This window comes from Rhipicephalus sanguineus, chromosome 3, assembly GCF_013339695.2.
Source record: "Rhipicephalus sanguineus isolate Rsan-2018 chromosome 3, BIME_Rsan_1.4, whole genome shotgun sequence".
NCBI lineage: Eukaryota > Metazoa > Arthropoda > Arachnida > Ixodida > Ixodidae > Rhipicephalus > Rhipicephalus sanguineus.
The window spans coordinates 61434016-61578194 of NC_051178.1; positions in this window are offsets into that span (position 1 = coordinate 61434016).

Genomic DNA, 144179 nt, shown 5'->3' on the forward strand with positions numbered 1-144179 from the left:
GAAACAATGGGCCTATTTTGATGTAACTGTTTCTTCGTACGCTTTCACTCATACACCCGGCACCACAGTTGTCTTGAACTTTTTTCCTCCCTAACAGCTCTACCCTAAAGGGGTTTACTGAACAGAGCCTTATCAGTAAATGGGGCGGGTATATAGCCCTTAACGTTATGAAAAAGATTCACCTTATGCTACTGCCAACGGAATACATGACGTCATGTTCACCAACGAGAGTTAGCAGCTACTAACGAAACTTGCGAACATTTCCTTTCTTCAATACACCTGGCACGCACAATGTGTCTGTGCCACAGTGTTCCTTTGCAAGATGTGCCTGAAGTACATTTCATTCTCACGCTTTCCTAGATCCTAACCCAAGGGATGGTATTATATACTACACAGACTATGAAGACTGTGTTGTGGCGGACTTGCAGCTCCAGGGAGAAGGACATCGTAAGAACCTTTTGTCTCACAGAATTCAGTGCTCACGGAAGTACTACAGGCATAAACAAAGCAATCATTGCAACTGATTTAATTACTGAGGGTGCATTCTTTAACAATAAGCAGTGAAAAAAGCTTACACAATTGTGCACCCATACGCGCCCTCACACCAATTTAGCGTATGTGGAAACGGGTTAAATAATATAGGCTTCAAATATTTCTTCGTTTTAAGTATTATCCGTTACGCATCAACATTACCAGAGGACACGAAAATCCCCGGCCTGGAAGCACGTACCACCTGGCAACGTCAGAGTTATCTTTGAAAGTGTTTTTTCTGTCTTAGAAGGGAGCTGGCTGCTTCAATATTAAAACCTAGTGGCTAATTGTGTGGCTAAATATTTCCGAATAAAAACTATGCAACACTTCGTTGCCCAAGTACAGAAGGAGTCAGCAATATGAATTGACGAGTAATATTTTAAATGTCCCTGCATTTATCTATCCAGAGCTCTCCCTTTTCAGTCTTCATCAGAATAAAAAAGAGTTCTCGTTTACTGTGGCTTTCAAATTTTAGTGTGCATTTTAAGAGCTTTATTCAGGTGGTCTGCAGTGTACTTTAAAAGAAAAGCATCTTCGCTCAGAAAAACGAAGCATAAAGGTTGCTGAGGGTTTTCCTCTGCAATATTTCTCTGCAATTAAATCAAAAAGATTGTTTTACAGACCGCGCTACTTAACCACAATCAGTCTGTCTCTGTGGGTCCTGTAATTTGTTGATATGTCCGGCCTAGTTTTATAGCCAAATAATCTCAGCTCAAGAACACCCGTGCCCGCATAACTTTTTTATAATATTGTTTGTTTCAGAGTGCACCTTGTGGGTCCGAGCCCAAGTCAGGAACAACATACCACAACACTGTATAGACCACTTTGTGGATATCTGTGGGGTCGTTGTTCCCGAGAACAGCCGAGACATGTGCGATGATGACGATGACGTCATTTAGCACCTGGGGTATATTTGCATGCGTCTACAGGACACCATGAATTCATCATAGGGCATACTACTGTCTGTTCGTAAAATGTTTATTTCTAGCACACGTATTTTTCTAGACTTTCGTGTATCATTCAGAAGATTATTGCAGCCTGTAGATCTAAGGAACTGGCAGTAAACGTGAGATATTGCACTGAATAAAAAGAAAACTGGCTAGTTATGCTTGTTTCTGTAGACCACAACACAGCGAATTCCATGCGCATCGCCATATTTGCATCGCGCGTCGCGCCATCTATCGCACACGCGACGAAACAACATGCCCGGGCTGCCACACCAGCAGACGCTACACAGAGTAAACGTGAAACTCCCGAAACTCAGCCCGTCGGAGAGCGTGTTTCGCGTCTTTTCTAGCCTGGACATTTTCGCTGATTTTATTGGAACATCAAGAACAACTTGCTCATGCAAGTCCACAATGTGCACAGTACGTGCTGAGTGGGCTGCGGAAGCAACCTCGTCAGATATGTACGCTGTTACATTTGTACAAAAAAAACGTTCTCGCTGTAGTACGCGTGAATCGTAATTGCAGTGCAGCTCGAGAAAGAGTGAAACGATGTTTTGTTGCCGCATATTACAAGTTGTGAACAAATTTTTGTGAAAGCTGATCATTTCAGCATGCATCGCGTAATAACTAGAGTACGCTTGACGGGTAGTTTCGCGGAACGTAATTTTTATTTCACGAGCGCTCTCACAATAATGCGTCTTGCACACAAAAGCGGGCTAACAAGGAGTATAACCTGCAGTGTCGTTCAGCGATCCCTTTTGGAAGCTATCTGGTGCTTTACAAGCGAAACTGTGCTACTTTATTTAAGCCGGTTAGCTACGCCTGCGACGTAAAGGACACTGGCGCGAGTAGTGTTTACTTACGTGCCAGTATATGTATTATGTGCAGCTGGACGCCTCGTGTCCAAATAAATTTGGGGACATCAAACACTGAAATGAAAGCACGAAATTCTTGCCAGCTGTTGAGGAGCACCATGTCATTTATTACATTTTGAAGACGAAATCTCGAAGGCATGGATGCCATCAAAAGCACTAAAGTTGAATACTACGATGAAAGTGGCAAAGCATGCTGATTGCTTTTGCAGGAAAGCGCTACCTTGCACTAGATTTTCGTCAAAGGAAACGCTCAAAGGTATGAAGTGCACCCCCACACAAAGCTCGCGGCTGCCTTCAACCAGAGTCATTCAATTCTCTTTAAGAGAATTGAATGACTCTGCTTCAACCCAGCTGGGTGTCACGCAAATTAGGTTCGGAAAATGAAATAGGTGGGAATGACACTGCAGAATACACGCAGTTAGTGTACTTACTCGCGCATTTTCACTCGGCTCCTAGTTTTTTTGCTTGAATCACAGTTATCCACTCGTGGAGAAGCTGAAAACACCGCAAAAGCATTATTTCCGTGGCGCGTCGTAATAGTCGCAGACAACGCTAATATCCTCTTGTTGCGCTGCTTGTTTTGGCATCCAAAGACGACGCAGTAGTGCCCAGACGAGCTCTTATACGCCGAAGCGCCGTGAAGGGGTACTTTTTCGCACTTTAACGCTTCAGAACTGCAGCTGGCCCTGTTTACTTGGTGCAGCCCGCGCGCGCCTTGGCAGCCCCGTCCGTCCGGCGTCTGGGTGCGAGAGTATCCGCTCGGCTCGCCAGCAGCCTCGGTGCGAGACAGGCGTGCTCTGGTGTATAACTGGAGGTGTATTGACGTTGTTGGGAACCGCAGGGTCGTGCGCAGTTGAGATTACAGGTCGTCGTATCCCATCGCTGCCACCACTATTGGGAATGGGGTTGTGTGGCCGGTGGGAACACGAGTGGGTATGGTGCCCGCAGCCGTCATCAGGACATGGTAAAGGAAGAAAATACTTCATATACAGTATTTACACGGTTTCGATCTCAGTGAACAGGCGCCGGCGCTCTTTAGTGCGCCGGATTAAATAACATGGCTGGGTTTCACCCTTTCGATCTCCTCCCACGCGGTGACCTGGATTCCACCAATCCTGCAGCACTGGCAGGAGTATAATGAAGAGCACGCCTGTGCCTCCCAAGGTCAATGACCAGTTGACTATGGTTGATGGGCACCTGTGATGAGGCCCTTTCTCGGGAAATGACCTGCTGGTTGCAGACGCAGCCTGTCTGCTGCTGGACAGAAAAGGGCCAGACAGGTGACACCTGCCCGGACTCGGAGAACTGACACCGCAGGTGCGCGGAGCGCCATTGTTTCTCCCCTCCATCCCGTTCCGGAATGTTGCTCATGAATGTCTTAGTCACTGAAAAGCGCGAGAGAACGACGACTGGCGTCAGCTGATGGGTTTGGCATGGCGAGGACTCCACGATTCCCAGTATCCTTCACTGTTCGAAGGCCGGTAACATCATGGCATTTGTGCTGAGGCGCCACAACGTGCTGGAAGGTGCACGAAAATTGAAATTCACGAAAACGGGAGAAGCAGCAAGAGACCTGCACCTTGAGCGTCACCTCGAGTCGCGCATCATAGGTTGCGCTGTATCTTTGGGAAGCGTACTTTATTTGTGATTGACGCTTGCAACTATTACGTCACACTTTCATGCACAAATATCATTACAAACGTGGTCAGTACATGGGAATGTGGAAGGTGCGGGCACATATCTTGCCAACTCTTGGATATTATTCTGTGCGCACCTCTGCAGCGGGTCATTATACTTATGGATAAGATGAGTCAAAGACCTATTTTGCAGAACTGCTTGATTTGATGACTTAGCGAATTGTAGAAAACCTGCGCGGTTTAGGACAAAGTTATGTTTCTTTCTAGCCAATGCTCATAGTCATATTATTTTATTTCTTATCGTAAGAAAAGCTGTGTTCTTCTGGTTTGAACTGGCCATTTCACGGCGTACTTATTTCAACAGTTTACATACATATATATCAATGCACTTTTTAACAATTCAGCCACATTGGTTCAACCAAATATTCCGAAACTTGGTACATTATTTCTCTAGCCGTCTGAAAGGACAAAGTACTGCATTTTTTTTTCAATTGAGAACATTGCGTGCCCTATAGCATGGCGTAAGACTATATAGGGTCACAGTGAGTTGGTGCATGACCTTCGATGTAGCGTCAAAACCTGTATTTTATTTTTGCGTCTTTTCTCGCTTACCAGGCGTCTTCCCGTGCCAGGATTTGTGCTTTTGGCATAGTGAAAACGTAACATCAAACGCGTGAAAAATAGTTTTGCTCTTTATTGTCCCTTTAATGCATTGTCACTCGCATTATGGGACGAGCAACTGATCATAAAATCCATGTGCCCAAGAAGTATTTGAATTACTATTTGAACTATTTGAATTTGACGACATGCCACTGAAACCAAGGGGCTTGGTCTTATTGGTCTCATTTATGTTTTTAAGCCCTCTTAGGACGCACTTTATCGCGACTGATTATATTTATTTATTCATTTACAATACTTCAGCCTGATAAAAACAAACAGAAGCTGGTTGTGAAACAGGAATTTCTGCGAATTCCGCTCCACAAAATGAAGAACACAACAATGAAATTTCGCTATGAGTACAAAACCTGTTTATTCCATTTGTGCCTACAGGAATCTCCTTGGGTAGGAAACGAAACTCTGCTGCAGAACATAAAAGCAAGCGGTAACACAGCAGAGGGCAGAAGTGCCAAGTAACACAACAACCGAGAAGCCGAGATCACTTATGCTGACTCTCGATAGTATCGAATACTTTAACCTGAGTATTCCTAGCATCAAGCAACTCTAACCACCGCAGGAAGGCCGGGCAGCTGCTTCGGTGTATGGTGTATGGGAGGGTACAGCAGACGCCCGATGCCCTATGGTCCACACGTCGTCCTTCGTCGTAGCCCGCCTACTTCCGTCGATGACTCCGTCCTCATTATACTTGCCACTCGTCTGCTCTATTTTCTTCTCCTACTCTTCGTCGTCATTCTAGTAAGGTTCACCGTCGATTAAGACGTTCTTCCTCGGGGTCATTCTCTTCCTCGTCGTAGTCCTCTCCGGTGGAAACATAATCATCGTCACCTGCAACCTCGCCGTACCCACCGGCGCCCTCCTCGTGCTTGCCATCGGGTTCTCCGTTTTGCTTCTTTTTGTGGTGCCGCTTTTGGACCTCTTTCACGTCATTGTCTTCGGACACATCGGCCGAAGTCCGCTTCTGCGGAGTCTTCTTGGCCGAGATGACTTCATCGGCCGGCTGCGTCACGACCGCTTGCTTGTGGGCGGAACTCGTGGATATTATGTACGAAATGCGGAAAAGCCGACCACACCACTCGCCTATTTTCGCGTGGCCTCTGGCAGCGCTCACCAGCTCACATGGCTGCCGAACACCACACAGTCCTGGTGGCGGTCATTCACAAGCAGCGGAATAGCCTTCTCAACGCGACCTCTCCTGGGCGCGTGGTCTTACGTGCAACGCAGCCGGGCCTCCACATTGGGCGCCACTTTGGTCGTCTCAGTTCCGGCGCACAGTCGACGGCCAGCAACGAACGGCCAGCCTCGTGTCGAGCCCAACCCCCCAGCACGTAGCAAGCACCAGGCGCGCACCTCGTCGTCCCTTTCTTCTCTCCATGGCGGCGTCCCTCTTGTGGCCGTCCCCATTGTGTATACGTTCAAACACTGAATACTACCCAATTTATTTAGGTGCTAGGACTGAGTATTGATATTCGGCGGTACTAGAACAGTTGGCCCTAAAACGTCACTAATAAGTAGTTACCGAAATTTTATATATGTGGACTAGATTCTTTCAATGTTTCCGCAGGCGTGCTTTTCCACTTCTCTAGAGAATCTGCCTACAAGCTACGTTCATTAAAATGAATGGCGCGCGTAAAGCAATATGTCGACCCCGTTTCCATAATCGTAGCTTCTTTTTTTGCACTATTTAATTGTTGCACACTCACAAGAACTGCTGAATTTATATTTCTTCAAGTTTCAAGAGACTAAGAATTTTATTAAACATATTAACTGAAGTGCAATAAGAAAGACACCAGCCACGGTAGTCTAGTGGTTATGGTGCTCGACTGCTCACCCGGAGGTCGCGGGATCGAATCCCGGCTGCAGGATTTTGCGCCTGCATTGAAAATGCAGGCGAACATGCTTGAGGCCCCTGTACTTAGATTTAGGGGCACGTTAAATAATTCCAGGTGATCGAAACTACCGAAGTCCTCCACTACGGCATCTCTCATAATAATACCATGGTTTTGGGACGTTAAACCCCAGATATTATTATCATTGTAAAAAAGGCAAAGGGGGCATCAGAAGAGAAAAGTTATGACCCCATATCTTGAAAAAAGTGTTAAGTAAAGCTGGAGATTTTTAATTGCCCTTATAGAGGTGTACACGAAAAAGGTGTATGCCGAAATCACATTCTCGAGAAAAAGTATTTTCAGACCATTTGAGACCTACTTAACCATGTGGCCTCACGGAAACTGTCAGTGTTGAAAACTATTCTGCACTTTCTATAATTATTCGCAATTCCTGCATGTGGAATGCAGCCAAGTTGTTCCTAGAGTGCTTGTGCGCTGTTTACAGGTAATTTCACTTGGACTATCTCAGGTTTTCGTTGGGCTACTTTGCCTCCGAACAACATGTTTCATCGATTGCACAGCTTCTTTAGTAAAGTGTAGGTAGAGAGCTCGGTTATAGCCCATCATGGCATGCGGTACATGACAATTGTTGCAAACATGGAAGTGTTCATGGCACTCTAGAAAGAACGTTGTCGTGGACACGAGCAATTATTTCTGCTTTGCACAAGCATTAATTCTGACAGCTATGGCGCACAATGAAAGAAAAAAACAGGGTTCCTGGGAGAATCGAACCTAGGCATTCTGCACCGAAGTCCAGTATTCTACTACAGTCCCGCCCGTGCTTGAAGCTCATTCGCAAAAATAGCCTCTAGAAGCGTCATGTCGGGCGATGAATCACGGCAACAGATTTAGTATTGCGTGGCAGAAAAGTAAAATTACACCAGGCATCTGGCAATGTGAATTGCTTAACGAGTTGGTGGTTTGAACGTGGCCACCCATTATAAGGGTTTGGCCGTAATTCTTCATCATCGATCAGCCACATAATCGACAAAGCGCGCAGGTACGTAGTGTACGACACGCCTGAAATAAATCAATAAAATAAATAATTCATTCATTAATAACAAATAAATAATAAGGCAATAAATTCGCATTCGATTTCGGCTGGTGAAAAGAGTTCGACCGTATCTTTTACATTTGCGCATTTGCCTGTCCCAAAGAACCTTTCCATACACAAAGCCCGTTATGCTGGTACCGTGCATTCTTCTCTAAATTCTTCAGGTATGCACCCGAAAAGCCTCTGCCGAGCACTACCAAAACTGTCAAGTGCTTGCAAAATATCATGCATTGGTGGTCGATAGCTAGCGCCAGCAGCTCCTTAAAACGCTGTATTAATGTATGTAGCGAAGGAAAAGCAGGACAATAACATGAACACTTCCTATGACGTAGTGAAGGTGGTGAAGGTATACTATTTATAACTCGGGCGCAATCTTCTACAGGTTATGTGACAGAACGTTCTATCGCACCACGCCCCTATTGCAAAACCCAGCGCCAGTGAGTAGCAGCGCCCAGTGCCATGCCTGACTATGGGCCCAGTAACGCGCTCGATACTGGGACGCATGGAGTGGCCCTTTACTGGGAGGCGCTGGGCGCTGGAGCGCAAAACGGCTCTAGAGCGTTAAAGGAGTGGTGCGCACCTAACGTTCATAAATAACCGAGCAAAGAAAGCGAGAGAGAATCAGGAGGAGAAAATCCGTCCGAAAAAAAAAAAACAACGAAAAAAACTCCGCCACCAAAATTCGAACGTTCCATCTCCCGATCCCCAACCGAGCGCTCTATCACAGCGCCACGCCTTTTATGCCTTTATTTCCGGTTGTACGTCACACAATCGGGGACAACGGAATTATATTACAGGACACCACAAACATGTAAGCACACATCTACCGCCAACCAGTGGATGAACATTGTGATTAAATTCCATAATAGTAAGCAGGGATTCTACCCTAGCCAACATGAGGGAACGCATTCTTTTGTTTGTTTTTTTTTCTACCTCGATAAGGGACTATACACGCGCTATCCGCAAACCCGCTCCGCACGTGGCGGGACACCTGCCGCCCGCAAAGGGAGGAGGAAAAACCGGAAAGACGCCAATCGTCGCACACGGGGTACCGGTTTTCCCTCCTCCGTTTGCGGGCGGCAGGTGACCCGCCACGTGCGGAGCGGGTGTGCGGATAGCGCGTGTACAGTCCCTACACTGGGCCATACTTTCTTGAAAATACTGTCTTGCTTGTCTGATATCCGGGCAGCGCCTCCTCTATTTTTCTGTGCCTGGGCGAAGGAGCGGAGCGCAGTGGGAACCGACCGTCGTCGTTAGTGCGGCTTTTAGCCGTCGGGCGCCGCTACCGTAGTAGACAAGCCATCGCGTCGTCGCTCGCGGAAACGAATGCCGTGGCTGCATTCGAAGCTGCTGTATGGTTCAGTTTCGGCTGTATTCGCGTTGTTTAAAGTATAATGAAAACTTGTAAACTGGAATTATGAAGCACTTTTCGTACTGGGCTACCAGCCAATTTCGAAGGCATGTGTCTTTCGCGGCTATCTGATCGAGACGCTTGCGCGTCGTCTGCTAGCCCGATACCAGAGAGCGCAAGCCAGTGATGCGCGGAAAATGGTCTTGTCACCGTTACGGTTGATTGACTGAGAGTCGGTTTTCGACTGTGTGAAAGTCGATTTTCGAAAGCAGCATTTGCCAAGAGCTAATACTGAAAGCTTGGGCGCTTAAAGTTCCCCGATGAGTGCCACCGTCTACTGGTTTAGCACACTACACGCATGCCTGGAGTTCATGCGCTAAATAGCATGAAATGTCACTAGACTGCTTCCAGGGATATACGTGATTGCCCGTTCCCTTCGTAAAGCTTTTGAGAATTACGTTTGTTTCCACCGGCAGAAAGCAACAGCTGGTACCAGAAAAAGAACTAGGCCAAGTGATTCCACCATTTCAGAGCTTAAACCAGTTAAATCGTGGTGGTACGAAATAAATCGTGGTGGTACGAAAAACAAACACAAACAGCTACATATGCCGCGCGCTTCCTACAACACTGACAGATGTGTCGTTCAAGTATAAAGTCCTAGTGCCGACTCTCAACTTGAGCCACGCCAATGTGAAAGGCGTGAAAAATGGTGCGGCCTGTTTTTGTCAGTTGCTTGAGCTCGTCTATGTATTCGTCGACGGATTGTTGTAGCCTCAGTATCTGGCTCCTCAGCTCTCTTTCTTTTCTCTTTTATTTGGCCCTTTCGGTAGTGAGCAAAGTAGAGGCGGAATGGCTGTCTACCTGGACGCTTTTGTCGCATGGAGCAGCCTGCTCAGCCTCGTGCACTCATTTATTGTTACACTGTACATAATGATTGTCGGTTGTTTCGCCGGTAGCGCATCTGCTGTCCATGGGCTCCGATTCTTCAGCTTCGGGAACTAATGTCAGCGCTGCATGCACATGGCGGCGATCGCGAGGCAGCGTTGCTACTGGTACTACGTGCATTCGTTGACTGTTCAAACGCAACACGGTCACGTTTAGGGATACTTACCATGCTTGGTTCAGTTGTTACCTTGGGTTGCAAACGTGAAGGGTAGTCTGCAAGGAGTGACGCTACTGCATCCTTCTCAAGCCGACGCTTCTTATATTCTATGAAATCTTCGGGTCGTAAACGACGGCTGCATATTCTAGTGTAGTTTAAAGGTGTATTAGGGGACCAATTATCCCACCTCGTTACTTCAAGCCACCTCTCCTGAACACCAGCAACATCTGGAATTTCACGGAACGACAGCCGCATAGTGTATCAAGGCAAAAGCCTTATAGATGCCTCATCAAACGTGAAAATTGACCGTTGGTGGCGTCAACGCGAGTGATGCAAAAAATAATTACGTGACGACATCATATGGTGTCACAGATCATAAAATTTTGTGACATCATCGTGACGTCCCACAACGTGGCATCGTCATATTGCACCTTCGCTTGGTCAAAATGGGCCGATCACGCGTGCAGTGCATGCCTCCGCTGATTTTCAGAAAGCTTGCACTGCTTCCGATCCTTGAGGCTGTAAGAAAACCACGTTAGGAACAGAAATATCTTGGAGGGAGGCAGGGAATGTTCAATACTGTGGGAACCACGCCCACCGGCTATTGCAAGATAGCGCCACGTGCTGCGCAGAGGCGGTGCGCGTGGCCCAGCTGCGCGGCTTAGAAAAGGCAGCCTGCGCGCTGCCCAGGGGAGACGTGCCTGGGCTGCCAGGAAGGACGGATGCTGCCACCCGCGCAGGCCGCTTGCTGCTGCCGCCGATGATGGTTGCCGCCCCGTCGTCTCGTGTCCCTGGACCGACCCCGCCGTTTGCAGCGTAGAGTTAAAGAAATTATTGTTGTTTGTTGTGAGTTGGAGCCTCCGTCGTCCTTGCTTTAACTACGGACGGGACGCAGCAAGCCCAGTAACCACAATACATTGACTGGGAGAAAAAGAAAAAGATGGCTTTCGCTTTTCAGTCGTCTTAGATGAATGCATGAGGCACCCTGTGAGATTTTTTTTCTCTATCAATAAAGGGAAATAAAAAGAGAATCATAATTTCTATCAATTCCATTTGCAGAGTGGAACACAACAGTATGACATACTAAGGCAATGCGGTGGTTGCAATAGCCCGAAATAAAAAATAAAACGCGAATACTATGAAACTCGAGTTCAAGTATCGAACCGGCAGCGCGGCCTGACAGACTGCCTGCTGAATACGTACAGCGGGGATGGAAAGACACGCGAACATGCGGCATCTGTATTTTTTGCTGTTTCGCATCTATTTTCAATTGGTTATAGCTTGGATGATTGATGAAAAGACGACGTCATCCATGACACGATAAAAGACCATCTCGCATCTTTTTATTGCCACCACGGTTAGAGCGTGATGAAAGCAGCGCGCCGCTATGTTCGCGTTTCTTTCCATTCTCTGTAGCTGTCAAAGCCTGCAAAAAGCACAAATGCAATTAAACTCGGATGCAAACACAAAATCGTGAGCTTCGTGATACGCGCGACCATTCAGCGCCACCTTCCCTTAGTCTACTTGCACAGCGCCACCACTCGGCAGCGGCGAGCGAACGCGGAGCGCGCGCGCGACGGCCCGAGGATAGCGTTCGCCCAGGCACTGAAAAATAGAGGAGGCGCTGATCCGGGTCACAGTAAAAGCTAGCCATTCATGAGCACCACATACTGTGCCAGCCACTCACCATGATTAGGTCAAAAGGTAATCCGTCCTCATTGTCTATTGCTAAGTACCTAATTCCATGAGGGTCTAACGGAAAATCTTTTTTATTGTCCTCTGCAACACGTCCCAATAGTACACCCCTTCCCAACAGTGCAGAAAGGCATGGTCAATTGTTGCAGTTTCGTTACAGATTAAGCAGTCGGAGCCCCATGGCATATAAGAACCTCGCTCATCTAAAAAGGTTCTTACTGGTAGTGTTCCTGTGTGTTTTTAAAAAAGAAAGATTTTGAATTTGGAGCTGCTTCCATTTTTTTAACTCGCTTAAGTATATTGTGACCCTTGCGTGTAGTGTATAGCGCTCTGTATATTAGAATGGGCAGCACAATATCACGTACATCCTTATGAACCTTTTTCTTTCCAGCAGAAAGGGGGTAGTCGGTGGAAAAGCGGACACCCAAAAATGCACAATTGCCACGACTTCCTTCATAGAGCCTTGTACTGCATCTGTTATCACTTGAGTGCCGACAACGCTTCCTGTTAATAGTGTGCCAAATAAGACTTGGTCGACTGTTGACCACAGCGCCACGCCTAAACGTGGCGAGCTGGCCGTAACAGCGCTAGTCTTTTTTTTTTCTTTATTGTCTGGTGCAAAATAGTGCAGAAAGATCAAGATACACATATATACATTGGTGACACACGAATGCAACACTGTCTAGTCTAGAACTTTTTCATATCTTTAAACACGTCGAGTATAGTGACCCAGTCTGGTCGGTCGGGCTGGGCTCTAAACGTCTCCGTAATTTGCACAGCAGTGTCAATGAAATTTTCTCCCGAAGATTTTACACGCACGTCTGCGTGGCGTACTGCATTCGCGTTTCCCACAATCTATGGAGACCCAGAATCAGGGGCGTAGCCAGAAATTTTTTTCGGGGGGGGGGGGGGGGGTCAACCATACTTTATGTATGTTCGTGCGTGCGTTTGTATGTGTGCGTGCCTATATACGCAAGCAAAACTGAAAAATTTCGGGGGGGGGTTGGACCCCCCAACCCCCCCCCCCCCTTTGCTACGCCCCTGCCCAGAATCATTGTTATGTGATATGGGCTTTGTATTGATACGAACCTTATGCCATAAGGATCCAGGGACAGCTCTTTCTTGAGAGCGCCTTAGAGCAGGTCCCCATAAAATACGACATCCCAGCAATCTAGGAAGGCGTGTTCATTATTCTCTGGTTCTTGGCAGAGAAGCCAATAGGTTGTCCAAATAACGGCGATGCCATTTGCCTGAAGCTATGTCCGTAAAAGAACTAGTCAACCCAGTAACACTTAGTGTAACCAACTCTTCAATGAAGGAAGGCGGGATGGTGTGGATGGGGGGGAGGGGAGGTACACTAACTGAGGCAGCCAGCGCAATCATCTTTCTTCATTGTTGCGGCCTCTTGAAGTGGTACTTCAGCTGGCTACATGCTGCTCGCAACTTGTTCTTCTGCTGGAGAATTTACTCGTAAAAGTTCTTGCACTTCACGTGGAAGTTCAGCTAGAATGGCTAAAGGTCCTCGCAGCCACCGGCGGCCAGCGAAACATTGCTTCGTGCACGCGATTCTTACGAACTTCGTGCTCCGTAGCGTGATGCGCGTTGTTGGGCTTCCGTTGGATCCCATACGAATTTCTGACTAGATGGCCAGAACAAACCCAGGACATATAGCCGTCCCGACAGGGACGGCCCGGAACACGGCACACTGTACGGAAAGTCGGGACAGTCCCGTAGAAACCGGGATGGCTGGTAACCATAGTAACACACCGTTCTGTTTCATATTTTGATGTGGCATACTCAGCGAAGACGCGATCTTTCATTCCAAATAAAGCTTGCCTCTACATTACACACAAGCAATCGCCTGCCGGCAATGACTGACATGCCGATGACGAATGACATGCCAACAGTGCTAAGTTTGTTTAAGAATCAAGTTTAAGATTCAATAAGAATTTAAGTTTGCTGGCTGTTACTGCGGAAGTTTAATTGCCGTTTCTCGTACTTTCTACTGGTAGACATTTACATAAGTTTTATATAGACTCGTTCGATAAATACGCGCGTACTTGATTTTAACATTGTGTAGGTTTTTCGCGCAAGCTACGATATGCAAGTACTGTGGCCATACCGGTGTACTGGATTTCAGCTTTATCGATACGTATACAGCTATGAAACCGCTTGGCAAAAAAGAAATACAATTCGCCGAAAAAATATTCCAGTGTGTCAGTTCACTAAGACGCATTGAAAAGTATGTGCTCTTACATATTAGTCAGAGAAGTACCGGCGAGTGCGGCCGGCAGATTTCGGTGACAGCCGATGTGCGTTGCTGAAAGCACGTCGCATCGATGGGCATCGCTCCTTGTGTCGGCACCGTACACAAGAGAAAATGATTCATTTAGGTTCCCCAATGTCCAAGCGGTGCTATAAAGTAATTCTTACATGTCAGAATTGCATACAGTCAAACATCGAAGCGCCGGTGGCATGTAGACGGACTCCGTCGGCACGCTAGCCTAACGCTTGCTGTGAGTCGCACTGTCTATGACGAATCTTGGCGCAGGTGAGTTGCGAAGGTTCAAGTTTCTGCATTTTAGCTTCGGAACCTTTCCCACTGTGGCCTTAAGGGTAGCTGAAGTAAGTGGAAGTGCAAGAGTTGCCAGGGATGCGTTCCCGGTGTGTCACGGCTGTTTTTGCGGTCTCCGTTGGGAGAGATTGCGAAGCCAGAGCGTATTTACTCCTCGCCAACTGCGCCGCGATGTAACGAGTTGGTGACTCAGTTCAAACCGACAGCTCCAGACATATAATGCATTGCAATGGAATAAGTGCACCAAGACAACGCGGATGTGAAACAGATACATGTCTGGGGCGTGCACAAAATGTGCATTCACTGCTGCTACACGCTCCCCAAGAATCAACGCCGTTAATAACACTACATGAATAAAAAAAGCGTGCTAGAAAGCAAAAGGCAAAAAGAGAAATCTCCAACCAGAAGGTTTATTTTAAAAAAACCCGACGAAAATGATCAGCGCTGGCTGATCATTTTGATTATAAACATATTTTTCTCCACATTCCAAAGCGAAGCATTAAAATTGACAGTGATTTCACATATCACGCACATCATGAAAATAGTGTGCATCTCGTCCTCTTTCTCTGCTAAACTAGAAATTGGGACACGTGCTTGAGACCTCTTAGGAGAGCATGTATCGGTACCGTCGAACCAAACATTCGATATTTAACGGTACTGAAACATTTCGCCGTGCACAGTAACGAAAGCAGCGCGTGGTACTCACATGGAAAGCACAGGCTCCGTTTTGTGCTAGCGCACTGTAGTGAAAATTCCTGCGTTTCCCAAATGCGCGCCAGCGTCACAAAGGCAAAGCCAGAACCAGACCCAGCGCGACCTAGTTTTTTCCCAGTGAGCTCAACGAAGTGCCAGTGAATCCGAGCGTGGACAATTGTTCCCAGTGCGGTCCAGTGCCAAAAAACGTACTGGTATCATGCTGGAGGTACTGGAACGGCGCTGGTTTTGCAATAGCGACGGGATGGGAAGATGTGCTGTGGCCCGGGTTGGGCTCCATCTCACCGCTACCACCAGTTGTGTCGTCAAGGTTACTGTGGACCCGGACTCCATTCGGTAGCGTTACTGAGTTGAGGAACTGATGCTCGCAAGGTAGGAAAACGAAAACAAACAAGTTTAGTGGAACGTTTTACAAACTTATTTGCATAGTAAAAATGTAAGAGTTCAGTGACGTGCGAACTCGTTGAGCCATTAACGTAAGGCCCAGAGCGCCTTCTCTTACACAGCACCATCGTTGCAACACCTCACGGTGGCTCCACCTTCTTGGTTGTAGCTATTCACATACAAGACGCCACCCACTACCACACCAGCCAATCTCTGGCTGGTGTCTCTGGCTGGTGTCAATTGCAACGACCCTGTTGAAGCAGGGTTGTTGCAATCCTTGATGCAGGAAAGTTCCTGAGGTCAATGACACTCAAGAGGGGTCAGGTCGGGAGAACGGAATGTCGGTTGAGTTCCTCCGCCTGACCCCAGAAGGGTTGGAAAGGGGTTTACGGCGACCTATAATCACTCTGGTCAACGCAGGAGCCCGGTCACCGCCGTAGCATCTCAAAACAAGCCACAGCGGCCCATTGTGAAGGCGGCGCCAGCTTTGACGTCACCACTCTGTTCGTCGAAGATCACACCATTCTCTCCCCGCTGTAGGGTTCCTCTCCGCCGCGGAAAGCCCGGATCCGGGAAGGATCAAGGTATCTCGAGTTTTGTGGGAATGTATCGCCAGCCCCCTCTGAGAGACGACGTGTCGCCAATGACAGTCATAAGAGAGGCTATAGCCTGATGGTGAGACGTGAAAACATCAACCGGAACTGGCAGTCCTGTCATTCATTTTGTCCTCTGCCATATAAAGAACGGGGACAGAACGGCCGTAGACACCGTTCCGTCCGACAGAACTAATATAGAGCCGTCTCCGGACAATTTGGATTGGATGCAAACGCACGCGCTCGGGCCGGAAAAGCGAGATAGCCTGCTTTGTGTCTGCCTTAGTCCAATCCTGCGCCGACATTTTGCGAAAATGGCCAACAGTGTCACCACAAAACGTCTCGCGAAATGGCGACACCACCTAAGGTGCAATCAAGACATTAAAGGGGCCCTGCAACACCTTTTCAGGACGAACAGAAAAGGCGGCCGATGGGTAGTCGAGGCTCCTAAGAACACGCAAGCCAAACATTGTCGCGCAGCACGCGGCCTGCAATGTACAATTATTTCTCAATATGAACTAGGAATCGTTCCCTCTTCACTCGACAAATGATGCCATAAACCCAAATGACCACCCCATAAACCCCAAGTCCACGGCCATTGGCTGATTTGAGCATCGTGCGCTCCATAGTTACCGCGGCCGCCGCAGGAGGCCGCCATCTGGCCGCACGCGCGCTCCTAATCACACTGAAAGCCAACCGCGCATTCGAAGAAACAAAATAAAAGAAAGCGCTGAAGGTCATCACGCGCGCTGAAAAATTTGCGCTCACACCCCCTTTCCCCTACCCCCCCCCCCCCCATTAGGCAGCTTTCAGCGCGGTCGCTGGTACGAAAGGGGAGAAAAAGCGCTTGTAGCGTATACAAATTCCCGTAACTCCATTTGTAATTTACTCCTCCTAAAAATTTTCCTGCAGTCGAATTGCGAGGCAATAAGCTATTTTAATAAAGGTATTCAACAATTACTTGGTAAAGGTTGCATGGCCCCTTTGACACGAATAAATTGGTAAAGTCATCGCGCTGCCCAATTTCAACGTTTAAAAAACAGGAATTACAGGGCATGTCCTGCGGAAGAGCGGCGGCAGAAGACGGTACATCGACTGATTTGGAAAAGGATGGAAGAGATTTTCGATTTAAAAAGATTGTGATACTCTACACGTTCTGTCTTTAAGCTTCATATGCACCAGCGAGTTAAAATAGGGCAATATTTGACTGGTCTTGTTCATCAAAAGGGCGCTATAAATGATCTGAAGAAGTAAAGACAGGTTAGACTACTTTCAGCATTACGCAAAATATTCACAAAGGTAATTGCGAGTAGGACTAGAGCCATACTTAACCTTAATGAACCTAAAGAGCACGCTGGCTTCCCGAAAGGGCACTACACGAATCATCTTAATGTGGCCAAATACACAACTGACTCATCTGCCGAATACTTTGTGCGAGATTAAAACCACGTGAAAAAAACAAGGACAAGTGGAAGGAACGAGCAAGACACCACAGGCACAGACCTTCTGCCTGTACTCGTTTTTCTCGTGCAGTTTAACCTGACGAAAGCTATAAACCAACTAACCCGCAAGAACGCCCGACTGCGGCAGAAAAAAAATTCGGCTGATCCCACGCTTTGTGCGAATCGGTTCTATCATGGGCGAAGCAGTCAGCCAGTTGTGCATACTGCACGCGAAGCAGTTGTTCATACTACATTTTTTGGCTTTAAGCCAAAAGATTCCAGAGTAATCTGGAAGGTACCCAGAGATTCGCGCGCTGCTTGCGGAAGGCAGTGGTTATACGCAACGTCGGTTATACGTGGGACGGACCGGTTACATAAATATATCCCCTCTGAAAATCGATCGTCCCGATGCTTCATACAGTTTTTTGAAGGGGAAAAGTGCATACACATGGAGAGTACAATAAAAACCATCCAGTTCTTGCACACTTCGACGACGAAGCGGACACAGACATTCACACGGACGCAAGCAATTTGGGACTCGTTGCCGTGCTGGTTCAGTAGCTAGATGGAGCCTGAGGTTGCAAGAAAAATAGACCATCTCCCGCTGAAGGTAACCATGAGTGGATGCGCAGCAGCGGGGAGATGGTTAGCTTGAGCGGGAGATGGTGTAATTATATTGAGAGGACGAATGAGAAGGCATAAGAGAAGAGAGACAACGCGGCTAGGCTTCGCGTTGCCGCGCCGCCTCGAGATCCGCCGCTCGACGTTGACGTTTTGATTCGGCTGCCCGAGCCCGGAGTTCACGGTCCGCTTGCTGCCGTTAACGTTTCCTTTCGGCTTCGCGAGCCCGAAGTTCGGGATCACCACGTCGCCGCTCCAGTTTCGCGACAGTGGCCCGAGCGCTCATCGCGGCGCTGCACAGGAGCACCGTCGTTTTCATACCGCGGAACTACCGTGACTCCCCCAGCGGAATATGCAGCTGTCGCACCACCTGTCGTGCGCGCCGCTCCGTAGAGTAGAGGATTCCCAGAGGAGAGGGACGGGGCGTAAGAAGGTAGACAGAGGGAGAGGGGCAGCGCACGCGCGGAGGGGGTGGACACCGTGGGACGCGCGAGTGAGGAACAGAGCACCCCCCCCCCCCCATAAACTGCTTCGCATCTAAAGTACCTTGGCGTCTCACTTTCCGGGCACAAGTTCATCCAAATAAAGTTCCGTAATTCTCAGTCTTGCTGCAGTCTCCTTCGCTGTCACAACGACGTCAAATCTGGTGACGGTGCTGGTTTCTTCATGTTCCGGACGCCAACGAAAGCAGCCGGTATTCAAGCCCAAAACGTGAAGAGGACACTGAAGCCCTCCCGCAACAACGAGTTAGGCGGAGGCTGCAAGGTTTGCAACCGCAGTGTAGACCCCTACCCTGTACCTCCACCAGATGTCACGTGGTTATTACAGCGAAAAAGGCTGCAGCAAGGCTGGGAAATACGGAATGCTTTATATGATTGAACTCGTGCCCGGGAAATGAGAAGTCAAGGTACAAGCAATCGTCATCGGCCGTCCAGTAATCTGATCGGCGGTAAGGTGCGTAGACATTTATACATGCCGCATCCAACATTCGGGCCTTTTTGCTAGTGGTCGAGTTCGTTCCATAATAAACTCCACTGTTCGCGTTTGCGCGCCCGAGCCTCTCAGAAGATTCTCAAGCAATATGGAATATTTCCAAACATTTGGGCGCGGTTTGCCCAAGGCAGTGGTTCTATGTGCAATGAACTCGTTACATAAAAATGGCAAAATAAGCACGCGTGGCAATAGTATGACACAGATCTTAAGGAATGATGAAAGCTGTTTCATTCACGGATGAACAACAAAGCCACTAGCATACGCGCAAGTTTGCGTGATGGCTAAGAGAGACAGTGAGCGTCTTTATTTGAGCATAGAGTTCATGAGAGGCGTGCTTACTCCAGAATTCCTTCAGCTCGGGCTGCGTCCCGAGCCCTCGGACCAGCCAAGGTAGTACAGCTTTCATGTAATGCAGGGCAATTTGTTCTGTGCAGTAATTCATATATTAAGCAGGAAAAAGAATGATGAAAAACGTTAAAAACAATGACGTTTGCTGGGAGTCAACGTCCGGTAATTACATAGTGTCCGTTATGTTTTAAAAAACATCAATTTCACCTACCCAATACGTTCACCTTTGTCCTCTTGTCATTCAGCTACATCCATTTAATAGTTCACGAAAGCTTTGCTGTTTTTTTTTTCTGTGCAGACGGGTCGGCCAGTAATCTTCTGAACGAAAGCGTAACGCATAGCTAGTCATATCCACAGACCTTCTTGGGAAAGCAGCGAAAAACAAGTGAAATAAAAGCTGTATGGTGTTTTTAAAGCCTTGTTCGCGCTCAACAGCACAGCACAAGTGTTTGTGAATCGTAAAGAGACCTCAAACTGAGGATGTCACACAAATCACAGGACGCACTACTCTTCGTACAAAACCGCTCAGATGCACCAGTTGTGACTGAATGCGCCAGCTGCGAAGTTAGCCAAAGCTTCGTACATGCACATCAATGACAGGCTCGAATACCATCTCTCGGTACGCTACCGCTTCGTCGACCCATTAGAGTAACTAGTGCCTGAATTCGAAGCATTTCCAGTGAACCCCAGGCCAATTGAGCGTGTCTATGTACCCGCCCGTGCAGCTCACACTACTCCATTTACACGCGCGGGTGCATGGCTGTGAGAGTAAGGCCACTCGAACTGCGTGCGCATCCACAGAGCGGGTGGGAGGGCCACGAGCCAGGATAAATGTGTTATGTTACCAACGCAATCGACGTCGCAGCATTCATTGCTGCAAAGAGGCAAAGCCACCAATGCAGGTTTCACAGTGGTCCTTGGGTTGTAATACAGGGCCAGCCGTTCACCGCTTTCCCTGTTTGCAATTTCTTACTCCAATGCAACCGAGACACATAGCGCGAAACACATATATGCCAGGCACCTGCTAGAGCTTTCCGAAGTGCTGCTTTCTAACCTCCTACCGCTAAAATGACCGCACTTTCGAATGCAGCTTGACACCACTTTTTCCTGCAGAGGAACTGCCGAGGACTTCACAATAAAATTCAGGAGCCCTTGCCTTATCAGGAAAATAAGGATAGTTCAAGCTTTGCATCTGTGTGTCTGACGTACTGCTTGCCTTTCTTTCTTTTTCTTCTTTCTTTCTTTTTTCTTTCTTTGTTTCTTTCGTTCATTCTTTCTATTGCATTGCGAATGCTCTCCAGACTTTTCCGTCCTCCATGCCGGGGATCGGGCCTTCATCTACGTGCTTCACAGCGGAACACATAAGTTTCTACAGCCAACAACGGCGGCCATGTGTTCATATCCAGGTAACAATAACATATTTCATCGTAAAATGACCTCGACGAAAGCAGAGATTGCGATATCATCAATAGCTGATCGCCGTCAAATCCACGGATCACAGAATATTGGAAAACGGCGCATATAAATAGGCATGCGACTGCGCACCTTCGAGGGCCTTATCTCTTTACGCTCACCGGCAGCGGGCTTTTCCCGTACAACGCCGTCGAAATCTGCGAATTGTAAAAGCTTCACCTTAAAATAGGAAAGCTACGCCATGGCCATGGGCTAAGGAAGCTCTCTGCTTGGTGACTGCTCTTAGAGGAAACGAACTATCTTACGCACGTCTGCGGATTTCCTGCGTATGATTCCCTAACCATCCGTGATCGACGCTGCATTACTTCACTGGGGCCTCGAGGCAAGGCTGAGGTTATGTGGTGACTTCATATCCTTAGACCCCAGTTCGGCTGCTGTCGTGGTGGAACAAACGGAAAGGAGTGGTGACAGTGCTCGTTCGCCTCTGGCGCACGGACGTGACTGTTCTGTCACTTTGCGGGCGTCCACATGGTAGCGCTTATCTATTCCGTCTTGGGTGGCTAGCTCATCTCCGTCGAACTCACCAAGGATGTTCAATGCTTCTCGGGGAAGACTTCAAAGCAGCACCTCATCAGTCGTGCGCCAACATACCTTCAGTGCGATAGCACTTATACAGAAGCGCAGTTTTTCCTTTCGAATACCCCGATCACCTCTACACGACGTGGGGATCATCTCGGTTCTTCATCGTATGCCCCGGATTTCTCGCTGTAGTTGGGTATGCGTGCCGTTTCAAGGGATCAATAGGCATACCGTAGAGGGAGTGATCACCACTACCTGATAATCGACAAATAGCCAATGCCGCCTCCACCGTCGATGCTACGTTGCCGACTGGGACTTATTCCACAAGGAACTGAACGCCTCAATTGCGGCGGCACCGTCTGACCCATTGCAAGTGGTTATGACACGGTCGCCAAAAAAGTTTCGGTTTCCAGGAAAGAAAAGAAGTAGAGCGTTGTTTGTTGCCCATACATATATGAGAAATGGACTGTAAAAGGATATTTAAGCACAAAATTAGTCCCAAAAGTCGCCGGCTATGTACACCGTGCACCGCCAGAGGCACCCATTTTGCAAAGGCGTGTGACGTCATGCGCTGCATGGTGCGAAGCCGTCGTCTTTTAGGAAAGCTTCAGCCGCTGCAAATCATTCAATTCCATTGTCAAGCTGAAGAAAGCTGAAATAGACGTTCCGATCACGCACGGGGACTTCTTTTCATAGAGCGCTGAAGCCAGGCCAAGCTGTTCGGGTGATAAGAGGCGGTCGCGCGTGTGCATTGTCGCCGAAGCGTTTGTGTTTCCCTCCGCTCTCATCACTGCAATTCTTTGAAAAGGAAAGCATACCACGCTGTGCGCGCAATTATTTGCACCTCTTTTCTTATTTAGGCTTGTTCTTCATCCGGCGGCGTATTCCCTGAGTCGGCCTGGAGCCCAGCTTAACTAAACACAACATTGATGCGCGCGCAGCTGACCACGGATTAAACTAGTTCGCCGGAATGCAGACGCTCACTAAGCAAGCAGCTTGTTAGGTCACGGCTCACGATTACGCCGATGTTCGCCGAAACTCGAGCCGCTCGCGTGCTTATAAATCTCTTCAATCATAAATAAACTTCTTGACAAAATGTGCTAAAATTTCTCCAGTTTGTCTCTACATACACATTGATGAACCCACCTATCTCACATGACGGCCAGCGCAGACAGTACAAGACACAGGAGAATGTGCACGATACAGACGCAGCGCCTGTGTCATGCATCTTTACAGCGAAAGCTGTTATGAGATCATTTCACCGGCCGTTTTTGGCGCCGTAGTTGTCCGCCGCCGCCGCCGCCGCTGCCGCCGCCGCCGGTGTCCGTAACCAGTATCGCTCGAAATAAGAAAAAAAGCTAAATAAGAAAAAAATTCCAGGATGGAACGAGGTTCGAACCTGGGCTCTCTGCGTGGGAGCCCAGTATTCAACCTCTGAGCCATGCCGGTGCTTGAAACTGCTTTGCAAAAAGGTCCTATACAGGCTTGATGTCGGGAAGGAACCACATTAGCATATGCAATATAGCGTGGTAGAAGAGTAAAATAAGCACCAAGCGTCGCACAACGCGAATTCTGTAACCAGGCGTCACACAATGCGCAACGAGTAGATTGTTGAATGCTTCCAACCCATTACAAAGGGCTCTGCCATAATTCTTCGTCGTCATCAGGCACAACATCAACAAAGTGCGCATAATGCCTTACATGCGTTTAGCAGGTACCACGGCTCTCCGTAGAATGACGAAAAATGGCACAGTGCCTGCTGCCCTGCTTCTCAAAAATTACAATGATTTATAGCGTAGTGGGTTCCTCGCAAGTGCACTTGTATTGGTTGCCAAGGAAGCCCATAAGCGCATGATCCATTTCCTCGGGGTCTCAGTAAAATTACAATGATTTAAAGCGTAGTGGGTTTCTCGCAAGTCCACTTGTATTGGTTGCCAAGAAGGCCCATAAGCGCATGATCTATTTCTTCGGGGTCTCAGTAAAGTTCTTCGCCCCCCCGTCTCTCTCCCACGACAACGTATGTTATACAGCATGACGGGAGAGGGAAATAGCGACCGGGCGTCACCCAATGCAAATTACATAACTGGCGGGCCGCTTAAAGCTTCCAACCCATTACAAAGGGCTGAGCCATAATTCTTCATCGTCATCAGTCGTCGCTTCAACAAAGTGAACATAATGCATTACAGACGCGTAGCTGGTGCCTCGCTTCTCCGCAGAATGACGAATAATGGCTTAGTAGCTGCTTCCGAACTTCATAAAAATTGTTATTTATGGCATAGTGGGTACCTTGCTAGTGTACTTGTAATAGTAGCCCCAAGGGAGCTTACAACGGGTTCTAGAAGCGCCGCTCTTCCAGCTTTCGCTGTGACTGTGCTGCGGTTTCAGCGCAGGCCTGGCGTTTTCTTGTCTCTTGTCCTGTTTGCACTGGCCGTCTTGAGCATACAGCAACTAGCCCAATCTGCTACGTTGCCACATAGCACAGAATATAATATAAAATTGTATGTCATGGCCCCTTTAACCACAGCCCTGCAAGTCGCCACGCAGTCCAACTGGATGGAGAAGGACAGACCACCGCCTAAACATCATTTGCGTCTGTGGGCAGTACGCCGTCGTGCAGAACTATCTTTAAACCGAGCTCCGGTCGACGCTGAGCTTCGTGCGAGCCTAAATAGGCTCTCCACATCAGCCCTTCGCTGCGAAAAGCCCTTATCCCGAGAATGGTAGATCTACTGGTGCGCGTCACTTCCCGATCCTCTTCATATGCCTCGATCTAGCGAACATTCCGGAGCACGGAATTAGGCGCTCGCACTCCGGACCCAGCAGCCAGTGCGTGCATATCTTCTCAAGGTACGTCAAGCCAGTTGACTCCAGAAGTGTCTGGGCTTCATTCCCAGTGTACGATGAAGCCCCACCACAATTTGGGCGCTCGTATTGCGTGCCTTCATAAATGGCGGGGTTTCCATTCAGTCGAGCATTAAAGCCATTGGAGCGTCGCTTACAATGGGGCAGCCGCAGGCAGCCATTGACCAGAACAAAGTACGCAAGGCGCCAGGCACAGATGGGATCGTTTGTGAAGTTTTCAGGAACATCGATGATCACGCGCTGCAGTGCTACTTAACGTGCTTACCGTGATTTTTGACGACACAAAACCTCCCTAATTCATGGAAGCATGCCGAAGTTGTGCCGATATCAAAGGCTGAAAACCTTCTTACAGGCGGTCTACCTTTCGGCCTTTCACTCAATGAGTACGTTGCAAAGCTTTTTGAACGCGTGTTGGCTCGCGCATCTCCTGGTCGATAGAAATGCACGCCTGGTACCATTTGGTTTAGGCTAATTTTCGTCCGCACTTGGGCACGGAAGATGACTTAGACCTTTGACGTCCGCGGTGCTCGTGGGAGCAAGAACCCTTCTCACCATAGATGTCCATAAAGCCTACAACAAACTCATTTACGCTGTGATCATACGCGTAATGCAACGTGTCCAAGTTTCGCCACGTGTGTACGACTTTGTGGCATCCTTTCTGGCACAGCGTGCTTTCTGTATCCAAGTCCGCAAGAAAAGAACCGAAAACTCTCTATCCCGTACGCCAGGAATCATAATTTTTGAAATAGGGAAGCATCCACTACACCACACTTCGTATTTCTGCGATATGTGAGGTACCCACTACACACATTTAAAGCATTACGTGCAGTTTCTTTATGCTGCATGTGGCTGATGACGATGAAGAATGATGGTTGAGCACTTTGTAGTGACTGGCAAGCTTTAAACTACACATGTTGCGCAGTTAGCATTGTTTGACGCCTGGTCGTTATTTTACCTTTCTGACACGCTATATTACGAATGTTAACGCCATTCCTTGCCGACAGGACGCCTGTATAGGGTCTTTTTGCAAATGAGTTTCAAGCGCCAACGTAGTTCTGTGATAGAATATTCGACTGCCACGCAGAGGGCCCTGGCTGAAATCCCACCCGATCCCGAGTATATTTCTGATTTTATTTCTTTCTTATTTCACTCGATAGTGATTGCGAAAACCGGCGACGGCGGAGGCGGACACTCCCGCACTGCCGTAGGGATATGAGACTGCATCGATGAAATTGTGCACCAGCGTGGAATGGCTCGCCGCCTAAATATAGTCGAGCTGTTCACGAGGTGATGGGTCTAGCCGACTATAATCCAACGCTGTCGCAACCTTGCAACAAATTACGCCAAGGTTCAAGGCACAGGCTAGCAACAACCGACCGCTGACTCGCCAGTGCCAATACAACCGTGAAATAGCACAGGAGCCCACCGTCACAGCCATCAAAAATTCACAAGCGGAATACGTAGACGTAGCTAACGACAGCTGCGCTCTGCGCAGTAGCCTCGTACTCTACATGACACCTGACGAGCAAGAAACATGCTGCTATCTTACAGAGGCACCGTTCCCATCATCAGTGGCGAAGCTCGCAGCTATACCGGATTGTTTATCAGGAATGATACCCAAGATAAATTGCTTGTCGCTGAACAGATTCGTTATATATGCAGGCTCTACGCAGGCTATTTGAGAGCTGCGAAAAGTGGCCAGCTCCCTCTATATAGCTTTAGATTTCTGTGTATTTGTCCACCAGTCCGCCTGACTTGTCCGAGTATTGTGGACCCGTCAGTCTGCACCGGCTCAACTGGAGGCAGGTGCCGCTTGTTATGCAGTGGAAGTCCACACACGCTGCCTCTACTTTGTCTGCCCCTAAAGAACAGCTTGCTCCTGCATAATGAATCACTCCGGCACTCCACGCTTGCACTCCTCTATTCGCGTGGATGAGGACAGGGTGCGAAGGGCAGCGGGGTGGCGAAATGCCCCCTCCAACGCAAGCCATCTCCCTGGTCCGCGCGTAAACAAATTACGAGCCGAGGCGCTGCGTTGAAGACACTGGGTTGCGCGTGCAACCTCACACACAGTGCTTACCCTTGCCCTGCTTAGAACTTGGCACATGGCTCTGACACAAACAAGTGAATGGCCCTTCGAAGTGCCGTCCACTTCATGCGCCAATTCTAGTTCATGCGGTTTTCTGTAGCGCGTGCGGGATTTCGCAAAGCCTCGTTGATGCACACTCACAGAGATGAAATACAACCTTTCACATTGCGGAAAACAATGAGATGGTGAGCATTTAGCATTCTCTATGATCTGTTCGCGTATTTTGGCCTGATTCCACGTCACTAAAGAGACTCGTTGGTTTTGTCCGCACTTCCTATTTTTCCTGTACCAGTGGACGGGTGAACACTCCTCCGCACAACCATCTTAAATAGCCCGGATCGCCTGGTATGGTTCGTGGGCATTGCGAATAGATATCAGTTTTTGGCCATTGTGACGCAGCGAAGCGCAACGCATGGGCGCACCTGCGTTACGTCGGAGTACATCTTCGCTTTTAGAAATCTGTTTTTTGTCACGCTGTGAGGTGCAGAAAATACCAATCAAGCGTGTGAGCTGCGCGTCCACTTCGTCTTTGCGCTATTCGCGTGCGCAGCAGCGCAGTAACAGCGTTCAGGGCAAGCGAGGCGGCAGCGTTAGAACGTTCATAATGGTCAAGCGCTAAAAGAAACGGAGACTTATGAAGAACACGGGACACGGCGCTACTAGCAACTTAGTTTATTTGGAAAACAACGCCCTCATATATATAAAATGTACGTCATGTACACCTCTTTGAATGAATAAAACTGTTCTACAAAATTATTCTTCTTCAAAGCCAAAAAATTTTAACACATGATCACTGCTAGTAGCGCCATGTCTTGTGTTCTTCATAAGTCTCCGTTTCTTTTAGCGCTTCCCCATCATGAATGTATACCAACACACCCCACTGGTAGTTATTCTAAACGTTAGAACATTGTAACGACGCTGGAAGATCATTCGAATGGTTTATAATTTGCTTGTGCATTGGGACACTCTATATATCGGCCTGCCATGAGCCTGCCACTGATTAATTTTATGGAAGTCATATCATTTTATGACAGACCTTCTAACAGTATCGCACTTTCTCGACAAACCTTTATCACGGTCGGAACAGCGTGTGCTTTCGCTACTGTGCGTGTTTATGGTTGACTAAGGAGGAACGCGCCACTCTAAAGCACTGCCGTTTGGCTAAATATGTTTTGCTGCCACGTAGAAACTTCCTCACCATCATAAATTCTCATCTGCCAGCGCCACTTGAATTCTTATCCTCGCCAACCTCATCTTCTTAGCTAATCAGGCTATCCGTTTTCAATGTACGTAGTTCTGAATACATTTCTAAATATTAGTGACCCTTACAACGAGTGACACTCTTCGAAGCACTTCAGGTCGAGCACTTACGGCTTCCTCAATATTCAGAAAGTGTTCTAAAAAATAAAACTTGTACGAAATGAATTATTCTGGTTCCAGTTACAAATATTCATTGGATACATATGATATCGGAGCGTAAGGCTATTTAAGATAAGGGCAAATTACTTGTCAGGATAATTATTCAAATTTAACTGAATGAGTCAATTGCAAGCGCAGACAGTTTTCTTTTGAGCAGCTGGGAGTGTTGCGACACCTGGCGGAGCAGATCTCATCCTTGCGCTTCTTTCTGTGTGGCCTCTAAGATCCGCTTCGGAAGTACAATAAAACGCAATCTTAACCCATGGGATACACCGGGGCACAGGAACACCGAGGTGCGAGTGCGACTGCCAGACACTTAGGCCAAGGATTAAGGTCGCCGCCAATTTTTTGTTATCATCATTGACTGTCGTCCAAGGTGAGCAGGTATGCACTATTTAAAAAATTCATTCTGTGTTCTTGAAATGCTCACTGTGGTTACCGGCATTCTATGCCATGTCTGATACATTTTTTTCCTCTGTTTTAAATGCGGAAGTCGTGACAAAAGAGTAAATACTATGAAACCAGCTGTTTCATGTTTTATTGTCAGAAGTTGTCAGAGACACTGTTTTCCAGTTGAAAATAACTAGTGTGCTCGAAAAGAAGTTACAAACTATCCTTATCGTTCTTACATAATTCTTCCGAATACACCTGCACAGCAACGTCGCATAGGTCTTCCAGTTGATCCAGGCAATGCTGAGGAATATTGTACTTGTACTTTCCGCCAACCCATAGTTGACACTCTGTGTAAAACAAAAAGAACAGATACATGATTCAGTCGTACTGGCATACTAAAATCTTGTTAATCTGTCCGGGTGTACAAAGACTGAAGGAAATGTAGAAAATACGCGGGAGCACCGCACATTGGTTCAGAAAACATAACGGTTTGAAACAGGTGAGGAATACTAAAATATTATGTGATCTGACTCTTTATTTCATTTTTTAAAATCTCATTCACAAACTGAATAATGATCCACGTGAAAGTGTGGAGGTTTTGCATAATTTGAATAAAGCATTCACATTACCTGCAGCACGCAGCCTTTAAGACTTTGATAACGCTGCATTATGCTTAGGAAAAGCCTCAAATATTCCAAAGTTCCATGAACAGTATTTTATTACGCCATATTGGGTGCAGAAGAGGAGCAGAACGACAAAAGTTTCATCCACCTTTTGAGAACACAAGTACCGCAAAATTACAAAATATCCTAGCTGTGTACGTGACCTCTTACTGTGAGTCCGAATTTTCTCCACATGCACCCTGCCGCCGAAAACATTTTGACGTTCACAGCGTTCTTGTCAGCAAGAAACATCTGAATCAGTATTTAAACGCAAAAGCGTGAATTAGTCGAGGGGCCTGTTTTTGTTCGCCACAACCATACGATGCCAATGGATCATGAAGCCATCGGAGGTATACAGGACCTTGTTTATAGTATTTCATTGAATTGTAGTAAATATGTGGTAAAGCGAAACGAAACCGGTCATCGACAGTAGACGAACCAAGAGCCTCCGCGGAACGCGTGCAGTGCCCAACAGATTGCGGTACGGCGGTGGCCGTGCCACATTCGCCTTGCTTAAGCATTTGCATATCTGTACCATTGTTAATGGTAGCCAACGGCAAAGACAATAAATATAAGGTGAGCCTAAATGGTGTTATGCTTAGGTCTTTAGCGGCGCGTAGCGAGATGAGGTAGTGAGAAATAAAAGTTGGCGAGCAAAAACCACTGGCCGCCGGTGCACAAGGAGAGCACAACCATCGCATTACGTGTGCGGTGCACTACCAAATGTCAGCTGATCACGTGACACGTGACACCATTTGCCCAAAAGGAATGTACTACCGTTACCACCGTGACCGCGAGTGGTGTTGGCTAATACTCCCAGGATTACACAAACAGCCAATAAAGTGGGCGGCCGAACGCCCATCCCCTCACCAAAATTAGAGGTTTTCCTTAATTCATTCAGGCAACACTTATTTTCCCGCCATCCGCCATTGCTTGGGTGATGTTTCTCGCACTCGTATTGTAGAATGAACGTTCGTGCGTCTCTTTCCCAGCTTCGGCTTTGAAAAACCTCACTAAGGTTGAGCGTTGGGCTAGTTGGTGCAGCATAATTGGATGTTTTGCAGCTCAAGTAACACCGACGACATAATTGCGTGTGTAGTTTTATGTCGTTTTCTGTTGCTTAGCCTGGGAAACATTAAAAGTCTTGCAGTGTTTCAAGCATAATCATCCTGTGCGCCATGTTGTCAAAAAACGTCGTTATCCATACCTCTGCGGTAAGTGTGTCGGTAAGACACAGAGGTAAGTTGTAAGTCAGCGCCCGTGGCGTCTACTATGTGTCTTTGTCCATGTGTTCCTTAGCGCTGCCCCAAACAACTTCGACGATGAACCAGCTCGCCCAAACCAAAGTTTTGCTAGCCCTGATCCAGGCCGTTGGCCGGCAGGAATTCGCCAATCTGGGTCTGTGTTCTACTGTATGCGTCATGAAGGATACTGACGCCTCCATAGCCTCTGAGACAACACGCCGCCGTCAGTACCCTGTTCGTTCCAGGAACCTGTCTGAATGGCAAACAGCAGATTAAGCCGGTCTCCTTCCGCTGTGGACGTGCAGGCCAAATTGTTCGTTACTGTCGCACTCAGTGGCCCTCTACTCCTCCTAGCCAGTATCCCGCTTACAACGGCCCCTTCCGCACAATGAATCGCCGTTATCCGACTCGCACTGAGTCTTCAGCATTCGCCTCCCCTGAGGACTACGGCCGCACCTTCCTATAGTCGCCGCCTCCAAGCCGTTCCTCTCGTTCACCAACGCGTCGCCGCTCGCCCTCGCCGTCATTTAGCCGCCCCGTCTCCCCGGAAAACTAGGCTGAGCAGCTTCTGGAGGTGAAGCTGCCCTGTCGACCTCACCCAAAAATCCTTTGTTGCCCTTACGTCTACACCACAACACACTTGAAGTACATGCTGATGGCACTCCTGTTCATGCTTTGATCGACGCAGGCGCTCACGTCTCTGTCATGAGTGCGGATTTTCGTCGTCGCTTGAAGAAGATTCTCACGCCACCCTTGACCAGTGTAATACAAGTCGCGGATGGCGGCACCGTTCCTTTCGTTGGGATGTGTACAGCTCAGCTTACCGTTGGCGGTCATCAGGTGGTCGTCCTCTTTACTGTTCTTGCCACAGACCCCACGAACTCATATTTGGCTGGATTTTCTGGCCGCCAATTCTACGCTTATTGATCGCTCCGCCGGTGTGCTCCGCCTTGAACTGCCACAACTCAGTGACCCCCTGTACCAACCTTTGTGCCGATTACATTGCAGCGACTTTGTTCATTTGCCCACGCAAACTGTTACGTAAGTCGATATGTTGTCCTCACCAGCTGTGCCAGACGGCGAATACTACGCTGCGCCTCTTCCCGACTTGCTGCTCACGCATTGTGTTGCTGTTCCCTATACAGTTCTCAGCATCACGGCTAACAGAACCTGGCTACCATTGGTAAATTTCGGCTTCGCAAATCAAGTGCTCACACAAGGCATTTCCGTAGCCCACCTCTGTTCGCTACTAGATTCACTGGTCGAAGCTTTCGCCTTGATGCTGCTGTTCGTACGCAGCGGACGCCACCGATAACAAATTGTGGCAGCCGTCAAATTCTAAACACGATCGCCGCCGACCTTCCGCCTGAACACGTTGACGCTCTCCAACGCATTCTCGGGTCCTATCAGGATATTCTTAGTTTCGGTTTAGCGACCACTAGGGCAGACGTCCATTGTCCAGCATCGCATACACACAGGTGATGCCAACCCTGTTCACCGCCGCCCCTACAGAGTATCTGCGTCTGAGCGGAGCGTCGTCCAACAGGAAGTAAAGAAGATCTAGCCAAGGATATTATACAGCTGCTCTCCGGTCCCTGGGCGTCTCGGTAGTGTTAGTAAAAAAAAGGGGGACGGATCGCGGCGTTTTTGCGTGGACTATCGCCATCTCAACAACATCACAAGGAAAGACACCTACCCTCTACCGCGAATTGGCGACGCCCTTGGTTGTCTGCATGGTGCCGCGTACTTCTCTTCCATCGACCTTCGTTTCAGATATTGGCAGATCGCTGTGGATCCCGTGGACAGGGAGAAGACGGCCTTTGTAACACACGATGTCGTCTACCAGTTCAAGGTCATGCCTTTCGGCCTATGTAATGCCCCAGGAACATTCACACGAATGATGAATTCCCTGCTTCACGGATTCAAGTGGTCTACGTGTTTATGTTATTAAGACGAAGTAATTGTGTTTCCGCCCACGTTCGAAACACGCTTTGAGAGACTCTCAGCAATTCTTGAAGTGTTCCGCCTCACCGGACTTGAATTTGATTCGTCAAAGTGCCGGTTCAGCCGCCGCCGCAACACGATCCTTCGACATATTGTTGATGCCTCCGGCGTAGAGCCTGATCCGGAAAAGATTCGAGCCGTGAAGGACTTCCCTGTTCCGACAAGCGCCAAAGATGTTCGCAGCTTTGTGGGGCTCTGCTCCTACTTTCGGTGGTTTGTCAAAGACTTCGCCGAAATTGCGTGACCTCTCACGGACCTCATCAAACAAAACACGTCCTTTAACTGGGGTCCCTCGCAAGCAGCAGCTTTCTCCAAGCTCGTCACACTGCTCACATCTTCCCTCCTCTGGCCCACTTCGACCAATCAGCGCCAACCGAAGTCCGCAACGACGCCAGTGGTTACGGAATCGGCGCTGTGTTGGCCCAGCGACAACGTGGGCAGAATCACGTGATAGCTTATGGCAGCAGGCTGCTGTCCACCTCGGAGCGAAATTATTCAATCACGGAGTGCGAATGCCTCGCTCTGTTGCGGGCAGTTGCGAAATTTCGCCCTTATTTGTACGGCCGACCGTTTACAGTGGTCAAGGCGGTGATGCGGGCTAGTTGGTTTGTATCACTTATAATCATGTTCGTAGCGCGAGTATACCTACACGGTAGTGTACAGTAGTGTAGGAGTATACCTACACGGTAGTGTACAACAGTGGAAAACTGCTTATCACGCTACCCTGTGGTCGACTGGGGCTCTACGAGCACTGACTCAATCTACTGCGTATTTTCCTTCTACCAGCTGCTTCGCCTCGGCGACGAGCAGCGTCGGGATCCGCATATCAGTCGAATAATACAACGGCTGCAATCCTCCCCGCACAACACCTCTGTACGCATGTTTGGCTTCAAAGATGACACCTTATACCGGCGTAATTTTTCACCCGCTGGTCCCGATCTACTGCTGGTCGTACCAATGCACATGCGCTCCACAGTCCTCCGCGAGCTTCATGACGCCCCAACCGCTGGTCACCTTGGCGTTTCTCGCACGTACGACCGTGTGCGCCGCCGCTTCTACTGGTGTGGCCTTGCACGCTCTGTGCGGCGTTATGTCAACGCCTGCGAAGTTTGTCAGCGCCGCAAGAAGCCGCCGGGACTTCCTGCCGGGTACCTTCAGCCTATAGACCGCCCACCGGAGCCCTTTTTCCGAGTCGGTTTGGACCTCCTATATATTTATCTAAATAACTTTATTTGGTCCTGAGGAGGCGATGGCCACCAACGGGGCCTCCTCTGCGGGCCGCGCCCACGGCGGGACCGGGAGTTGAAACTCGACGGCCAGGTCGTGAGCCCTCTGGACGGCCCGAAGTTGGTCGTTTTCGTGGGGACTTGTGAGGAGTTTTTTCTGTGGTTGGAGACCCATCGTCCGCGCGCAACTCGGGGCATTGGCACAGCATGTGTGGTAAGTCACATCGCGGTATGCCGCATCAGTGGCATCATGGCCTTAGTTCGCTCATGAATCTTGCATAAACTGCCGGTGAGGGATATGCTCCTGTCTGTAGGAGACGGAAGGATAGTGATTGTGGTCGTTTTAGTCGAGGGTGACGTAACGGAAACTTTCGCCGGTCGAGACGATAGTGCTGACAGATTTCATTATAGGGCTGGAGTTGGTTCCGGAGCCATTTCTCGCCCTTTGGCCATGGGCCGCCCTCTCTCCTGACGCGGCGAGTATGGTCTCGTGCCTGGGAGTGGGCAAGCTCGCAGGGGTTTGGGACGAGGGGGTGGTTGTCGGAGCCCATATGGCCCGGGAACCAAATTAAGTGCTTGGTGTCAGTCCACGCGGCACGCGACAGCACGCTGGCTGCTTCTTTACAGACCGAGCCCACACGGAAGGCCTGGGCCGCGGTTTGGGAATCGGTGTAAATAGTAATGCGGGTTGTGTGCACCATTGCCAGGGTCCGAGTTTCGGGGCGTAAGTGCTGTGAGGAGTTCTCCTTGTAGCGAAGTTACAGCTGCTACATAGTGCTTATAATTGGGGTGTTTTGCGGCGTCTGTAAAGGCGACCGAGTCTGACATTGCGGCTGCGGTCTTTAGCAGCGCGGCGGCGCCCTCACTGAGCCAACACTTCAACAGTCCAGCTACGTCAGCGTGATCATCGCGCTGTTTGACAACTGAACATCACACCTTCCGCAGGCGTGTTTGTGGGCATTGGTCCTCTTTGGGGCAAGTTCTTTCGCTCCACCTGCAGTCTGGAAATTTCGACTCTAGAAGGCAACAAGGGCGCACACGCGACACTCTCGTGCATCTCGTTTCACTTCTCTCGAATATTACAGATAAATAAATATACAGGTGACTGCTACTTACATTACGCGTCTGAAATTTTGCTCCAGTAACGAATCGGTAGAAACAATGTCTCTACCAACATGTATATAGTAACATTTCTCGCCGCAGATGCCACCAGGGCTGCTTGCTTCATGGCTGTGAGTGGTACGTCGTGAGCGCGGTGAAATTGAATGCGAGACATCGTAGCCACGTGGTCATGTAACCTTTAGTTCTATGCTCTTAAATGAGTTCATAGATGAATCGTGCTCATAGATGAATCGTGCTGCTCCCTGGCATTGCGGCGTGAGCATTGCTCCTCGGCAAGAGCAAACGCGGTGGGCGGACACGATCTTCGCCGCGCGCGTCTGTCATCTGTCAATCAAACTGACTGACACGAGAACTCGTGTTCAAATTCATTGATTCTGAAAAGGTCCCGATTCAACTCGTGACTGTTATAGTGCCGGTCTTTCTGTCAAGCGTTTCATGTAGTGGACGCTAAGCAGCAGCTGCGTTGCATATGAAATAATTTGGCCAGCTTGCACTACTTGTGCAAGGTCGGAGCCATCGGAGGTGCTTGTGATCACCTAGCTTCTTTCAGCTTTTTACGTGGCTCGTCAGCTCAGTCTGCTCGGCTTGCTTCGGAGTGAAGACCACTTCAGTACGGTCTCGATTTTGATTGTATTAATTAGCTACGTGTTAATTAGAACGATATTGAAAATGTTTGTCTTAATTCGTATCTTGCAATCAACACGTCATTAATTGCTCAGTTTTACTTGACATGAAGCTAATTAGCATAATTCTAATTAGCGCGATCCTAACCAACATGGTCTTAGTGAGTAAGGTCCCTAATATGCTGACTTTAATTAACGCACCTCTAATTAGCATCGCCTCCATTAACACGGTCTTAAATAGCTCGGTATTAGCTTTACACGGCTTCATTAGCCTGGTCTTAGAACACGTAAGATGTGGCTTAATTACCTCGGTCCTAGCATGACCTGGCTTAATTAGCTTGAATATAGCATGTCCTGGCTTAGGCAGGTATGCCACCCAGCCATTTAGCTAATCAATCGGGCGCACCTGCTCGCGGAGCGAGCAAACGATGATTAAGAGAATGAAAAGGGCGCGCGCCGGCGGAGTAACGCACTAGAATGTACCATGATAATTACACATCTGGCCTGGGCGATTAGCTCCGGCCGTGTTGTTGTAAGGTACTCGGCCGGAGCTAATCTCAGGGGCCACGGTGCTGATTATGCTAAATGATACTTAGTGCAGGCATTAAACGCCTGAAAAGGAATTTAAGCAGCCCGTACCTCTAACAAATATTATTAGTAAAAGTCTGTGACACTTATCCTGCATGGGTGCACTTCTGCACTCATTGGAACGACAAACAAATGAAGGAAGATGCCTCTGCTTTGAAGACGCCACCCAACTTTGTCGACAGCCCTTGACGTGACTCGCGTTCCAACGTAACCAATGAAACGCAGCGGGCGCTCAGGGACGGATTTGAGCTTTTCGTACTGTTAGCTTGTTCAAAAGGGCATGTCGCCAGAGCTCAGAAAAATTCCGAGTTTCGGCAAACTCGGGCCATCCTGCGTAGCACCTCAGTTCATCTCTTCTTTGGACGTTCATACAACTTCGTTAGGTCGCACCACGACGCTCACTCATAATATCGACAACGGTTCACGATCCTCCCTGCGACAGAGCCCCCATTGCTTTTCTGCAGAAGAGCGCCGCCATATTGCGGAGCAAGTGGACAACACTCTTCATCGCATAGTTATACAGCCTTCTCACAGTCCTTATTCATCACCTCTAGTATTGCCAAAGAAAAAACTATGTGTCATTCATCTCTGTTTCGGTGGGTGACTAGCGGAGCCGACAGGCGCAACATCTCCTTTCAGAGTGTTCTATGAGATGCGCAAGCGTAGAGCTCTTTTGTAAATCGCGGTCGTTCCATGAACGCTGTTATCAAGTAGTAGTAGTAGCAGTGTCCTCTACTGCATGGCTCATACCCACTCAGGGGGATTGGCCAAGAAGTTGTCTTAGAAAAAAATTTTGTTTTTTAAATATTTTGAGTATTGAATGCTGATGCCAAGAAAAAGAATAAATAAATAAATAATAGCAATGAATATACAAAAAAACACGTACGCATCAATGAAAGAGTGCAATATTAATTTTTTAAACATACAGATCAGACACTTTAATCATTGTTCCGAATAGGAATTAGAATAAAAATAATAAGAAGAAGAAGCACAATAATAATCAAAATAATATCAAAACTTTTTTTTTGTTATAATAATACTTATACAAGCGGAAATTTAAAGCCATATTCGTTTTGTTTCTTGAAGGTAGCTACACACGGCATCAAACGCATTTCTGTGGCTGAAGCCCAGAGTTGAAGCACCGAAGGTAAGCACATTGTCAATTGTGAATTGCAGCCCCAGGTTAGCGAATGGGATATCAAGAAGTCTTTTTCTGAGTAATCTGTATCTGCGACATGATAAAAAGTAGTGCTCTATTGATTCTATTTCTAAACAAAATTGACATAGGAGCGATACCGCCAGACCAGCCCTGTGTGAATATAGATTTAACGGGGGCACACGACATCGTAGTCTAGTTACTAATACTTCCAATTGTCTAGTAGGACACCATTGGATCTTCCACGGAAATTTTAAATGACTAAATTCTGTCCTAGCTGTTATTGATTCTATGGCGTCTGCACGAAGTGAAAATTTTCTATATCTAATCGCAGTTATACTGGCCACTACAGGAATGACAGGAACAACTGGACCATTCAATGCAGCTCGCGCTAGTGAGTCGGCCATTTCATTTAATTCTAATCCAGAGTGGCCAGGCACCCAAAATAATTTTAAGAGCTTCAGGTGTGGAGGAATTAGCGTCAGGAACGTCTTTAGGGCAGTTGATTTTGATGAAGCTGTAAGGGACGTGCATACTGACATGGAGTCTGTTATTATTATTGCGCTATGGGCGTTCAAATCTAATTTACGCAGGGCTAGAATAATTGCCAAGAGTTCAGCTTCAAAAATGGGGGTGAAGTCCGGTAGTCTTAATGAAAATGACCAACCAAGCGAAGGGGAGTAAATGTCTGCTCCTGCCTTTTCGTCTATTACTGAAGCGTCTGTGGCTACTACATTATCAAGTGCCACCAGCGTCGTCTTCTTAAAGGCCAACTCCGGCGATTTTTTGACCATGTTGAAGTAATACATCGCTGTTTATTCGTTCAAGATTGAAGTAATGGTGCTGTTATGTTCCTCAGCCGCTCCCGTCACGGGCCTGATTGTGGAAGTACTCAGAAAATTGGAAAAAAAAATAAAATGTGCAAAGAAGCGCAGCATCGAAACTAAAACCTAACCGAGCAGTTGTTTTCGCGTGACGTATGATGGCAAGAACCGTAAATCGTGGAAGGCATGCCGGTCTCACCAGCGCGAAGTATGAACGCTGCGAAAGCCGCGAAGAGCCGCTGCTAAGCGGTGAGCTGACCACGCCGTACCAGCCGTACCATGCCTGTGACTGAGCATGCCACGTGCTGTCTGACATTTCCAGCTGTCATTCAGGCGCATCTGGAGGTCGACTAGAATCGCCATTTTTCGACGAAGTAGAAGACACTTGTATACTTGTGTGCTAGTCTGGTTGTGCACTACACACTATATAGAATCACTTGTCCAAGCTGCTCAAGCTCAACCTTCTTACTGCCGGGATTGGGTAAAGTGCTATCGTTAAAAAGTTTGCGGACAAAGAAAAACATTTTGATATTGTTACGGGTAGAGTGCATCAGTTTATGCATAGCGGCTTTTGACATTGCATGGATAGAATTGATAGAATTTAGTAAAATCCAAGTACGAGCCACCTTTCGCACGATGCGCGACTTACCCTAAACGGATATACCCGGTCACGGTGGACCCGGTATACGTTACGGAAAGTGTTTTTGTACCGTAAAGTTCGCGCGATTGTGCACTCTTCAGTCGGTACGATGTCAAGTACTTTCCGTGCGGTCAAAGTGATGTCATACCCATATTCGTCTCGATATTAGTCGATTTGGCTCGATATTAGTGAACACTATTATCGAGACAAAGGACAACCGTGAGTGTTATCGTGAATTGTGAGCGATATCGTTATGGAAGGGTAATCTCGACTATTATTGTAATTATATGGATAATCATGTGCAGCGCACAACTCGGCACCACTTGCCATCCATCGCATACCCACCCACGATTTTTGGCCTGCAGAGGCCTTTTATTGCGCCACCACGAAAAGTCGACGAAGCCGTCATAGAAAGTGTTCTCGCTTTTCATTTGCTTTGCACCGCGGGTACAAAGCACCGATATCGTTGGAGTTGAAACACGTTCGGTTAATGCAAGCATCAGTGTGTGACCTAGTTGTGATGGCCCTGCGCGCGTAAAGTCAGCGCGCTCCGAACACCAAAGGAGCACGCTCGAACGCTCTCGAGTGAGACGGCTTCGTAGCTTAACTTAACGGCGATTTCCGCTGACTGCTTTCGGTGGCACCAGAGGACGAAAGCGACACATGGCGAACGTCAAGGTTGCTTCAGCGAGGGGGGAAGGAGAGCACACTTCATCGGAGGAGAGAGGCGGAAACACGTCATTTTTCCGGAAGCCGTAGCAGGCGCGAGCTCTCGTGCACCGTCTCTGGGTTGGAGTGCGTAGAGCGCGCTGTGTCATCACGCATCGGATTATTTGGTGTGGTGTCTGCCTTTTCTCGGTGTCCCGTTCTTTTGCTGGCTTTCATCAAGTATCATGAACCAACTGGCCCAGATCTCAACTCTTCTACAAGGCATCGGAAGTCGCGTTTTAACCGGTAAGTTTACAAGAGCGCACCCCGTTGTCTAGAGCGCGCCCGAGCTCCTTAACTTAACGCTCCCATTAGCTTTCAGATTGTGTTGACCCGAGTTCGAATCCAACCATGTCATGAAAATTTGTATTGTTTTATTTATTTATTTCTTGTGATGCATGTTTCTTCCGCCAATCCACAGAGGGCGCAAGAGGTTCTATGCTAATGTTTCAGAATATCACACTGCTCTCTAAGTGCCACTAGGGTTATTGGTCTACGCACGTACCAATCTCGATAACCTCTGAGCTATCGCCGACTTCGCAATGCCCAAATCTATCCATGTCCTCAAAAGTTTTATCAGTCTGTGCTTCTATTTTAGTCGCTTCGTGCATAACTTCGCGTCCATCATCGCACCTTTGAGAAGTTTGCTTACCACCAGCGAATGTATAACTGCGTGGTCACATGAATGTGATGAAGCATTTCGACAGCTGCGCCACTTGTTGACCTCATCCCCTATGCTTAGACTGCGACCCAACTCCTCCCACGTAAATTCACACCAACGCAATTGGCGTTAGCCTTGAGGCGGTTTTGGCACAGCTGAAGGACGCATATGGTGAATACGTCGCCTCTTATGCGAGTCATGCCTTGCAGAAATCTGAAGTAAATTACTCCGAGGCACAGAAGTGTAATGAGCGATAATTTTAGCACTGAAAATCTTTCGTCCTTAGCTTTACGGGCGTCCATTTCATGTTTCTACGGATCAACCACGCTCCTTGTTACCTTTATACCTTGAAAGACCCGTCAGGACGCTTGGGCAATTGAACACTTTGCTTGCAGGAATATCACAGTATAGTCTAATATCGTTCCAGGCACAAGCACTCTAACGCTGACGCCCTTCCAGCTTACCTGTGACACCAGTCGCGCGTTCTCTATTACACCTCTTGGCCGCTGTGTCATCGCCCAGTGTCACTGACATGCTTTCAGAGCAGCGCAACGACCCAATTTTTGCCTTGCCACTCGACTATGCTATCTCTCTATATGTTTCACCTTAGACGAGAGCGCTACGCCGAAAAGCAGTCAACTTTTCAGCGCGAGACACCATCGTATGGGAACTACTATGGGAGCGGCGGCTGCAATCGAGCCGACGGTACAAGAAAAGGCCCAGTGGCCGCTCGCGCTCACCCGCCGCGTCCAGTCAGTCGGTGTCCAGGCTTCCAGGAGTAAACGCGTATTGTTGGGTTCTGTCGGCGCGTCGTCTGTGATGAGCTCCGGGCGGCCGCGGGCCCAGACCACTAGATCTGGCGCCCAACAGGGAGGAGCTCACCCAGAGAGAGATGGGCATCGAGGCGCTATCCACACTCTAGAAATTGCAGCGCCTCCGCGACGCGACCGGCGCCTGCTGCAAAGCCGACAACACTACGCCATACTGTTGGAAGCGGCTCCTTGCTGTCCCTCGTGATATGCGCTCTGCCATATCTGCGCATTTCTATGCAGATCCTCAAAGTGCTCACGCCGGTGTCCTGGAAACTTACGGAAGGCTGCGTCAATGATATTATTGGGGCGCAATACACCGCTTTGCGCAGAATTATGTCCAGTGTTGTGCTATATGTCAAAACATGCCAGGCCTGCGCGGAAAGTGCAGCACAGTCACAGCGAAAGCTGGAAGAGCGGCATTTCTAGGGCCCGTTATAAACTCTATTGCGGCTACTAATTCAAGTGCACTAGCAACGTACCCACTATGCCATAAATCATAATTTTTGTGAAGTTGGGAAGCACCCGCCACGACATTATTCGTCATTCTGCGGAGAAGCGAGGTACCATCTGTTAGGCATTATCTGCACTTTGTTGGTGCGACAGTTCATGACGATGAAGAATTATGGCTGAGGCCTTTGTAATGGGTTAGAAGCTTTAAAGGACCCACTACTTACGTAATTCACATTGTGTGACGCCCGGTCGTTATTTAACTCTCCCACCGCTCTTATACCATACGTTAACGTGAGAAACAGAGAGAGAGGAAATTTATTGAGACCCTGAGGAAATGGATCATGGGAGCCTTATGGGCTTCCTTGGCAACCAATAAAAGTGCACTTGCGGGGAACCAACTACGCTATAAATCATCATAATTTTTGTGAAGTAGGGAGGCAGCCACTATGCAATTTTTCGTCATTCTGCGGAGAACCGTGGTACCTGCTAAACACCTGTAAGGCAATATGTGCACTTTGTTGATGCTGTGGCTGGTCATGATGAAGAATTATAGCAGAGGCCTTTGTAATGGGTTGGAAGCATTCAACAACCAACTCGTTGCGCAATTCGCATTTGTGACGCCCGGTTACAGAACTCGCGTTGTGTGACGCCTGGTTGTTATTTTACTCTCCTACCACACTACATTACACATGTTAATGCGGTTCCTTCCCGAAATGAACCCTGTATAGGGTCTTTTTGCAAAGCAGTTTCAAGCACCAGCATGGCTCTAATGTGGAATACTGGGCTCCCACCCAGAGGGCCCAGGTTCGAACCTCGTTCCATCCCGGATATCTTTTCTTATTTAGTTTTTTTTTTTTGTTTCGAGCGATAGTAGTGACTGACACCGGCGGCGGCGGCGGCGGCGGCGGACAACTACGGCGCCAAAAACGGCCCTTGTTGTGATCTCACAACAGTTTTCGCTTTAAAAGGCAAGATATCTTCCCGACACGGTACTAGAACATTGCAGCGGCTACGATACCCGGCTCGCCTATTTGACATCGTCGGTATCGACCTCTACGGCCCGCTTCTATATATAGTAGTTCTGGAAACCGGTGTACTATTCACGGCCTCGATCATCTGACACGCTACGCTGAGATTCCAGCTTTTCTGGCAGCGACCGCTAGCAAAGTTGCTCATTTCATCCTTTACAGCTTAAGCACCGTGCTCCGCGAGAACTACTCCGTAATAGGGGTCGTGTGTTCCATTCGGATGTCATTCAAGCCCTCCTCGCCGATTGGAACATCATTCGCCAGAAATCGACCGTCTACCACCCACAGACAAATATGTTAAAATGATATGTCACCAACTAGCCCAGCTCTCAACCCTACTGATTTTCCCCAAGTCGTTCAATCGCACACTCGACAACATGTTGAAAATGTGTACCTCCTCCAACAACACCTATTGGGACAGCGTACAACCCTTTTGTTACCTTCGCATACATACCGCGACGCAAGCCAATGCCGGCACTTCCATCCTCTTTTTCTTGTATGGCAGCGAACCTGCCCATCCACTGCATGCTCTACTACCATACCGACGCACCCGGTTGCACAGCCTCCGAGTGCTGTGCAATTTTTTCAGTAACCGGGTACGCCGAAAACTGCCATCAGTTGGCTCGTTCCCTGACTAGGAGGTTCAAGGCCGACAAAAGACATGACATGACGATATACACAAACCAGCTCCCGAATGTCATACTGATTCCCTTGACTCGCTATACTGGTCTTTTAAACTGCTGGCGCGGTATCATTGGCCGTACCGTGTCATTCATGCCAGCTTGCCGATTAACTACACCGTCGAGCCGCTCACACAGTCGCCAGACTTGCGCCGTTGGGGACGTGAGACCACACACTTCCAGCGTCTAAAGCGTTGGTATCACCCCGTCATTCTACCTGCTCCCTCAGTCGCCAGGATGGATAAGCTTCACCATGGGATATATTGTAATGAAGCAGACGTTAATGAGGAAGCACCCCCTGAAGAAGTCCAAGACCTTGTGATGCAATTGCGCAATAGCCTGTGCTGTTCATGGACATCGTAGTGCTCTACCATGCGGTCATTCCCTTCATCAATCATCATCATCAGTAGCAGCCTGTCTACGCCCACTGCAGGGCAAAGGCCTCTCCCATGTTCCGCCAATCAACCCGGTCCTGTGCTTCCTGCTGCCACGTTATACCTACAAACTTCTTAATCTCATCTACCCACCTAATTTTCTGTCTCCTCCTCACGCGTTTGCCATCTCTTGGAATCCAGTCAGTTACCCTTAATGACCACCGGTTATTCTGCCGACGTGCTACGTGCCCGGCCCATATCCATTTCTTCTTCTTGATTTCAACTATGATATCCTTAACACCCGTTTGTTCCCTTCATCCCCTTCATCACTACACGACGATAAACATCGTCACAACCATAGAGCTTCCTAAAATTAACTAGAGGGCACTCTGGCGCTGCAATCGTTCAGCCACTATGGGAATGATGGGTAGCACACAAATTTGCCTAGTCTTCGTGCTTGCGGCTTCAAACGTACTTGTGGCTTTGTTTATTGCTGTGTTTTGGCATTAGTTTCGGATAAAAGAATAGACCGTTGTGAACTTCGTGACCAGGTTTGATTTGGTGAGCCTAAAAAAGTTAAAGTGGTGAAGCGGAACTGCAGACTTGTGCTGAACTTCGTTTTGCGACAAAACGGATGCAGGCGACGCACAGCCAAACGGAGCCGAAAGAATGAAGTTTAGACAAACTTGTGTGCTACCCATCATTCCCATGCTGGCTGAAGCGTCATGCGTTGCAGCTCCCATAGACACTAGCGCCAGAGTTCCCTCTAGTAAGTACTGTAGGAAACTCTACACAACTGTATAAAGTTTCATTATCTAGAAGAATGATATATATCGGTTAGTACAGGAACTTTCCGCTCAAGCGATCCATTTGTGACCATGCAGCTGTGCCTCCAAGTTTGTAGGCGTGTGTGTGTGTGGGCATGTTTCTTTCTGTGAAGTAGCTGATGCGAAGACTATTAGTCAAGCCTTAGTTTGTTTCTTCGTATTGGGAGTTGACACGGCAGTGCTTTCTTTTCCGGCACACGACTGACCTTAGCCTGTCACTTCATGTTTAGGACTACTCATGTTACCTCCAAATAAAAAGGTAACAATAAATGCAAGCGATGTCGCTGACGTTCTCTCTCACACAATAACCGCCTTGTGTTTCATCAGCGAAGATAGAGTTCTCAACATCTTTTTAAAACTTACGCATTCCTTGATATTCTATCTCCACGATCACGCATGAGCTGTAGTCGGTGTACACAAAATGGGCCGGGTAGGAGTGGTCGGCATCTGAAAAAAAAGGATTATAACAGCTTTTATCGCGATAGCAATTATGTGGACACTGTAGCGGGTTCTTGCCGTTGCTGTCATGTCCCAGATATATATATATATATATATATATATATATATATATATATATATATATATATATATATATGAAGTTATAAAGAAAAATAAAGCAGAAGAAAGAAGTCTGAAGCACCCGACCGGAGACTTTCGAACAAGCGACCCCTCGCTCCCCAGCGCGCTGCGTTAGACCACTCAACCACCCAACATGTATGCGCTCGGAGGAGCTTGAGCGTGTTTTCCATCACGCAACGCTCCTACATTTTCTTTCAATTTGAAAACTGCCTTTCAGACGCGCACGACAATGTGGCCAACTTCTGTATGCAGTCGTCATGTGGAACGAAAATAAAGAAGAACACCGCTGCCTCAGACGCCCCGTGTGCCAGGATGCGCACAGTGGTCACTCCACGCGCCGCAATTAAAGAGAATAAGAAATATCTAACAGCGTCTGATTCTCCATTGTCGGCACTTGCAGCGCGTTGCTCAAGCCCAAAGACGTAACAACTGTGACAGTTGTAAGTTCACAGTTGTCCTGCGTATACCTGTGCGTTCTTTTCGGGCGTCCTTCTTTCTGCTTCTGCGGCGCGCTGCAAGTATCGACCTGCTTGTCATTCTTCGAGTGACATTCCACTTTCATGCTATCGCATTCATTGCTTCACCCATGCGCCGAAACTGTGACTTTTTATGCGACCGGCTAGTCCGGTAACCATATCGGATGTTGTAATGTTTTATTAACTTCTTCTCATAACACTCTTTATAAGAGAAAACATATGCTACAGACGGAGCAAAGATTTCTAAGTTGGCTTACGCAAAGCTTATACGAAGTTCATAATTGAATATCACAAAATAACTTCTTTTACAATGCATGTATGCCTTCATACCATGACGTACAGTACTTGCCCGGCAAAGCAACATTTAAAAAATTGGGCAGATCCCACGCGTTGTTGCAATCGGTTTCATGCGAAGCAGTCAGCGAGTACTTCTATGCTGTACTTTTTAAGTGCACTTGATGATGCAATCATGTAAATAGTCGCACTTAAACTTCGTTAATGTATTCATCCGTTGTCAAGCGACGCTTCGATATAGCTTGCTGAATCACAGGAATACAAATGTAATGTTTATTAGACTCCTATAAAAGCGGGCCAACACCAGAACCACAGACGTTAACCTGTACCGTAGGAGTACATATGTATTGTTTATTGCTTTCTTGCAAAATTAGGCAGCTAGCACCAGAAACACAAGTGGCGTTACGCCTGCCTAGGCTGTTTTTACAGACCAGTTTATAGACCTGGCGTGGCTCTGTGGTAGAATACCTGATTACCAGGCAGAATGATTGGGTTCGATTTCTGCTGCGATCCTAATTCTTATTCTTTCCATTCGTCGGGTCAACGCTGCCGATGTCGGTTTTTCTTAACGCTGTCGCATCTAAAGTGCCAATATCGTGGTTTAGCGCTAAAGAAAGACAGACACATGTGAGAGACAGCGCCTGTCCTGTCTCTCACATGTGTCTGTCTTTCTTTAGCGCTAAACCACGATGTTAAGTACTCACCAACTCGCCCAACAACAAGTTCTTATAAAGTGCCAATGTCTGTCGATATAAACCGTCGATCACCTGTGGCGCATACCCGAACACCGCGGCCCGTGGTAAACGGGTATGTGCCATAATTCTGTGAAGGAAAGGGTTCGACGACGTACGCGACAGTATTTTCACGTTATCGGTTCATGACCCGACAGTCATATTCGTCAAATCCTCTTACCCTCCCATGCCAATTTTGGTCTACACCAAGTTAAGGAGGCGATCATAAGAGCACCCAGACATAGATAGATAGATAGATAGATAGATAGATAGATAGATAGATAGATAGATAGATAGATAGATAGATAGATAGATAGATAGATAGATAGATAGATAGATAGATAGATAGATAGATAGATAGATAGATAGATAGAAACGCTCAAAGTGTCAAAGGTTCGCTAAGAAATGCTTCGCAATTAAAATGCTTGCTGCGTAACCTATATGGCCTAAGGAACTGCAGACTCCAGCGTTTTCGGGATCGGCATAAATAACAATCTCCTTTATGGCGTCGCTTGACATTCATACGCGCAGGTCGTTCTCTCGCTATATTTTAAATGTGATTTAGTTCTTAGGGAAGTTCTGCCACTTTGATCATATCTATCTGGCCGTTCCGTTAATGGGATGTATACCAAGTTGGTATGGTATGACGTGACTATATCAGGAGCACAACGGCAGGTAATAACATAAAAATGTCATCAACGGCGTGATTTACATGCCAAGGTCTTGGGGCTTCAGTTGCCGTTTCAATAACTTGATATATAGCAAAATTGGTGTGTCGTGACAAGAGCGTATGACGAACATAACTGACACGTCCTAACGAGCAACTCATGACACGCATGTCTTGTACGGCATGATTTACATGATTAGGTCTCGGGGCGCTCGCGGCCGTTTAATTAAATGGATATCCAAATTAGAATGCGGAAGCATTTCTGTACGACGAACATGACATATACGGCATGAATTACATGCCACGCTCATGGTCCGTTCCAGGCCATTTCGCTGGCTTGATATACACCAAAACTGGCATTGCGCAACCTGGCTGTATCATCGACATAACAGGTGGTAACATGAAAATAAGCACATGCATGTCATGTACGGCGTGATTTACATGCCACGCTCAAGGTGCGCTCGCGGTCGTTTCGCTGGATTGATATACACCAAAATTGGTGTCGCGTGGCTTTACTGTATGAAGCTCATTACTGACAAGTGTTAACATGAAAATCATGGCATGCATGTTATGTACGGCATGACTTACATGACACGCTCATGGTGGGCTCGAGGCCGGTTGCCTACCTTGATATACACCAAAATCTGTTTTGCGTGACGTGAATGAATGACGAACACCAATGACTGGTCGTAGCATGAAAAGCAGACATGCATGTCATATAAGGCATAATTTACATGACACTGTCTTGGTACGCTCCTGGCCGTTTTGCTAACAGGCTACGAACCAAAATTCGTGAGACATGACATGAGTGTTGGACGAGCATAAATAACAGATCATGCATTGTACATACCAGATCATGCGCTTCAGTAGCATAGTATATTCCAAATTGTACATGCATGCGCGCATTACATACATTCGATAGTGAATTACATGTCATGACATGAATGACTTAATTTGCCTGAAAGACAAACAAGGCAATGTATGCAGCTTCTTCCTGGCTGCTTTGCATTACTTCGATCCCCGAGTGCACGGGATCTGCCGGATTTTTTATTCTGCAAAAACGCACACAAATACACATTGCAATAAAGAAATGAATTACTCCAATCATATTGGCGCCTTAAAGTGTGTTTTGTCGACAACAGGGCAAAAACTTTTACAAGTGGTACAAAGTTACCTCTATCTTACATAAGCTGCTTCCGTCAAGGAGCAGCTAATTTTGTAATCCCTTTATGCGCCATTTCTTTTTCTGACACCGCCTGCATTTCTTTTTCACCATCTCTGCCCAGGATTCAAGAAGCATTCGGTTGTTTACTCTACGGTTTCCATAACACATCTGGCTCAATTCCTTCTTTTTAATCTACTATAGCGCATATGCGACCGCTTTCGCTTTGGGATTGTCGCTGTCTTCAAGTTGGCGCCAATGGAATCAAGACATTTTGGCTTACACATTGCACAGCAGAAAAAAGAATGTTTAACGGCTGATTGTCTCCTCCTTATATGGGAGACTTGCTTGGTTATCTGCTAAATTTCGCTTTCAATAAGGACATCGCCCCTTTCCGTGCACTGAACACTTAGAATGCGCAAATAGAGAACAACAGAAGTGACACCACTCACCATCGTCTAATGAAAAAATGACCTTGTCCGGCGTATCACCAGCCCTCAGGTGCAGAGCGACATCCTTCCTGAAAAGGGACAACTAGAGGTAAATATGCGATCATGCAGTAGATTGCAGTAGATTATTCAGTAGGGCAGTAGATTATGTAATTCTAGGTATTTTATTATCTTATAAAATGCATTATAAAGAAAAGTTCACTAAATAACATTCCGCTTTTTAACCTGATATATATTATTTAGTACTTCGGTCTCCGTTAACCACAGCATCCCGAAAGTTCCAGCGGTGGTGAGAAAGGTAGGAAGAAATGCTACGTAAATGTATTCAGAGTTATCATGTCTTCCTAAAAACTGGGTAGCACTGACATTAAGCAACTCATAGAAATATTAAAAATATTGTTACGAGAAGCGCACCAGAACACACAAAAGAGTGCAAGGCAAGCACAAAAAGTGCCGTTATATTGACCTTAGCACGCATAGCTCAATTTCATGTTACAATATAAGAATAATGAGAAGAAAAATAATGATGATAATTCCTTTTCTTTAAATAATACAGTACATGTCATTAAGCCTACCAAAGCCATCGGTGGCTTGAGCGGTGCAGCCTGCCAAGCAGCAAAAAACCTAACGCTTTACATTAGTAGTAACATAGTCTATACAGAAGATTATAGTGCAAAAACACATGCGCGTTAGATGAACGACGACAAGGCACACATGAGAATGTTTTGAATATTATACAATATTTAAGAAATAATGTAATTCACAAACCAACAGACACACAGCAATGTTCGTTATGCAGAATTATCACATTAGATGAAAGACCAACAGCAGGCTATCAAAGTATTGCATATGGACGAACACAAGACATACGTTTTACGCACAAGTAGGCCGTAGTTTTTTTTTTAATTTGAATGTTGTTTTTATGCGCAAGATGCTGGTGGGTAGCTCATTGAAGTAAGCTGCAACTTAATGGACTCGTGTTCTAGTGTGATGCCTTATTGAACTACGTCACCTTCAAAAACAGTTTTTCAGTGTCCAACAAGGAAAAGAAATGTAACAGACCATGGGTGGCGTTTGTTTTATACACACTCGTGGATGTTGTGCGCAAAAATCTCATCACAGCTTCTCCGTGAAGATGATGTTACCTTAACAAATTTCAACCTCTATGTGCATACGATCGTGAACTAATGCATATGAGGGTGTGTAGATGAATTGATAGTGACTACTGTGATGTGGAACAAACATGCGCAACAAGAGTACCTAGTAAAGGCCAACGCAACGCTGTGTCAGCCGTTTTTGCTATGTTTAGTTGATGCACTTGGAAATTTTGAGTCATCTAATTAGTAGACATTAGTATAAACAGCAATTACATTTCATAAATCCATCGTATCGGGCTCATTGCGACACCCGACAGCTCAGATTTCAACCACGCCGGGTCGCCAAGTCGAAAACACAAAAATGTAGTCAGAAGATTGGAAACACTAGTCAAATAATAGCCACTTTGAGCCAAGGGCCGCAGAGGTAGCCGAAACTGCTACGCGTGTATGAAAAAAGCTGCCAGGTTTTTATTTAAATAACCAAATCCAAGATTTCTTTGGTGGAAATGTAAATAAGTACAACAAGAACCATTCAAAATTATAATTGCTGCAACTACAGCATAAATTGTTCACTTTACCAGTCATTCAGTACAGGATGACGAAGTTGCTTGCGATGTCACTGAAGCTTTGTTAGCTAAACAAAAGATGTATCTGGAATCATCGCTTTGACGTTGGCTGGTGCAGATTGTTGTGATTACTGATGACACGTGCAGGCATTGCGCTGTGTCTTTACATGTCGTTCTGTCGGTTTCATCGATGCACTGTTATTGTATAAAAGGCATGTGCGATCGCAAATAAAACCATTAGTTGCAAGTTAGGGCTGTGTGTGTCCGTCCCTCTTCTCTGTCCCTGTCGTGGTGCGCTACTCATACGAATTATAATTCCCAACCAACTAGCCCGGCAAGGTGCCTTCATATATTATCCTCTCATGGTTATGCTATGATTTACTGTCCTCCTTCCCTCCTACTCATCCTTGCATCACTACTGAGCCTAACCTTCACTTGCCTTTTCCGCCCCTTGCTATCAGTTCACACATGACTATGCGACAGAATACATAGCAATGCTATGTTTTACCATCTCCCCTCCTGCTTTCTCTCCTCTTCACCCTCACATCCATGTCCCACCCCCTACTATAATATAGTCTACACCCGTGAGCAAAAGTATACGAATCATAGCTGTCCGTATACCTATGCCGTCTGCGCCGTCTAGCGTGAGCCGTCTGCTGTCGAGAACATTTTTCTGACAAATTCCGTCAGAGTTTTGCTCTCGACAGCAGACTACTCGCGACTAGATGGCGCAGAAAGCGATTTTGGCGCGCGCTTCCCTGGTACGTATACACTTGCTCACGGGTGTACATGGCTATGCGATACATAGGTTTTGCCTGCGTAACGCCAACGTGCCTATGCTATATTTTACACTCTCCCCTTTCCTCCTCACCTTCCCTTTTCTTTCCCACCCCTTCCTATACTGTACTACAGCATGGCAATGCTACACTATATTTGGCTGATATGCTTTACCCTCTCCCGTCCTGTGTTTCCTCATTCTCACCCTCACATCACTACTCCTCACCCCCACTTTCTTTTATAGCCCCCTTGCTATACTGTACATGGCTATGCTATGATTTACGATATCCCCTCCTCTTTTCCACCCTGCTCACCCTGATTTCGCTTTCCCTCCCTCTTGCTAAACTGCATTATACAATGCTATTCTCAAGGACTAGAAAAGAGTCATCGAAGTATTCATGTGCTGAAAGAGCGGAGGTGCACTAGCTGTTTAACGCTGCCTACATACACACGGTTATAACAAATGGCCGTGAGTTGCCAAAGGTTACCTTTTTCCGAAACTGCTTGGCAACATTCGCTTTTACCATAGGGCCGTTCGGCAGAGTAACTACAAGCATTCATCGCAAAACTAGCCGTCAGGCGACTATCCAATTTCATTTTACCTGTCTATGCCTTCGCATCACTTATTCATTACCACTTGTTCTAGATTTTCCCTGTGTTTTCCGTGGCCAAATTTCAGCTTCGCTTCAGGGGGGTTGGTACTATGCAGAGAGAAATTTCGGGGTCATTCCCATAGGGTGTCACGTGCCCGGTGTATCACCCCCTGGCTACGCCACTGTCCTGTTGTCACCTTGAGAGCAGTCAAAAGAGCGATATAGACCATATAGAAACACTGTCAACTACAGAAGCAACGACCATACAAGAAGAACATTGTCTTTCGAGTGTAGCAATAATACCTATTTAGATCTAGAATACTTACTTCTCAGTACCACCATGCCCCTTGAACATCCACACATAGGTGGCCGTCTTCTTCTTCATGTCCAGCTGAACTCGTTTGTTAGTGAGGCACTGAAATTCCGGATCATCGCCGGACGTGTACTCCAACACGACGTAAGGGAACTTGGCAAACAACTGAAATCAATGGCAAAAGAATCAGTTTGTGTTCTATTTGATATCCTTACAATCGGTGATAAAGACCGTTCACTGATTGCTGTGTGCAAATGATGCACCAATCTCTCAATACAACCTGCAACGCCGTGCTAGTCTGCGTGCTGGAGGTTTTATGCTTGAGATAATGAAAGGACAGATCACAATCTGTACGCTTTTGTCTAATTTCTATCAACACTATTCATTATTCTTACTTTGACGTTGCGTTTCTAGTGCAGCAAAATTTACCAGCTTGGCTCACCTCAAATGTGTCTGTCACATTGCGGGGTAGCTTGTGAGCGGCCTTTCCTACCGTAGACACAATATGGAAAGAACAGAGCGCAAGGATGATCGCGGCTACAGCTGCTGTGATGCGCATGCTAAAGTGTTGCCGCAACTTCGGTTGACTACGAAGTACTGTCAGTGGCAACCTTTCTTTTATTCTCGCTGATCAAACTGGGCCCCGGTAAATGCGCACGTGGAAATGTCGTAAGTTGCAATCATGAATTTTCTACTTCGTTGTCGTATGCGACAATCAAACCTTGATTCGCTGTAATTCACTGCATTCTGACAAAGCTCATTCTTCCTGAGCACAAAAATAATTTAGCTCGATGATGCTCCTGCTGTGCTGATTACGTTGGCCGGTCCTGACAAGCAGTCATTCTTTTCATTAATTTCTTGCTGTGTAAGAGAAATATTTGAGCGTCAGTAATTCTTCGTGATTAAAAAGGAGCCAAAAGTGCTCTTTCGTTCTTTCTCTGCAGGACGTGGAGTGCAATTAAACCAGAGACTTGAAAACGCTCATTCTGCCCAGCTTATGTTGCAGGTGTCCGAACAATGGCCCCCCACTCTCGCACTCTTCGAGGTGCACAACCTTTGCGGTTCGAGTGAGACGACATCAGTACAAAACAATTTCAGTGAGCGTTGCACATTTATCCAACACGAGAGCAACAGAACGAAAATATTAAAGGCCAAGGGAATTGCATGCAACTCCCGTCTAAACAACGTGACAGGAAGTGCTGTAACAAAGCTCGAAAGCCGAATTGGCTTCATTTCCTGCGGTATTTGTGTTGTATAACGCAATAAAAGAAGGTGAATATCTGTGCTGCAAAATTTGACCTAACCCTAAGTATTCTAAGTAATTGCTTAGTTAGGCCCCAATTCTTCGTGTTTTATCCACTGAGAGTTTGTGCAACGGACAAAAGGCGATGTTTCCATATAAACGATAGCTCAAACTCTTTATGTTATACCCATGTATTATTATTATTATTATTATTATTATTATTATTATTATTATTATTATTATTATTATTAGTAGTAGTAGTAGTAGTAGTAGTAGTAGTAGTAGTAGTAGTAGTACAGTTGAAACCCTATTTAACGAAGTAATGATGGCTCTCGAATAATTTCGTTCAATCATACGTTTCGTAAAATCAAAAAAGCAATTTTCCAGTCTTTTGAAATCTAAAATTGTAGCATAGCGACACCCATAAGTTACCACGGAATTGTTTCTGAAGGCAGAGCACACCTGCACGACCGGAGAGTCGACGGCAGCGGCCAGACATGGGGTACACCACGCCCGGGTGATGCAGGCCAGGTAGACGGTCACGTGACACTGTGACAGAGTGCCAATATGCCATGACGCGGAGAACGAATGCAGCGATTCTGCGAGCAGGTCAAGTGAGAAGGATGCGAGGAGATAATCAATGCTTTCTGTCGCATAAACTATCAAACAACCAAAGCAACCACAGCTGCCTTTAGCACAATCCGGTACCTAAGAGCGTGTCAGGGAGATAATGAAAGCAGTGATACACTTTTAAGATTTTTAGCAAACTGTATTAAAAGAAAAGGCTACATGTCGTTCTTCTGCCTGCCTCACTATTCGTTCCAGTTCGTGCCTCGAAGCTAAGTGCGCACCTAGGCGGCTCTGTCTTGGCTCCTCGGTCGAGATGGGCTTTTTGACCCCACGTTGATCACACCACTGCAGGCAGCGCGCAACACCGAATTCGTCGTATACACTCGTAGAATACACGTGAGTTCGAACGTCTCGTATTTCGGCAGCGCCGTGCACGAGAAACATAAACACAGCCTCACGGACGGCGCGATCACCAAAAAGGCGGTACACATATGGAGGAGCACTGCTCCGACATTGACACGAACTCCGTTTTAGTTGGAGCTGTCCTCAGGTCCGCGCCCCAACTGAAGGCCGATTATTGTGTCAGCGAGTTCATCAGCGTGGCCACCTCGTTCGTGCTACATGCGCAACTGTTCGATGTTGAAAGCCCTATGGGTGTCGCATCCAGACATCGCAGATCGTCGAATCACCGCACTCACATGCGGTCCCTCGAAGCGGGGGTCCAAAATCAGCGGCGAGCTCAGATGGCGCAGCGCATCTGGTCGCCGACAATGAATCTTGGAACGTTTCGCCTTCCACCGTAGCGGAACGTCGAATAGTGCTGGGTCGTTTTCAGCTCTACTTTAGCTTCTTTGCGAGCAAGTGCTAGTCCACACAAACGTTCGCAATCTTCGATATCGTTGCGGAATCCTCCAATGTTAAGTTCACCCTTCAGCTCGGGTTGGTAGCCATGCACTAGCCAGAAAGTGCTATATTCGGTCTGCTCAGATTTTGCGGCATTGATGGCGAAGACGGCGTCAGCAAGCGTGCGCTCCAAGTTTTCTGCCCGACTGAGTAGGTTTCACAGCACTTGCTTGAAAGTAGCGACCATGCGTTCCATAAGGTCATTCGCCTGAGGCCAATAAGGAGGCCTTTTAACAGCGAATCTGTTTAAGCTACCGGCAACTTGTAATACGTCGCAAAGAGCTATCATCATCATGAACCGGTACACGCATTTTCAAGGTAAAAGGCCTCCACAAAAAATCGGCAGATCCCACGCAGTGTGGGAATCGAGGTAACGCGAATCAGCCAGCAAAGAGCTGCATACATTGTCTTGTATTGTCATTAAGGCTTATGAAGTCATCCATGTCGTAACATCTAGTTCGCTATATATCGCGAGATTGTCATACATGCACGCGTGTATAATGTGGTATATGCCATGCTAATGAAACATATATTCTGTGCATATATACGATGCGTGACCTGCTTTTTGTGTTCGTCACGCACTCTTGTCATGCGATACCAATTTAGGTACATATCCAGTAAACAAAATGGCCGGGAGCGCACCTTGAGCGTGGCATCTAAATCACTCCCTACATGACATGTATGTCATGATTTTCGTGTTACCACCTGTTACTTATGTTCGTCACACAGTCACGTCGCGAGATACCAATTTTGGTGTATATCAAGCTAGCGAAACGGCCGCCAGCGCACCATGAGCGTGGCACGTAAGTCATGCTGTGCATGACATGCGTGTCATGATTTTCATGTTAGCTCCTGTTATTTGTGTTCGCCACACAGTCACGTCGCGCGATACCAATTTTGGTGTATATCAAGCTAGCGAAACGGCCGCCAGCGCTCCATGAGTGTGGCACTTAAGTAATGTTGCGCATGACATGCGTGTCATGAGTTTCATATTAACTCCTGTTATTTATCTTCGTCACACAGTTACGTCACGCGAGATACTAATTTTGGTGTTTATCAAGCTAGCGAAACGGCTGCGAGCGCACCATGAGCGTGGAATGTAAATCATGCTGTACATGATATGCGTGTCATGATTTTCATGTTAATTCCTGTTATTTATGTTCGTCACACAGTTACGTCGCGAGATACCAATTTTGGTGTATATCGAGCTAGCGAAACGGCCACCAGCGCGCCATGAGCGTGGCACGTAAGTCATACTGTGCATGACATGCGTGTCATGATTTTCATGTTACCACCTGTTATTTGTGTTCGCCACACAGTCACGTCGAGCGATACCAATTTTGGTGTATATCAAGCTAGCGAAACGGCCGCGAGCGCACCATGAGCGTGGAATGTAAATCATGCTGTACATGATATGCGTGTCATAATTTTCATGTTAACTCCTGTTATTTATGTTCGTCACACAATTACGTCGCGAGATACCAATTTTGGTGCATATCGAGCTAGCGAAACGGCCGCCAGCGCACCATGAGCGTGGAATGTAAATCATGCTCTACATGATATGCGTGTCATGATTTTCATGTTAATTCCTCTTATCTGTTTTCGTCACACAGTCACGTCACGCGAAACCAATTTTGGTGTATATCACGCTAGCGAAACGGCCGCCAGCGCGCAATGAGCGTGGAATGTAAATCATGCTGTACATGATATGCGTGTCATGATTTGTACGTTAGGACCTGTCACTTGCGTTCGTCATACACTATTGTCACGCCATACCAATTTTGGCATATATCAAACTAACGAAACAGCCGCAAGAGCACCAAAACTGTGGCATGTAAATCATGGCGTTCATGACATGGATATCATGATTTTCATGTTATGACCTGTCATTTATGTTCGTCATAAAGGCACGTTACGCCATACCAATTTTGGTGTATATCCTAATAACGAAACGGCCAGGAGAGCCCAAAGTCGTAGGCGGTTAGATAGATAGATAGATAGATAGATAGATAGATAGATAGATAGATAGATAGATAGATAGATAGATAGATAGATAGATAGATAGATAGATAGATAGATAGATAGATACGCTCAAACTCGCAGAAGTTCACTAAGAAATGCTTCGCATTTAATACGCAGGTTCCACTGAAAAAAATTACACCATGTCCCGCTAAAGGGGACCATGAGCCGATGCGAAGCCGGAGAACTTGCACGATCGCGTTCCGTTGGCGTTCGTTGGGCATGCTACGACCTCGCGTCGTGGAACGCGAAGAGGGACGCTACGCGCGTCGTATCTTCCATCTAGCCTGGCCGTTAATTCTCACAGGGCGAGCGGGGAACGCGGTCGACAGGCGGGCGAGAGGGGGGCAGCGTAGGAGAGGAGAGAGAAGGGGAGGGGACGCGCATGCGCTCGAGCTCATCGCCGCATTGCGCAGGAGAGAATTTCGGCATGTCTAGCCCGCGTTTCAGAGGAAGAGTGGAATGGGGTATGGGAGAGGGGAAGTGGAGAGTGGTATGGGAGAGAGGGAGGGGAGATGGAAAGGAGAGAGGGGAAGGAGAAAGGGGAAGGTGAGAGGGTCAGTGGAGAGAGGAAAAGGGAGAGGAGTAGAGGACAGGGGGAATGGTGAGGGGGAGTAGAGAGGAGGTGTGTGGGGAGGGTATGCGCATGCACAGTACGGGTGGTCACGCCGCACACCACCATCACCACCACCACCGGATTGAGCTCCGCCTTAAGATACTTCGCATCTAAAATTAGAGAAGGGGTAAAATTTCTAGTGTCATCGTGGCTGACTTCGTCATATGCATTGCAAATCTCCATGGAAAAAATGGTGCGAATTCGTCGAGAGCGGCCTCCAACGAGAAACACGGACGAGATTCTAGCAAGACAGTGCCCAGGTACCAGTGCTCAGCCCAGATATGGACGGAATCCAAATCGGCAAGGTTGTTACCAGCAGTATCTCAACAGCCACCACATCATGCATGTCGCAAGTATACGCTCTGCCAGTATGATACGACGTGTACCAAAGTAGCCCCGCCATGGTGGTCTAGTGGTTATGGCACTCGACTGCTGACCCAAAGGTCATGGGATCGAATGCCGGCCGCGGTGGCTGCATTTTCGATGGAGGCGAAAATGTTTGAGGCCCGCGTACTCAGATTTAGGTGCACGTTAAAGAACCCCAAGTGGTCGAAATTTTCGGAGCCCTCCACTACGGCGTCTCTCATAATCATATCGTGGTTTTGGGACGTTGAACCCCAGATTTTATTATTATCATATTATAGTGTCCCACAGTAAGGCTCAAGCACGTTCACGTCCGCACCCCAACAACAGATGGAGAAGCAAATACCCACCCTTAAATCGCTTGCTCACCTGCACAATATATGCGAAATATGACGGCGACTGTGTTTATTTTCAGCACTTCGTCATGTTAGCCACATATAAAGTAAAAGTTACTAAAAACAGTTTTACACGCATGTGCAAATGTGTTTTAGTTCATTCTAATAATACCAATCAGTTCTTCTAGCTAAGTATACTTGAGCGAATAATCATGTTTATGGCTCCGTGATGGGATCCAATTATGGAGGCATAATGTGCTAACTGTAAAATTGAAAAGGCTTAGCATCGTGCCCGAAATGGGCCTTGCCAACGGTGATGAACAATATTGCTTGATTTTGTGGTTTTTTATGAACCATCTTTTCTTTCACAGCGCAGCTCCCATGCGCCCGTGCGGGGGTTTTGTGTCGATCTTGCGCATAACTGAGCGAGCAATTCGTACAGGGCAGGATGAAAGAGAGCGAGAGGAGAGCGTAGCTACGCTCGCTGAACGTAGAGCGCCTGTGCACTTCATCGCTTGCGGACCACGTTTGTTGGCAGTCAAGCAAATGCCTAGTTGCGCGAGTGCTAGCGCTGATGGATAGTCTCGCAAGTGCGTCCGTGTTTTCTGCGTGGTAATTGAAAAAAAAAAACAAATGCTTCATTTTCTGCAGGAAGCAGTGTGAAAAACGATGCGGCATACATGACTGAGGTATTTTTGTTTCTTTAACTTTATATGTCGTCATTTCGTGCTTTTTGCACACATGAGAAACTCACGCCTTCTACGTGCACATCAAACGCTAAATGGCGTTCGGGTCTCGGGGTGAGCTTCCGCCACCTTCTGGCGATTCTGCATACTCCGCTTGGAAACTTTCGAAGGATGTTACCCACAAATTGCATACCATTTGCTTTGTCTGAGCGGACAAAGCAAACAGTATGCAATGTTCATGCCGTGGAACCTTCCCTTTCCACAGCGGTGCGAAACGCGCTCCAAACTGAACTACTTCGCATAGGAGATACAAGTGCAGACGTTCCGTCCTCGCATCCTTCCTTTCATTGCTAAAAAAATCACAGCATATCCACGGAGTGAATGATGATGAGTGGGCGAAGCTGCGGTGGTTCATCGGTAAACCGTGAATCTTCCGTGAATTCTGCCCAGTACATCATCACCGACGTGAGATCGGGCGCGTTTGTACTAAAGGTTCGATGAGTTATGACGACTTGCAGTTCACTTTAATTTTACATGTACGCTGTGAATTTTCATTGTTTAGAAAACCATTGCTTTAGAAAACATCTGGCGTCTTTCGTTAAGCAGCTGGCGTCTTTTCGTTTTCCTTTAGAAACATCTGGCGTTCTTTCGTTTTGCTTTTAGAAAACATCTGGCGTCTTTCGTTGGTTTATTTCATCAATCAACGGCGTTTTGGACAAAATTTTTATTGTTTAATCACGCACAGGAGAAATCTCACCAGGCACTACCTTGGAGGTAAACAATGACTGCTAATGGGAATGAGAGACAGAAGAAGTCGGCTTTTAGCTAACACTTACACTTCTACTTCTACTAACGTTTCCTACTGGAACATGCCAATAGCTGCTAATGGGGAACGAGAGACAGAAGAATTCGGCTTTTAGTTAACGCGCACGCTGCGAATTTTTTATTGTTCAACAACGCACAGGAAAAATCTCCCACCGACACCACCTTGGAGGTCAAGATCTGGTACTAGCGTTACGACTGGTTACGCACTACGACTACGACAACTACGAGGGACGAACGGGTGCCGCTTTAAGGAGCCTCGCCCCTAAAAGAGAAATGGTCCGCTAGTACACTACACTCGTGCGCGAGAGCTCATTCTGCTGTGATATCCGATGTCGTGATCCATTTCCGGTAACGGGACCCATTCAATCTCCCAAAATAGCAGTTGGCGGTGCTTTGCACGTTGGCGTGGTTTGAGTGCGACTTTTAAAATGCTTTGTCTGCCAGTGCTGCTTAATAAACTGCTTGAGCGGAGGCGCATAGCCACCGACGGCCGAATCCTGCTGGGTGCTAATTACGCAGCCCGGTAATCGTCGGGAATTTTTGGCCTCTTGTTTTCTCGCTCTCCTTGTGGGTAACCTGAAGAAGCTGCCCAGACAACAGGGAAACAAAAACAGCAAATTACACACCTTAACTATCCTCTAATTACCAGTCTGTCTTCACATCTTTCGTACAATTACGGCTTCCGTAGGCACGCGCTGCTGCTCAATTCTTTATTTTCACGAGCTCGTCACCTGTAGGGCTAGGTCAATTCGAAATCCTGTTTTCCCTTTGTCTCGCCGCCAGTATCATCGCAAACCATCAGAAGGCTGCCCACATCATCTTAGTTCGTCGGAATCACTTTGCGGGGAGACACGCACAAAGCGTACCGATGGCGCCACCACTCAACCATTCTGCTCCTATCATTCCAAGAAGCAGAAACGTGACACCGCGGACATCGCGGGGCTAGACTTGGCCGAATATATCCATATATCCCGCCTCAAAACACCATGGAGGCCCCGCCATCAGGCCAGCTTGGCCATAGGTTCAAATCGCCGAAATATTTTTGCGCGTAGCGTGAAGCATCAACTAGCACTACCGTCGACGCTTCCGTTCGTGCTACCCTTCCTCTTCGCTGTGAGTTCTGAATTCAAACCCACGTTTCAAGCAAGAGCGGTATTGTATTTGGGCCTGAAACAGTAAAACATCGGCAGCCACGTTCCGGTGAGGTTATCATAGTCCATGTTTCACGAAACTAGGAGGGATCGCTATTCTGTGAAAGGATGCTCCCTCAATAGAATAGGAATCGGCCTACCTGGCGCTGTAATTGCTAATTGCACGCCATCTCCCACATGACGCCTGAAACCGAATGCTGGTACTCAGTCGCCAACGGCTGCGGATCATGTGACCACGGTAGCAATCAGATTTGTAATGCTACGTAGGTTGCTACAAATCACTGTATCTGGGGTGCTATGCAGGATGGCCCGAGCTTCTCAGGAACACGAGTTTGATCCGAGCTCGCACTACGGCGGTCATGATAGGAAGACAGCGCGAAACGCACGATAGCATCGTCGATAAAAACGGCTACCAGGACGAGCATGGCGCATCAAACGCATGTGCGGCATTTGCGGCGGTTTTCAAAGGAACATCGCGTGCGAATGCGTCAGCGCCTCCACTCAGTGAACGTTTCAATAGTGCAGAGACGTCACCATGATTTATCGCTATCTTTTTGCCAACTGAACATCGCGCCTCCCACAGGCGTGTTCGTGCGCGTTTGTCCTTTTTCGGGCAAGTTCTTTCGTGTCACCAGCAGCATGGAAATTTCCAGTCTCGAAGGCTACAAGAGCGCACACGCAGCACTCTCGTGCAGCTCGTTTCGCTTCTCTCGAATATTACAGGTGAATGGGTAGGCTACAGCTACTTACATTACACATCTGAAGATATTTCTGCAGTAACGAATCAGTAGAAACAATGTCTCCACAAACAAGTAAATCGCAACATTTCTCGCCGCAAATGCCACCAGGGGCGCTTCCTTCACTGCTGTGAGAGGTACGTCGTGAGTGCGGTAAAATTGAATGCGAGACATTGCAGCCATGTCATGATATATCCTTTAGTTCTTCGTGCTATTGTACATAGTCTGGGCGATTAAGCTCATAGATGAATCGTACCGCTCGCTGGCGTTGTGGCGTGAGCACTGCTCCTCGCCAAGAGGAAACCTGCTAGGGGGCCCCTATATATGCCGCGAGCGTCTGCCAAGCAAACTGATTGACTCGCGAAGTCGAGTACAAAATCGTTGTTCTGAAAAGGCCCCAGTTCAACTCGTGACTGTCATAGTACCGGTGTGCCTGCCAAGCGTTTTATGCGCTGGATGTTAAGAAGCAGCTTTTTGCATATACAATGAATTTTTCAGCTTGATCTACTTGTGCACGGCTGGAACCATCGGAGGAGGTTGTGATCGCCTTGGTTCTTTCAGCTTTTTATGTGGCTCGTCTATTCAGTCTGCTCAGTCTGCTTCGCAGGGAAGACCTCGTCAGTTCGGCCAGAATTTTGATGGTAACTATTAGTTAGGCCTTCATTAACACGACATTGAAGATGTGTACCTTAAGTGGTAGTGTTTGAATTAACACGACAATAATATTCTAGGTGTAATTAGTGAAATTATAATTGGTATTGAGCTAATTAGCATAATTGTAATTAGATCGCCTTGTAATTAGTCCTAATTAGCAGACAGATCATTAGAATAGTCCTAATTAGCTCGATTTTGGCTTTACTGTTCTTCATTAGCATGGTCTCAGTAAGACCTAGAATAATTAGCTCGGTCTTGCATGACTTTGTTTAATTAGCTTGGTCATAGCATGTCCTGGCTTAATTAGCTATCATACCGCCCAGCCAATTAGCTAATCAGCGGGGCGCACATGCTCAGGGAGCGCGCAAACCATGACTAAGAGGACGAAGACGGCGCGCGCCGGCCGATCGACGCGCTAGAAATTGCAGGCCGACTATGATGATTACACACGTGGCCTCAGCGATTACCTCCGGCCGCGGTGTCGTAAGGCGCTCAGACTAAGCTAATGTCAGAGGCCATGCTGCTGATGATTCCAAAGGGTACTCATCGTAGACATTCGTAGACATTCAACGCATTCAACGATGAGTACCAAAGGGTACTCATCGTAGACATTCATTCAGCCCGTAGCTCTTAAAACATTTTTAGTAAAAGTGCAATTCTGCACTCAGTGGAAATACACACAAAATAAGAAGATGCCTCTGGTTTGAAGACACGAAGCAACATTGTCGACCGCCCTTGACGTGACGCCGCGTTTAATCGTAACCAATGAAACCAAAGGATGGATATGATCTCTTCGTATTGTTAGCTCGTACAAAAGCGGATGTCGCCAGAGCTCGGAAAGAATACGAGTTTCACCAAACTCGGGCTATCCTGCATAGCACCCCAGAGCTCTGAAAGATTCCGAGTTTCGCCAAACTCGGGCCTTTCTGCATAGCATGCCTGAATGGACCGTCATCAAAATGACCTTAACAGCGTTTAACACACAAACCCTCACAGTTGAAGCGTTTGTGGAGCTACATGAATAAATATCTGGCGCTAACTGCGTATTGTTGGCAAAGCGAGGCTAACTACAGAAACGTATACAGTGCCATTAGTGGCAGCACTTCCTGCTAGAGGGTGCTCCTGCAGAAGAGAGAGTATGGCGCATGGTATTTTATTCATAAAACCGTATTGGCAACACTTATCAATTCTATAGCATAAAGAAGAGGGTAGCATGTGTCGTGGGGAAATTAGGCAGCAGATATACTCTAAAAGTAGTAGGTTTGGTTCCAACGTCTACCAATGAATACAACGAAGTAGAACGGTTCTGCCATTATGATGAATTACCAATGCAAAAGGAAAGGGCCCAGTACATCATAGGCATGAGCGACTTCATTGCAAAGGTAGAAAGAAAACAGAGAGCAGAACAAGTAATGAGCAACTGTGCCATCGACACTACGAATTGTCTGGAAGAGATATTGGTTGAATTTGCCGAAATCAATTCATTCCATATAATGAACTCGTTCTTCTGAAACAATCGAAATGGAAGTGAACATATAAAATCTAACGGATCAACAAGAAACGTAATTGGTAGATTTTATACCGTGTGAGGAGATAGGCATAGCACGGAACGCCGATGCAAGGTAAAGGCCGATGGTCATAGGCGAGTGAGGCCATCGCTCTAAGCCTGAAGAGAGCAAAAGGCAAGTTTGTGGCTTAAACCAGGCCAGCCTGCTGTCCCCAGGTTAAATACAGATAAATTCAAATTATTCTGATGGACAAATACTACCATTTAAAACAAGACAAGGAAGGCAGAATAGATAAAATGAAGAAAAGTACTACTACACTGATTTTTTAATTAGTAATAAAATTCGGAGGTAGAGCAGATAGGCGCGAAGTAGACAACCTGGAAATTTGACAAAAGCCCTAATAAAGAAACGTTATCTGACTGGCAAGCCACATCAACACGCAGAAACAAGACAGATGTACTAAATCATAACAATGATGTAGATGCCACAGCAAGAAATGTGGCAGCATCAATGCAGCTAAAGGAATCTCTGTGGTAATAAGAACCGAAATCCATGCAGTTAACATGAACAGGGCAATGCTATTAAGAATACCAATTAGTTGGGAAGATGGAAGAAGACGTATTCTGTACCATACAGTTGGCAGATAAGTCATCCAGCCTTCAATTAAATCGTTGTCGAACAGGATGCAAAGGATCCATGTGTAACTATCGATAAGGTTACAAGGGCCCTATACAGACCAGAGTGAGCCAGTTTAAGGATTGCAGAGACCAGGTGACAGTCATTTTTATTAATGGCAGAACGAATTCTATATCTCAGAAGCTTGTGGCATTCCGCATTATGGTTTTCAAACTTGGGTTGTACGAGAGAGTTCAAAACGCTAACGTCTATTTAATACACGGGCAGGTAAACGTCAAGACATCAAAAGTTTTGACTGATCAGCTTAGACTCCGTATTATGCAAACCACTCACGGAGACACCTCCTAATTAAGGGACAAAAACACTTGCCGTAATTAAGCCAGACCGGAAGCTGATTTCAGGAAGGGACAGTTTACGATGAATCACAGGCATATGACCAATGAGATAATTTAAAAACATAATGAATATGCAGCGAACATTGGTATGGCTTTAGTAGACTACGATGACTTAGTGGAAATAACAGCAGCACTGGCGGTGCTAGGTCCTCATTCAGTACTTGAAGTGTATGTGAATATCGCACCTTATTATTGCAGACTCCACAGCTACTGTAATTCTAAACAAGACACGCAAAACATTGCGATAAAGATAGGGGTAATAGATTTCATAACACACCAGCTTGCCCATTGCTCATTTCCCTCGCCCCTGATTATAAAGGGCACAGAAATGACCTTTGGGTAGCAGACATGAGGCAATTGCGTTAACTCTGAGTCGACCATCATCAAGAGCAGCTATTCCCCAACCCTGGAAAGTAGGTCAAAGCGAAGCTTTGTAAAGGCGGGCTATATCCTCTCGGGATCAGTCTAGAAGCCGAGCCTAGAATCCTGCTTCACGAGAAATTGGTACCCGCAAGTGTCTCTGGGGACACTAACATAATTAGAACGCCAAATGGCTATTTGATGTAAGAGACGATAAAGCAACGTCTCAAACAAGTCCATGGTATGTATACCCTTAAGCTAGTTCAACAGGTTGATGGAAGTCAGATCTTCACACACTGAAAAATAAGTCCACTCAGCGCATCTACCTCAAGACTCACCAGCGTTCTTCGGGGAAGCTCTGCCATCGACTTCATGACTTATGAACTTTCAGCTGCAGCCCAGTCAATTGTAGGTTATGTTTTTTTTTTCTTTTGGGCGTTTTTCTTCAGCCACTCTGAAGCGTACTCTTATATATTGAGATTTGATTGGCATCGTATGCTAATTTTATAGTCATTGTCAGTTGCTCGGTACACTTCTTTCGTCGACATTAGTGATCAGTGCCTGAGAACTAGATTTATTCCCCTCGTTGTCATTTTATGTTAGTTTGCGCATCGCCGCTTTCCATATTTATTTTTAGGTGCGAAATGCCTTACGCGCTCGGCTTGGTTAATGTCGTCAGGGTGTGCCATGTAGTAACGGCCCATCATGAAACCGGGATGCACCACAAAAATTGGGTAAATGCCCCTACTCTCCACCGGTTCATTAAAAATGGAAAGGCAACAATTGTTCAAGAAATAGCCGACGACGTTAGTGGAGCGGAAACACCCTTCCCTGAAAATGGAAAAATAAGAAGAATGAAAATACGAAGGAGAAAAAGAAGGGAAAGAGAAGAAGAAAAAGAAGAAGAAGAAAAAGGAGAAGAAGAGAACGAAGAAGAGAAAGAATAGGAAAAAGAAGAGAAAGGAGGAGAACAAGAAGAGAAAGTAGAAGAAGGAAAGGAAGAACAAGCAACTTCGGGTAAGCTGCATGCTGACGCAGTTTTCCGACGACATTAGTGGAGCGGAAGCACCCTTCCCCACATCTCCGGTTTCAGGCTTGCCACCACTAGTGCCTCATCAAAGAAATCTCTCTCAAAACACTGCATGCTTCGCAACTGCCCCGGTTTCACGCTAGTGGCGCTGAAACACCCTTGCCTACATGCTTCGCACCTCCGCAGTTTTTCTTCTAATACTGACTCTTAACCGTCAATATTTCCGCTTGAGTGCTTGGGGATCTTTAAGGCCCCCTGACATCGCATAGTGCATGGGCTTCAAGCATATTTGCGTTCATCGAAATATCACCGCAGTGGCGTAGATCGAGGCCCCGTCGTTCGGGTCAGCAGGCGAGCACCATAGCTACTCCGCCATCCCGGCGACTCTAACAATTAAGGGAAGTACGGAATTATCATTTAGAATATTCCTATGTCACTCAATATGTAGTTTTCCCTTATGTGAACTACGTAGTCTCCTGAAAGCTGTGTGGTCTTCCTAATATAACATAGGCTACAGTCCAATTAAGTTGTAAAAGATGGATCACGTTGCCTAATAGTTCTCTCCAGGGTGCAAAATCATCTACCTCAAACTACGCGTACGTAGAAATGAACCTGCTGAGGTGACTGCTACTTCTAGTTGATGCATTATACGGAGAGCAACGAGCGCGAAAAACTAACATACGGAAGAGAAGCAAGCACACGAGTCAAATTCTGCTTCCGTGGGTGATTTCAGTTCCTTAGCTTTTTCAACTCTTTATATTCAGATTGGGAAGGAGTGCTAAATCGGTACTCTGCTGTGGCATTTTCTTCAACGTTGTACAAGACTGATAATTTTATTCGTCTTCATTTAGCCTCCCATCTCTTAAGCTTCTCGCGGAGCAATAAAGGCCATTGATCAGACACAGCTGTCTTTGCGTCTGTAGATCAATCTTTCTTCGGGTAGATGACGCTCTTGGCTTCGTCTGTTACAGGTTTTTCCAAGACCATACTTGTGCACGGGTCCACAGTTACTATTAAACAGCGGTTCCCTTGGAAATTTTCTCGTTTTCTTGTGTAAGCCGCATTGAGATGTAGCGCTACGTAGGGGACGTGGAAATTCAAAAAGAAATTTCAAATCACTCCATGTACTTTTCGGCTGAATTGGGCTTTGGCAATCTGGCATTCATGTGATGTCCTCACGAATTTTTTATAAAAACCTGCATTTTTCTTCAGGCCAAGCACTTTTGAATTTTCCAGTAATTAGTACGCCCTTACGCGATAGAGTCACCATATTTTGGCACAAAGCCTTTCACATTGCATACATTGCTTTGACATATCTCACTGTCAGAGACGAGTAGAAGCTATGTATTTTCTCCTTACATTTATGTCAACGATGTAGTGAGCGATGTAAACGTCGCCACAGTTTTCTATGACTCCTTAAGGCAAGCCGTAAATAATGTCCTGAAATCAAGTGCGTGAACTCTAGCGACCGGTTTACAGGATCTTACATTGACATTGGAGTGAACAAGACGAACGTTGGCGAGACACCATCTTGGCTCATGATAATCGCTCGCCCTCAAAATCCGTGCAAGGCTCAGACATTTGTTATGGTGGGGTCTCGAAAAAAAATAACATAAAAATTACCCCTGCCTGCTCTGACACCGCTCCGAAACCTCGGCTAATAAACATCTTTGTAGCATGCACCCATCATCACATCCGTACATTCCGCGCAGAGTTAAATAGGTGCTGGAACATAAGACAGCATTGTTGGGCTGATTCTTCGAAAGAACACTCTAAGCTGTCCCTCCGTACTTCGTTCTTGTAATAATGCGAGTGCGGGCGACACACTTTCAAACCTGAGTACACAACATTCCTAACCAGCCCAACAGCATCATGCTCCTCTTGTATGGAAACGCGTACATGAGAGCACGGAAAGCCTGAAATTGATGTCATGGGGAATTAATAAACAGCGGTATGAATGCCTTGTGCATCTATTTGCCTGAATGGGCATATTTACCAATAAGCTTTGCACCAAATGGATTGCGTAAATTATCTGTATAGGGCAGTGCCGTTAATGTCTTCGTCAATAAAATCGTCGGAATCGTATGTAGAGTTCTCCTTTTCCGGTGCTTTTGATAAGCCTCCTGCTCAGCTGGGAAGCACAACTGACCAGTACGTATACGCAGGTAAAGTTAGCACTTCTGGGCCAGGTCAAGCTGGCAGCGGAGGCTAGGGAACCCCTGGACTAGCAGCCCGGTTCAACGATTTCTTAGCCTTGTTTTCTCTTTTCCCATTATATTAAGTTTCTTCTGTCTATCTTTCCTCTTCAGCCGTTCTTCTTTCGTGTGAAGACAGGAAGCTTGTGTTACATGCAGGCTCTGTGACCATTGACCCAACTGCCCATCCAGGGCTCTTGGTGTCGAGTTCATAGTTCCAACCAGGATGGAGTTTTCTAGGACCACAAATATTTCATTGTTAAAAGCACGCATGGGTTTTCTTGTAGTGTTGTGCAACTTCTCTGTGGATGACAAGCGACAGTAAAAGCTCTGTCTAACGTCATCTACAGCGCTCAAGTCGCTAATAAGCTGCCTAGGTACCCGCACCTGCACAACCTTACGCCTGGCGTTGTTTGTTAGATGTGTTCAGACAAGTTAAATGTCAGGATTCCTATGAGCTGCCGCAATAACTCATGGCGCTACTGTGCTGCTTCAAAAGACCTCTGATATAACCCCCCCATACTGCGACCTCTGTCTTCATTACCACAATGCGTATCATTTTCTCGCTATCTGTTTTCTTGTTGGCCGGGTTGATATATGCAGCATACCAAATATTTTGGCAGGGACAAAGCTTATGTAACAGGCGCTCCCGTTTCGCGATTTTCGACCCCACATCTCTGCTCCTATGGATGCGTGCTCCTTCACTTGAGCAAACTAATGAATATATTTCCAGGGCTCAGTACAAAACAACAACCCACGTAACAAATACTATTGTACATCAGAGCCATTTCTGTCGGATGTAACAAGCCAGACGTAAGCTCGACTTGCTGCGCAACCAGCAGGAATGAAGGAGGGAGACAGGAAGGAGCGCAGTTGTGCTGCAGACGTAAGCTTCAGTTCTATATTCCATTAACTTGCAAGTTGTAATACCCCCCACCGGCGTTTCAAAATGCCTTGTCGCATTTCACCAGTGGGCTTGTGGCACGATATCGTTGGTGATAAGTGCCCGTGACTTGCACGCCCGTTAAATGGTTTGTTTATTTATTTATTTATTTATTTATTTATTTATTATACATACTGTCAATCCCAGAGGGATTATAACAGGTGAACAATCAAAGACAGTGATTTAGTACAGTCAATAAAAAAATAAAAATAAAAATAAAAATAAGAAATTAAAAAAAAAAACAAAAAAAAACATACAAGAACATTTTTTCAAAGTACAAACACATTGGCACTTAAACAAGAACAAAAAAGTTCACGTAATACCATATTAAGTTTGCGAGGCTATCAAGTCGCCTTCTACTAGTTTTGAGAAAGTGGCTAAGGATGTGCTACTGGTAATGGAGGGGGACAGGCTATTCCATTCTCTGATCGCAAGCGGGAAGAACGAGAATTTGAAAGCATCTGTGTGATATTTGTAAGGGGCAAGGGTATGAGAGTATTTGTGGCGGGTAGTTCTAGCTGCGGATAGCTTGATGTAGCGGGACTTGTCTATGTTTAGCTGACTGTGTAACAGTTGGTACATTAGCTTTAAGCGTGCCAATGTCGCCCGGTTTTTTATGGTTAGTAGTCCAGCCTTCTTAAGCAGTTCTGTAGGCGAATCTGTTCGATTAAATTTGTTAAAAATAACCCTAAGCGCTTTTCGTTGGACACCTTCGAGCTTGCTGGTTAGTTTTTTTGTGTACGGGAACCAGGCAGCGTTTGCGTACTCCAGGATGGGTCGGATAAGTGTATTATACGCCAGTAACTTTGTGTGTGGTGGTGCTTGCTGTAATCGCCTTTTTACTGCCTTCACAGTAATATCCGCACAGGCTCATAAATTGATACGGAACTGTCTGTGCCATGGTTTACAACGCGGATGTGAACGAGCCTACCCACAAAACAAGCAGGTCGAATTGAACACGAACTGCCATTTTCTTCAATATTTCACACAGCACCCAGCCCATTTCGTTTTCAATACCGTAACACACATTTTATCTCATAGCGTACCAAGTTCCCTGCCTTTTAACGTCGTACGCAATACTACAGCAGAGCTCTACGACGCTATGCCTAGGATGCAAGGTGTTACAGATGGTGTTCGGTGGCTGAACTTTCGTGTTTATCCTGGGAGACAATAGTGATGGCGCGCGAGCCGTTTTAATAGAGATTTGCAGAACTTCATGGTGAGCCTTCTAGTGGTTTTGGTGGTATTTCGTTTATTTCTCTTCCATGGCATTTCGCCAAAACCTGCGCACACCAAAACGGTTAAATTGTTCTTTTCGTTTATGTAATGCTTCGAATAATTGTTTTGTGACCCTGACACCATCGCATGGCTGCGTTGAGTACTGTGGTTATTCACTGGAAGCATCTAGCCACAATACTGAATGACATTCACGTTACTTCAATCTTTAAGTCGTATTACATGAATCGTTTTGGAAAGTACACAATCATGTGTTTATGTTGGTGTTCAATGACTAGGGCTCTGCGCTGCTTTTGAGACTTTTGTGTTGTAATTTCCGATAATACAACGCTCACAGTGAAGTCTAATGTCGAAATTTTTTTCATGCTATTGTTCTGCCCCGGTAGTGAATGGTCTGAATTTTTTTTCTTTCTTAGAATTCTTTACTTTGAGAATGCGAATCACTGGGATAATATTTTAGGTGGTGACTTCAATAAGCATGTTAGATATCAATACTAAAACATGGTAATTTATGTTTTTCGTGAATATATACATGTTTAACAAGGTTATTGTGACATCAATAATGTTCAACAGTACATCGGAGGCTCTTATAGATATATCAATATGGAACGACGCGTCATACACCTATTCCTTACAAATATCCGTGTCATCAGTGATCATTTGCTAATATTAATTTATAAAAGTCATACGCTGAACCCACCTATGTGCTCCCCTTCCAAACCACTGCTTTACAGACCTATCAATGCGCGAGCACTGTCATTTCTCAAAGAACAGCCCCTGTGTATTAACCTTGGTACCGTGTTAAAAGAATGCTGCCCTGATATTGCCTATAAGGTATGCCTTGATTTATTTGTAGAAGCTCGCTATTATTCGTTTTTTTTTTCTGGATGCTCTTAGAAGATAAAAGGTATATGCAGTTGCACTCAACGTGAAAGCTGTAGGAAGTGCGGAGCAGTGGTTCGCCTTCCCTTCAACGACGCTTGCATTCGAGGGCAAGCAAGCGCTGGCGTTCCAAACGTACAGCCTGCTCGGCGTCCATATGGCGAGAAAGGAAAGCTTCATTTGTGATACGAAAGTGTTTTATGCCTGTATCCACCGAGGCTTTAGTGACCTATTTCCATCACGGATATAAAATGGACGCTAACGGACGAGAAAGAAAAGAACTACAAGAAAAAGTCAGAGTTTCGCCGCAAGGGCGAAGCAATGAATGCGATAACAAGAAAAGCGTCCCGTGATGGACGCGCTGATACGCTGCATAAACATCTGGGGCCGAATTCACAGAGCTTTCTCTTGCCCACGCAATTTCTTAGCCAAGAATTCTCGTATCTCGAGGGATTACGATAGCAATGGTACGAATTTAACTTACTCGCCACGTTTAAGGGCAAGGAGGCAACGCGAAAGCCGATGAAACGACAAGGAAAGAAAGAAGTGCGCGCAGGTGATAGCGAGGCTCCACGCGAAGCGTCTAGCATCGAGGGTATACGATGATAGCGAATGTATTTTCGCTGCATCTCAGCTTCCAGTTCCGGGCGTCTGCTACAGCGCTTACGCGTTGCCGTGTTGCAGCAGACGTCCTGGAGTCTTGCGCCAAGCCAAGTGCTCGCGTTTCATCGATGACCATAGCTAACCAAAATTTAGTTGCTCGATGGCGTTAATAATCCGTGTGCTATCTCGTCAAGTGCAGGCAAAAAACGCTCCAGATGCACCGCATCTATAAACCACGCATAAATTGAAACATTGAAGGTTTGAAGATGTGACCGAAACGTCCCCCCCCCCCTGTTTACCACAACGAGTTTAGTTACATTTTCATGAAGCTGCGCTGCCACTCAACTAATTAGGCATGTTCGAGCACGGTATGGTGGTTGTCATTAGGGTGTTTCGTAGCTATACGTAAAATGTTGCATTTCTTACCAAGATCTCAGTACAAGACATAGGAGTGGCTTTTGAGCCTAGGGAGAACTGTACAGAAATATAAAGCAGCAGTAAGAAAGGTATCATGAGCGTAAAGCCGCAGGTTCAATTAACCGCAGCATTTTGACAGGGCCGGAACGCGAGAGCAATCGTATACGCTTAGATATGTGAACGCGTAAAACGAGGAAGATTCGTCGGGATGTTTCTACGTGTTAATGCTTTTCAGAAAACACGGTGCAGTCCCATCATCCTTTGGGAGTTTGCGTGTGCAAACATAAAAGAAGCGGCGTTAGTTGTCTACACGTGCGCCTGGATTCACAGGGCGCGCGTGCTGCGCGTTCCCACGATTAACAAACATAAAAAAAAAGAGACGGCGTTCGCGTTACTCACTAACGTCTATGGAAGCGAAAGCCATCAAAACCGAGTGAACGTGTGATTGTGCTTATATATGAGAATCGAAGCAAATTAAGTGAGTAGTGATTTGTTTAGTGAATGTTTATTAGATGTGAAGCATCTTATAGCGGAGTTCAATCCGGTGGTGGTGGTGGTGGTGTGCGGCGTGAGCACCCTTACTGCGCATGCGCAAACGCTCTCCACTTCCCCTGTCCCCCCCCTCGCCACTTCCCCTCTCCACTTCCTCCCTCCTCTCCCGCTCCCCACTTCCCCTCTCCCCTTCACTTTCTCCTCCCCTTCCCCCTCCATCTTTCCCTCTCCACTTCCCCTCTCCCATTTCCCCCCTCAGCACTCCCCCACTGAAACGCGGGCTATACATGCCGAAACACTGCTTCGCATCGCTTCATGGTCGCCTTTAGCGGGAGATGGTGTGATTTTTTTAAATGACGCTAATCGAAACAAATTGGATATTCGCTTCGTGAAAGTGACATTCATCATCATTCATCATCAGCCTGTCTACGCCCACTGCAGGGCAAAGGCCTCTCCCATGTTCCGCCAATCAACCCGGTCCTGTGCTTTCTGCTGCCACGTAATACCTGCAAACTTCTTAATCTCATCTACCCACCTAATTTTCTGTCTCCCCCTCACGCGTTTGCCATCTCTTGGAATCCAGTCAGTTACCCTTAATGACCACCGGTTATCCTGCCGACGTGCTACGTGCCCGGCCCATATCCATTTCTTCTTCTTGATTTCAACTATGATGTCATTAACCCCCGTTTGTTCCCTGACCCACTCTGCTCTCTTCCTGTCTCTTAAGGTTACACCTATCATTTTCCTTTCCATCGCTCGCTGCGTCGTCCTCAATTTAAGTTGAACCCTCTTTGTAAGTCTCCGGGTTTCTGCTCCGTAGGTAAGTACCGGTAAGATGCAGCTGTTATATACCTTCCTCTTGAGGGATAGTGGTAGATTACCATTCATGATTTGATAATGCTTGCCGAATGAGCCCCAACCCATCCTTATTCTTCTAGTTATTTCACTCTCATGGTTCGGCTCCGCGGTTACTACCTGTCCTAAGTAGACGTACTCCTTTACAACTTCCAGTGTCTCGCCACCTATCGCAAAGCGCTGTTCTCTACCAAGATTGTTCCACATTACTTTAGTTTTATACATATTAATTTTCAGACCTACTCTTCTACTTTCCGTATCCAGTTCAGTAATCATGAGCTGCAATTCGTCTCCCGCGTTACTCATCAATGCAATGTCATCAGCGAATCGTAGGTTACTGAGATACTCTCCATTGACTCTTATCCCTAGCTCTTCCCAATCTAGGGCCCTGAAAACCTCCTGTAAACACGCGGTGAATAACATTGGAGAGATCGTGTCTCCCTGCCGTACGCCCTTCTTTATTGGGATTCTGTCGCTTTCTTTATGGAGGACTATAGTGGCTGTGGATCCGCTGTAGATTTCTTCCATTATGTTTATATAGGCTTCGTCGATGCCTTGATTCCGCAGTGCCTGCATGACTGCTGATGTCTCCACCGAATCAAATGCCTTCTCGTAATCTATGAAGGCTATGTATAGGGGTTGGTTGTATTCCGCGCATTTCTCTATCATCTGATTGATAGTATGAATATGGTCTATTGTTGAGAATCCTGTACGAAATCCTGCCTGGTCCCTTGGTTGATTGAACTCCAATGTCGTATTAATTCTGTTAGCAATTACTTTTGTAAATAGCTTGTAGACAACCGACAGTAAGCTTATGGGCCTGTAATTTTTCAGGTCTTTGACGTCCCCTTTCTTATGGATCAAGATGATGTTGGCATTCTTCCAAGATTCTGGTATCTTCCCCGTCGAGAGGCACTTCGTATACAGGGTGGCCAGTTTCTCTAACATAATCTCTCCACCGTCTTTCAACAGGTCTGATGTTACCTGATCCTCACCAGCTGCTTTGCCTCTTTGCATTCCCTTTAGGGCTTTCTTTACTTCTCCTGTCAATACTGGTGGGATGTCAGATTCCTCTGCGCTATTACTCCTTCTTACGTTATCATCCTGAATGGCTCGGCTGCTGTACAGATCTCTGTAGAACTCTTCCGCTACCTCAACTATTCTATCCATATTGTTTGTGACCTTGCCTTCCTTATCCCTTAATGCATACATCTGATTTTTGCCTATGCACAGTTTTGTCTTCATAGCTTTGAGGCTTCTTCCGTTCTTTAGAGCATGCTCAATTCTCTCCATATTATACTTTCTTATGTCGGCTACTTTACGCCTATTGATTAACTTCGAAAGCTCCGCCAGCTCTATTTTGTCTGTTGCATTTGAGGCTTTCATAGCTTGACGTTTCTTAATGAGGTTTTTCGTCTCTTGGGATAGCTTACCAGTGTCCTGTCTAACAACTGTACCCCCGACTTCCACTGCACACTCCTTGATGATACTAGTCAGATTATCATTCATTGCGTCAACGCTAAGGTCGGTTTTCTTGGTTAAAGCCGCGTACCTATTCTGAAGTGAAACTCTGAATTCCTCAACTTTCCCTCTCAGAGCTAGTTCATTATTCGGCTTCCTGCGTATCAGTTTCTGCCGTTCCTTCCTCACGTCAAGTTTAATTCTAGATCTTACCATTCTATGGTCACTGCATCGGATCTTGTTAACTACTTCCACATCCTGTACAATGCCCGGGTGGCCGCACATTATGAAGTCTATTTCATTTTTAGTTTCGCCATTAGGACTCCTCCACGTCCACTTACGAGTAGCCCGTTTTCTGTAGAAGGTATTCAAGATGCGTAAATTATTGCGTTCTGCAAACTCTACTAGTAACTCCCCTCTGGCGTTTCTAGAGCCGATGCCATATTCCCCAACTGCATGATCTCGAGCCTGCTTCTTGCCTACCTTTGCATTAAAGTCGCCCATCAGTACAGTATACTGTGTCTTTACCTTACTCATTGCTGATTCTACGTCTTCGTAGAAGCGTTCAACCATTTGATCATCATGGCTGGATGTAGGCGCGTAGGCCTGTACCACCTTCATCTTGTACCTCTTATTAAACTTAATTACGATACATATCACCCTCTCATTAATGCTATAGTATTCCTCTATATTGCCAGCTATATCTTTATGAATAAGGAACCCCACTCCTAGTTCTCTTCTGTCAGCTAAGCCACGATAGCATAGGACGTGTCCGTTCTTCAGCACTGTATAAGCCTCCTGTGGCCTCCTAACCTCACTGAGCCCTATTACATCCCATTTAACACCCTCCAATTCCTCGAATAGTACAGCTAGACTCGCCTCACTATATAAAGTTCTAGCGTTATACGTAGCCAAATTCAGATTCCAATGGCGGCCTGTCCGTACCCAGAGATTCTTAGCACCCTCTGCTGCGTCGCAGGTCTGACCGCCGCCTTGGTCAGTTGCTTCGCAGCCGCTGGGGACTGAGGGCCGAGGGTTAATTGGTGTATTCATGTGGGAGGTAGTGGCCAAGTACTACACCAGGGTGGCCAATCCTGCTCTGGTGAGGGAGTGCATTGCTGGCTGTGGTCGCCAGTGAGGCTGCACCCCAGGCCTTTTTACACAATTCCATCATCACGCGGATTTTTTTTTTTTAATCCGGTTGGGAATTGTCCGGCACCGGGATTCGAACCACGGACCTCTTGCATGCGAAGCTGATGCTCTACCACTACGCCATCGCTGCATCGCCATCGCTGCATCGGGGTTCTTTTACGCACACCTAAATCTTGCGCCTCTGGCATTTCCGCCTCCATCGCAAATGTGGCCGCGGCAGCTGGGACATGATCATATGACCTTCAGGTCAGCAGTCAAGTGCCATAACCACTAGACCACCGTGGCGGGTTTGTTAATTACTACAATGTTCAACTTCATCACTTCTGCAAATAGTGTCTGCCTCTGACAGAGACCTACAGCAGGAAGTAGAATTTTCCTACATGCCAAGGTTGATTTTGAAAATGCTGTTGAGATAACGAAACACCTTATCTGAGCAAAGTTAATGTACAATGCTCTGCAAATGGAATGCAATAATCAGCCCGCACAGTGGCAGCTGCTTCATCATGCCACAGGTGAGTGCTGAAACACCAGAGCTGGCTCATTCTGGTATGCGAATAAAGCAGGAGCCTTGATCACGCATTGTGACAGCATAGGCCTCCCAGGTGATTACCCAGGTGATCACTAAGCACACCTCAGTGACTGAAAAAAGCACCGGCCACCGCAAGGCCCGACTCTTGCCTTTCAATCGCCAAGCCCTGCAGACTACAGTACTACCTGCCAGAATGCGAGACACGCTAACGCCAACTGCTGCAATATAAAAAAAAGGCAGCTAAATTCATGCAACCATGCCTTGTTTAGAGAATAGGTACTTCAATGTCAGAGAAATATTGTGCTTACAACTGGGGCAAACTGTCCACCTGGTGTCCACGCAGGCCTTGCTTCAGATTCGGCCTCCATTTTCATCCTATTTTTGACATTAGTGACAGTCAATTAGCGATAGTTTACAAAGTGCATGGTAATATAGCCACACTTGATGGCTTTAACCTTCGAGTCACCTTACGCGAATGCATTAGGATACCGAGTTTTTTTTTCCTTTTTTTTATCGACTTTCACCGCACGCTTTGCATTAGGCGTCATTCGAGGGAAAGATAATATATATATATATATATATATATATATATATATATATATATATATATATATATATATATACAATGAAGTAAGTGTTACAGTGGCCAGCTCTCTTCTGAAACACTGCAGCGGTGGTCGAGTCGTTACAGCGTCCGACTACAATGCGGGAGGTACTGGGTTCGATTCGCAGTGTCGCCAAGCACCCACGTTTTTTTTTTTTATAGAAAAACAGATAGCACGGCCTGAGGTTATGTGTTGCGGTCACTCTTCAGAAGGTGGCCTTTCCGCTCTCTTCTTCCACTCCCCTTTAGACCGAAAAACGCTGCGCCATGCTCCCTCACGGATCACAGAAATAAGAGTATATATATATTTTTGCTCTAACCACTACTATCGCAAGAGCGCCCAGTCCCGAAACCCAATTACGGTGTTTTCAAGAACATCAAGAGACACGCGGCGGCTAAACTGCTTGCGGCCAAGATGACTGCCTTTGTTGGGACACGTTTCCGTGCTAGTTGGGTGGGTTTAATTACACGCAGCAGCGCAAAACGACAGGGACAGAGAGAAAACACACAAACACAGTGATGTCTTTGCGTCTCCTCTCTCGGTCTCTGTCGTGTTGCGCAGCTCCGTGTAATGCCTCTGTCAGTGGTTATAAAGAACTCCAGCAGGCTATCGAGTTCTGAGGAGAGGGCAAAACAGTAGGCCTGGGAAAAGGTTACCGCAAATTCATTTGCGTCATAAAGGGCTACTCTTCCCTTGGTAAGTACATGAAAATTTTAAACGCCAGTTTATTCTTTATCACCAGCAGTTACAGTATAGATGACAGGTGGAGAGACAAAAATCCGCGCATTCAGCTTGACTAGTTTTGTGCCCTTCATAGTAATTGGCAACACGTATGACAATACGTAGAAATACCACGCACATATGTAAAGGTATGTACAGTCACGGGCGAGAGCTTTGTTATGCTGTTTGAAGTAGACTAGTCTATTGTGCATATTCGACAAACGCAATGTGTAGAAGCAATGTTACGCAGAGGAGCTGTCCTATAAACTTACTTTTGCTGGTTGGTTGCATAGTTTCCAACTTCTTGCTCAGGACTGTACGTTGTAAAATGAAACATCTTGTTTGAATGCACACATTTAATGTAAGGTTACATCATTTTTGTGCAGTAGGAAACATACTTGAGAAATGAAAATGAGATAGAAAAAGGAGAACTAGAAAGCAAGTTGCAAATTCTTATAAAAGTTACACTAAACAAAAAACGTAAGCTTCTGTTTAAAGATACATACATACATACATACATACATACATACATACATACATACATACATACATACATACATACATACATACGTACATACATACATACATACATACATTGAGGTGTAGGTAATAGGATGAACTGCTATAAAACAGCAATGCTGATACAGTCTTGAGCACATGAGGTTTCAAGGGAGGAACTTACGAGCGAAATCTCTCACCACTCTTATGTGCCAACTCGGTCTTTCTCGAACCCACTTGGAACAATTTCGTGCATACTTTCTGCTGCTGCCCACTCACAAGCAATTTTTATACATTTCCCTGACGGCAGCCCACGACGATATATAAGAAAAGAGCCCCTGACAATGTGATGCCAAGGAGAAGCGCAATGCATCACATTTTGGTACATGTCTACAAGATGACACATAGTTTATTTACATAGTTCGGCACATTAACAACACAAGCCATGTTAGGTGACGTGGCCTGAAAAATTGGCACAGCTCGGACAAATACTGGGCAATACATAAATAAAACAATTTGCTGTTACTAAGCTCCTCGGTGCAAATAATGCTGCTGTTGACATGTCAAGACCCCATTGCTTCTGCTGAAAACACTCCTCAAAAAGGTTTCAAAGTGTGCCCATGTGCCAATTTCCCATACAGAAGTCTCTCATTCAGCTTGAAAAATTTTTAGTGCACTGCTGGGCAAGGCGTGTGATGTGAAGCTTCAGTGCCTTGCATGTATATCTTGCTGCTGGCCTCAGCTGCAATGTTTATCAGCAGAAATGTGCAGAATAACAATTTATAATGGGCCGCGACAAAGTAATTATGTTTCAGGTGCATAAAACATGGACAACAATAAAATAATTTAAGAACAATTACCTGGCACAGTTTACAGAATCTTAAATACATTTTCATGCAGCTATCACAGCTTATCTGAAATAGTAGTAATGGTTATCAGCCTTCACATTTGTTCGAAGTCGCCAGTTTCAAGATTAGCACACCAGCAGCCCTCTTCAGGCTAAGCCATTGTAAAGACGCATCAAAAAGCATAAGTAAATGCATGCTATAGTCGCCCTACAAAAAGCAATAAGTACTTTCAGCAGTAATATGAGCAAAGCTGCATGGATGATAAACTATTTGCAGTGTATACAAGTACACTATGGAGAAACCTATGGCAGCAAACACAATATAAAAAATTTAAACTTACACAGTACATGCAGAGAGGTTGACTGTTCGAGAGGACAGACATGCGATGGGATTACATTACACAGGTGCTAAAGACTGTTCGACATACCAGGAATAGTGACGCTCCTCTTGTATCTAAATAATCCCTGGAGAAGGACTTTCCAGAGCTTATATATACATAAAATCATCTGTGCTGTACTAATGCGAGTATCGTGAACGACTATATCGACCAAGTGCAAAATTACCCGCTTCAATGGTTTTATTCTTGCACTACCAAACATGAAAACACGGTTTTGATTGCCGACCATGGCTGCTGTTTCTAATGGCAGTGAAATGCAGAGACACACATGCACTTTGATTTACATGCATGTTAAAAATTCAAGGTAGCCGAAAATAATTTGCATTACCACTAGAGTGTGCTTTACAATAATGTCAAGGTTTGGTATAATAAATGCAGAATTTCAATAATTTTGAATCCTCAAGTGCAAGGAACTGCTAAATGATGCACTGCTCAACAATTAAACTGCAGCTGTGCAGATTCTCACCATACAATTCAAACTGCTGCAGCTATCACAAGGCATTCCTTCTGTTGACGTGCACTTTGAACAGCAGGGCACACACACTGGTAGTCGCTCTCTACTTGTTGTCCTTGTGTGTTTTGTCCGAGACACACTGCACAATTACATGGCAGTGGGGCACCTGATCCCGTGACACTGCTGGAACATAGAAAAATACAGATGATTGTAACAACCATGCTATGTCTAAAAATGGACAGCTGATATGTGCTAAAAACTCTAGCTGTCGTATTTTCAGAAGCCGATGACAAGTATGAAGAAATAATAAAGAACAAGAAAAAAAGTCTGAACATAGAGCCACCAACAATGAAGACTTTGAAAAATTATTTTATGATATATATGTATAACTACGATGTTCACTTTGAAGGCAACAAACTTCTGGCTAATAGTGAGACATCAGCCAATAAAGCATCTTCTATTTCGACTTTACACTAGGTGCAAGAAGCCGACCAAAAATGATTTCACTATGCTACACTATAAGAAAAAATCAAGTATTTGGGGAGTATTGCTACCCCACAACTATAACGTCATCCATCTCACGTACTTTTCTCGCGTTATAACCACGATCCCGGCGCTTCCCGGTCACGAATGACGCGCCCGTTATCAGATTGACATAGCATTCTTGATAGGAAAGTGCCAAGAGCCGGGTTTTCAAAAAAAAAAAACGCGAGCAGGAAAGATTACAATTATTGTTGCGTGGCAGAAATACTCCCAAATACTCGATTTTTTCTTAGAGTGTAGTCATGTACTGCTATGTTACAAGACAACAGCTATTGTTCATCACTTTAAAGTTACCTAACATAGCCACCTCACCATACAGTGTGCAGAAGCAATATTGAAGACTAGAAAACACAAAGCATTCGCGGATTATGTGTGTTTTTGTTGCTCAAAACCGTTTTTCCTAACAAAAGTATACTTTGAAAAAAAAATGCACTTGATTAAGAGAAATGATCGTGAGCAACAAACACACTCATAATCCACAAATGCATGTTAATGGGCCCTTATGGCTTCCACAAACACTCACCATGATTATAATTGCTGTCGATGCCATGCCGGACGGATATGCTGTGTCCTGCTCAGAACACCAAAAGTGCACTGTATGAATTGTCTTGCATGGGTGGGGGCTGCACTGCACTGCTGCTCAGCTGGGCCAGCCACGGACAGGAGGGTGAGCACCCATGGCTCTCAGGCATAGCGTGAGTCACCTTCAGAGATCAACAAGCCTCACTTCAGGTCACATACGATTTGGAGAAATAACCATGCCACTATATAATTGTGCTGAGAACATGTACGGCGGAAATACAACGTGCTACAACATTAAAAAAAGATTAGCTATAGCAGGTAAAATGCGCATTTACTGCTCCCGTGTTGCCTGAGGCTTGCAATAGAGCTCTTCCTCCCTGCATGTTGAGAATAGCCAGGCGATTTTCACCTACTTGCTATTTCCATGCATAGCACATGAAACGCTGAGCGAGTAACAAGCACAAGAGCTCAACAAGCAATAAAAGTATTAGTGCTATTTCAAAAGCACAACTTTCTAGTCTCACATGTATGGAGTAAAATTCATAAGCTGCAGACTTTACACTTTCGACATTGTCAATTCTATCATAGCTTGCTTCTTAAGTGTCCAATTACCATCGCTGTGTGAAAATAATACAAGCATCCACTGTAGTAACAATGTTTGTGTTGTGAAGGTGGGTACATTAACCAGTGTTTACTGTGCCATCTGTACTTAAAAAAAACTAACCTAGCAACCAGCCGTTAGGCAGGTTTCTGCCCTTGAAGCTCCCAGGCAGAGCACAGTCCATCCAGATGAGGCTGCCATGAGTGCTTCCAGGCCCCTTTGAGGTCGGCTGGATGATGACAACCCCACCGTTGCAAAAGACTTGTACATTAAGGGAGCACAAGTCCTTCCTATTTCTGTACAGGTGCTCCAAGTCAAAAGACGGCTTGATTTGCCAGTGCTTGCAATCGATGGATCCCAGGCCCTTACGAAAGTTTGTGATCTGTGAAGAGGCCAAAAACGATATATTTAAAAAACCCTCATTGAAAGCGCTCTTAATACATATTTGGCAGTAACACAAAAACTATCACTCAGTCAAAGCTATCATATGCTATATTCAATTTGAAACGAACTGAAGCCCCATGCAAGCTTTACATAGATATAGATGTCCCGGTAAAGCATAGTGCTGCCACAGCGGTAATCTTCTATACAAGTAATTTTGCAATATAAAAGGAATTCCTGAAAAAGTGCTACATGGCTCTTCGAAAACGAAGTCGCATCAAATATTTTTCTCTCAACTGTCAAGCGTGGTAAACAGATAGATAGGCTCCTCTTAATATTCAGATGAAAGCCTGGTTAAGCCAAATCATAAAAACTGCTGGTGTACTTCCTCATATTGCAATATATGTATATTGGCCATATATACGTACATACAAAGCGATAGTAGTACATTTTTCGTACTGGAACTTAACATGGGGTGACATTACAACTGCTGGGATGAAAAACTTACAAACGTACGTTATAGCACTACACGAATAGCAAAGAAATTAGTTGCGCAAGTTCAACTCACCGATGGCACAACGATATTAGCAGCCGTCAGCGTCATCGGGAATCGAATGTGCTCTGCAGCCACAGGCAAAAGACGTCTGTGGACTGGAAGCTGCCGCTGACGTAGAAATGCAAGGCTAGCAAGACGAGTACGTCCACTGGTGAAGCGTGAGAAATCGCCGTAGGCCGCTGTAGTCAAGGCTCCAGTGCCGTGCAAAACGACAGGACAGATGGACTCGAAAACCTGAACTTAGCAGGTGCTGGTCTACGAATTCATCCAAGGCAAGGCACCAGTGAGAAGTGTGTTCTGTCTGGAGTGAAGTGTGACGTCCACGTGCCTTCGCTTCCAGGTACAAGTCCAAGTTTTCACCGGAGAACAGTCAAGGCGCACTGCCATAGCAGCCACATCTACAGCAGAATGTCTCGGCGCGCGACTTCGGCTCCACACGTTATGACGTTCGCATTACGGTTATCACAAAAAGGAGAAGCAACGAGTTTAAAAAGGAAACGCCAAGCCCAGCGCCAAATCCTTAAAGCCCTCATAAAGCACCATCACAACTTCGTAGGGCAAAACACGGTTATAAACGCTTTTAATCTTCTGTCACATGGGCACAGCCCCTTCACAAGTCTTGGAAATGTCAACACAGCACCACTGTTCAGAACGCACACCGTTTCACTCTCGAACACTGCATTTGCCTGGACTGCTCACAAGAAAATAGAAGCGCACGGGCTAACCAGCGGCGAGGCAAGAGCCAAATACAGAGCGCAGTTTATGCGTTACCGTAAGAGCACGGAATCACTCAAGCAACGTGCCAAAATGCACTGCACCTTAATGAGACACAGGGAAGCGAAGCAAACGAACTGTTACCGACACTCAAACACACATTGCAGGCTCCTCCAGTGCCAGTTACCGTCGGTACACCGGCGCCGATCCCCGCTTCATAAACACACCGAGGCACAGGCTTCGCTACGCTTCACTGCACACCAAGAGACACTGCCGTCGGTCTTCACACGGCTTGCGCGCACCGAAAAAGCAGCGGTATTCACAGCACATCCAGTCGAACGCTGAAGGAACTCAAGCGTTTGCGAAAATCGGCACCGACACACACAGTTTACGGCGCCATGTTGTTTTCGCGAACTGCGCAGCAGGGGCAAGCGCTAAGAGAGCTCACAAAAAGCTCTTGCGCGTTTTTCACGTCGAGATAAAAATTCCTCTTATGTGCGAGGGGGAAGATATGACGAACACGACAGGAGCGCGCGATGAAAGAAGTGTTTTGTCAACGTCATAAGATGACCTGATGTAGAGAGTACTGCTTCCCAACCAATCACAAGCTGCGCCTCTCGCCCAAGCCGTCGTCTGCTTGCGTTTGTCGTCTGCTACGATAGAAGCCTGCAGTGGGGGTTTCGCCTTGGCTACGCGATGATTTCCAGGTCAAGCTGACGCTTCTGAGCACAAAATACACATATGAGTGGGTGAAGCCAGCTTCATATGATATTCTCACGCCAAGTTAAATGGCAGTTAGTAATCAAAGGAACATGAATTCGGCAAAGGTTTGTTTATACTCGCGAATCGTGAGCATTTGCACATATTTACGATGTCATTTCAAATTACTGAAGCAATTTCTTTCTGACTGCTTTCGATATAAGCGCGTTCCGTTTCGTTTTCCAAACAGTGAAGGTCGAAAAGCTCGATTTGTTTGTGGTTTCATGCATAATCACGAACATCTATTATATGCTGTGATTTGCATTGTACGAGCCCGCTGTGGATAGGCCCAAAGTGCATAGCGACAGTTGCATTTCGAAGATCGTGCCTATTGGATAGTTAAAGCCAATCCAACTAGACATGTTGTGGAATCATATAATAGGCTCTAATAACGGCTAACTGAAATGCTCCGCTCAATTTTATTTCCAAGAGCATGCAGCTGATGTGCTCCTGTGAAACCTCTTTGGTGGTAATTTCGACCAATGCTGCGTACATCATCATACGCTGGACATCTCATTGGAGGAAGTAGGACGCAACACAACAACATAACAAAAAAATGTTGACCAAATACCGCGCCGCTTTCGACTTCATTGACCATTCATGTAGATCTTTGGGTTTTAATCCAATCACAAGCCTTTTCATCCATAATTTTTCGCCATTGACACCCAATAGGCTTCTTTAATTACTGCGACTCCCAGCTCATTGGACGACTGCGAGTGTCAATACTGTCCATAGCGTACAAGCAAAACGACACACGAAACTCAAAGCGCCGAAATAAATTAAAACATACCAGCAATCACCAAGCAGCCTTACATGGCCGTGAATTAGCTCAAAATCAGCCACGGAATCCGGACACCCGCCGCAGTTGCATTTTCTAAACAGCCATATTGTTCGTAAGAGTGGTCCGGACCACTCTTGGGATTTCCTCGTAGCCACGCTGTTTCTGCGCAGTTTTTTTGCTTCGTGAATCCACTTACGAGCCTTTTTCAGTGACGTCACCAAATATAGCAACTGCATCACCATCGCTGGCATGTTCCTTGGCAGTCGCAGCGCGCTTTACCGCAGCGGCCGATGTGATAACGATGGCCTCTTACGACGTTTTTTTCGCTTCGTGAATCGACTTACGCGACAAAATTTCTCTTACGCGACAATTTGCTCGTAAGTGAGCTTTGTGAATTCGGCCCCTGCCCTCCGGCACTTTTCTTGGAAATGAAGCGAAGGCTACAGACCCACAATGCACGTACCCTACCGCTAATGAATGTGGTCCCACAAATGGGTCCGTATTTTCTTCGTGAGATATATAAAATACTGCTTCATTTCCTACATGTAGCTTTTTGAGACTGAACGCAGCGCTCACAAGCGAGATACGTGTATATTGTTTTAGTTATACGTTGTCACTTTGCGTTTTTGCGTGCGTGAAAAAGTCGCGCCTTTTACCCGTGCCTAAAACGCAAGCAGCGTTTGCGTCTAAATGCAACGCTAGCCGTCACATTCCATGGCGTTACGAGACGCGCGCCAAACCGCACTACTTTGCGTACCAGTACATGTGCAGACGCTCCGCCCCGTAACTTAGCCTTTATTGCCAAGAAAAGTTGCCCGCGAGTATACCGCGCGAGCAGACAGCGGAAGGGCAAGGTTCTCCCTGCGCAAATATCAGAAGAAGCGAGCGAGCTGGCCGACGACTTTTAAATGCGCCCGTTTAGGGAGCCTTCTTGTCCGCGCCGAGGCACGGAGGCGTGCACATGAAGGCTCCCTACGCCCGTTGCGCTCCTGGCGCCATCTCGCTGGTAATGAAGAAACGCTTATAAGCGCCTGCCGTCTCTGAGTCCTGCCAGCGGTAAAGGGTGTATATATAACGCTCCGTTAGCTACGTGTCGTATCTGCTCTTTGTGGCGTAATGGCTAGCGCCACGCGCTGCGGAGCGAGAGGTTGCTGGCTCGATTCCGCACTTCGGAAGCAATTTTCTGAATTATTTTTCTTTGGGACTTTTATATATGTATATATACATACTTATACATATACGGTGCATGACCGCGGCGACGGGGACGGAAAAACCAGCCGAGACTGTCCATATAATTGCTATCGCAATAAAATTTGGCCGCCGGGACTCGAAACTGCGACCTCCTGGTCGGCGACGATAAGCGGCCGGCGCGTTACCGACTAAGCTACCGAGGCACTTGCACGTCACTCCACATACGCGCTTCATGTCTCTCACGCATTCTCTCCCGCACGGTGCATTCTGCTGGCGGGGCAAGGCGGGATGGTGCCGCTGTCTGTGAGCGGTGACGTGAAGCAATGTGTCATGACATTTACTAGCACCGGTAGGGAACGATCCGGTGACGACGCAGTTAAAGCATGGCTTCCGAGATTTCGCGCAATAGCAGAGGCCATGCTTTAACTGCATCATTAACCATACCATCGAATATTGCGCGCAATCTCGGAGGTCATGTTTAAAGAGTCCCGATACCAGCGAGGAGCACTGAAAGCGCTGACATTGGGACCGCCGTAGAAACATTTAGTTACGTTCTTTGCCTTTTGATTCGTGTTAGCGTGTGACGGCTCGTTGCCGGAGGAATGCAACTTCCACATACACCAACGGTGTTTCTCCGCCGCCGACGGCTTCGAGTGCGGCAGCAGCGACTAATAAAACTGCTGCAAAAGGCGATGCAGAAAGGCAACGATGTCGACGAGCGAATGTCGTGCCTTGGTGAAGCGAGACAGAGGCCAGGGGGACGTGGAACGCCTGCGTGTTTGCGCGGCTCAAGCTACGAACCTCTGCCTCCTGTGTTGCTGAAGCGCAATGTGGTAATGTATGGATGAGCACAGGCGTAGGTTACCCTACTGCAAATCAGCGCACACCATGCCGTTTCTCTCCTCAATTGACGACGCCTTGAAAAAGTGCATTCCAAGTACCGGTGTTTCTTGTGTGCTTGTTGATGCCATCTTTGCACGGCATTCACGATACACTGTGTCCAGTTATATGTTAACAACTTCAGCTACCACAACGGATAAATCATCATCATGGGCGTGAGTCGCCGCGATGGAGATGTGCCACTAGGCGTCAGCGTGGTTGCATCCACGTCAAACGGTGCTATAGCTGCCAAACACCAATGGACATTGTACAAGCTCGCATATATCGCTACACAATAAGCACTACTTCTGTGATGACATATTTCACTTTCTTGTTATACCGATTCCTATGACGGAAGGATCAGCCGTGTTTTTCCTCATCACTCTCACTTCCCTTTTCCGCCCCCTTGGTATAATAAATTGTACACGGCTATGCTATCATTTACCCCTCCTCCTTTCCATCCTCCTCACCCTCACATCATTGCCCCTGACCCTCACTTCCTCTTCACACTCCCTTGCTATATTGCACTATACACGGCTATGCTATCATCTGCCCTCCCCTCCTCATTTCTCTCTTCCTACACACCCTCGCTTCAGTCCTCTTCACCCTCGCTTCCCCTTCTCGCCCTTTGTTACACTGCACTCCGCATGGCTATGCTATACTATGGCCTCCGCCTTTCCTTGCTGCTCACCCTTATATCGCCCCTCCTCACTCTCACTTCTTGTCCCACCCCTTGTTATACTATGCTATACACGGCTATGATATGCTTTAACCCCCTTTCCTATTTTCCTTCCTGCTCACCCTCACATAACTCCTCCTGACCCTCACTTTTCTTTCCCACCCCCTTGCTATACTATACTGCACAAACTATGCTATGCTTTACCTTCCCCCTCCTCCTTTCCTTCCACATCACCTTCACATCTCTCTTCGTCGCTCTCACCTCCCTTGTCCACCACCTTGCTATATACCACTATACAAGGCTCTGCTATGCTTTACCCTCGCCCTCCTCATTTCCCTCTTCACACTCACACCTTTCTTCACCCTCACTTCCCTTTCCCAGCTCCTTGCATTACTGTACTATACACGGCAACGCCATGCTCCACCGTCTCCCTCCTCCTTTGCTTCACATCACTCCTCCTCACCCTCAATTTCCTTCCCCACCCCTTGCTACTGTATTGGGGGCGAGGAGTTACGAAGTCGCCCTTTAAAGGGCGCGCCTCTCTCGCGTGTTAGGTAGGATAATGCCAGCGCGCTCCTCAAAGGTTTGGCTGTAAGCGCTCTACGAACACACCCCGCCAAAGCCCTCCTGGACATTACTGTTACTTTGGAAATGAGGAAAAATTCTGCAGTGAAAATAAAAATCTTGGACAAAAAGAAAGAACGGAATTGTTTACCGGTGCTGTCTATTTACAGAATATGTACGTTTAGCGCACATAATGCGCGCTCGCCGCGGCGACGTATTCTCAAACAAGCTTGTTGCGTGAAAGGCAGCCAATCCCTGAAGGCGAACTGTGCGATATACACTCTTACATTGGTTTGTCTGTGTGAATAAATGGGGCATACTGGAGTGAAGTCTCAATTCAGCGATCATATCATAATCATTTCATGCATATCATGAACACTCATAAATGTATACGCAAGTGACTGTTGATGCGTTGACGTTATCGAAGCTTGTCGAAAATAGTTTTAATAACTTTAAGCAAATTGGCGCCTAGGGCGACTGGTGCGCGCCATTACAAGAATAATTTGTTTTTATTGCGAGGGCAATTATGTGGTTACTGTCAGCCGGTTTCTGCTGTCGCCGTCATGCACCGTATATATATATATATATATATATATATATATATATATATATATATATATATATATATATATATATATATATATATATATATATATTGCAGAAGAAAAGTTTTCCGAAGGTCATCCCTGCGAACCTGCGACCCCTCGGGGGGAAGGTTTGTACGTTTGCTTTCATCGCAAAGTTCGCGTTAAGGCTATAGACCGCACCAAGGTCACTTCGCATGCTGCAGCGCCCGCGTTTGCGAAAGGAGTGAACTCCTTGTTAGAAGAGCCAAAGTAGGGGACAGTTGAAGTAGCAACCGTGACAGTTTGTTCGCACTTGTCCAGTGCATACCTATGAACATGGAGGAAGGAACACTAATTAGGGGCCCTGACGTCACATTCCTAAAACCTCCACATCGCAAACACCCGCATCGCCGCCTAGCGAAGGAGCAGCTAAACAGTTCGCGATTTCCGTCGCGTCGTTTGCAAGCGCGTGCGCGCATCCAGCGAGTCGCGAAACTTTTGCAGTGTTTTCTTTTACGACATGCAATCATCGCAGTCGATTTACGCGTGCTGCTCCTTCTGTGTGTTCTTTAGGAAAGCTACGCAATGGCCGGCTGTCCCGGTGCAAATCGCATGCACTGCGGAAAGTGCCGGGTGTCACTTTTCATGTGTACGTACGTTCGCTTCACTTCTGATCACTAATGCATGTTAGTTGCATGCGAAGCTCTCGTATGTGCGCTCTGTTGCTTCTTACTCATTGTGTAAACTCGAAACACACGTGAACTTTTGTTTTTGGCGCCTGACGCGCCGTACATAACATGCGCCGAAGGCATCGTATCGTGTTTTTAGAGGCTGTGTCGTTCATACGGTAGGGCAATAACCTTTTGTTGTTGTTATCGGACTCCGTGGTGTTGGTATTGTGCGGTGTGCACTCGCTGCGTGCTGGCAGTTGTGTGCGCACTGGAATTACAAACTTTACGTGCACGATCACGTATACAATACAGTGGTGTCCTCTTTTCGATGTGGAGTTACGTCAACTATAGGTTGGCGTTGCGCCGAATAGCTACGCTCACTCCATATGCACGAGCAACGAACCGCTAATGGGGCAATAAATCTGGAAATCGGGCTACGTGAAAGGAAAAGGAAGCCCTAACGCCCAGCAGAACGCGTAAGTCACTGCTAGGTGAGTTCGAATACGATGATGCAGGGGATGAATGTTTTTGAGTGCGGCACGTACGGGTACTTTCTGTACTGTTGCACAAAAACGCTCCACGAAGAATTTCAGCACGGAGCGCTCGGGCCTGCCACGCACGAACAGCCCGGTAAACGTCTGCTTGCAACAATTTACTGCGTGCGAACCGCACAATACGCGCTAAGTTTACGCCGGGACTACCAATCTTAGCAGAAGCGAACCACCGCGGAGAGCACGCCCTGGGGCGTCTGCTGTTTTGTTTGCCCCATACCGGTTTGTTTGCCCCATAAATCTGACGTCACTTCCACCACACTTTTCGCAATGCATTGGGATACGATGGGGCCTCTCCTGAGTTTTCCTTCCTCCATGCCTATGAACACTAAAAGAGTAAGCGCTAAATAACGACGAGCACAAAAGGGGGAGAGACAACGCACTTGCGCTACTAACAACCGCTTAATTCGAATAGTCACACCCACCGAGCTTAATTAGATCTTTTCATGGTGTAGCGCATGCGCAACATCGCATAGGAAACAAAAATCAAATATAACAGAAATAAGAATATGTGATAGCACCTGCAGTATAACAAGGTGCAAAGGACAGCAGCGCATGTAAAAAAACAGCCCTGCACAAACTGATACTCAGAAGCATGCAAGGATATCGAATTCTCGCTTACACAGACACCATCGTTCTTCCTGATGAAGAATTCTTCTAAAGCAAGCCGAGATGAACAGCTCTTGCTTTTGCCTGGTATCTTAGCACCACGGAAGCTCGGCTCACACCCTAACTGTGGGGCGGATAATTGCACACTCGCACACATGCTCAGGCAGTGCCCGGCGTTACTTAATGCAAAGTTAAGCACAGAAATGGACTGGCAAAGGCTCTTAAACGCCGCGAGCTCTCAGCCCAGCTGTGGGCAGTCCAGGGGGCCTGCGAACGGACGGAGGGCCACGGTCTTCCAGTACCGGCGTTGGCGCGGCCAGCAACTGCGGCGGACCTCTCCTCGGAGGTTGTCTGATCGGGGTTCTGCAGGACCAAATAAAGTTCATTTCACCTGCACCCGCACGCAGAGAGAAGCGCGACCAAATGCGCATAATTGCTCTCTTTCTTTTTTGCATTTTGTGCGTGTTCCCTAAGCCGGTGGTTGATGCATCTTTCGGACAGGCTGATGTACACTTTTCCACACGACAAAGGAATGGAGTGAACAACACCAAGAGAGCGCTCGACGGAAGGGTTTGCATGCCTGATGCCGCATACTCATTTGCTCTGAACGTCGATTCGAGTGCAATGTTTTTGCAGCTTGTTAGGGGCAGAAAAGCCAGAGGCACTTCACGCATGTTGGCCACCTTCTTTAGACCGGGCGAAAGCTTGTGCATATATGGCATGACCACTGGCATCCCATTCATACCGCCAGCCCGAGTCCTGTTGGGAAACGGGTGTCTCAGCTTGCGACTGCTTCTGCGCAGAGCTGATAGACGGAGCGATCAAGGCGACGGTGAGTTAAGGCAAATTTATATACATATATACAGAGGCGTTACATATACGGCGCTGGGGCCGACAGCTTATTGGGCTCGCACAGCGGTGCGACGACGACCCGCGATTTCTTCGTTCGCTGTCTCGCTGTCTCTCTCTCTCCGCGCAGCTTGGTTCTTTTATAGCCCTGGGCGATCGCTTGCATCAGCCAGGAGCGCGAAGCCTCCAATCAGGAACCGCCGTTGGTCGCTGGCTCGAACCGGATCCGCGGGGAGGAGGGCTTGCCGCACGTTGCGAGAGAGATTTCCGTCGGTTGCGTCAGGCGCAGCGCCGGAGTTGCCGGGGATTGCGTAAGGCTCCCGCCTCGTTGCATCAGCTGGTGTTGACGCTGGTTGAGTCAGCCTCATCGCCGGAGTTGCCGGGGATTGCGTAAGACTCCCGCTTCGTTGCATCAGCGGGTGTCGACGCTGGTTGCGTCAGACGTTTTACCAGCTTGAATTCCTTGTCGAAGCAAGGAAGTTTGGGTTGGGAGCCCTGGCATAACAGCACCCCCGCCGCCAGACAATGCGCCGGAAAGACGAGCTGCTTCCACGTGGCTCGGATGCCGGGCGCGCTCGTTCGCCAGGTCCATCCAGGTTCACCTCCAGGGCCATGGGGACATTTGGCTCCACGCTTCGTTCCGTGAACAGATCCCAGTCGCCAGGCCGGATCCCGGCTCCAGTGGCTTGTCGCCAAGATGTGTCGACTTGCTTTGCTCGTCTCTTCTGACGATCTTTCGTATCAGCACTTGTTGATCGTTCTGCAACTTGTCAAGAACGGTCCGACAACAGACAACACACGACACAAGCAAGTGCCCTCGGTCACCCCACAGAACACCAGACCTAAATAGAATAATATATTCCTAGCTACCTTTATGTCGAAATTTTGTTCCCTCTATATCAAGAGGCACATGTGGGACACCAAAACTCTTAAAAGCAGAACTCAAAATATTACACGTGTAACAAACGCAATGAAACAGAATTCAAAATAATCTTGGCCCCTTGAGATCACTCAGGACGGAAGCGCTCAGCTGAGGCCGCAATGAGGACAAAATTTTGCCCCAATTTGCCAGCGAAAACCGAAAGGATAGCCGAAGACGGCAATGATTAGAACGCGCGACTCAGTGCGTCTGCGTTCGCGTTTAGCTTTCCTTTCTTGTAACGAACGTTCAAGTTGTGCTGTTGGAGTATCATGCTCCACCTCAGTAACCGGCCGCTTTTGGACGACATGTTATTCAACCAGGTTAGAGGACAGTGGTCCGTTTCGACCACAAACTTGGAACCGGAGACGTAACAGGCCAGCTTTTGAACGGCCCACACGAGGCAGGCACATTCCTTTTCAGAGGTACTATACGCCTCTTCCCTGCAGCTCAGTTTTCGACTTAAATACAAAACTGGTCTTTCGTGACCAGTGTCATCTTCCTGGCACAATATAGCTCCCATTCCGCGATGACTCGCGTCGCACTGAATGATAAAGCCCTTGGAAAAGTCAGGCGCCATGAGAACGGGTTTTTCGCTTAAGGCTTGTTTAAGCTTGCAAAACGCATTCTCTTTCTCCGAGTCCCATGTCACTTTAACTGGCTCCGACTTTCGAAGTGCGTCAGTTAGAGGGCTGGCAATGGCAGAGTAGTTTTGCACATAATGCTGATAGTATCCCGCTAGTCCTAAGAAAGCCCTTATCTCAGACTTGGTGGTTGGTCGTGGATAGTTCACGACGGCGGCTACCTTGATCTCTGAAGGTCGACGCCGGCCACGCCCCACAACGTGTCCCAGGTAAGACACCTCGCCGCATCCTAGGTGACATTTAGCAGGTTTCACTGTAAGACCCGCTTCTTTCAACTTGTTCAGCACGACTCGTAAATGTTCGACGTGTTCGTCCCAGCTGTTCGAGAAGACGGCAACGTCGTCGAGATATGGCAGTGCGAACTCGGACAGGCCATTAAGAACGCGGTCCATTAGACCCGAAAAGCAATAAGGCGCAGTTTTCAGTCCAAAACTCAGCATAAGGGGACGATACGTTCCGAATGGAGAAACGAACGCGGCGTAGCGGCTAGCACGCTCTGTAAGAGGGACCTGCCAATAACCTCGCACGAGGTCTAGCGTGGAAATGTAGTTTGACTTTGACACTGTTTCCACCCTTTCCTCTAGATTTGGTATCGGATAGGTCTGGTCTCGAGTTATGGCGTTAAGGCGCCGATAATCGATGCATGGCCTAGGATCCTTTCCCGGCACTTGAACCAATATTAGAGGAGATGTATAGTCACTCTCACCCGGTACTATGACTCCCAACTCAAGCATTCTATCGATTTCCTCCTTCATGATCTGCTTCTGCACAGGGGAACATCGATATGGCTTACTACGGATTGGTTCCTCACATGTCAGCTCGATGTCGTGCTTAATAACCGTCGTTTTTCCGGGACGGCTGGAAAACACGTCTTTAAACTCAGAAACAATCCTCCTCAAATCCTCCTTCTGGACTTGACTTAACCTTGGCTCCAGGTTCAACTGTTCCAACATCACCTCTGAACCCCTTTCGCTGACATCGCTAGAAGTCAGAATTTCTGCTCCTTCCTCCTCTGAAGCATTCAACAGCAGATTTACGACCGCCTGACGTTGAACGTACGGTTTCATCAAGTTGCTGTGATAAATTTTGTTAGACCGCTTTCCTAATTTCACTTCGTAGTTGGTATCGGAAAGCTTCGATATTACTTTAGCGGGCCCCTCCCAATGAACCTCAAGCTTGTTCCTCTTGGAAGGCCGCAGCAACATTACCTGACTTCCCACTTCGAAGGTACGTTTTTTTGCTGATTTGTCGTAGTATTCTTTCGACAATACTTGCGCTGCCTTCATGTGGCTCTCCACAAGATCTTTTGTTTTTCCGAGCCTCTGAAGGAGGTCGAGAACATAAGCAACTACACTCGGGTCCTCATCATATCCCTCCCAGGATTCGCGTAGCATTCGCAAAGGTGTTCTTAAGCTCCGGCCATATACAAGCTCTGCGGGACTAAAGCCAGTGCTCTCATGAGGAGCAGACCTCAAAGCAAACATAGCGGGAGGAATACATGCTTCCCAGTCGCATTTGTGCTCATAACAAAGAGCTCTCAGTATACGTTTCAGAACTGAATGCATACGCTCTACCGGATTAGATTGTGGGTGATGGACCGAACTGTGCACCACCTTGATTCCACATTTATCCAAAAAGGTAGAGGTAAGGCAACTGGTGAAGACGCTGCCATTGTCGCATTGAATTTCAGAAGGAAATCCGACACGCGCGAATATCGAGAGCAGAGCATCCACGACGTGAGGAGAATTGAGCTCCCTAAGAGGTACCGCTTCTGGAAATTTCGTTGCCACACAGAGGGCAGTTAGGATGTATCGACAACCTTGCCTTGACTGCGGCAATGGCCCAACAATGTCGATAACTAGGCGCCGAAAAGGTTCTGTTATAACTGGCACAAGCTTCATGGGCGCCTTCCACTTGTCCGTGGATTTCCCCACCCTCTGACAAGTGTCGCAAGAGCGCACAAAGTCTTCGGTATCTTTCCAGCATTTCGGCCAGTAAAACTCAAGGGAAATCCTAGCCTTGGTCTTCTTCAAGCCGAGATGCCCTGCCCACGCGTTTTCGTGCGCAAGTTCCAATAGCTGGCGACGATACTTTTGCGGTATCAAGAGTTGCTCATACCTGCGACCTTGTACATCTGTGTAGCTACGATACAATAGCCCAGATTTCTCATAAAAAGAAACATTCTTTTTCTTTACTCCCAATTTTACGCTTTCCATTAGCGCTTTTATCGAGATGTCTTCACGCTGCTCTCGAATGAGCGTCGCTCGATCAACCCTCGACAGCTCACACCAACTTTCAGCTACAGGCTTGAGCGTATTGCCCGCCTCGCCCAACGGCGCCACTTCGGTTTCTCCGCCGACGGAGACGACGCTACCCGCTTCAGCTGCAGGCGGCTCGAGTAACCCATCCCGAGAGTTTTCTGTCCGAGGCTCGCTCGACTCGCTGCCAAGGTCCCGCAGCTCGGCCACTTTTGCCGGTGGTGGCGTACTACATGGAACGAGATCAAGTTCCTGTGAAAGCTTCCGCGCTTGCGATCGCGTGAGGGCCATGTACGCAACGCTGGGAAAGAACGATTTACCCTGCTCTTTGAGAAGCTGCTCCGAGTTGTTCGAAAAAAGATAAGGAAAACAATCTGGGAGAGCAGCAGACACAGCCGCTTCGGTGTGAAGCTTACCGAAAGAGCCTTCAATGATCACCGTAGCGCTCGGTAAGCAAGTGCTCTGCTCCTCGGCGACCTGTCTGATCCATGCGCATTCTCCTGTCAAGTCGTTCGGAGACACTAATGAAGGATGGACAACGTCCATAGTTGCCGCTGAGTCTCGAAGTGCTCGACACGTTTTCCCATTGACGCTAATCTCCCGAATATACGGTTCTAACAACCGCATGTTCTTTTCTGATTCACGGATCGTTGCGAAAGCAACCTTTTGTTTACAATTTACCGCGATGTGCCCTTCTTTTTTGCAATTGTAACAGATTAGCGGCTTCCGTGACTCAAACGCCCGTGTAGTATCAGTGCGCTCTTTGGGAAGCTCACTCGACTTCTGCGCTTCCGTTTGCCCTTCCCTCACAGTCTCCTTCGTAAAAGACGGGTCTTTTCTGAAATTATGGTGCGGAGCAGGTTTTCGGTCATCAGGTTTTTTTGAAAAGCCCTCTTTTCTCTCAGCTTTTTCAACACGCACGGCCCTACTGTGCAAGTTTCTACGAGTGTAGTACTCTTCAGCTAACTCTGCTGCCTTGTTTAGCTGTACTTCTCCAAGCTTATCCTGCAGCCAAAGCTTGACATCATCTTCGATACAGCGGTAGAATTGCTCCAATGCTATGCACTCTACCACTTTATCGCGATCGTCATAGACATCTTCGCCCTTGAGCCATTCAATTAAATCGGCTTTAAGACGAAACGCGAAGTCAACGTGTGACTCATTCCCCCTTTTTGCATACCGGAACCTTTGCCGGAAAGCCTCGGGTGACAATTTATATCTTCTCAACAGGGCCTGCTTAACCTCGTCATAGCTCTCAAACGCCTCCCTCGACAAACACGTTATCACGTCGGATACTTCTCCGGGAAGCAGAGCTAACAGGTTCTGTGCCCAAAGAGACCGCTCGATGCCATTTCTATCGCAGACATGTTCGAACTTTACGAGATACTTCGCCATGTCCTCGCCCACTACGAACGGTGGCAGTTGGTCCCAAATTCTATGTCCACTAGCCTGAACCGTCGCAGAAGCTACGTTAGGCGCTTGCGAACACTGACGGAGTGCCAATTCCATTCTTTTCATCTCGAGGCGCTCTTCGCGTTCCTCACGCTCGCGGCGTTCTTGTCTTTCGGCTTCCTCGCGCTCACGGCGTTCTCGCCTTTCCGCCTCTTCACGCTCTCGAAGTTCTCGTCTCTCGGCCTCCTCGCGCTCGCGGCGTTCTTGCCTTTCCGCTTCTTCACGCTCACGAAGTTCTCGTTCTCGTCTTTCGGCCTCCTCGCGGCGTTCTTTGATATCCGCCCAGGCCTCATCGACTTCCTCAGCCGTTACTCCCTCCTTCTGCATGATCTCAAGAATCGCTTGCTTTCGCTTCGCACGGCCCAGAGTAAGGCCGAGTTCTTCACAAATTTCGATGAGTTCCTTCACTTTAAGGTTCTCCATCGTTCACACTAGCCTCTTGCTATTTGCCCTCGTTAGAATCTACTTGCCGTATCCCCTATAAGTCTACTAGAAAGACACGCAAGCAATTCTCAACCTGCCGTGTTTACGCCCTCCGCATTAACTTTGGTTTCAAAGCGCTCCGACTTGGCTCGAAACAATCAAAGCTCACTCCAATGCTTCACACAACCTTCTCTAAACTACGATAACCTGTGCTAGAGAAGTCTGGTGAACTGAAGGGAAAACATCAGGCACTCACCGCATCGAGGTAGCTGACGCCGGCCGATCCCGCAGCTGCCATCCACTGTTGGGAAACGGGTGTCTCAGCTTGCGACTGCTTCTGCGCAGAGCTGATAGACGGAGCGATCAAGGCGACGGTGAGTTAAGGCAAATTTATATACATATATACAGAGGCGTTACATATTCGGCGCTGGGGCCGACAGCTTATTGGGCTCGCACAGCGGTGCGACGACGACCCGCGATTTCTTCGTTCGCTGTCTCGCTGTCTCTCTCTCTCCGCGCAGCTTGGTTCTTTTATAGCCCTGGGCGATCGCTTGCATCAGCCAGGAGCGCGAAGCCTCCAATCAGGAACCGCCGTTGGTCGCTGGCTCGAACCGGATCCGCGGGGAGGAGGGCTTGCCGCACGTTGCGGGAGAGATTTCCGTCGGTTGCGTCAGGCGCAGCGCCGGAGTTACCGGGGATTGCGTAAGGCTCCCGCCTCGTTGCATCAGCTGGTGTTGACGCTGGTTGAGTCAGCCTCATCGCCGGAGTTGCCGGGGATTGCGTAAGACTCCCGCTTCGTTGCATCAGCGGGTGTCGACGCTGGTTGCGTCAGACGTTTTACCAGCTTGAATTCCTTGTCGAAGCAAGGAAGTTTGGGTTGGGAGCCCTGGCATAACAGTCCCCATCTTTTCTCCTCCATGTTTGACTCTTTGCAAGAGCGGCTCAGCGACTGCTACAATGACCTACGAAGAATAGCCTGCCGCCAAAATGCGGGTCACTTGCCAATCAAATCTTTCTTGCATGCGATCAGGGCACGACTTTCCGACAGCAGATTTCATGCACTGCACAAGAATTCTACTTTTTATGAGCTTTGAGTAAGCTGAGTCAAAAGGCAATAATTCTTTCTTAGCACGGGAGAATAGGCTCAGCATACATGATGTCCAAAGAATCGCAGGTTACCCTTTTCTCCTGTGCAGAGTAGCAGGCTAGAGCGCTCAAGCTCAGGCCGACCTCTCTGCCTTCTAATATATTCGCCCTATCTCTCTCTCTCTCTCTATCAGGTTTCAAACGAAAAATTGGAACTTATTAGAGTCGGGGATCTCATGCGTAAAAGCTAGCCCTTGTCCAAAATGACTAAAAACATCTAAAATGCCCGGCACAATGCTAGGCAAAGCAAAAACACTGTGCCTAGGTGAAAGTACTGTCAAGAGCCGTTCTTGATACTCAAGCCCAGCAGCGAGAAGTGACACACAGGACAGCACCGGAAGAACGGTTTATGACCAGACCATTGCCCTCCTCTTCCTAAGCCGAAACTCCATTGCCCATCGCTTTCCAGTACAGTTATCTCCCTCGGAAAATTAGCCGGCCCTGCGACTTATAGATATGATTGCACAGGTGGATAGTAGTAATGCCTTAAATATTTCGCCACAATTTCGCGTGCACAATTTCGCGTGCACAATTTCGCATCCACAATTTCGCACTTTCAGCGGCGCTTGCTCGAAGTTTGTTCAAGGGGCTCCACGGTATAATTCACGGGAGACGTTTTCTTCACCACACGGTACTTCGAAAGGAATTTCGGTGACAATCCAGGGCTCGTGGCAGGCACCGAAGTCGTACTAGCGAGCCAGGATCATAAGTAGCAGGCGCGACGGTGGGATCACGGCGGTGCTTCTGACGTTGCTGATCCTCAGATGTCAACATGTGAAACAGCTTTCGACATTCTTCTGCGTGTGCAGCACCTTCGGACAGGGGAGTAGATTCTGTGGCATCAGCGCTTTTCACGATGACCCGCGCATCAGCGCGGGTCATTGTGAAACTTCGCACAGATATCCAAACGGAGGTGCCGAGGGACCACAAGCAACCATTTTTGGCCGTCAGTAAGGTAGTTACGGCGGTATAGAAGCCCATTGCGAACGGGGGGTGGTGTGCTTGGCGAAGTAATGCACGGCTGGCAGGGGGTGTCGATGGCTGTTGCAGGAAGTTGACCATGGAAACAATTCATGGGTCATTCTACTGCTCCAAAAGCATGTTCGTGGCAGAGAGGGACGACTGAGATAACAGGACGTCTGGGCAATTAGTTTCACCATGTAGTGGGGAGCGAGACAAAGCGTCTGCCTCGGAGTGTTTTTGCCGAAAGGTGGAGCGCGCGAATGTTGTACTCTTGTAGTCTAAGCGCCCATCCAGCTAGACGACCAGAAGACTCTTTCTAGGATGAACGCTAGCACAGGGAACGGTGGTCAGTTATCACGTCGAATGGGCGGCCGTAGAGGTATGGTCGAAATTTAGTTATGGCCCAATTTATCGCCACACATTGGTTTTCCGTTACACAATAGTTAGTTTCAGCGCTCGTCAGTGCGCGACTGGCGAAAGCGACGACGTACTCATCGAAGCCAGCCTTTCGTCGAGCATCCAGCGAGCGGTAGGAATAGCTTGGCGGATTTCATTGCCGTCCGCGATCAAGTGCGAGCGCTTCAGAGTGCTCTATTTTTGGCAACACGATTGAGAACTGTACTCTTCAGTCATGCTTCAGTCATCACTGTTTTGTAATAAGATGTAGACATTTGTGGACAAGATTTTCTTGAACACAACATGATCATCAGCAAATAACTGGATTTATGCAGTACCGGCAGCCACTTCAAGCAGATCATTTACATAAATAAGAAACAACAAAGGGCCTAAAACACTACCTTGAGGTACTCCCGAGGTAATAGAAAGCACATGTGAACAGCAATCTCATTTCTGCGTGTTGGTTTTTGTTGGAAAGATATGCACTATTTCATTTAACAATGAAGGATGGCAGGCCGAGGCGTTCTAATTTATACAATAGCTTACCATGTAGCGCTTTATCGAAGACCTTCGAAAAATCTAGAAATAGAATATCAACTGCCCACACATCAACTACATCCAAGATCTCGTGCACGGTCGAAATCAACTGAGTAGTGTTGTCATTGATTTTCTGAAGCCGCGTTTATGTGGTGACAACACTCCTCGATCGGTTGAAACTATCTTGAATGTCGCATGCAAGAATGCGCTCCAACAGCTTGCAACACATGCTTATGACTGAGACAGGGCGGTAATTATTTACAGAAATTCGGTCGCCTTTCTTGTGGATGGGCGCAACACGTGCAATGTGCCAATCACTTGAGATGACACTTGTAGCTATCGATAGGTTAAACATGTTAGCCAAAGACCAGGAAATCTGCTCAGCGTAGCGTCTACCAGCGTAGCATCTACGACTTTTGGACGCTACCCTGAGCAGTGTTTGGAATACCGTCAGCGCCTGCAGACTTTTTAATATTCAGGTTAGAAGCATGGCTTTCGTGATCACTGATCTGGTCTGCGACCGTTACGTCGCTACCATGTTTCACAACGATTGCTACTCCCCCACTTGTAGACCTTCTCGCTGTTTGGAACAGTTGTAGCCTGGCGGGACAATTTCGTCCCCGCGAATCAAAGCATGTAACTGTGTCTCATATAGGAGTTTAATTGATTGAAAGCACTTGGCATTGTAAGCAAGAATCGTAATTTGACAACGTCAAAATCATGTGCCCGTGTGTTCTTGACGAATACACTTAATCACAGGAGAGAGGGTTTCGAAGTTGTACTTGGAATATCGAACAGTACTAGTAACATGAAATGTAAGGCAGACCATTCAACAGTTTCGAGAGAAATTATTAAAATCAGCACAAGTCACCCCCCCCCCACCACCAACCACGCACACATACACACAAGAACGCTAAACGGGAAAATGCACACTTGAGTCTCTAGCTCGATATGCGCGGACGAGCACATCTGACATGAACGATTCATGAAGTAATCATGCCAGTATTCACTATGCATTGGAAAAGGGTTCCGTATATTGCACTATGTGATGTGGTTATATGAAGATATATATAAAGAAATAAAAACGCTAACGAAAATATTTGTGCGCGAGCAAATCCGGCGTAGCATTCAAGAAGCGGCCGGGGCGCGAGTCATCCACGTGTCGGGTGTAACAACGGCGCATGTGCGTCCCAGGCCCATTTGGCCCATGTTCGTGTCCGCCGAGCAGTTGAAAAGCGGCGCGAACTCCACCAGGTGTCGCAACGGTAGATTCACGCGGTACTCCGCGGGTAGCCACCGACCGTGTTGTTCCTTGTAGACCTGGTCACTGTTCTCGCAGTTGTCGAGAGCGTAGTACACGAAGAACAACGCTTCCGCTGATAGGTCCGGCAGCCGCTGATACCTGAAGTCCACGTTCCACGCTCGCCGAACCTGCGGTCCAAGAAGTCGGTGAATCGTTTATGCGGCTGAGTGTTCATTTGTGAGACATCTCCATATCTAGGCGCCCATATTACTGCGATAGCAATTATACGGGCTCTCGGCAGATTTTTGCCGTCGCTATCCCCGTCATGTGCTTCTTCGGTCACGGACAATGATGATTTTTCACTCACAACCAACGATGCCGACGCCAATACTGGAATTTTTGCGACACGGGCTCTTTAACGCAATCGCGTTAATACGCCTGCTCCAGGGAGATGCGGAGTTCGCAGTTCCTTCGCGTTGAGCGCAGCACGTAGAAGGGTATACGAGCCGTGCGTTGATGCCTGCCGAGATAGCGCGCTCGCCGGCCATCATGACGGCTCCCTTGGAATCAAAGTTCACAGTTGCTGCTCGAACGACACCTCCCACCATGCAGCTTTTCATGCTAGCTTAAGACCGGCGGGGCCTTTCCTTTCTGTGTGATTCAGGCACGTAGCCAGGATTTTTTTTCGGTGGGGGGTGGGAGGGGGGCAAGGCCTAATTGTTCGAAAGAAAGCCTTTCCATAGCAAAAAGAAAACAAAGTTGCCCGGGGAATATAGACGGCCAGACAAATTGGGGGGGGGGGGGGGCTGGGGGGATAGAACATACGATGGACGAGGGGATGTTATCGATTTGAACTTTATGCGGAAAATGACGGTGACGCCGACGGCAAAAACCCGTCGAGAGCGTCGATATAATTGATATCGCAATAAAACTCATCCGCTGGTAAGACGCGTCAGAATTTATAAACGTGAAATCGTAAATTTCGGCGTTATCGCTGGTGATCGTCTAAGTCCGAGAAATAACTCAACTGCTCAGGTCGTGCGCGCCATCTCATAAGAACTTTCTGAAAGAAATGGTCAAGGCTCTTGCGCATTCTGGTGGGGCCAGCGCGGAGTAGTAACACGTGTTTATAACGGTGAACCCTGGTCACTTTGAAATAAAATAAACGCGCACGCTCGAAAATGAGGGTTCTGATACTGACAACAGAAGCCGAAACCGAAGAAACAAGCGTATATGCATATGCGTATAGGGAAACGCGAAAAAAAACCCCTAGCGAAAAAAAGAAGGTCACCAAATGCTCCCGCGTGCCTAGAACGGATAAAAAGGTACTACATGGATGACATCGGGTCACGCGGCGCTGCTGAGAGTCCTTCCTGCCATCTGGGATAACCGTGCGGACCAGTGCGCCAAGACGTTGAAGTACTTTGTGTGGTCCGAAGTGTTGTACCGCGTACGGCGTCGGAGCAGTGGTCTTGCACGAAATCCATGGAAACGAAAAACCGATAGCATACGCTTCATGAACACTCAATAAAGCAGTGAATGGGTACTCCCAGATAGAAGAAGAAGCGCTTGCCGTTGTTTTTGTTATCAAACGAGTTCATAAGTATATTTATGGAGGAGAGTTCATGACATGCTCCGATCACTTGCCACGAAATGGCCTGCTCGGGCGCAACAAGCCCATCCCGGCCCTGTCAGCTGCCGTAATGCAGCGATGGACGCTGATGCTTGCTGCCTATCGTTACAAATGGGTGTGCAGGAAACGGAAAGCTCCCAGAAAAGCAGATGCGTTATCGCGTCTTGAGCTAAAAATAAAGCAGATGTCAGAGACCACGTGCACATTTTCTCAACAACAGATGAACTGCCGTTATCTGAAAAAGATATCCGAAAAGCAACTAAGAAGGATCCAGTCTTATCGAAGGTGCATTTCTTTACCTTAAACAGATGGCCAGTAAAGTAGTCGATGAAAAATTATCCCCGTATTTCAGAGCGTCCCTTCGCTCAGCGCTCTACCCTGACTCGAGAATGTCGATGGCAGATCCACCTTCCGGTAGGAATGTTCACTGCATGTGGGCGAAAGCCGGCTAAGGCGGAAAGTTGGGCTAGTTGGTTTCTAAAATAAGAGGTAATGGTACCAGAGAAATAGGAGACGGGGACGAGATGAAGAAACACGAGACCACGCTAGTTCCATGTTTCTAGCGTGGTCCCGTGTTGCTTAATCTCCTCGCCGTCTCCCATTTCGCTTGTACCATGACCTATTATTCTCGATAGCAGGAATCATTTCATGAGAACCACCGAGTAATTTTCAGTCGAGCGGCGGCGCTGTGCTCAGCTCGGTGAAGTGAAAAAGTAAATTTGAGTCGACGCTTATTTGAGAATAAGGGGGTTAGGAGCGTATTTCACCTACACCCTTGTATCGCTAGGAGCCATGTGTGGGGGCCCCATCAATCTTGGGGCATAGAAAACAATGTCCAAAAGTTGTGCGGTCTGCCGATTTCCGCAAAAACAGCGTGGACTTCAAATCGTGGCCCCCTGTAAGCAAATGATGGGAGAGAGTGCACTTGGACTTCGCTTTTGCCATTTCATGTTGGTTACTCTTGATAGATGCATATTCCAAATGGGCAGAAATTATCTGCATCCAAACAACTACATCGGAATCAAGTGTGCATGAACTGCGAACAATATTCGCCATATTTGGTCGACCGTGAGCTGTGGTTACGGACAATGGACCATAATCCAGGTCCAGTTCGCATCAATCCTTGCTTCCAGTTATATACGCCACTGCACTTTTCCGCCTTGTCACCCAGCTTCAAACGGGGTGGCAAAATGGTTTCTGCAAATTGTCAAGAAATCTTAATAAAGCAAACTGAGGACCACGGCAAACATGGAAAATAAATGCAGCAGTTTTTGTTGTCGTACATAAACATTCCTTATGCATCATCTGGGGCCTCGACCGTTCAATTGTCTTTGACATGGTCTACAACATAGGCGCGTGGATAGAAAAGGAAAGAAAATAGAAAACCCAGATAAAGCGAAATAGGAAAATAAACAACGTCAGTTCACAAATATAAATGAAAGGCATAAAGGACCAGTGAACGATAAAAAACAGCTGTGAACGCGCAATGTACGGTTTCATGCGCAAAACATGAGCTACTTCCGGGCTCGCTTGTGTCCTGGGCCGTGCCTGTGGTGTTGTGTCCGGGACCACTTCGTAGTTCACGTCACTGACGCGGCGAAGCACTTTATACGGGCCAAAATCGGCTCAGTAACTTTTCACTAAGGCCACGGCAGCGAACGGGCGTCCACACCCAAACTTGGTCTCCAGGGTTGTAGGACACGTCCTTGTGGCGGATGTCGCAGCGTCGTGCGTCACTCTGCTGCTGGTGGCGGATGTGAAGTCTCGCGAGCTGCCGAGCTTCCTCGGCACGCTGGGCAAATTCGTCAGCGTCAGTTGCCAACTCCTCGGCGTCTTAACAGGGCAGCATAGAGTAAGGTATCGTCGGCACTTCGCGGCCGTAGAGAAGCTGAAATGGCGTGAATTGCGTGGTCTCTTGCAAGGCGGTGTTGTACGCAAAGGTCACGTATGGCAAGATGCGCTCCCATGTTTTGTGCTGGACGTCGATGTACATTGCGATCATGTCTGCGAGCGTCTTATTCAGTCGTTCGGTAAGTCCGTTGGTCTGCGGATGGTAAGCGGTCGTCTTTCGGTGTCTGGTGTTGCTTAGTTCAAAAACCTCCTCTGTAAGCAGCGCCGTGAATGGTGTCCCTCTGTCTGTGATTACACTGGACGGAGCACCGTGACGCAACACGAGTTGGCGCAGGAAGAATCGCGCTACCTCGGAAGCCGTGGCTCGTGGGATTGCCTGCGTCTCAGCGTAGCGTATGTAGTCAGTCGCGACGATCACCCATTTGTTGCCGTCCGCAGGCCGGGGAAATGGTCCAAAAATGTCCATGCCGACTTGGTCGAAGGGCGTGCAAGTTGCCTCAATTGGCTGAAGTGAGCCAGCAGGCTTAACAGATGGATTTTTTTCGGCGCTAGCATTCACGACAGCCTTTAACGTACTGTTTGACGCTCGCCGAAAGCTCGGGCCTATAGTACCTTTCGCTCCCTCTGGCAAGTGTCTTTGAGAAGCCTAGGTGGACAGGTGTGGGTTCGTCATGGCAAGTGAAGAGGACGTCGTCGCGCAGGCAAGCACGGTCGTTCGAACGGGCGTTCTTCTTTACAGCATGCCGTCTGGGAGACAGAACGACGTCAACGAGTGGGACAGAAGGCGTGGTATGGCTATACCGCGGCCCTCAATATGATCGATGATCGGTCGAATCTCGGCGTCACCTCGCTGCCGACTGTTCATTTCCGACGAGCTGATAGCGCCCAGGAAACCGTCATCATCGTCTGCTCCCTGACTGACGAGATGAATCGGTGCGCGTGACAGCGTGTCAGCGTCTTCATGCTTACGGCCAGATTCCTGTAGCCGCAAGCTCCACCGTGCTAGTCGTCCTGAAGGGTCGCGCATGTTTGTCTATCAGCAGAGGGCATGATGTTCCGTTGCATTGAAAGAGTGACCATAAAGGTAGTGGCGAAACTTGTTGATCGACCAAATGACTGCGAAGCACTCTTTCTCGGTAGGCGAATAATTCGCCTCGCCAAGGAGTAGTGAACGGCTGGCGTAGGCTATGACTCTTTCCACGCCATGTTGAGGCTGAAGGAGCACTGGACCGAGACCAATGTTACTGTCGTCAGTATGTACCTCTGTATCAGCATCATCGTCGAAATGAGCGAGAATGGGTGCTGATACCATGCGCTGTCGCAGTCCCGCAAAAGCTGCCTGTTGCTCATTATCCTACATAAATGGTGTGTCGTCCCTCGTGAGCTGAGTCAGAGGTTCCCGTATCTGCGAAGAGCCGTGAATACACCTACCACAGAAGGCGCCGAAACCAAGGAAGCGTCGGACGGCTTTCTTATCAACAGGAGCTGGTAATAATGCCACAGCGACAAGCTCGTCTGGATCCGGCCGGGCCCCTCTCGCGCTTACTACATCCCCAAGAAACTTGAGCTCCTCATAACCGAAGTGGCACTTCTCTGGCTTCAGTGTGAGGTCTGCCAATCGGATAGATTCCACCACACTCTGCAGGCAGTGAAAATTTTGCTCGAACATTGCAGAAAAAAACCACCAAATCGACAAGGTACAAAAGAGAAGTCTTCCATTTCAGGCCTGTGAGAACAGTGTCCATCATTCACTGGAATGTTGCCGGCGCTGAACACAAATCAAAAGTTAGCACTCGATAGTGACAGAGGCCGTCTGGAATCACGAAGGCTGTTTTCTCGCGGTCTCGCTCATATACCTCGATTTGTCAGTTCCCGCTTTGCAGATCTAGAGAAGAGAAATAGAGGGCACGGCGAAGTGTACCCAATGCGCGGCAGTGGGTACACGTTGTTAAGTTTCTGGTGGTCGACGTAGAAGCGTAGCGTCCAGTCTTTCTTTTCACAAGGACGACTAGAGACGACGACCACGGGCTGTTAGATGGTTCGATGACGCCATCGTCAAGCATCTCGCGGACCTGAGTACGTACTGCTTCGCGTTCTTCTGCCCACACGCGGTAAGGGTGCTGGTTTATCGGGCGTGCGTACTCGTACGTGATGATCCTGTGCCGAGTGATGGATATCTGTCGCACCTTTGTGGAACTTGCGAAGCAGGACCTGATTTCTAACAAGAGCGTGCGCAGTGCAATCTGGTTATCGGTCGACAGTGCAGTATTGATGTCGGTGTTACCCAGTGACGTGTCTGCGGTGTCCACTGGTTCCGGCTCGACACTGTTGTTAATGCTTGCTACTTCGTCGGCAAAGTGTATCGAAGTGCTGCGGAAAACATGTCGATGCTCTTTGCTAAAGTTGGTAACAAGCAATTGCGATCGGCCACCACAAAGCTGTACGACATTTCTAGCTACAGAAATGCCTTGTTTCAGTAGATTACTTTCAAGGGCTCGTTTCTGTTTGTTAGACACAATATTAATGAGACCTTACAAACAACAATGCCAAGGAAAGTATAGGGCTTGTTATTTGTAATAATTGGTATATAAATGTGAAGAAAGTAAAGTGGACGTAAAGATCATTTGCCACCGGCAGGGACCGATAGTAGGTGTTCAGTAGGTGTTCTAAGATTGTTTCGGCCACCGCTTCACGATCGCCCAAACCACAGCATGTGACGTCGACCAGGACACTTGCTCGTGGAGGTAGCATTACACTGTTTGCAGAAACACGAAGTACGTTTCACATCGTTCGTCGTCCTGCACGTCGACTGCTCGCTCAGCTGAGAACGTGACACGACGCTCTTGCAAATCAATTAGAGCGCCATGTCCTGCAGAAAGTCAACTCCAAGAATATGTCCCGGGAGCACTCGCGTAGGTCAAGGCAACTTGCTACGAATGTATATCCTTGAATGTGAACCCTGTAGCCCAGGCGCCCCGTGGAGTAACGACGCGGCCACCAGCTTTCCGAGCTTTGCGAGTTTGCTTGTTAGGCCATGGCGTGATTACTTTCTTCAACTGCGTTGCCAGTTTTCCGCTCGCTATAGAATAGCCTGCACCGGTGTACAACAACGCATTCAGCGCGTAACCATCAATCGGCACTGGTATATCGAGTGAAAGCCAATCGTCCTGTGCAGCAGCAGGTGATATCGGATCGGTATCGTTGCGTCTTTGCGTCAATCAGGCGTCTTCAGCACTTCGACCGTCAGCGACCCCGCCCCCAGAAGTCGCTTCAGCTAGTTTTCCCGGCGGGGTGGGGCGAGCGTCGCCGTATAGGGGGTGGGGCGCGCTGCTGAGAACGGTAGTCTTCAATGTCACGGGGTCGCTGACCGTACCGGGGTGGCGGCGAGTACGCAGAGGAGCCGAGAAGACCAAGGCAGCGGTATGGGCAATGGCGGTACAGGTGATCAGCTTCACCGCAGTGAAAGCAGGGGCCGATGATCGGGTGTGCGCCAAACATCCAACTTCCGAGCAGACGTGCCCCTGTCGTCGATGTATTCGATGATGTGGGCGACTGGAGCAGCACGGACAAAGGGTGGCGACGTGTACCTATCTTCGTAGTACGGTACGGGCTGCGCCGACTGAAGTGACACGGTTGGAGGAGCACCAAAGAACAGTGGCGGAGAGGCAGCAGGGCGCTTTAAAGCTTCCGCGTAGGTCTTCTCACGGTAGTATTCAGTAGGAGCGGGCGCAGCGCTATCAGGAGACAGGGTGTTCCAGAAGGCCTGGTGCAGCTCGTCCTTAACAGCTGCAATGGAGCTGAGCGTACGATAAGGCGCGACATCGGATTTGGCAACTCTTCACACACTACAGAACGGATGAGTTGTCGTGGACACTCATTGATGGTTCCAGTGGCGGTGAAAAAATGTCACCAGCGGACATGCTATTGACATGCCTCTTGTACAGGTTGGATCGCTGCTTCAGCCTTTTTTCCGTGGTTACAGCCTTGGACAAGAACTCCGCGACCTTCTTTGGAGGGTGCCGCACGAGGCCGGGAAAGAGCGGCTCCTTGACCCCGCGGATCAGATGACGCAACTTCATGTCATCCGCCATTCTTGGGCCAGCTCGACTGAAGAGGCACGTCATGTCTTCGACGTATGTAATCACAGTTTCGTTGGCAACTGGACGCGGGCCTGAATCACTCGTTCCGCTCATTCTTGACGATCAGCACTGGTGTAGGTCTCCAGAAGCCTACGACAGAATTCACGCCACAACGTCAGTTGCTGCTCACAGTTCTGGCATCTACGTTGAAATAAACACGTCCCATTGGTTCCGTGGGCTCTAAATGTATACCGATTCGACGGTCTATTTTCCCTCCCTGCCGGTTGGAACGGTTTGCACAGAAGCGCTGGTTATACCTGTGGAAGCGGTGGGAGCCGTATCGGCGACTTCCGGAGGCAATCCCCCGATTCGGCGGCTGGCCCGATGCACGGGAGTGTTGACTGGCACTGGGTTTGTACGGCCGCTCCCTGGGGGGGTCTGCAACATTTGAGAGGGCTACCCGCACCTCCACCAGTTTGTCACGAGACTTTAGACGTGCTGGGGTCTTTTCATAAACCAACGAGCAGCTGTCTCCTGATAAGCACAACCGTCGGGGCTGGCTCTCGAGCCGAGAACAAGCACGTGGTCGCCTTTCTTCTCTATGGCGAGAACTGCTCGTGCCCTCGACCCATTGCATGCAGGTGGCAATATCGTTTCAATTTAAGGCCCAGACTACCCGCCAGAAAGAAGCCCGGACCCTATTAGACTCCCAGGACGACTTAATCCACCAGTTCCCACGGCAGCCGAAGAAATGACAGCCGTTCCTGACCGTCAACGGGGCAAAGAGCACTCCCTGGAAGGCATGCTCACACGCGCCTCCACCATGTCAGCGCCTTGAAGATGATGAGGTGGTATCCTGCCCTGAGAGCACGGATCTTCCTCCAGAGCACGCTACTCCCGAAGCTTTAAGCCGTAGTACACGAACACGCAAGAAATCAGACCGGTGGGTTTATACTTAAAGCAATTAAAGCGGGTAAAAGTGTTGTGACTGTATGGCGCCAATGCCGCATCCCTTGTGCGTACAGAAATAAACAGAGCGCGTCTGGCAATAATGCCATTCCTATTCCTGTTATCACTGTGTGTCTCAATGCATGCCATTACACGAATTATCGGCGAAGAAGTTTTTCACTTAGTCCATGCTGACGTCTCGCCTCGCAGCTACAAACACGGCCGCCGGGTTGGTAATATAAGTGGCGTTTTTTGACAGTTGTAACGACTGCTTTCCGCCGTATGCTGGTTTCTGAGGTACAGACGGGCGAGTTGCCTGGCTTCTTCGGTGTGCAGACGGCGACGTCAAGGTTTCATTCGTTGGTGATGGTCAGCAGCATGGCGTCACCGCGTTGTTGCCTGGCTCCTTCCGTAAATCAGCTGGAACAGTGCCACGTGGCTTCTTTTTTGCACTACCGTGTTGTAATGAAGGTTATGTACAGAAGTATGGCATCCGAGGTCCTGTGCTCCACGTCATATGTACATGACTAGCGTGTCCGCGAGCGTTTTATTTTGACGCTCAGTATGACCATTTGTCTACTGGTGGTGGAAGGTTGTTCACCGGTGGAGTTCGGTGTCGGCCCGTTTCTGCTTGGCGAACTCATTTGCGCCCACAGTTCTGAGAAAGATGTCACCCTGATCACGTTGCAGCGGCGGGTCAATGGGGGCACGGAACATCAGTTTCCACCACGGTAATGACCACTTCCTGGAGTCTGAGACTCCTGCGTACGAGGATGCCTGAAGGGTCCTTTATGTTGCCAGCCAACGCAAGACATGGCCGCCGCTTATGACATTAAAGGGTCTGCAGTAGAGGCAGGGACGAAACTGATGTAGCCCAAATGCTGGCAAGGCACTCTGTTTCCGTCGTAGAATACTTTCCTTCAGCCTTCGATAGCGACTGGCTAGCGTATTCGATGACCCTTTCTCGTCCATCCATCAATCCTCTGTAACGGTACGGCGCCCAGTCCTACGCAGCTTGCGTCGGTGTATAGTTCTGTATCGGCGTCTTCGTCAAAGATGGCCAGAATTGGCGGCGTCTGCAAGCCGCCTTTCAGTTGTTAGAATACTTCGACCTGCGGCGCTTCTCAATCGATGTCTGACTTTGTAAGCTAAGATGTGCACGCGACTGAATCTTTCACGACACTGAAAAGGTTTAGGAAAAAGTACTAATTATCACCAAAATGTGTTTTAGCGTCAAAACGCATAAAATTGACGCACCCTTATTGGTTATATTTTGTGAGCTCGGTATTTGGCAGAGTCCAATAGCAATGTTTATGCTGGAAATACAAACTTCTTTCAGTGAATTACCCGCTCCTTGTAACACATGAACAATTGCGCTTCGTAAGCTGGCGTGCATCAAATAATTTTACAGTGTTTTCAATCGCCATTACAAATCTGTACTACTGTTTACCTCATGGCGATGTTCTTATTTGCGTAGAAAGAGCTATTCGAGAATACGGAGTGTCAGCCTTCCAAACCGAGACAGGACTTGCGAGCGCGAATATTAACGCGAAAATGTTTTATGCCGGAGTCCACCAAGACTTTCATGACGTATTTCCGTCACGGAAGTACATCAGCAAAATGAACGCCATCAGATAGCAAAGAAAAAAATTTAAGAAAAAGTTCTTTTGACGGGAGTCGAACCCGTGACCTCTCGGCTGGTCCGCGGCAATGGCTGGCGGGCGCTTAGCCCACTGAGCTATCGCCAAACACGTTGCGGAGGCTACATGAACGCGCCTTTTATATTTCACACTTTCCTTTCACAGTGCTCTTGGATTGATGGATGGATGATATGGGCGTCCCCTTTATAACGGGTTGGTGACATCTGTGCCACCAGGTTCGAAAAAAATAAAAAAACGCGCCGTTGCTACGACCGTCCCATTCGGTGTGTTTCCTATACAAGTTTAATTTCGTCAACGCTTTAACACGCCGTGAGGTGGCAGCTTTAACCCAAGCCTCGCTCATAGCATCAATCCATATCGAACAATAGCTCTCCGACGCTCGCCTGGCTGTCGCACCGCGTTGCCCGCTCGGCCTGTGAGAAGTAACGGCCTGGCTAGAGGGAAGACACGAGGCGCGTACCGTTTCTCTTCGCATTTCACGACGCTTTGAAGGAGTGCAAGGAGTGCATGTACTTGTTGATGCCATCTTTGCGCGGGATTCGGCATATGCGGTTTCCACGTATGTGAAGAACTTCAGCTACCGAAAAGGTTAAATCATAATCATGGGCGTTAGTCGTCGGTACGGAGATGTGCCACTAGGCGTCAACGTCAGCGAGATGCGTCCACATCAAGCGGCGCTATATCTGCAAAACAACAGTAGACATTGTAGAAGCTATCATATACCAATGCACTATAAACAATAAACTACTTCTGTGACGACACGTTTCACTTTCGTGTTATACCGATTCCTATGACGGATGGATCCGCCATCATTTTTTTAGAGCTTCTTCAATTTTATTTCAAATATACTTTCATTAGGTTGGAGTTCATAAATTGTTCCAAGCTTGCGCCTTGTGCGTTTCATCGTGTAGCTATGACTGGTAACTATTACGTTAGACGTTTAATGAGTTTTCTGGTTTTTCAGAGTAGACAGTATGCCTATGAGAACTTACACTACCACGTGCGGAGAGCTTACCCGATAAAGCTGATCCGTGAAAACCATTTGGTAAGTATTTAAAAAGAACTTCTGCGGTCACATTCTTTGTCCATGTTCATATTTAACACTAACACTGTCATATCTAACGGTGCCTGCTAAATTGATAATTTTTAGATTCTAGCCCCCCGAGGCTACGTGACCACTTTCTACGCTCTCGAGGTTATAAATTCTGCGCGTGTGCTGCAGTTTATCGAAAGTACATGAGATTAAAACTGTGAAAGTGCATCAGAATCAACTCATTAAACATATCTACCAATTATATCAACTTAATACAGAGCCTAAGCTTTATGTCCGCAGACTGCAATCAGTGCTGCACCACGTAACTAACTAAAGTTGCATACAAGTTTAGAATTGCAGCGTTGGCTTTGACACAGAGAATTTCTAAAAATTTTAACCATCAAATGGCGCATGGCATGGATATAAAGAAGCTTTACAACTATTATTTTAATCTTTATCGTGCACGTTCATTGCAAGAATACCAGGTTAGCCCACCTGCCGACACCAACCTCAATACTTAACCGGCTACGGCTTTGCACCATAGAGAGTATGGTCACGGATCAGGTCAAGGCTGCGATAGTCTATGCAGACCGCAGCGAAATGCAAAAACACTTTTAATATGTGCAGCGGGTGCGCCTAAGAGTTCATAAGGTTCTCAATATTGTTGCAGATCTCTTTCTGGCACGACGTGATACATAATTCCTTTCTCTCGGCTTTTGTTTCCGAGCTGCCCATTCCTTTCGCGTAATCTGCCCTTTTAATTTGTTTTTCCTTTTTGTTCGCTCATTTCTATTTTCATTTTTCCTCCCAACCCTGGTGGTTCTTCAACGCAAGCGTGACACAGCCAGGGTCATGTGCTTTCGAGTTTCTTTATTTCCCGAAGGCAAGCACTGGAGGCGACACCACGGGGCATGACGACAACAAAGGAGTCACTTAAAAGTAAGACGCTACAGCTGACAAGGAGCGTTCGAAAGACATACGTACTCCTATTGAAACGACGGCCAGTCTGTTTAAAATATATTCTCCTGTTTGTTAAACCTACTCGCACATTCCGTTTCCATCCGTCGGTAACGACCTTCACTGTCAATTTGAATAATTGAATAGTGGTTGGAGCTTGTACAAATCCAGCATCAATTTTCTGAACGCCAAAGCATGCCGTCACCTGCCACAGCTCCTGGAAGGCTCGGAACGCCAATTGCAGCGCGGCCGTTTGCTGCAAGATCGCGCCGCGCGACACCGCAGGATCAGGCGCCACGGGACTCCGGAGAGCGGTCGGGAGCTCGCGCAAGTCCCACTCGAAACACTGCAGCAGCGTCTCGAGCCTGCGCCGTGAGGCGTCGTCTGGGCCGAGTTGGCCTCGCTCGTCCACGAACAGGGCTTCCAGAAGGGCGCTGTAGAATCGCACCGCGTAACGCGCCAGCTGCAGCGAAAAGCCCGCGCTGTTTCCCGGAACGGAAGTGTTGAACAGCGCCGTCGGCACTTGCACGCGACCCATCAAGTGGTCGTACGTGGCATGTACCGAAGACGGCCGCAAGGGGGTATCGCTGCTGGCGACGCCACCTGGACAAGAAAGTAGGCGGGAGCAGTGTTCCCTTGGTCCAATAATTCAGGTCAATAAAATCAGAGTGATCAGGCGTATCCCCCCTTATGGGAATGTCTTGGTATTCCCACACACATTGCATTTCGCCCCCATATCCGCTCTTGTGAGGATCTTAACTAGTCCAATCGCTTACCCTGACACTGCTACAATACAGCAACATGAATTCCACGCGAAGTGGTAAAACCGTTGTTATCAAGCAACTCCAATTGGGGTATAACGACTCTAACTGATATTGCTTCTCTTCAGCAACGGAACAACCACGAATACAAACATATGAAAATTGGCAGCTTCCAATATGTAGTTTCCAGCTTTCTCGCGAGTGCGCTCAATGAGCCTTGAAAATCTATAGACACTTTTCACATCCTGTTATCCTGTTATTTCTTGACCATCTGTTAAACCCTTCGCGAACAAGTTGTGGACTTGTTGTTCTTTCCATAGTAATTATGAGTTACGCGCGCTTGTAATCAGCCTAATTAGTGTAACGAATAAAAATATTTTCAGAACCAGCTTCATGTGAAGTCTGCCGAGTCTGCTTCACGTTGCGTATACCTCATTCAATGTGTGACCGCTTATATGACCTTTGCATTCTCCTCTGCAAGCATTTACAGTACCACTACTCGTCATTTTCTACCTCGTGATGGCTTATTTCAAGGTAAAGGTTCTTGTGCTTTCTTTGAGCGCTCTTTATTACGAGTATCCATTCTAGCTATGTAGTAATGCTTACATGAAACACATGGAATGTAACATACTGTGCGTACAAGTATGCATTATATCACATGTGTCCTCTCTGCGACACCTGCGTAGCTATCAAATTCAACTTTGTTATCAGCATGTGGTAAGTGCTACTTTTGCTATATCGACACGACGTAAATTACCACAATGATGTTGGCCTGTAAACTGCTTTCAATCTTTTTTTTTTCATATACCTCGTTCCTAAAGTTTATATAACATAAACTTCAATGTGAGCTAATAGTGTTTGGAAGCGAGCTCGTTGGTAAAAATACATCTAAAAAAGCAACACTACTTTACATACGGACAAGGAAACGACATACGAGGACGGGGGCTGCCCGTCCTCGTGTGTCGAGTAAAAATAAAATAGCGCAGTTTTTTTTTTTAATGAATTGCAATATGTTGAACAATGTATTGGATATAGCTATCACAGTGAACATGTATCCTAAGTCATTCAGGGTATCTGTGCACTGTGATGTAATCAAGATTTAAAAGTAGGGGAACAAAATGGGCCAGAATGCCTCGAATGCAGTGCCAGATATTGATAACCGTTCAGGAAACTTTCTTTGATCAATTCATCATACACGTTCTAAATTAAAATGTTCAAATACGGAACTAATGAATGCGCTCGAGAATTACCAAGTGATTAAGTACTTCAGATACGACTGGCCGAACAATGTATAAGCAATAGGTCTTAAATAGACTAACATTATCTCCCAGAGGGCAGATGGTACATTAACGTTAAGAACAAAGCAGCTCCTATGACACAGCTGCAACGTACAGATTCCTGATGTGTTCGAGCAAAAGAGTAGGCCTCAAGGTAGAAAATGCTCAAAAGCGCCAGAGGGGAAATAAGGTTGCGCGCTTTAAACCTGCTGACGAGCTAGGCTCGGTTTACTTGTGACAGGTGTAAACTAAAACACATTCAAAAGGCAATAGTTCAGCAGTTGCGGTAGGACATGGCGAATGTTCTCATTTAATTTCATCCTAGGGTCATCAGCCTCACTGAACAATGGCCAAAGCTTATCAGCCCGCCAAACGCCGTGTAAAGGTGTAGTTAAGCTCACCCGCAACGATGCGCTGAAATGTGACATGGTGTTGAGCCCGGGACACCGCTCGATAGAACTCAACAGGACTGTCGGTGCGCCAAGACATGTCTGAGGGTGCGCATGAGTCGTTGCCGTTGAAGTTCATCGAGGGCCCCAACTGCGAGGCTCGTCGGTGTTTTATTCGGTAGCGGTTAATGACTATCAGCTCGTCGCTCATCCAGGCCAGGTGACCGATGTTGCGCGCAAAAGCGTCCTCAAGCTGCGACATCTTCTCCGGCACGCGCGCGTCATATTCGGCGTGCCTGAACACAGCTGACGAGAGCTTGTTGAAGCAGGCGGGCAGGATATGCTCCACCGCCATTGCGCATATAGCGGTAGAATTGGAAACGTCCGGGAGTATCCGCCCACGCATCTCCTTCGCGAACAGTTGCCGGAGATGCACGTGTCGTTCTGGTAGAAACGCGGACAGGTGAGCCAAGGCTAAGAATCCCATGTAATTCATGAGTGCACGGGAAGACAACGCTCGTATTACCAAGGCCAATTTGTCTAGGAGATACATCGGCTGTCTCAGTACGACCAGGGTGGTAGGTTCGAACTTAGTAGCTCCGTTGAAAGTGGTGGTCAGGAAATGTGTAATATCCGCGTCCAATTCCGACAGTTTTACAGCAGCGGCCGACGGTTCAGTAAATTTCGTTCCGCCGAAATCGACTACACTGCTACATGCGAAGCTTGATCCCAGCCGTGTGAAAGCGTGCGTAATTTCTTCGAGAATCTCGGCTTTAGGAGCTTGCGTGAACTCCTCAACCACTTCACGCAGCGCGGCCCGGAAGAGCGACATGACCGCTGGCCGCGAGGGACCACTACACGAGAATATACGCGTCGGCTCTCGAAGCTCAACGATCACGTGGTCAGAATACTGGGAACCAACGGCTAAGACCGCATCCAATATTACGCTTAGGCCCAAATCACGAACAAGCTCGCCGGCGAAGTTCCAAGCTTCTTTCATTGTTCCATTCGAGTCACGAGGCCATTCGCGTATCTTCCACGTCTTGAAGAGTTCCTTGACATCGTTAGTTGCCGCGTCAGCTTTCTTGCGATCCATGCACGCCTGGTACAGTGCAGCCGCAACACGTAGGTCATCTGCGTTGCTGGAGCCGAGTAACGACGCCAACTCTTTATCGAGCCTTTCCTGGATTATGGTGTCACTGGAAATAGAAGCTCCGGCGCCGCTGGTACTGTACAGCGAGTGCGCCTGGGCCCAGCTTCCACAAACGTACTCGTAAAAATTCTCGCAAGCGCTTTTGCCACTCGCGCCGAGTAATGACTTCATGTAATCGGCTTCGCGGTCGCAATACCTAGAAGAGCAGTAGATTCTATCTCGCGCAGTAGACGTTAATGGCGAAGTTTGGGTCGTCGGTGGAAATGACACATAGGTGGTCAGTGAGTAGATAAGGGCCAATAGAAGCATTAGAAGAGTGCCAACAAGACCTAATGTGCACCCAAGCAAGGACCATGACGGTCCTTCTTCGACGAACACTGGTGCCACGCGAGGCTCCCTCGGCTCTTGTCGATTCGCACAGACGTCTATGTTCTGTGCGTTTTCTTCCTGGCATCCAGCTTTCCCCAGGACTTCCAGCTCCCGCTCCCTACTGCAATATATCTTCTTGGCGGCCGCTTGAACTGCGGGATTTTCCAATTTATTCTCCTCCTGAGCTGCTATGTCTTCCTCCAGGCTTAAAATGCCGCAAGCGTATACTATGGGGTGGCTTAATGCCTCTTCTGACTTTCTCGCAATAGTACACGTCAAGCTTTCTTGATAAGGTACAGTGCGAGTAAACGCAGCCTCTTGTGCAGACGAAAGGCGGGAGTCCGTTGCTACAGTGTGCTTCGTGCTTTCCACAAAACCTGTGGCGGAATCAAGGGGATATTGTGGTACTTCGTCAACTGCACTAATTGTGGGACGATATAAAGGCTCACTTGGAGAAATGAATACCGCGTGCGTTACACTCACATCAACAGGCTTCGTCAGCGCAAGCGGATTGTCAGCACGGGGTGCAGACGGCTGAGGCTTCTTGGCCTGAGACATCATTTCATTCGGTTCATCATATTTAATATCAGACTCTACTTCGACGTCTGCTGGCTTCGATTGTTTGTATGGCCTTTCTTCCTGCAATGATTTCGTCTTTAATGCATGATGCCTGAGAACCCCAGTCTTAACCTCGAGTATGGCCTCCGATCGGATTACCTCTGACTTAACCTTCGCAGCGGCCTTCAATTTGCCTTCCTTCGATGGAGTTAACAGTTTAGGTGATTCTATTGCCCTGCTGCTTCTTTCCTTCAGTTTTGTCGAGACTTGTGCAGCGATATGCCGCGAGGCTGCCGCTTTTTTACTAGCCGGCGTCTTGCTTTTGCTGCGGACCGCTCTTTTCGATGCTCTCAAAATTTTGAAATTGCTCTTCGTTTTTTTCTCTAGCTCCCCTGTGAAGGGGTCCTGAAACTTCTCCACTCTGGTGAGTATTCTGTCCTTGCCACCTTTCGTCGGGTATTCAGGTTTCCGTGGGGACTTTTCCGTCACACCTTCACCCGCGCCGTGACGTCCTTGTATTCTCGCGCCTTCGCAACCGAGCACATTGCCGTGTTCCAGTGAAACAGGCGATTTAGGCGCGTTCACATTCGAACGCTTGATTTCAGCGTACTGGGTTATTGGCTGTGGCACAGGAATGTTCTGAGGGCCTCGTAGTTGTTGCGGCTGCAAACTTGTAACGGGTGGTCGCGGTGGCATCTGTCCTGGATGCCCCCGCAAATTGTCTATATCGACACCAGGTGGGAATCCTGGAGGCATCATAGGGAAACGGCCGCGGACGAATGAAGGACGTGCCATGTAATCAGCAGGGGGAACAAACCTTGGTGCCGCAGCAGAAGGTGCGGCGGCGCTGGGTGCCGCGGCTGACAGATTCAACCCGTGTAAGTTGATAGGTGCGCTGGGTAACGGTGCGACTGCTTTGACTCCAGGTTGTGCAAATGAGCCACCTTCAGGAACATCAGCACCGGTGAGAGGGGTAGCCTCGGGGCCAGAAAACACGCCACCCGTTTCGGGAGGGGCATGTTCTTGCAGACGCACAGCCACGATGCCTTTCTCAGTTTGGGTAGCGCAATCAGACTCACTCGTGACAGAAGACATTACTTTCGTCTCTTGTGGCGTCTCAGTTGTCCCAACGAAAGGCTGATTATGGACGGAGCCCGTGCTTCTGGTTTTCGTCACAGGCTCGTGTACCGCTGCAGGTAACAAATCTTTAAGAGGGGAAGCAGTATGAAGTGCGTTCTCGTGCACCTGGTGCAGCATATCAGCACCAGCTTCTTCTTGTAAGCGCTCTACTTCTAAAACTACTCCTGGCAATACAGGGCCTCCTGTACTTGACCCTGCTTCCAAGGTGCTCGAAGAAGTTGGGCGAATTGTTATCTGTAGGCCGGACGCGACAATCGCGTGCCGATTGCCGACAGTTGTTACTACAAGAGGTTCCCATGCAGCACGTTCCTGCTCGTGCAACTGATGTAGAATAGGAGCACCGCTTACATTACAGTCGTCGATGGATACAGCTGGTAGTGTGGAAACTTCTGCTTTCTGTCTTTTAATGGCGGTATCGGACGACGCGGTCCTAACCGGAGCTCCAACAGCGGGTGAGGACGTAGACGGCTGTGACGTGCATCTTTTAGCCGGAAGCGCAGTGGCGTTCGACTGGACACCTTTCGCCACAGTGCCACCAGACCCACGCTTGTCAGCCACGACAGGAGGCGCGCTTACGGCAGTCTTGCTAGTTGACAGCCTTCGAGCCATTTCCCCCTTGGGGGTTGCTTTTCCGACACTACTAACGGACGGCCGGCGACTAGGAGTTCCCGCGTTCGGTGTGCCTATCTTGGAAGAAGATTTTGGCTTCACGCTTACAACCGCACCTTTTTGCGGATTACCAGGTCCTTTCTGTGCATTTGGTGCAACCGACAAGGACGGCTTCCGTTTTGGGGGGGCTGCTGGTGCAAGTGATCCAGGTGCTGAAGAGGCGGCTTTTGTTGCTGCTACAGGCTGTGTACCAGGTTGATTAGGTATGTTCTCTGTACTGGATTTTGTAGCAGCCGGTTTTCCTACAGCACTAGGTGTTTTAGCGGTTGATGCACGTCGTGCTGACACTGGCACTCCGAGATCCTTCACTTGCCCCACAGAAGTTCTGGTAAATGTGCCAGACGTGGCAAGTGGAACGTCGACAGCATTCTGAGCAAGTTGTCCGTGCACACTAGCGAATTCGTCCAGCACTCTAGTGGTGATTGTTGATGGGCAAATAAGACCTTTTTCGGCGCCATTAACAGTACTGGGGACAGTTGCAGGTTTCGTCAGGTCACCCGCTACTCTCACTGCGCTTGCTTGAGAACCTGCAAGCGATTGAGTTTGTGCCACCTTCTGCGTTTCTGCGGAAGTGCGTTGTGGTTTAAGCAGACCTGTCCCCACAATTCCGGCTTGATGGCTTGCTCCAGCATTTGCCATTCCTGCCTCCTCGCTTATCAATTGTAGCCACGCCCGCGGAACGTCTCGTAGAACTGTATCAAGAGCAGCAATGTGTTCTGCCGGCACATTCGTGGGTGGTTGTCGACTGTTATATTGATTTGAAGGTTCCTTTGGCATTGTTAGCTTTTCGGAGGCAATGGCAATGGGCATAGTGTTGACAGGTTTGACTTGAACGGTCGGTGTTTGTATTGATTGGTCAGGGCCAGATGACGGGGAAGCAGACGGCCTGCGATGTGACGTAGCAGCATCAGACGGTGTGACAATTGATGAAGCAGGACCAAATGGAGCGGAAAGAGACTGTCTACGCTGTGACGCGGCAGGAGCAGAAGGCGTGAGGGCTAGTGGGACAGAGCCAGATGAAGCGGAAACAGACTGTCTACGTTTAGACGGAGCGGAAGCTGCTGGTGGAAGGGCAGGTGGACCAGAAACTGACGTGGCGGGAACAGACTGCCTCCGGTTAGACAGAGCAGCAGCAGATGGTCTGCGGGGTGGTGGGACAGAGCTAGATGCGGTGGCAACAGACTGTTTGCGGCTAGAAACAGGAGCAGATGGAGTGAGGGCTGGTTGGACAGAGCCCGATGTCACAGGCATAGATTGTTTGCGACTAGACACAGCAGGAGGAGTCTGTGCGAGGGTTGAAGGGGCAGCACCAGATGAGGCCGAACTAGACTTTCTACGGTGAGGCGTGGCAGAAGCTAGCGGTGTGGGGATTGATGAAGCAGCTCCAGATGCTGTGGAGGCAGACGACCTACGCCGAGAGCCAGCTGTGACAGATGGTGGCACCGTAGATCGAGCAGAACCAGACTGTCTACGCTGAGACAGTGTAGGAACTGACACTCCAGCGATAGCCGGTGGGGCATCCGTCGGAGTATTCTGACCGAGAATAACTGGGTGAGGCGCAGACTCTCCAGGTACACCCGGGCCTTGTACAGCCGGGCCAGGAGGAACCTGGCCGTCAACAGCCAAATGCTCACCAGGTGCACTCTGTGTGGGTACAATATCACTGACAGTAGTCGGGGCTGGTGCGGAGGAGACGGACACGGACTTGCCGGTTGCATTCGGACCATTCACGGACGAGCAAGGCATAGTTGCGCCGGAAATGTCTGGGCCACGTCCAGCCAGGGCGGAGGCATCCGAACCCGGTGCAATCTGTCCTGGGACTTGCGGGTTGGAAGCAGTTGTACCTTGTACAGTCGGTACAGGAAAATCCGGTCCCGGTACACAAGGGGCTGACGTCAATGCTACTGGTTTGGCCAGCGCTATGCTATCTACCGAGGGCTTGTGAGCCAGGCCCTGGGTGGCAGTGACCTGAATTGATTCTTTCTTCGACAGTGATTCTAAAACTTGTTGTCCAGGTGGTAGAGGTGGTGGCGGAGGGGCTGGTGGCGGCAAGTCCTGGCTGCCGACACTGCTGCGTCTACGTGCCTCAGTGGGACTCTCGCGTCGGCCCTTTATAAATGTGGTTTCAATGGTTATATCGCGGTCCCGCTTTCGGTTAAGCATAGTTCCAATCACTGCACGAATCGTAGAGGTGAATGCGCTGGCCATGGCAGGGCGCCCAGCAGCTATGGAGACCTCCAGACTTGCGGACTTCCCTCCAGAGGAATCATCTATGCTTCGCGTCTGCGCGAAGCTGTCGTAGCTGAATGTAGATTCTGTCGTAGATGTAGAGCGATGCATTGGTAGGTTATTGGCTTCATTCCTATCGAATGTCAAGAACTGTGCATCTATGTGCATGCTCAGACTACCGCTGCTGCTTGTGGGGCACGTCGTAGAGCTGATCCATTGGCTCTGGTTAAACCCCGGCGCCCCGTAAGGCACATAACCTGCTGGCCAAGGCGGGAACGGAGTCCTTGACGAAAAGCAAGCCACCTCACCCAGGAAAGGCCTCACCTGGAAACGTGAGGAGCACAATCAGACTACTATGTTTACCCGTATTTTTCCCATTTCTTAGAAACACAACTTCAGTACATGGAGCAGCGAGAATGACCCACGTTGAACAACTTACATCCTGCTCAAATGGTACAAATGATTCACAGCTTCACGCTTGACACTCATGACTATTAACAGCGTCTCTGTCGAACAAACCAAACATGCTGTGAGCGACCATGACATCAACACTTGCCACAAGATGGTTCGAAAAAAGACTGAAGTGTACTTAGATTTAAGTGCCGGAACCGCCAAAATATTGGGAGCCCTCCACTACGACGTGCCTCGTAACTGAATTGTGGGTTTATGACGTAAAAATCCAATAATTAATATTTGAAAAGACTACACTTCGTCCGGACGCTTCAAAAAGCATATATAGAAAAATATGTCCACCTGCCTTTCAGACATATGTACCTGCATCGAGCATTGGCTTTATTGCTATTGATCCTTTGTTGGTCCTTAAATAGGTGATTGCTCTTGAACAACAGCAGTAATAGTAAAATAATAGAAAATAACTAATAAAGTATTTCAAGGTTTAAAGAATGCAAGTGTCATTCGCTGTTTTCTTGTTTTAAATGACAAGAATTGTCACCATTAGTGGAAACAAAGGCGGGACGCGAGGCGCTCAAATGTAATGAACTGTCACTAATTTCTGCGCGTTCGCCACTACACTTTTGAAACGACCGTGCTGCGCTAGCCGGTGTGTATGCATTCCTCTGATATAACCGTGACTCGGTAACACGGCATACTCGCCCATAGTACGCTAGAAGACACGTCAATTGAGCTTCGCGAGCCGACTGTTCCTACTATTCCGACGTTCGCCACTACACTTTTGAAACGACCGTGCTGCGCTAGCCGGTGTGTATGCATTCCTCTGATATAACCGTGACTCGGTAACACGGCATACTCGCCCATAGTACGCTAGAAGACACGTCAATTGAGCTTCGCGAGCCGACTGTTCCTACTATGCCCATATGAACTGGTTCTAAACACGCACTGGTTGCCCAATGTGTTGTCGACACACCTATGTAGCAAAACGACAACAAATATCGAAATTTTGCTAAAAAAAACCCTGTAAGACAATTCACTTGATAAACGATATGGCTCTGTTTACAAGGTTTTTTTTATTTGGTGTGCCTGTTTCCCCGTCTGAACAGTAAAGCGAGGTACAGTATTCGCACTATCCCCCCCTCCCCAAAAAAGGCCACTTCACTTTCGGAGGCGAAAATAATAATAATAATAATAATAATAATAATAATAATAATAATAATAATAATAATAATAATAATAATAATAATAACAATAATAATAATAATAATAATACCTGGGGGTTTTACGTTCCGAAACCACGATATGATTATGAGGCATGCTATAGCGAAGGAGTTCGGAAACTTCGACGATCTGGTGTTCCTTAACGTGCACTAACAAGGCACAGTACACGGGCCTCTGGCATCGAGGCTAAAGTGCTTGACGCCCGTGTACTTAGGTTTAGGTGCGCGCTAAAGAACCCCAGGCGGTCGAAATTAATTTGTTTAAATAATCACGGGCCACCACCCACTACAAGCATGGAATCGTATCGCAGCGTTGATTCCTTCAATAACTTAGCAGGGAAGAATAACTGTTTCCACGAAAAGGGGCCTAAACTGTTCCATATAAGTATGCAAAGCTTGAGAAGCAAATTGTGATTACAGCGAAAGGGAAGACGCGAGACAGAGACCAACGAAGACGAGCGCCGACTTCCAACTACTTTCTTCGTTGGTCTCCATCTCGTGTCTTCCCTTTCACTGTAATCACTGTTTGAAATAGAATACCAACTAGCCCGTACGCAGGCCTTGCTTGAGAAGCAAGCATCTTGATACTGACACTTACTTATCGCAGCTAAACTGTAATACTGATTTCCTAGCATATTCAGAAACATGGTACACGTGTGAGTACGACGTCATACGTTTACACGTGTGAGTCATACACGTGTGAGTGCGACGTCAAATCCATGAAACATCATACGTTTCACGGGTTTCAAGCAACTCTCAGTCTTGCCTGAATTCATATGTTTGACTGACGATTTTTAATTCGTCGCAGTTGTTTAAGATATGATTGTTGTATACCGCCGAAATCAACGTTCGCTGACCGAACTGCTTCATTATACGAGCTCGTACTTGAACTTGCTAGCACCAAGAGATTGCGCTAGAGAATTATCGATGATTTTAACATTGACTTCAAAAAAGTAACGAGAGGCTCCAAATTATTGAAGCTATGCTAGGAAATGCTTCCGTAAACCTTACTGAGCTTCCTACGCGGATAACCTTGAACTGAAAAACATTGATTGATTTAGTCATAATTTTATCGCAAGAAATTCGATGTACTGTGCTGCTCTGCACAGGCATAACTGATCATCGGCCACTGCTCGCCTCTCTATTTCTTTTGCGCACTGATAGTAAGCACAATTTTAACTGAGAGACAAATGACCGTAATACACAGGTATTTGAAATCTTAATGTCAAATGCAAATTGGTCTGACGTATATTCTGAAGAAATTCGTACAACATCATACGTTCCATTCGTGTCCAATGTAAGAAATATGAACGATATGTAGAATTTCCTTCAGTAGCTGTGGTAAAACACAAAAAATCTAGAATGGAAAAACCACTAACAACTATACAAGTGCATTCAATACCTTCTTTAAAGTCATGACCCTGAAGTCTTTATAGAAAAATTAAGCAAATCAAAAACAGACCGAACAGTGATCTCAAGAAAGCACAAGGTCGTAGGACGTGAAGCATACAGGGTGCCCCAGCTAATATTGGCCAGAGTTCAAAAATGTGACGATGTGCTATAAGACGATGCGACGAAATTCATGTTGCTGACGATTGCATGGAGTTAATCGCGCTATTTTTCGTGGTATATTTAACTGCTTCATTCAACAAATACTGAGCTTTACTTTCAAGAGTGGAACCTAATAGCGTAATGGGTACCCACTCGCATCGCCTTCTCATTCGCTTGCCAAGCTTCGTTTCTCGATGAACACTTCAACCATACCGCGACTATAGGCACGTTTATGCTCGTACCAATGACTGTTTTAAACTCTCCTAGAATAGTTAAAAGTGTTCGGATGCGAGCTCGTTCCTAGAATACCGGCTGCAAGCATACAGCTGCGAAGTGCCCATTACAACATAACTCATCATTATGCGAATTAGCGAAGTACCCACTACACGTCCGTAAGGCAACACGCGCACCACTAACTGCACATTTTGTTGATGCTGTTACTGATGATAATCAACTATGCATGAGCGCGTTGCAATGGCTTGGCCTTTCAACAATTCACTGGTTGTACAATTCACATGGCGTGACAAGTGGTGTGACTCTACGCTTTTGTCACAAAATATTACATGTGTTAGCACGACGCCTCGCACAACATGACGCCTGTGGCTGGGTTTTACTTCGAAGTAGTTTCAAGCACTGGCATGGCTCGGCGGTAGAACGCCTGAATGGCAAGCGTAAATGCCTGTATTCGATTCCGCCTAGGACTCGTCTTATTTTTCTCATTGCGTGCGATAATTGCAACGGACGCCGGCGGTTGCTGCGGAGGAAGACGTCGTCACCAAGACCAGTTCCTGTTTTGAGCTCGTAACAGCTTACGCTAGAAAAACGCCCTGCAAATGTCATGTCCTACATGAACGCACTACCTCACGGTAAAATAAAATAGCCAGTCACCTTAATGCCTTCCCAGCGCCGTGCAATCTTTCAATGGTTTTCGACAAAACACATCCTACCACAAGTACCAAACGTGCACAACACAACACGCTACAAAGTTATGTGAGTGCGCCTCATATGTGATCTACTCTCAAATCCAATTGGACATGAGAGACGATGTTTTAATGATGGAGCACGACAGCGCGGAATAAATGTTTTGAATGCATGGTGGATTTTAATGATGACGCATTGGCATTTTTGTTCCCAGTGCCGAAAAAGCCATTGTTTTCATCGGGCATCTATCGTGTGGTGCCCCAGCGATAACCTGCCCTGGGAAATCCACGAAGCGTTGATCGTTCATTACCCGCCGTGGTATCTCAGCCGGTAGGATATCGCGCCGCTAAGATGGAACACTTTTGATCGATTCGCAGCCACGGCGACCGCATTTCGACACGGGCGAAATGCAAGAAAACACGTGTGCTTAGATCTAGCGGCATGTTCAGTAGGCGGTGTAAATTAATCCAGCGTAGCGCTCTACTGTGTGCCTCATGATTATTAAAGGGGCACTAAAAAGAAAAACAACTTTTTTCATATAAGTGAAGTACTCCATCACAATTGGAAAATGGCCATGCTTCCTGCGAGCAGACGATTCGAAAGCGAGAAAATGCGGTTGACGACGGCACTTTGAAATTCCCGCATCAAACGCCATGGCGTCATAGATTCTGACGGCGTCGTACGTAGTTTCTAAGGGGTACAAATGACGTACATTTTTCTCTGAGGGGGCTATAGACCTATCGTACCAAGTTTCAGTAAGTTTCGTCAAGCACATTTTGCCAAAATACGAAAAATGCCCTTTGAAACCGTCAAGCGCGGATATTTCGGCGCGAAATTTAAAAATGAAACTTTGACCTTGATTTTCACCTGAAATAAATACACATGATGGTGAAACTAACGACATTACAGTTCCGGGGGTACATTTTATCAATATAAATCCATTCATTGTTTCACTTTAATGTCCATCTAAGGCGACAGTCTTAGATGCCTCATTCGGCATCGGCGGCGTCAACACAAGTGGTGCAAAAAATCATCGTCATGCGATGACGTCATCCTGCAGCGTCATAATGACGTCACAGATTGCTAAGATGTGCTACGTCATCACGACGTCACCGTGGCTTTTTGATGACGTCACGACGTCATCGTCACGTCCAAAAAAAGCTTCGAATTCATCTGATTCAGGATGCAGTGGAGAACCACGTTGGCTGGGGAAAGCATTAGGGCGGGATCAATACAATCGGCGGAGAAGAAAAAGAAGAACATGACTTTCGCCTTCCGGTCTTCCTATGCAATCGCACAAGGGACCGTGTCACCGTATAACAGCGGAGATGCTTAAGTTCACCAAAGCCCGTGTGGCACTGACAGCAAACTATCATCATCATGAACGGCGTCTACTTAATAGCATACTAGCAGCCATTGGAGAAAGAAAAGTAGAATGAGAGGATAAGAGTAGTGGAGAGGAGGAGGAGAAGAAATATATAAAGCAAAATAAAGATTGTTTGCGAGGCTGGATTCAAACCCACGTACCCAAGCTACGAACGTGAGCGTCGTAACCACTCGGCAATCCAGGAACACCAGCAGAACAAGCGCCTGTGGGAATCATATGCTTGCCTTGCTATGATTTAGAAAACGAGAAGAGAGAAAGGAAGAGAGAGAAAGACACAGAGAAAAAGAGAGACGACGAAACAAAGAATTATAGAGACAGAAAAACAAAGAGGTAGAAACAGAAAGACAGAGAGAAAGCACAGCATAGTCTTGCATAGTACAATATAGCAAGGGGTTGGGAAAGGGAATGAGGGTGAGGTGGAGTGATGCTGAGGTGAGGGAGACGGGAGAGAATAAATACAATAATGACAAAATGCTTGATGCTCTAACACTCTTGTGTAATGTCAGGAAGCTCTATGCGATCCGGGCGTCAGTGCGGGAGTACAGCCGCCCCATGTGTGTGTGCTGGCACCCTTGGTGTGTGCTGGCCTCTGCTTGCGCCGTAGGTTCCCCGTGCCGCCGAAATGCGACGCGATCAACCCCTGTATGCAGTGAAATCTGTGTGCACAGCGTTCACTTGTGTGATCCACGTCGGACCAATGTTGATGGCATCCGAGAAGTCGTGCAGAAAGTAGGTGACGACTCACTTCTCTTTCAGGCGCGCAGAGGGACGAGTCACAAAAACAGCCTAGGACCAGTTTTACTTCTTTTAAAACTTAAAAGCATTTGCTTATGCTTTCATATCTCTTACATAGGCACGCCGCATCCTAACAAGCACTGCCGTAGCCTAGCGCGTAAGATATTTCAATTTGACATGAGCATATATACAACGCACAAAGGAACATACATAAAGTCCGATTGAACCCCCTTCCCCCCTTCGGAAAACATTTTTGGCTACGCCACTGTTACAACACCCACGGGACCTTTGAAAGGCGCCTTGCACGACTTGCTTACGTTACGGTTGGTTTTGTAATCCTCTTCACAGAATTGGAGAGAGCACACAAGTGGATTTTTTTGTTGTTGTTGTTCATCCCACTGTCGCACAAATGCAGCACTTAGACATTTCGAGCGTAAGAGTTCCCTCCGTGGCGCCCATTGGAAAGTCGTTAATTTCGTTGCGGCAGCTCTCTTGGTCAGGTGGCGTACACAATGCGGGCATCCGACGACATTACATGGACGCGGCATGTTCTCTTAATTGCAGATAGAGCGTTTTCGCGAGCCAGCAAAGCCCGCGCAGCAATATGCGTTAACAAAACTGCACTTAACGTGCGACTACGCCAGTGGTGAAAACGAAACGAAGCCCGGCGAAAACAAAACCTTTCGATGATCGCGTTCGTCAAACGTTACGTCCAGGAGTTCTTTTTTAACAGCGAAGCTCTTTAGCAAATCCTTCCCTGTCCGACGAACCCAAAAACTTTCATCATCATAAACGGGTATGTGCCACTTAAATTGAGCAAATCACACTACTCACCACTGTTCCACTAAAAATGAAGCAGGAGTTAGCCTAACAACAAATGGCTGCGAAGCGACGGCGGCGAGCCGAAGATCCTGAGTACGTACAGCGAGAGAATAATAGGTAACGGGAAAGGTAGGTGCGGGAAGACCCCGAAGCGATGGAAGGCCTACACCAACGATGACGTGCCCGTAGATATGTGAAAGGGGCGAACGCTTGGCGTTCGGTGCGAGTTTCTGTCTCTGGAGTTTGGACATTCATATCTTCCGTAACTGTCTCTGGTTTAGCTCGAACCTCTCTGCGCTGAGAATCAACGTACGAATAACCTAGCATCACCTAACTAAAGCCTAGCAACGACCTTGAAACAACCCAGAAACAACATGCCTCACCTAGCTAAGGCCCAGAAACAAGCTGAAGCAACCAGATTACTCTTCAGAATTGTCCACTTCCGCTGTTTCAAGCCTTGCGCGGCTTAGTGCAAGGTTCGCGAATTTTTTTCTATTAATGGAACAGAAATGCACAAGCAGTATTTTATACCGCCTTCTGATTCCCTGCGCTTATGTTTTCTCATTGTAGATAGAGTACCAGTCAATATATACTGCGCACTTCCTACGTTATATCGGCAAGTACTAGAACGTCCCACTGGTGGCGCACATCGCGTCCTACATTTACCTTCATTTCTGAACTACTAAAGCGCTGCTGCACATAATGTTGACCTTTCAGACATTATCAAGCATTAAACTTTCACTCTAGCATTAATTCTTCTTTACCTTTAGTGTCTGTTCAAGCGTTGTTTTATATTTACCATGGAAACCTGCCAAGTTGTCCGATCTGCTGGTTTCTTCTGGTCATGCTGTTTGTACGGTCATTTGTCATACAGGAATCATCCTGACATCTAGCTGGGGTGCTATGCAGGATGGCTCGAGCTTCTCGGGCACTCGAGTTTCCTCCGAGCTCGCACTACGGCGGTCATGACACGAAGACAGTGCGGACTGGAGCGCGGGATAGCAGCGTTGATAAAAACGGCTACAAGAACAACCATGGCGCCGCAAACGCATCTGCAGCATTTGCGGCGGTTTTCAAAGGAACACTGCGTGCGAACGCATCAGCGCCACCACTAAGTCAACATTTCAACAGTGCAAAAAATCAGCGTGATTGTCGCGCTATCTTTCTGCCAACTGAAAATCGCGCCTCCCACAGGCGTGTTCGTGCGCGTTTGTCCTCGTCCGGCCAAGTTCTTTTGTTCCACCTGCAGCATGCAAATTTCCACTCCCGAATGCAACAAGGGCGCACGCGCACCACTCTCGTGCAGCTTCTTTCGCATTCTACTGAATATTGCAGATAAATATACGGGAAGGGGTTCACCAGGGGCGCTCGCATGATGGTGGAAGCGCGGCTGCGAGTGGTAAGTCGTAAGCGCGGTGAAATGGAATGCGAGACATCGTAGCCACGTGATGATATAACGTTTACTTCTTCGTGCGTGTGTGCATAGCCTCTGCGATTAAGCTCATAGATGAATCGCGCTGCTCGCTGGCGTTGCGGCGTCAGCACTGCTCCTGGGCAAACGAAAAGGCGGTGGGCGGACCCAATCTTCGTCACGGACGTCTGTCAATCAAACTGATTGACGCGCGAACACGGGTACAAACTTGTTGATTCTGAGAAGGCCACAGTTCAACTCGTGACTGTCAAGCGTTTCGTGCGGTGGACGCTAAGCAGCAGCTTCTTTGCATATAAAATGATTTGGTCAGTTTGCACTGCTTGTGCAAGGCCGGAGCCATAGAGGAGCTTGTGATCACCTCGCTTTTTCCAGCTTTTTTACGTGCCTCGTCTACTCATTCTGCTCGGTCTGCTTCGGAGTGAAGACAGCGTCAGTGCGGCCTCAATTTTGATGGCACTAATTAGCTAGGGCTCAATTGACACGGTATAGATTAGTTGTCTGGAATGGTAAGGTTTTAATTACCATGGCAATAATTACCTCGGGTGTAATTAGCAAGGCCCTGAGAAGTACGGAACTAATTAACATAATCCTAAGTAGCCCAATTCTAATTATCATTATATTTGTAAGGTCCTAATGAGCTTGGCCTAATAAGCACGGTCTCAGCTTCACTCTGCTTCATTAGCATGGTCTTATTAATATGTGGCCTAATTTACTCGTTCTTAGCATGACTAGGCTTAATTGGCTTGGTCATAGCATGTCCTGACCTAAATACCTAGGTATACCGCTCAGCCAATTAGCTAACCGGCTTGGCGCGCATGCGCATGCTCACCACACGATGAAGAAGACGACGAAGAGAGCGCGCGCCGGCCGAGCAGCGCGCTAGAATGTACAGGCCGAGCATGGTGATTATACGCGTGGCATCGGCTAGCTACGGCCGCGATGTTGTAAGGCACTCGGCCGGAACTAATCTCAGAGGCCACGGTGCTGATTATTCTAAAGAATACTTAGTGACGACATTAAATCATTGAAAACGAACTTTTTTTGCATGGGTGCCCTTCTGCACTCAGTGGAACGACAAACAAATGAAAGAAGATCCACCTGGTTTGAAGACAGCCCCCTAATTTGCCGACCGCCCTTGACGTGACGCTGCGTTCCGTCGTAACCAACGGAACGCAGCGCGCGCTCAAGGATGGATTTGTCCTTTTCGTACTGTTAGCTAGTTCAAAAGGGGCTGTCGCGAGAGCTCGGACGGATTCCGAGTTTCGCCAAACTCGGGCCATCCTGCGTAGCGCCCCTGCACTCCCACTTTCTACTACCTCAGAATCTAGCTAAACATAAAACCGTCTGGCAAAAACATTCCATTAACCAAAATCGAACTGCGCGTTAGACAAAAAATTACGATGTACACATACACCCAATACTGAATCTTATTCTGGCGAAATAATCCCTCGTAACCGGATGAGATCTTCACAGAACTCTTCATTCTTTCGCACATCTCCGCCTGGATTTTTGCCTAAAGCAGCAACGCTGCTGCATTTAATTAAACCAAAATAAATTCGGCCTACACCTATGTGGGATAACACTAAAGCATTCAAATTTGTCCGACATCGCTTTAAAGTCTTCGCGATATTATTTGAAAATTTTCTTTCCATTTATTCTTGGAGACAACGCGGATCGATAGTGTAATGGCGCCCAGCCAAGCAAAAATATTTGGGGGACCCTTAAGCTCCACCTTAAGAGTTGAACGCGATTACGTATCCACGCGAACACGCACACACACACACGACATGCCTATTGTAAAGGTACAGGTTTCCGCCTTCTTGAACAGCACTTTTATAATAGTGTTTTGTGTGTCCGAAGTACGAGCGAGTATTGTGCGCTGGTGCACTGTTGGGGAAAACTATAGACTGTGCCCTGCGCCTCTGCTTTCTCTGCGCTCGTACGCGTTCAGTTCACTCAATGCACACACGCACACACTGCATTGACACTTTCAGTCACTGCAGTCAAAGAGATTGTGAATGCACAGAATTTATCACATGCGTGTCAACAACCCGGTGGCGTGAGGGAGCATCTACGAGCGTGCATTTTTTTCGAAGTGTCGATGAACCCTCTACGTACGTTAAGGCAATGCGCGCGCAAATGTGTGTTGCCATTGTTATGGGTAACTAGCGACGCATTCACTGCGTGTTTGTAAAAGAACATCCGCGCGGCGTGGTCGCGCCATCTCTTGGAAACTGCGCGAAAGCCGCGGCTCGCCATTCCAACGCCTCCAAGAAATGGTGCGATCACACCGCGCACCCTAGGGTGCCTCAGTGCAAGCGGACGCCATCAAGGCGCCCTAGCGCGCCCCTCTCTCTCGGAGGCGGCGGCTACAAGAATACAACACAATAGCGCAATCGAGCCGCGTCCGTATCGCCTGCCCATTCGCTAGCCGTTTGTGGCTTCACGGTAGTAAACCGTGGCGCAAGGAAAGCCAAAGTGCGGACACCCTCCGGCTCATATCTTTATTTGCATTTATTTGCATCTACCTCGAATTTTCGCTCGCGGCCAACGCTCCCTTTTCGCTCACAACCAAGGACGCCGCCGCCAACGCCGACACCAGAATTTTGGCGAAACGAGCTCGTTAACGCTATCGCATCAAAAAAGCCACTTACGTGCATGCCAGGTAGGAGAGCCACGCTTTCCGTGGGTACTCGGGGCTGCTCGTCAGTCACCATCGGTTGCGGCGGGCCGTCCTCAACGAGAAGCTTCCGTCTCTCGGCGATGCCACTGCTGCAAAACTCTGCTGCAAACGCGAAACAACAGAGCGACATGAATTGCATGTTGAGCGGTACATGTTGAGCGGTACACGCAAATTAGCGGTATTTAACGTTCATGACTCGAAGAGCACTGTGATGTCAGGTTACAAATATCCAGAATGAATAAAGCACTGACTGAACTAAGAGCATGACGGCTTTCGACGAGCGTATGATGACAACTCGGAGGCATCATGTCACGGCAAACCCATGACGTAAAACGTGACGTAGAGATCTTGGGAGAATAACATCACATTTCGATGAGACACCGCTGTAACCGAAACGTTAACGCAAGTGTGATTACATCAGAAATAGCAGAGACGGCAAAATATGTCCACTGCATGTTACAAATTAACATGATAGACTGGGCAAGTTGCCATATTTGTGAGTGAGTGAGTGAGTGAGTGAGTGAGTGAGTGAGTGAGTGAGTGAGTGAGTGAGTGAGTGAGTGAGTGAGTGAGTGAGTGAGTGAGTGAGTGAGTGAGTGAGTGAGTGAGTGAGTGAGTGAGTGAGTGAGTGAGTGAGTGAGTGAGTGAGTGAGTGAGAAGGATCCGTTGATGGGCGAGTTGGTACATGTCTTGAAATATACTGAGTATGTGCAGCGCAATGGTACGAAGACAAGAGAAGACACACAAACGACATAGACTGGCGCTGACTTCCAACTGATTTATTGAAAAGCACGAAGCCCGCTTTTATGCATGCGCACCTGTTAGCAACAACTCAAACGCATCATCAGGGACCATACAAAACCTGCATCTCTTTGTCACTTAGATAAACACTCTTTGTCACTTAGATAAACACATCTAAGTGACAAAGAGATGCAGGTTTTGTATGGTCCCTGATGATGCGTTTGAGTTGTTGCTAACAGGTGCGCATGCATAAAAGCGGGCTTCGTGCTTTTCAATAAATCAGTTGGAAGTCAGCGCCAGTCTATGTCGTTTGTGTGTCTTCTCTTGTCTTCGTACCATTGCGCTGCACATACTCAGTATATTTCAAGATGAGTGAGTGACATTACGAAGGAGTATGATTTAACGCTACAAGGCTTGAGTATACCGCACTTGCCTTCTACAGCAAAGCTGTCAGCCTCTCGATGGTCCGGATTTTTTCGCTGCGTTCGCGTAACATCAAAACCCCGCCACCGCAACCTAGTGACAGTGGCTACTGAGGGAGAGCTCAAACGGCAGCTGGGCTGACGTGACTTTGGCGCTAATAGTATTAATGAATAATAATTTATGTGCCTTTAATGACACTAGCCGCATGCGTTTGGAAGTTTTGGTTCACTTGGGTAGGCATTAGGTTAACTTCTGGTCCTCAACTTCCATAACATCAGTGTACACGCACACACATTCCACTAGCACCGGCTTGCTCACCATCGCATACTTCAATAAGTTAACCGATGAGTGAAAGAACACTGTTCTGTAGTGGGTATGTGCCATCTTGATTGCGCATATATTCAACAGAAAACAGTATGCTCTACCAATAACTCAATAAATTCATTTTCATTAATTATTCTGACGTTCAGTTGGCTCTTACCTTTGCTAAAGTTAGGCTCCGATATCCGTTGTATCCTTACAACTGTCAGCTTGAATTATCACCTTCATTTCAGCCAACGCTCAACTTCCGATTGGCTCAGGGCCAATCCCGGTGCGTTTCTCTTTGAGAAACAATGTCGATATGAGCTAGCATGACAACTCCGCCCCCCATAACTCTAGTGACGCATACCCATATATACGGGCCCGGGGTATGCAGGAATGAACTATGCGACTGTACAGTGTATCGAAAGACCGACAACAGACCCTTTGCCTAATATTAAAGCTAGCTTTCTTGCGATGCAGTTAGCCCAGCTAAAGGCGACTAGTCACTTGCATGCAACAACGTGTCCAAGCGCAGTTTGACTGCGCTATGATGCGGACAATGTAGACTCAGCTATCTTGATATAAACGTGCGTAAAAGACAATCCCCACCTCGACTACACTTGAAGGACGACAGGTGCCACCATTACTTGGGCGAATATGCAGCGCAGGTAGGCTCACTTGCAGATAAAGCAAGAAGGGTCTACTCTTCAGAAGGGAGAAGGTTTCGGCGTGTCGGTGCAAGGTCTCGACATGAGAGGTGCGTTCACTGTCTTGACCTTCTCCCTTGTTCGTTTTTTGTGCTTTTTTCCGCAGTGCGATATTAACGGCACATATTGCTTAGTTTTAAAAACAGCGCAGCAAGACGAAGACAGTATAGAAAGAAACAACGGTACTGTCTTCGTTTTGCTGCGCTGTTTTTAAAATGAATGCAAACCAACTTGCCCAAATTTCCGTTCTCTTAAACATATTGCTTAGGTATAGCCACACTTTGTCCACACTGCAACACCACATTTGAGAAGCTCATAGCGCCGAGAACTTTGCTTCCACCTTTATTGCTGTGCTTCTGATGTGAGCTACACCGTTAACGTAGATTCGCAGCGGAAACCAGGATCAGCTCCCACGAACTCCGACGTACCTGATTTCCCTCGCTCTGCTAAGACCACTTCGTTCGGCTGTTCTTGTGCCACGCGAGGTTCTCATGGCTCTTAGGCATTGTGCGCGACAGGCCCGCATGGGCTAACATCTGGGCACCTGAACGATTTTTGATAAATTGTGAAAACCTTTGTTCTATCTGTATTTCTTGATACAAAGTCACGGCGTCCAAGGTGGTAGCTAACCAACTGCGAGTGTATAGTAATACCTGCACAGTGGTATTTGGGTCAAGGCCAGAATAACTCCACTAAGGGACTGCATTAGAAGTTTGTACATTTTGCGGATGGAAGGCAAAATAGAGAGGCTGAAACTGCAACGTGTGATGAAGTGGATCCACGTGAAAATATGCCGCCTTCCTGGCTTACGCGTAACATACTCGAGTAGTAACTGAGTAACACATACGTCAGAACCACGTACATAGCAAAGCGAGTTTGCATTCAACACCATGCAACTAATGCCAGCTTTCGCCGCAACGAATGCAAGAATTCCTGGCTGCCTCATGCAAGGTGACAGGCATATCAATGGAGAAAATCAAGATTGCGGATAAAAAAAACAAAATAAAAAGTCCGACGACGCTTGTCAGGTGGTATATTTTTTGTATTTCGACGGCACCTGTAGTCAGCAGTAAAACACTGATACTTTCCACAGAGAAAGCTAGGAAGAGTCTAATGAAACGTTTTGCAAACCAATCTACAACTTTTTCATTTGAATGTTTTGCCCAATTTCATTGCTTGAAAAGTTGGCTCATTAATCTTGCTTATTTAAGCAATTAACCAGAACAGAACAAACAGCGAGACTTACGCCATGAAATAGTCAGCAGTATGCATTTGGTTGCGTAGTAATAGAGTGCGTCGACATATTTATAAACTGGCTGAAGTTAGCTAGGACACCCTGTATAGGGTAACTGCATAAGTTTCCTACCTGAAATGAAACAACTTCGTCACTTTGCAATATAATCTTCCTTCACTTCAACACATTGTTAACAGCTCTGAACTAACGATTATGTCCTTACAAAATAGTAGAGCGCATGTCTTCAAAATGTTCCGGATGCTATTATTCACTTTATCATTAACAGCACTTTTTTTTTACTCAGTAGTCTTCCTTCAGCTTTGAGAAGAGGCAGTAGCCACTGGGCTGTAGGTCTTGGTTAGATTGACAACCCACATAGGTCTTGGCTATTGGGTGTTTATCAATCTCCTCGAAGCCACAGTCCTTCGCTGCAGCCTTCGCAACCCACGCCACATGAAATCCCTCGCATCTTCTCGTTTATTGCATCCTGCAGTTCATGTAAGCACGCGCAGCGAGTTGAAGCTCATAAGCAGGCCACCTAATAGATTGCGCTATGTATCCGAAGCGGCCGTTTTCAAATTGCAGTGTCTTTTGGATGTCAGGCCGGAAAGTGAAGTGACAGCCCATATTATTTCTGTTTGCATCGCACATGCCAGCGGCCCTGATGTTCTCGATAAACACGTCGTTTCCCCTCAGCTCACCTTCATGCTCGCTCCCGTGTGGTGCCCAGGTCGCGGTCCTGGCACGAAGTCGCTTCTGGCGGCTCCTAGACGATCGCGCTGCCTCGGATGGCGCCGGTGCGTCGGAGCAAGGAACGAGTGACGTGCCAGAATTGCTGCGCGGCAGCTTCAAATCGTTGTTTTCGGCCGATAAGTCCACAGAGGATGGCTGCGAGTAACGGCGCTGTGCCATGGCCTGCGGCGTCCTTTCCTTTCTAATGGCGACTCTGGCAGCACGCGAAGTCGCGCGCCGTAAGACGACGAAGACGGTTTCGAATTTGGCACATACTGCATATCCTTTTTACAAACATATTTGAAATGTAAAACAATTGTATCTCAAAAATAAGGTGCCGCCCGTTTCATGGCCGATCCCCCACAGTGGGTTGCGCCAGGTTGCGAAGGTCCAACCAACCAACATACTGTTAACCTCTCCGTTCAGATTGCACATTTGCACAATACTTACAGTTTATCCTTTGTACAGATTCTCATTCTTTTTTTCTTTTTGGTAGGGATGTATAATCAATCAAGATGTTAATTAAAATTTCAGCTTCCCAGTTCTTGGGCAATCACCCGGTTTGGGTACGAGCCACATTGTATGAACATCATCATCACCATCCTCCTCAAAACAGGGGAAAGGCCACATATCTAAGCAAAAGGAAAAAAAAAGAACTCTACGCACAATATCCTTCAGGTGTTTATGTGATGGGTAGGGGCTGTTTCATTGTAGAGGAACTCTGTTAGGGCTGTCCCTTGAACGTCTTTCTTTTCTCTGGGAGGTGATGGGGAAGGGGTCATGATACGACGTCTTATTGTTCCCAGAGCTGGTGAATGTCTGTAACGACCCCATGGTGATCGCGTTCCGCTACTAGAGAACCGCCTTCGTCTCATCAAATTTTCCCTATGCTGGAATTTTCCGGATGCATACAGTCATAAACGCCGGCTTTATGTGTGCTCTAAAAAAGGGCTTTTTTTTCTGCCAAAAAGAATATTTGAACGAAGTCTTCATAGAAAGCGTGCTCCTTTTGCGCTTGTTTTGTGCCCCCAACACAACGCATCCCTGAGATTCAGCTCCTGAGATCCACCTCCTGGAAGAGTGGATGTCTGGCCCTCTGCGTGAGACATACGGCTTCTGAGTGCGAAGCCCTCGGTTCGAAGCGCCGTCAAGAGAATTAATTTCGTCTTACACTTTAACGCGATTAGTCTTGCTTGACAGACGTACGCGAGGACGGACCCATAGTTTTCTCCTTCGATCCACATAGAAATGCTGATGCATTTGATATTGAGCGTTTCATGTTCCAAAACCACTACGGGATTTGATTTTGACCCCATGGATTTCTTCGACGTCTGGTTGTCATTCAATGGTAATTTATTGTAATGAGCAAGATTCGCGTCTTTTCAAGTCTGTTTTCCTACTGACTTATTAGTTTCAGTGGCACACGGGGAGCAACGGCGCATACAAACAAATCATGACCTTTCTATCACTAGGCCTAGTCGCCTCTTTGAGAAACGTAATTAAGCTGTTATTCTCTACAGTTACCTAGTCTCGCACAATGTAAAGAAAACAGCAGCTCGCAAAAACGTTCAAATTGTTCTTTCAATGCACACAAACTAGGTGGTCATTAAAAACTGGTCCCACTAAGAAAGTGAATGCGGTTTTTAAGAGAAGCACGGGAAAAACATTGTTGGACGTACATCGGTGTCGTCTTTGTGGCACCGGTATGATAGCGAGAAGACAGGACGAGGCATAAATCAGCGCTACGTGGGCATTGTGACACGGCTAAAAAAGACGCCACGAGAGGCTTTTCATGGGCTATATTGCCGAGAATGTGGATTTGAACCCGTTGTCGTTAAGGCCACAGAAAGCCACAGAAAGACGAGTAAAAGCAACGAAAACATACCTATGCCCACATACGCACTGTATTCAAATGCTTCGCGCAAGTTTCATGCGGATTGCTTCAGCCGAGGCTAGAGACCATCGCCGATGGTTACCGTATTGACCACGCCACTGTGGTGTTGGTAAAAGTGAGGGTCCTTCCGTAGCAGTTAGGAAATAAATCAAACTTTAAACGAAGGAAGACGTTGCGTGCTGTGTAGTGCGCAGTACTCGTGTGATAAACATCGAAATTATCATGTCTCTAGAGAAGTGAGGGACAGTAGTAGGTGATGTTTCTGCAAGGTCGGTGTTAAACTTTGTATGCCTTATTGGCATATGGCTTTTCCAGCAGTTTAGTGCAAAGAGAACGATTTGCGGCCGTCGTACAGCTTCAAGAAATACACAATTGCTTCATATATTTTAGCAAGTCATATATTTCATATATGACTTGCTATATTTTAGCAATTGCTTCATATATTTAGCATGGCTAACAAATTGAAATCTACAAATAGACTTACCTGTCGTGTCCGGATTCATCGTTCTTTCTGTAAACCTGGCGAAATTCATCGTCAGTGCCACTACCCCATCGCAACCACACAGGTGATCTCCCTTATGTACACGCCGCGTAAACTCCACGGCACTTGCATTCGCGCGCACATGAACTTCATATTAAGCTCACGAAGCGGCAGCGAGGTTCCAACGCGTATATTCTTCCCCCTCAGTACCTAAAATATTGCCCGCGTAGTATACAATGCGATCTAAGCCCAATCTATATGGAAATGCGCACAGCCTTTTGAGTAAAGAACAGAGTGCCCTATACGTGAAATGTACACAAGATAGCTATGTGATATACATGTCACAGCCAGCAAAGTCTATGTTGGGCGCACTAGACGCTGCTTACATGAGCGGTTAAGGGACTTTCTACCGCTCCGAAAGATTTTTCTCATTGTGGTGAAAGTGAGAAGATCGGTCGTCAAATCGGCAGCAACGAGCATGCTTTTGTCATCTTAAAAGAGGAATTTTATCTTTAATTTGATGTTGAAAATCGTGAAAGAATGACCGCTAGCGTGACCCAACGGCGATGTGGTTCAATCTGCTGGTAGGACAAGAAATCCTCGCAGGTGACTCATTTTGCTTAGAAACAAACATATATAACTTAAAATTCTATTTTGCGCCCTTGAGGTAGCTTTCGGTTGCGTCAGAGAGTAATTTTGGGGCTTTTTTTTCCTCACGCGTCTAAAAAGGCGCCCGGTGGCGCTGCTTGCGGCGCCGCCTTCGATTTCGTCTGCTTTAACTCATGCGCTATGCCATGCGGCCCTGAGCGCTCGTCGTACCGTGCCGCTGTATTGCTGTTAGGATCGTGGTTTTGTGCTGCGCTGTGAAGGCGTGCATTTATAGTTTCCTTTTGATGAATCAACTTGGCTTGGATCACAGCAGCAGTGCTAAAATAAACGCATAGACTGCGATTACAGCAATTTAAGTGTTCTGTAGTCGTATAATAAGGCTTCATTTAGCCGCTAGCGCTCTGAAAACGACTGTTACAGTCATTACAGTAGTGTTCAGCAAAAATAAAGTAATTCTACAGAAACCACATGTGTTTTCGGTTTTAATTTTTACCGGCACTACAATTGTCATCGCGTCCACGAACCATTGTTGTGGGCATGTTTCACGCCAATGGAAGAAGACCGAACGCAGATCGAGAAATTCTGTTTTAAAAATTTTCTGCTCACTTTCCAGAGAAACCGCTACAGGGTTGGACATTTCAGGCTGTATGGTTCCGATTGCGGTACAAAACAGAAAAACGATGAAGGGCGGTAGACAGCCCCTTTAAGTGAGCGCTACCCAGGTAGCACACATGGTCTAAAAAATATCAATTTTAGGGATAAACGGGATAAAATGGATTCTAAACCAATTTAGCCGTTTGAAAAATGTCACAGAAAAGCAGTATTATATCTGTTTTTGGTTACGTCTAGAAAATGCACTTTTAAGACCATTTTTGTCGGCAACGTCTTGTAAAATGATATTTCAAGACGTTTGTTCGATTCTAAACCAATTTCGATGCTTTAAAGAAGTCACAGTTTCACTACAAGAGCGAAGCGATGAATGCGATAGCAACAAATTGTACCGTGTTACGAAGTGAATCTGGCAGTTAACTCTTTTGTATCCGATCTCTCGTAGTTAAAGAACGCTGGTGTAAGAGAATACGGCCGCTCCAGCGAGAGATGCTCTTTCCGCATAGTCACCCCGCGTTGAGAGCGCAGCACGTAGAATGGGTATACGAGCCGGCCGCTGATGTCTCTCGAGATAGCGCCCACGCCAGCGATCGCGACGATGCCCTTAGAATCAAAGTTCAAAGTTGCTGCTCGTGCGACATGACCCCCCTCCCCTCGCGTCTTTTCATGCTCGTTCATGACGGGTGGGGCGTTTCCTGTCTGCTTCGATGGCAGGCCTCCCGAGCGGGGTAATATTATCGTATGCGCCCACCGAGCGACGGAAATGGGCCGGTTCGTTTCATCGTCTGCTTCGGCCGCGTTCGTCGCCCCCGCTCGCGCGCTCTTACCCCCGCTGGAACATACGATGCGTGGGGGGATCTTATCAATTTGGACTTTCTGTGGGACATTACGGCGACGGCAAAAACATGTAGAGACTGCCCATATAACTGCTATCGCAATGAAACGTCTTGTTTGTGACGTGTAGAAGAGGCACTTTAAGACTTTTTTCTCGCCGAGCAGCGGATCGCGCGCCATTTGGTCCATGCGTGCATGGGCATGCATGAACCACCGGGAATTGAAATTTGAGCATGAGCCTGCGCACACCATCTTTCAGTGCGATAAAGTAACGCGCAAAAAGATAAAGGCGTGCGGTGTCGACATTGCATCGGCAATCATTAAGACTTCAAATTTCGTTAACCAGTAAAGTGTACGTAATTTACTGTAATTTAGTTGCGGCGATAACCGTCTAACTTCATCACGAAAATCTTCGCACTGCCTGTATCAATCCGCGCGGCTGTTGCTTCTGCAATGTCACTCAAGCTCGCCGATTTCGCATGTGCGGTCGCGCTCGCCGGTCATGCCTTCTTTTGCTATATTTCGTGCTTGTGACGTGATTGATGGCGGCTATAAACGCAGCTGTGCAGAAACTATACTTCGTTGCATGTTAAACTTGTGGATTCGAATGCAAGTATGTCTCTGTGGAGCGACCGTTACTCTGACTGATGGTTAGGCCTAGCCGCGTAAGATTCATTTCAAAATGTTAACAGCGCACTAGAACGATTAGGAAGGGACGAGACAACAGATGTAACGCGTAAGATTTCCTGTGGAAAAATGCACTCCTCAGCTTGCGCGCGGGACGCTCTCGCAACTTCCTTTTCTTTTATGCTCGAGGGACGGACGTGGTTACGTTGATGTGAGATTAGTTTCGTTTGGATTTGCGGATTCTATGAACCACGGGCTTCTTGTCATGGTTGAAGGTAAGTTATTTTTTATTGCATTTGCGCCCAGTATTTGAGAACTATGACAAATGAAAAAGCGTGTTCCAATGCATCACGGTTTGCATGTGCGTCATGTTTCAGCAGTACGTGACTGCAGAATTTATTCAGCACACATTATGAAGCTGTCGAAACGTAAATGGAGGTCATGGTTTCCGTTCGTGTTCAAAGTAAGATGAGCGGAAAGTGTATTTGTATTTGATAACCTTATTTCAGTAAAATGACTATGTTTTAACACAAAAATGTTTTATGCAGGGGTCCACCAAGACTTCCACGATGTATTTCTGTCACGGAAATACGTCAGCAAAATGAGCGCCATCAGATGGCAAAGAAATAACCTCAAACAAAAACTTCGACCATCTCCCCGAAGGGAACCCTGATGGGATGCGAAGCAGGAGCGGTGCACACGGCGTTGACGCGGTTGAAACGGGCGTCGACGCGGGTGCTGGAAGAACGGTTTGAAGCGAAACTCGGTGTAGCGTCGGTCGAGGGTGAGGCTACCGCGTCTCCCGGCGTCCTCTCCATCGCAGATAAACGAGCCGAAAGAGTGTTTCCACTCGATGTGCGGTCGAGCGTTGCGGGCGGTGGAGAGGGTGAAGCGAGAGAGAAGTGACACGTTCAGGGGTGTTGCGAGCGGGCGGCGCAGCCGGCAGCTGCGGGCGCTGCGGCGAGCATGCTGCGGGTGAGGGAGAGAGTGACGTCAGCGCACACCTGCGAGGGAAGCGTGCGAGTGGAGCGTGACGTCAACGCCCAGCTGTGGCGTGACCCACTTGGCAACGCTCCAACACCTACGGCGAGGGGAACGCGTTGCGGCGCATTCGCACGGACGCACGTAACGTACGGCGTTACACACGTGAGTCAAAGAGCTGTTTCGCATCTAAAATACGGCAGATCCCACGCACTGTGGGAATCGATGTAATGCGAAGCAGCCGGCGGAGAGCTGCTACATCGCCTTGTTTGTCTTTGAGGCAAGTGAAGTCATTCATGCCATGGCATCTAGTTCACTATATATCACATGTTTGACATGCATGCATGCATATACAATCCGGTATATGCCATGCTATTGAAACGTATATTCTTGAATGTACAATGCATAACCTGTCACTTATGTTCATGATGCACTAGTGTCATACCATACCAGTTTTGGTATATATCCAGTTAACAAAACAGCCGGAATCACACTGTGACAGTGTCAAGTAAATCATGTCGTACATGACATGCATGTCATGATATTGATGTCACCACCTCTCATTTATGTTGGCCGTACAGTCCCGTCGCGACATACCAATTTTGGTGTATATCAAACGAGCGAAATGGCCCCCGAGGGCACCATGAGCGTAGCATGTAAATCATGTCGTACATGACTTGCATTCATGATTTTCAAGTTTCCACCTCTCATTCACGTTCATCATGCAGTCGCGTTGCGCAATATCAAATTTGATGCATTTCACGCGAGCGAAACGGCAGCGATCGGACAATGAGCGTGGCATCTAAGTCATGTCGCACGTGACTTGCATGTCACGATTTTCACGTTACCACCTCTGATTAACGTTCATCATACAGTCTCATCACGCAATACCAATCTTGGCGTATA